Here is a 105,713-nt window from a genome sequence, read left to right on the forward strand (position 1 = left end):
GTAAAAAATACTAAAAACATAACTTAGAGTAAATGAAAACATAAGACGTAGGAGCAGAAATTAGGCCATTCAGCCCTCAAGTCTGCTCCGCCATTCAATCATGGCTAATTTAGTTTTTTCCTCTCAACCCCATTCCTCCTGCCTTCTTCTCGTACCTTGATGCCCTTACTAATCAAGAACATATCAACCTCTGCTTTAAATATACCCAATGACTCGGCCTCCACAGCTGTCTGTGGCAATGAATTCCACAGATTCACCACCCTCTGGCTAAAGAAATTCCTCATCTCTGTTCTAAAGGGACATAAAACATGTGGTGACTTTAAACTCACCGAATGTCAATTTATCATCCATAAAAGCACTAATCAAGTATACAGCTTCAAGTATATTAATCAGCTACTATTTAGTTAAAAACTATAAAATCAAATAGGGTATGTTATTTCTTATGAAATAATAATGTCAATGAGTAATATCCCATTCATATTGCCCAGTTCATGTGCATTATTTCAGAATCTCTGGATTTGAATCATAAACAAAAGTGACCTGCACATTTCATATGATCTTAGATATTCATGCATTTAGTTAAGAAAGTTCCATTTCAGCGGTACAATAAGTTAAAATACTGTTGCGAATAAAAACATAACTTTTAAAAAAACATACTAAATAAACAAAACAGATCAGAAATGTAACAGGGGAAAGTACTGTTGTACCATCCTTTTCAAGGTCACTATCCAAATCTACTGCAATCTGCAAATGTTAACATGCAGAAGAAAGGCTTTCAATCAAATATGCCAAGTATGAGTATAGCACTAAACAAGCCTCAAATATCCTTTTAAATAATGGATTCCGTTAGAACTTTAATTATGGGGTAGAAGCAGCCCAGAACAACATTTCTGATTTTATTTCTACACTCAGTTCACTATCCCTTGATATAAAAATAGGGCACAGAATAAGATAAACCTCTATTTTCTCCTAGCCCAATCGTAATTTTAGAACCTTTAATGAGATTCTGTTGTTACAGTTGATGACCACATCACAAATGTGTTGATTAAATGAAAGATTCAATGTTACTGTAAAGATTATTGCTACATAAAGATATTATTTTGCAACCTTGTGGTCAACATTGCCCTTTGCTCTCTCATAATACTAAAAAGTGGCCTTGGATGGTGTGGAGTTCTGGCCTTGTATTCAAATGGTTATGCATAGACCTCCTTGTGTTGGGCTCAAGACAACCACAGCAAGTGTAGCTGCCACTGCAACTTGGATCTGATAAATGGTCACTGCACTGTATGAATCTGGAATGCATATCTACAACCGCAGTTGCAGAAATTTGCATTATTATATGTTCAATTCATAGTCTTGCTTAATTTTCCACAATACTCTGTTATAGAAAAAATCTTTGACTTCCCTTGATATTAAATACTATCAAAAATGTGTAGGTTATATGGAATTGGCCATATGAGATATTGTGAATAGAGTTCTGCAGATCAGCTTCAAATCAAATCATTGCTTCAAAACAAACAGCGGTCTCGATTTCTGCTGGACTCAGCTGCTGTTTCAGTTCAGCATATACTCCTGGTGACATTGGAAGTAAGTCCGATGAAGAAACCGGAGCCGTGGAAGCATTTGGACTGAAAAATACAACAAATTAAATGGTTACCGCAACACATTAATTTGTTAAAAATGAATAAATCAATTGGCTGCTCGGACTTACAATTCAGAGAATGGGATAAACCTTGAGGAAATGTAGCCTTTTTTCTCTGTCTCCGTAGGTTCAGAAACTGTTTAAAAAATACACATTAGTTCCAGTATTTCATAAAGTTTAAATGTTTATTGTTTTACTAGGGCTAATTGCAAATTTTGTAGAGTGACAAAATTAATGAACTTCAATTTTTAATGCATGAATTAAAGGCATATTTATTTGAAGAGGGGTAAAGACAATGTAGTAGGATACAGGAATTTTCAACAAAGCACTAAAAATAGGGCACAGAATAAGATAAACCTCTATTTTCTCTTAGACCAATCATAACTTTAGAATCTTTAATGAGATTATATTGTTAAATTTAGATACATGGAAAATCTAGCACCTTTATTAGTGCACTATAACCAAACAGGCAAAGCTGATGTGTTGAAAGCCTTTAATCAATGATTTGTAAAAGGGAAAAGTGGCAAAGTTAAGTCAGTTATTTCCTGACTTGGTTGTTAAACTAACATAGCTAATTAAGGACACTAGCTAATTATTGCTTTCTAATATTGCCAGTAGTTGTGATACTGACCTTCTTTTGGCTTATTATTGTAATGCTTCCCAAAAGCTTTATCCTTTGGAATATCAGGATATAAGTACTGTAGTGGGTTCTCTGGAATATTCTCAGCCACCATTACTTTGTAGTCACGGATAATATCAGGCAAAGGAACTGCTAACAACTGGCTCTTGGAATAAGGTTCCACTGAGTGAAATTTCATTTCCCCTGAAATAATAATAAATAAAAATGATGCTCAGATTCCTAACATAATGCGTCATTAAAAATGAAATAAAGAATCAATCACATTCATTTTACCAACCTGATGTACATTTCTACAAAAAGTTCTAAAAGGATCATCGGGAAAGAGTAGAAATCCTTCAGGGTTTAAATCATTAAAAAAAAATAATCTAATAGTATCAAAGGAAATGGTTTAGAACCCTTTTATTGCTTATGAAATAATTTACTTGCTTTGAGAAATGGCACAATTCACTTAGTTTATTAAACAATTATACTGTACTGTGGCGATCCACCTTCGATGCAAGTGAACCGGTTCCGAAGTCGGTGCGCACGTCGGCAGACAGGCCAGCCACACAATGGCGCTGGGCCTTCGTCTTCAACAGCGAGGGGAGAAAGCCCGCGCGCGGGAAGAGGTTCAGTTGGCGCACCTCTGACGTCATCGCTGCACATCGAGCGCAGGAACTTAACTGCTTAAAAGCCAGCGCGGCAAGACTCGAATAAACCAGTCTTGAGTTCAACCCATCGACTACGTGTCGTTATTCCTAGCTCAGTGCGTAGCCCATCGCTACGTTGGTGACCCCGATGGTCCAGACGGGATTTGGACCGAAGATGATCGACTCTTCATCTGTTCATGCAGTTTCACTGAAACTGCCACCCTTCTGGACGCTGCGACCAAGCAGAGGCCCAGTTCCAGATTCGGCAGATATCTTCTGATCCCACGTGTTACATTACGTGGTGAGCTCCCTTGACCAGGAGACAGCCGCCCAGGTTGAGGATTTCATACAGTCACCCCCGGAGGAAGGCAAGTATACAGCATTCAAAGCGCTGCTCATATGGACCTTCGGCCTCTCATAACAGGAGTGCGGTGCCCGCTTGCCGCACCTGGATGGTTTGGGGGACCAGCCGCCGTCACCATTAATGAACGAGATGCTGGCCCTGGCTGACGGACACAAGCCCTGCCTCATGTTCGAGCAGGCGTTCCTAGAGCAACTGCCTGAGGACATATATCCGCTACTGGCCGATGCAGATTTCAGTGACCCCCGGAAGGTAGCGGGCCGGGCAGACATGCTGTGGAAGGCCAAGAAGGAAAGCGGGGCGTCCGTCGGCCAGATTACCAAGCCACGTGCCCAATGCCAGGACAGACCAAGCCCAGCAATGGAGCGCACTCAATTCAGAGGCAGGAGTGAGGAGGACACTGTACAGTGGTGTTTCTATCACCAGCAGTGGGGCGCAGAAGCCCGCCGGTGTCGCCCGCCCTGTGAGTTCTCGGGAAATGCCAAGGCCAGCCGCCGCTAATGGCTACGGCGGCTGGCCACCAGGACAGCCTCTTGTACGTCTGGGACAAACAGCTGGGACGCCGCTTCCTGGTCGACACCGGAGTGGAAATCAGCGTCTTATCCCCGACGGGGTACGACACCCGCAACAGGGAGCCGGGACCCACCCTGAGGGCCGCAAATGGCAGCACGATACGCACCTACGGCACCCGCACAGTGCAGCTGCAGTTCAGCGCCAACCGGTTCACGTGGGACTTCACACTGGCCGCCGTGGCCCAACCACTCCTGGGGGTGGATTTCTTGCGAGCTCACAGCCTACTGGTCGACTTGCACGGGAGAAGGCTGGTCCATGCCAAGAGTTTCCAGACGTTCTCTTTGGGCGAAGCCAAGTTGCCGGCCCCACACCTGGACTGCATCACGCCGTCGGACAACGAATTCACCAGAATCCTGGCAGACTTCCCATCAGTTCTGGCACCGCAGTTTATGGCAGCCATAGCCAGACACGGAGTGCAGCATCACATTCCAACCAAGGGACCACCCCTCCATGCCCGCGCACGACCGCTTCCCCTGGACAAGCTCCGCCTGGAGAAGGAGGAGTTCAAGAGGATGGAGGAATTGGCGATCGTATGGAGGTCAGACAGCCCATGGGCTTCCCCCCTACATATGGTGCCCAAAGCAGCCGGGGGCTGGAGACCATGCGGCGACTATCGTCGACTGAACGAGGCTACAACCCCAGACCGCTACCCCGTGCCGCACATACACGACTTTGCAGCAAACCTGCACGGGGCGAGCGTCTTTTCCAAGGTGGATCTCGTCCAGGGATACCATCAAGTCCCGTTACACCCTGAAGACATCCCCAAGACAGCACTCATTACCCCATTCGGCCTGTTCGAGTTCCTCCGAATGCCGTTCGGCCTGAAGAATGCCGCATAGACGTTCCAGTGGCTAATGGATGCGGTAGGACGCGACCTGGACTTCCTGTTCATCTATTTGGACGACATCCTCATAGCCAGCAAAAATCGTCAGGAGTATCTGTCTCACCTCCGCCAGCTCTACTCCCGCCTGGGTGATTTTGGCCTCACAATCAACCCGGCCAAATGCCAGTTTGGACTTGACACCATCGACTTCCTGGGCCACAGGATTACCAAAGATGGGGCAACGCCCCTGCCCGCCAAGGTAGACGCAATCCGCCACTTTGCCCGGGCCCAACACAGTCAAAGGCTTGCAGGAGTTCGTGGGTACGGTCAACTTCTACTGCCATTTCCTCCCCTCAGCAGCCCGTGTCATGCGCCCTTTGTTCACCCTGATGTTGGGTAAAGGCAAGGACATTACTTGGGAAAAAGAGGCCGTGGCACCTGCGGCAACCCGAACTCAAGTACAGTGTTCTCGACCGGGAGCTGTTAGCACTATATCTGGCCATCCGACATTGCAGGTATTTCTTAGAGGGCAGGCCGTTCACCACATTCACGGACCACAAACCGTTGACCTTCACGTTCACGAAGGTGTCTGATCCCTGGTCGGCCCGCCAGCAGCGACATCTGTCCTACATCTCCGAGTACACGACGGACATCCAGCATGTCTCAGGAAAGGACAATGTCGTGGTGGACGCAGTCTCCAGACCAGCTATCCAGGCCCTGTCCCAGGGGGTGGACTATGTAGTGCTAGCGGAGGCACAGCAGGCAGACGACGAGTCGCCCAGCTACAGGACCGCAGTCTTGGGTTTGCAGCTGCAGGACTTCCTAGTAGGCCCAGGTGGGAGGACCCTCCTGTGTGACGTGGCTACCGGCCAACCTTGCCCCATCATCCCAGCAGCCTGGTGGCAGCGAGTTTTCAACTCCATACATGGTTTGGCGCACCCATCCATCAGGACAACTGTCCGGATGGTCTCCAGCAGGTTCGTGTGGCACGGCCTTCACAGATAGGTCAGTGAATGGGCCAAAATGTGCATGCAGTGTCAAGCAGCCAAGGTGCAGCGGCACATCAAAGCCCCATGCAGCAGTTCGAACCCACCCACCGGAGGTTCGACCACATTCATGTGGATATCGTGGGGCCCCTGCCAGTGTCGAGAGGAGTGCGGTACCTCCTAACTATGGTAGACTGGTTCACGAGATGACCAGAGGTGGCCCCGCTCACTGACACCTCCGCTGATTCCTGCGCCCGAGCGCTGATCACAACCTGGGTAGCACGCTTCGGGGTACCGGCCCACATTACCTCTGACAGAGGCGCCCAGTTCACCTCCCGCCTGTGGTCGGCCGCGGCCAGCCTGTTGGGAGCATAGTTACACCACACTACTGCCTACCACCCACAATCGAATGGACTAGTGGAATGTTTCCACTGTCACTTGAAATCGGCTCTCATGGGCCACCTGAAAGGGCCTAACTGGGTGGACAAGCTCCCCGGGTCCTGCTTGGAATCTGCACAGCACCCAAAGAGGACCTGCACACCTCATCGGCCGAGCTGGTGTATGGTGCACCCCTGGTCGTCCCAGGAGAGGTCCTACCAGCTCCAAGGGGGCAAGAGGAAGAACCCGCGGCAGTCCTGGACAGACTACGCAAGAGGCTCGGCAACCTGGCCCCTGTACCGACTTCACGGCACGGACAGATCCCAACCTGCATACCCAAAGACCTGTAGGACTCTAAGTTTGTATTTGTATGGAGGGGCGCACACTGGACACCACTACAGCGGCTGTACAAGGGGCCGTTCAAGGTGCTCAGGAACAACGGCTCCACGTACGTTCTAGACATGGGGGGAAAGAGGAGGTTATCACGGTGGACCGGCTCAAACCAGCCCATGTGGACTTGGCGCAGCTGGTCGAGGTTCAGGCTCCGCGGCGCAGAGGCAGACCGCCCAAACAGCGACTGATCCAGGCTGTGGACTTTGGGGGTTTATCGCTTGTTCTGGGGGTGGGGGGGGTCATGTAGCGACCCACCTTCGACGCAAGCAAACCGGCTCCGAAGTCGGTGCACGTGTCGGTAGACAGGCCAGCCACAAAATGGCGCTGGGCCTTCTTCTTCAACAGCGAGGGGAGAAAGCCCGCGCGCGGGAAGAAGTTCAGTTGGCGCACCTCTGACGTCATCGCTGCGCATTGAGCGCAGGAACTTAACTGCTTAAAAGCCAGTGTGGCAAGATTCAAATAAACCAGTCTCGAGTTCAACCCACCCACTACGTGTCATTATTCCTAGCTCAGTGTGTAGCCCATCACTACAGTACTATAATACCTGTACTTAGCCACTTCTTGTGTGGTTATAGATTAGTTATCCTAATTTTAAAGTACATAAAAAACTTTTCATGCTGAGCTTAAGTTGCCTTAGTAGCTTTAAATAACTACTAATTCCTGTTCAATCTATAATAAAACAAAGGAAGCAATCCTTTTAAATCAAACTATTAGGAAACTAGCAGATTCATTTGAAAATCTTAAAAACTGTAGATGCTGGAAACCTAAAATAAAAACAGAAAATGCTGGAAATACTCATCAGGTCAGGCCACAAATGTGGGAACAGAAAAAGAGTTAACATTTCAGGTCAAAGACCCTTCGTCAGAACTGGGAAGGAAATAAAAGCCTGTTAAGCTGCAGGGACAGTGGGGGCAGTGGGTGAGGTGGGGACAGAGGGGGATGTCTCTAAGAGTAAAACCAGAGTGATCATGCAGATAAGCTGTAAGCAAGATTATCTGGTCAATGAGTGAATGGGAGCAGTTGGAAAGTGAGAATATAGACAGGAAAACATTGACAAAGGAACCAATGCAGAGCAGGATGACAGGTCAGGCGGGGCATGTCCCCCACTTTCAGTGAAAAAGAAAAAGAACAAATAGGGGAAATAAACCAAACAAGCTGAGCTAACATCACAGACGAACAAGTGATACAGACATAGAAATCAAATTACCTGAAGTTGTTGAGTTTAATATTGACTTCAGAAGGCTACAACATGCCCAGACAGAAGATAAGGTGTTGTACCTCAAGCTTGTTTAAAATTGTGTTTAATAATTATTAAACACAATTTTAAAAATAATAAATAATTCAATAATGATTAACTATGAATTTAATTCCCCAGCTCACTCCCACTCTGTCTTATCAGTCTGTGACCTGTACTAATACAATGAGGCCCAAAAGGTGTTTGATAAGATGCCACTTATTGGGTTTGTCATCAAAATTGGAAAAAAATTGGTTAAAAAAGAACAAAATCCTGATAAACATGCTGAGTGTTATAAGTAGAGGCACAAGTGCAAAAGCAAGGAAATCCTGATGAATCTTTCTGAAACACTTGCTTTGCCAATGTTGGAGTACTGTGTCGAGTTTTGTGTGCCACACTTCGGGAAAGATATATAGGCTTTCGAAAGGCTGCAGAAGTCATTCACCAATATAATCCCATGGATGAGGGGCTTTAGTTAAATGGATAGATTAGAGAAACTGACTTTGTTTTCTTTGGAATGTGGAGACTGTGAGGAGAATCTGAGAGAGATATTTATATTCGTGAAAGGGAATAGACAGAGTAGATAGAAAGAAAGTGTTTCCATTCATGGGGGGGGGGGGGTGAAGACCTCAGGCAAAGGAGATGATTAGCAAAAGAACATTAAGAATAACATTTTTACGTAATGAGTGGTCAGAGTGGTTAGGGTTTGGAATGCACCTTCAGGGGCGGTAATGGAAGCAGGTTCAATTGTCACGTTTAAAAAGGGAGATGGATAAGTATCAAAGAAAAGAATTTGTAGGGCTGTGGAGAGATGCCTGGGGAGGGGATTACTCGATCGCTTTTACATAGAGCCGGTACAGATGTGACACGTTGAGTGTTGACCATTCTCTGACTCTGCATTTGTTCCAGTAACAAAGGCTGTCAGCTCCATGTTTCAGATACATTTGAGTATGCTATCTGAATAGTAATCTTGGTCTAATTACCATTTAAAATATATATATATATGTTGGATATTTTTCAGGAAACAAATTTTTCAACACTTTTGGTGTCACAGGGATGGGCTTCAGACCACAGAACTGCTTTAGCATTATCTGTCCATTCTACCTTGATATTACCTGACATTACCTCTGCCTCATCTGTTGAAACCCTCATCAGTGCATTGGTCACCTATAGACTTGATTAATCTAATGTGTTTCTGACTGGACTCTCTTGATCCACTCTCCACATAATAATCCTGAAACACATCCAGATGCCAACTTTTGCACCAGGTCGCATTTAACTTTCACCCCGTGTTTGCTGACCTCCACTGAATTCTGTTCTCAAACAGCACCTCAGTTTTAAAGTTTGTATCCTCGTTGGCAAACCCCACCTCGCCCTCTTCCCCTCCCTTTCACCATCAAAGGTATAGTCCTGTCTAGTCTTTTAAATCTCCAAGATGTATGCATTCTTGCAATTCTGGCTTTGATCATCCCTGAATACCTGAGGTGAAGCTAAATAGTTTGTTTTGTATCCTTATTTTTATTAATATTGACATTCTTATTAATTTACATAAGTATCTTAACTAAATTTATCGCTGTTAGGTTAATGATTTGGTAACAGATCATCCATTATCTTTCATCTGAATCGTGAAACAGGCTCTGACAGCTGAATAGCATACTCCCCAATTCTTGTAAACTTCTAGAAATGTTATTATCAATACCATGTTTAACAGAAGAATTATAGCTTCTATCACCAAAAAATACAGGTAATTCAAGTGTTTTCAGCATGTATTTCCACCCAAGTTTGATCATGCTCCAGTGATCCAAAATTTATCACCATTCATGACAGTGGGACCACCTAAGTGCTTTGCAGCCAATAAATCACTTCTGAATTGCAATCATTATTATATCACATCAAACATACATCGTCGACCACTGCTGAATCCAGATACAATCTCAATTTAACATATTGGGCTAGATTGTTTTTGATCCAGCCCATGCCTCACAGTCACCCTGAACTTTAGTAGCCTCAAGGCCCTCCATGCGTCAAATGCCTCACTGCCATGGCTGTTCATTGAGTGGAAGCTAACCACTGGTAGTGAACAGGCCTCAGGCAGTGTCAACTGAGGCCCCGCCCCCAAACTGACGGCTCATGCCAAGGGCTTAAGGGCATTTTAGAAACAATTTAAGCTATTAAAAACATTAATTACTGCCATTGTTGTTGTAATGCTGAGGGGTCAGATGCAAAATGTATCTAGCCCCTCAGTTCTGAGTAAGTAAGTCCAACACTCTGGTTAGGTAACATTACAATCCAGCCCATTACTTTTCAATCATTACTTTAATATTCACTGTTTGTCATGTACAACAAAAAGAGGAATTTATTTTTATGGAAACACAATAATGATTGTAACCGCATTTTGAAATAACCTTATATGTAAAGCTCTTTCACTAAATGTCATTAATGGTTTGATGAACAATGGGGTTTACTGGAGGATATGCACACAAATTTATATTTTACTGGCTTTAGAGCAGCATGTGGACAAGTGAATGTTTGCACGTTTCCATGACTTCACATTATATATTTTTTGTATAGGCTGTTCAGGGGTAAGGAATGGGTTCCATTTTTATCGATGCCCATAAATCAATTTTGTCCATAAATCAGAAAATGCACAAAAATCACTCAATATGGTAATCATACCTCCACAGTATTGAAATTAATAGCATCAAAAGCACATAAGACCAATTTGAAAGAACAATTCAGTTAAGTGCGAGGTGTTGCATTTTGGAAAGTCAAATTCAGGTAGGACTTTCACAGTGAACAGCAGTGCCCTGGGGAGTATTGTAGAACACAGGGACCTTGGAATACAAGTACATGGTTTACTGAAGGTGGAATCACAGGTAGACAGGGTGGTGAAGAAAGCTTTTGGAGCGCTGGCCATAAGTCAGGGCATTGAGTAGAAAGGTTGGGAGGTCATGGTGCAGGACGTTGGTGAGGTCACATTTGTGAGTATTGTGTTCAGTTTTGGTCACCCTGCTATAGGAAAGATATTACTAAACTGGAAAGAGTGCAGAAGAGATTTACAAGGATGTTGCCAGGACTTGCGGGACTGAGTTATAGGGAAAGGTTGAACAGGCTAGGACTTTATTCCTTAGAGCATAGGAGGCTGAGAGATGATCTTACAGAGGTGTATAAGATCATGAAGGGGTGAATGCACTCAAATCTTTTTCCCAGGGTTGGGGAATCAAGAACTAGAGGGCATAGGTTTAAGGTCAGAGGCAAAAGATTTAATAAGAACTTGAGGGGCAACTTCTTTTTTTTACACAAAGAGCAGTATCTATGTGGAATGAACTGCCCGAGGAAGTGGTTGAGGCAGGTACAATAACAACTTTCAAAAGACAGTTGGACAGGTACATGGATTGGAAAGGTTTAGAAGGTTATGAGCCAAACACTGGCAAAATGGGACTAGCTTGGATGGGACATCTTGGTTGGCACAGACCAGTTGGGCTGTAAGGCCTGTTTCCGTGCTGTATAACTCTATGACTCTAATTATTAAAAGTGGAGAGAGAGAGGAAACTAGTTCTGCCATTTGTTGGAACGAACATATGTATGAATGTCAGACTTCTGAATTTGACAATAGTGGGGGAGCTCATTCGTATGTGCGGGTGTCTATCAATCAGGTGTTCATAGCCCAGGTACGGCCTGCAGGTGATTATTAGGGAGGTCTAAATACCTGCTTGCAATTTCCCACCTCCCACATCAATTTGCACAAGTTTACTGCTTAATTCATGTTGCTAAAAATTCCAGGATGGTGGGCAATTACCTTTGTGGAAAAGGGGAAAGCCAGGTTGACTCACAGAAAAGGAGACTATAAAAGATATTGGCTGACCAGAATGGAGAATCTATTACCACCTCACCGTTTTCAGATCGATCCACCCAGGTAAAGGTAATGGCACCATCCCTGCTGCTTTCACTGAACCGCAATAAAAATGTGCCAGATGGTTTATCTTTCAGTAAAGTACGTTCCTTCTCCTTACTCACAAATCCCACAATGTATCTGAAGAAAGAAGTTAATTTAGAAAAGGTTACATAATAATGTTATTTCACAATCTAAAGTCTAAGATTATTTCCTTTTTAAATACATTTTTTGTGCAAATTTCTTTTCCCTCACTCCTCTCCTGCACATCTATTTGGTCTGGCCCTGCAGCATTTTTATGTTCTTGTTATATTTCAGGAACAGTCAATTTAATGACATTGTGTACAGTCTGAGTGTGTCCAGTTTCGTGGGTGCTATAATAAAGGAAGTCGTTGTGTTTTCATTGTGCTTGTCAATAAATATACATAAATAATCACAAGTATAAGGGCTAAACTGTCAGTGTTTACAGGTACCTGCGCTATCAGGAGACTACTGGTAACTTACCCAGCTGACCATTCTGCAGGTATGAGCAGCATCTAAAGGTTTTCTGCAAGCGGTATCCCACTGAATCAGGAGGAGGCCAGTTAGCCCTTTGTGCCTGTGTGGAATTCTGAAAAAGCAATACAGCTCGACTACTCCCCTCCCAATCCCTGTAGTTTTGCATTGTTTATTTTGTTCTAGTCCAGATTAAATTTCCTTTTGAGAGTCCCAATGGAATCTTCTTCCACCACTCTTTGCTTAACAATTGTTACTTTAAAAACAAAATTGGTTCTTTTTCCGGTCTTGTTAAAGCTGTGTCCTCTGGTTTTCAGTCCTGCTGTGAATTGTTCCTCTCTGCCTGCACTGCACGTTAATTAAAACACGCCATTGCATCACCCTTGACTTTCGCTGCACTGAGAACAGTCTCAGCTTCTCCAGCCTTTTCTTGAATGCAAGTCTCTAATTCCAGCTGAGTCCCATGCACTTTCAGCAGGTGCTCCGAACAACTGTCAGAGGAACACAACAGTGCGAGGATTTAATGTGGAGTCAGTAGGATCACTCCTCCTTCCCCAGGCCCCAAAGTTCAAACATCTTTTCCGGCATTAGGCTTCATTGTTATCCTTTTAGAATCATTGGTTTGGTTGCTAGGCGATTGGTGATACAGCATATTGCAGCCATGTGCAATAAAGTTTTGAAACAGACGTCAGACTGCTGTTTTGCATATGAAGGCTGCCTGATATCAGCATCAGGCACCCAGCATGGACATCTGCAGAGTAGCCTGAACCAATAAGGCAAGCTATGGATTTCAACACACCCTTTCTTCCTCCAAACCACACAGAACTCTTGGGTGTATGTAAATGAGCACAACATAATTTATCTTCTAGTCCTTCATTCACCCAGTAAAAACAAATGGTTTGAAGGTCGGGAGGCATGGGATCCAGGGAAACTTGGCTGTGTGGATTCGGAATTGGCTTGCCCATAGAAGGCAGAGGGTGGTTGTAGATGGAGCATATTCTGCCTGGAGGTCGGTGACCAGTGGTATTCCACAGGGGTTTGTTCTGGGACCCCTGCTCTTTGTGATTTTTATAAATGACTTGGATGAGGAAGTGGAAGGGTGGGTTAGTAAGTTTGCAGACGACACAAAGGTTGGTGGTGTTGTGGAGAGTGTAGAAGGTTGTCGAGGGTTACAACGGAACATTGATTGGATGCAAAGCTGGGCTGAGAAGTGGCAGATGGAATTCAACCTGGAAAAGTGTGAAGTGATTCACTTTGGAAGGCCGAATTTGATGGAAGAATACAGGGTTAATGGCAGAATTCTTAGTGTGGAGGAACAGAGGGAGCTTGGGGTCCAAGTCCATGGATCCCTCAAAGTTGCCTCGCAAATTGATAGGGTTGTTAAGAAGGTGTATGGTGTGTTGGCCTTCATTATTTGGGTGATTGAGTTCAAGAGCCGTGAGGTAATGTTGCAGCTCTATAAAACCCCGGTTAGACTACACTTAGAATATTGTGTTGAGTTCTGGTCACCTCACTATAGGAAGGATGTGGAAGCTTTAGAAAGAGCACAGGATATTTACCAGGATGCTAGCTGGATTGGAGAGGATGTCTTATGAGGATAGGTTGAGCAAGCTAGGGCTTTTCCCTTTGGAGCGAAGGAGGATGAGAGGTGACCTGATAGAGGTGTACAGGATGATAAGAGGCATAGATTGAGTGGTCAGCCAGAGACTTTTTCCCAGGGTGGAAATGGCTAACACGAGGGGGCATAATTTTAAGCTGATTGGAGGAAAGTACAGAGGGGATATCAGAGGTAAGTTTTTTTTTACACAGCATGTGGTTGGTGCATGGAAGGTGCTGCCAGCTGTGCTGGTAGAGGCAGATACATTAGGGACATTTAAGAGACTCTTGGATAGGCATATGGATGATAGAAAAGTGGAGGGGTATGTGGGAGGGAATGGTTAGATTGATCTTAGAGTAGGCTAAAAGGTCAGCACAACATCGTGGGCTGAAGGGCCTGTACTGTGCTGTATTGTTCTGTGTTCTATATTCTAAATTTTCCTACGAGTAGTAATGCAGAATATTGGTGACCTGAAAGGAGGTTGTATTTTCAGAGTAAGTCAACTCATTTTAGCGTGTGTCTTAGGTTGTATGGTCTTATTCTCTAATGTTGAAATGGCCTAATATGGCTGAGCAAACGTCTCCTAATAACAAAAAACTGCTGGAGGAAGTCAGCGGGACAGGCAGCATCTGTAGAAATGGACTGTCAATGTTTCAGGTCGAGACCCTTTTTCTGGACTGAAAGAATAGAAGGGAGATATGTCAGTATAAAGAGGTGAGGGGAAGGGGTAGGGTAAGAGCTGACAAGCAATAAGTGGATCCAGGTGAGGAGGAGGGAGAGGTAGATGGAGTCAGGTGGGCGAGGAAAAGGTGAAGATAGTGACAGAGGCTGAGAGGTGATAGATGGAGGCAACAAAGGGCTGCCAATGATGGAATCTGGAAGGAAAGGAAGGTGGAGCATGGCACCAAATAAAGGAGGTGGGGTGGGCAGGTGGGAGCAGTAGGGGGAGGGGAGCCAATGGGATTGTATGCATGACGGGCAGATGGGGTAGGTGGGGACAGGGGAAAGAAACTGGGTAATAAGGGGATGGGGGACCAGGCAACCACTTTGCTGAGCACCTGCGCTTTGTCAGCCATGGCCATTTGGAGCTCACTGATGCAAACCATTTTAATTCCCCTCTCTATTCCCACATTGACATGTCTGTCCTCAGTCTCCTCCACTGCTAGGGTGAGACCAGACACAAACTAGAGGAACAGCACCTCCTATTCCATCTGGGTAGTCTACAACCTGACGGCATGAATATTGAATTCTCCAATTTCAGGTAACCTGCTCCCCCTCCCCTCCCCAACTGTCCTGTCCCTTTCTCTCTTTGAGTTTCACCTTGTAGGAGTCAGGACTTGGAGCAGCAGATTTGAGAAGAGGTGAGTCTGCGTGTTTGTGTGTTTCACCTTGCAGGAGTCTAAAAGAGGCACATTTGCACATTGTTAATAGTTGATTGGCTCATTGGCTAGTTAACAGCAGCCAATAAAAAGAAGTAAGGGTCAAGCAGAGAGGCCACTGTGTGAGTGTGCCAGTGTTTGAGTGGCGAGATGAGGCTTCGGCGAGAAGAGGCAAAGGCTAGGGAGTTGGCGACTTGGAGCAAGAGCAGGAGATTTGAAATGAAGTGAGTCTCTTTGCTTGCTTATGAGTTTCACTTGCACGAATTTAGGAGGTAAGTCAACTAATTGTTAGTTAATAGTTGATTGGCTAATTATCATCAGCTAATAAAAAGTTAGGGTCAAGTGGAGCAGCCATTTTGAGAGTGAATACCAGGCTTCAGTGAGGAAGGCAAGCAACACTAAAGTAAGGTGAGAGAAGGTTCTTATTTACTTCTTCTGTCTCTTTATTTTCCCTCAAAGTTTTTTAGTTACGGCAGGTGAGCTCAGACCTGTGTCATGCTCCTCCTGCGCAAGACTACATGTGCGGGAAGTGTGTCCAGCTGCAGCTCCTGACAGACTGCATGATGGTATTGGAGCTGTGCATGGATTCCCTTTGGAGCATCTGTGATGCTGAGAATGTTGTGGATGGCACGTTCAGTGAGTTAGTCACACCACAGTTTAAAGGCCTAGGGAAATATAGGGAATGGGTGACCAACAGGCAGAACAGTAGCAGGAAGGTAGTGCAGGAGTCCCCTGTGGTCATCTCTCTCCAAAACAGATATACTGCTTTGGATACCATTGGGAGAGATGGCTCATCAAGGGAAGGCAGCAGTAACCAGGATCATGGCACCATGATTGGCTCTGCTGCACAAGAGAGCAGGAAGAAGTGGCAGAGCTATAGTGGCAGGGGATTCCATGGTAAGGGGAATAGACGGGAGCTCCTGTGGCCACAAATGGGACTCCTGGTTGGTGCGTTGCCTCCCAGGTGCAAGGGTCAGGGATGTCTCAGAGCGGCTGCAGGGCACTCTGGAAGGGGAAGGTGAACAGCCAGTTGTCATGGTGCATGTAAGTACCAACAATATAGGAAAAATGTGGGATGAGGTCCTACAAACTGAATTTAGGGAGTTAGGAGACATATTAAAAAGTAGGACCTCAAAGGTAATAATCTCAGGATTACGACCTGTGCCACATGCTAGTCAGAGTAGGAAGAGCAGCATGGTTAGGATGAATATGTGGCTTGAGCAGTGGTGCAGGAGGGAGGGGCATTGGAACCGGTTCTGGGGGAGGTGGAACCAGTTCAAACCGGACAATCTACACCTGGGCGGGACTGGGATCAATGTCCTAGGGGGATTGCTTGCTAGTGCTGTTGGGGAGGATTTAAACTAATATGGCAGGGGGATGGGAATCCATGCAGAAAGACAGAGAAGCAAAGCAGAGACCAGAGCAAAAGTTAGAAAAGAGAAAAGTGAGAGTGGAGTACAGTAAAGTCAAATGCAAAGGACACAGATTCTAAAAAGACAATGAGTGTAAGGGCACTTTATCTGAATGCCTGTAATATTAGAAACAAGATCAGTGAACTTGTGGCACAAATCAGTACAAAGGGGTATGATTTAGTAGCCATTACAGAAATGTGGTTGCAGGGTGGAGATGAGTGGGAATTAAATATCCAAGGGCATCAGGTAATACGGAAGGAAAGGCAGGAAGGCAAGGGAGATGGGGTGGCCCTCTTAATTAAGAATGAGATCAGGGCAATAGAGACAATATAAGATCTAAGGAGCAGAATGTTGAGTCTATCTGGGTAGAGATTAGGAATAGTAAAGGGAAAAAAAAAATCACTGGTGGGAGTTGTCTATAGGCCACCGAATAATAACATTACAGTGGCACAGGCAATAAACAAAGAAATATTTGATGTATGTAAGAATGGAACGGCAGTTGTCATGGGGGACTTTAACTTCCACATAGATTGGGCAAATCAGTTTGGTTGAGGAGGACTTCACAGAATGCACTTGTGACAGCTTTCAGGAACAGCACATTAGTGAACCTACAAGGGAAAATGCTATCTTAGATCTGGTCCTGTGAGACAGGTAAAATTAATGAACTTGTAGTTAGGGATCCTCTTGGAAAGAGTGATTATAGTATGATTGAATTTCTCATACAAATGGAGGGTGCAATAGTTTGATCTAAAGCCAGTTAGATCTAAAACAAGACTGGAAACACAGGCTATATAGTGGGACAGTGGAAGACTTTCAAAGAGATTTTTCACAGTGCTCAACAAAAGTATATTCCAGTTAAAAGCAAGGACAGTAGGGTGGGGAGTGCCAGCCTTGGATAACTAAGGAAATAAAACAATGCATCAAGCTAAAAGCTCATGCATACATAGTCACCAATGGTTGTGGGAAACTGGAAGATTGGGAAAACTAAAAAGCGACAAAGGACCACTAAGCAAGCAATAAGGAAAGGTAAGGTAGATTATGAAAGTAAACTAGCACAAAATAAAAGAACAGATAGTAAAAGTTTTTATAATTTATATAAAGTGGAAAAGGGTGGCTAAAGTGAACGTAGCTCCCTTGGAAGGTGAGAAGGGGGAACTAATATTGGGTAATGTGGAAATGGCCGAGGCCTTGAACGACTATTTTGTGTCGGTCTTCACGGTGGAGGACACGTCTAACATGCCAAAGAAAGATGTTATGGATGTGATGGGGGGTGAGGACCTCAATACAATTGCTGTCACTAAAGAGGGTGTGATGAGCAAACTAGTGGGCCTCAAGGTAGACAACTCCCCTGGTCCTGATGGGATGCATTCCAGGGTACTGAGAGAAATGGCGGAAGTTATAGAGGTGTTTGTGATAAATTACCAAAATTCTCTGGACTCTGGGCAGGTCCCGGCGGATTGGAAGACAGTGAATGTCATGCTACTGTTTAAAAAATGATGTAGGCAAAAGGCAGGTAACTATAGACCAGTTAGCTTAACGTCTGTAGTCAGGAAAATGCTTGAAGCTATCATTAAGGAAGAAATAGCGATACATCTGGATAGAAATGGTTGCATCAGGCAGACACAGCATGGATTCAGGAAGGGCAGGTCGTGTTTGACAAATTTACTGGAGTTCTTTGAGGATATAATGAGCACAGTAGATAGAGGGGAACAGGTGGATGTTGTATACTTGGATTTCCAGAAGGTGTTCGATAAAGTGCTGCATAAGACTTATCCGTAAGATAAGAATGCATGGAGTTGGGGGGTAATGTATTAGCATGGATAGAGGATTGGTTAACCAACAGAAGGCAGAGAGCTGGGATAAATGGGTGTTTCTCTGGTTGGCAATCAGTAGTGAGCAGGGTGTTGCAGGGGTCGGTGCTGGGCCCGCAACTGTTCACGATATACATTAACAATTCGGAAGAGGGAACTGAGTGTAGTGTATCTGAGTTTGCTGATGACACTAAATTGAGTGGAAAAGCAAATTGTGCAGAGGATGCGGAGAGTCTGTAGAGAGATATAGATAGGTTAAGTGAGTGGGCAAGGGTCTGGCAGATGGAATACAATGTTGGTAAATGCGAGGTCATCCATTTTGGAAGGAAAAATAGAAGATCAGATTATTATTCAAATGCTGAAAGATTGCAGCATGCTGTAGTGCAGAGGGACTTGGGAGTGCTTGTGCATGAATCACAAAAGGTTGATTTTCAGGTGCAACAGGTTATCAAGAAGACAAATGGAATGTTGGCCTTCATTGCTAGAGGGATTGAATTTAAGAGCAGGGAGATTATGCTGCAACTGTACAAGGTACTGGTGAGGCTGCACCTGGAGTACTGCGTGAAGTTCTGGTCTCCTTACTTGAGGAAGGATATACTGGCTTTGGAGGTGGTGCAGAGGAGATTCACCAGGTTGATTCCGAAGATGAGGGGGTTAGCCTATGAGGAGAGGTTGAGTCACCTGGGACTCTACTCACTGGAATTCAGAAGAATGAGAGGGGATCTGATAGAAACATATAAAATTATGAAAGGGATAGATAAGATAGAGGCAGGAAGGTTGTTTCCACTGGTAGGTGAGACTAGAACTAGGGGACATAGCCTCAAGGTTTGGGGGAATAGATTTAGGATGGAGATGAGGAGAAACTGCTTTTCTCAGAGTAGTGAATCTGGAATTTTCTGCCCAGGGAAGCAGTAGAGGCTACCTCATTAAATATATTTAAGACACAGTTAGATAGATTTTTGCATAGTAGGGGAATTAAGGGTTATGGGGAAAAGGCAGGTAGGTGGATCTGAGTCCACGGCCAAATCAGCCATGATCTTATTGAATGGTGGAACAGGCTCAATGGGCCAGATGGCCTACTTCTGCTCCTTTTTCTTATGTTCTCTCTCCTTCTGATCTACCCAGGTCCCCTTACACACACCCAACACCCCACCACCACCAGCCCCCTATCACCCAGTTTCTTTCCTCTTCCCCACCTGACTCCATCTGCCCATCACCTCTCCTCACCTGGATCCACCTATTGCTTGCCAGCTCTTGCCTCATCCCTCCCCCTCACCTCTTTATACTGGCTATCTTCTCTCTACTCTTTCAGTCCTGATGAAGGGTCTCGATCCAAAACATCAGCAGTCCACTTCCCTCTATAGATGCTGCCTGACCCACAGAGTTCCTCCAGCAGTTTGATCTTTGCTCTAGATTCCAGCATCTGCAGTCCTTTGTGTCTTCTACTAATAACAACTGGGCTCACAGTATAATACTACCCATAATTTGGACACGTTGCCAGAAAATTATCAGTTTTACTTAGTCCGTAAAGAAAGTTATTCAGAGCAGGAAAATTCAGGGGTGAAGTAACGACGGTGATCCTGGTCTTGAGCAGCAGTGTGAAATGACTGACAGTGAATTAAAATAAATGGAAAGCTTGGGGAATTTCCATGTGACTGCAGAAATCCCAAAGTTACTGTCAGCAGTTCATTACATTTTATATTGTTTCTTTCTCCCCCTACCATGCAAATTAATTTCAATCCTATTTTACCTCCTTTTGTGGCTGATATTAGCATCCATTGCTATAGCAATGCAAATTAAATTTCATTCTGAGTTCTCTTTTGGCCAGAAATGACAATGAAGGTCAGTACTTCCAGTTTCATAATGTAGCTTTCACTGAGGGGGGGGGGGGAAGTTTAAAGGAGATTTATGAGGCAATTTCTTTTTTAAACATACAAAGAGTGGTAGGTGCTTGGAATGCACTGTCAAGGATGGTAGTGGAATCAGATACAATCACAATGAGTAAGAGGCAGTTAGGCAGGGACATAAACAGGCAGGGAATGGGGGGGGGGGGTATATGGATCACGTGCAGAGAGATGGAATTAGTTTAAATTGGCATCATGGTCAGCACAGACATTGTAGCTGAAGGGCCTGTTCCAGTGCTGTACTGTTCTACGAATTCTGTGGTAGGCAATTTGCAATGAGATCAATCTGAGTGCATTCAAAAGGATCTGTGAAAATATGAACAGGCTACGGAAATTATCTAGTTTGCTATAGACAAGAGGAACCAATGCTGTGGGGTACACCCAAATGTCCTTTCATGTCCTCAAAGTAGGTAGAACATTATGCAACTCATTAGTTAGGTCAGAGTTACAATATTTAGTTTTGGGATGTATTAAACAGGGCTTAATTAAAAGGGGCAGGTGAAAAGAGGATTAAGAGAGGACAAGAGCCATGCGTTCTAATATTAAAAGTTGAGTAATATAGTGCAAATCATATATTATGGCATTGAATTCAATTTATCAAAACTATATAAATGGCAAATAAAATTGATGTTTCAAATAAGTGAATTTATTTTGCTCTTGCATGTAATGTATTGGGCATGTGGTCTAAATTTTCACCACATTAATGCCAGCGTGATTAATTTATTTAGAAGTGAGCTGAATTAACATCCAGTAAAGAAAGCAGATTGTAAGCATAACTACAGGCGCGAATAATCAAGTTTCTTTGAGCTCCGCAAGATGCATGTAAAGTTCATTTGTTGAATGCAACTGTTGACAGTTGAATAATGTAAAATTGATACTAGCAGATTTGTGGCAGATTAAAACAGCACCTTCTAGCTATTAAAAGAAATATTTCTTGTGGAAGAGCAGATTGTTATAATAACTGTTCCTCTGTCAAATTGAACAACTTCATATTTCAACATTACTGCTACAGCACCTATGTGCAGAAGATATCTCTTTATAACCATCATTATTTTTTAAATTATCTGGGACTTTTGGTTACCCATCAATCCACAAAGTCAAAAGGTGCTTCTTGATGAGCTCCAGGATTCCATCTAACCACAACCAGAAACTGAATCTGTTTGGCAAATTCTCCTGCAAATTAAACCACAGAAAATTACTAAGGTGTTAGAAGTAGTAGCTTTTAGAAGTTCAAAACTGTTTGAAATTAAGGAATGAAAAGCTGTTTATTGAAAGAGGTGCAGATGTATGTGTGCCTGGTCTTGGAACCTGACATTGGACCACAGACACAAGAATAGACAAAAATGTTCATTCACTTCCTATGGATGTTGTGTTTTCCTAACAATATTTGTACCACGATAAATCATTTGTATTTTTGGAGCACCATTAACGTAGAAAAGCATTTCCAGATGCTTCATAAATATTTAGGTAAACAGGAATGCCAGTTCAGAGAAACAGAAATCAAGAGGTATTTGTCAATTGCATGGTCCATGAAGGAGGTTTTAAAGGAGACAGAAGTGGAAAGATTTATGAATTCCAAATCACAGGGCTTAGGAAACTGCAGGCACAGCAGCAATGATGGGATGAGTGAAAAGAGGAATTAGATAAAAGGCTCAAATCAAAAGAGGAGAGCTGAGGATGGGGAGTTGGTGGGGAGAGGATTTTTGAATGGAGGTTAAAGAATTAAAAGAAAGTGAAGGCCAGACATGTGAAATGGAATGTTAAACTTGTCAAGCTGAAGTACCAGCATCAAATGAAGGTCATTGTTGAGAGGGGTGATGAGTGACCAGCACTTGATCCAAGATAGAGAGTTTTAGATGAGCTAAAGTATCGGAAAGTTTGAGAATGGAAGGGCTACCAGAACAGTCGTGCCTGGATGGTGACAAATGGTGCTAGATTATTTCAGTGGCTGACGGGCAGGAACAGGTGATGTTACAGAGGTGGAAGTAAGTGGCTTTGTGTTGCTCATCCTGCAACAGTTTATACAAAGTTCCATCATAATTGTCAACAAGCAAAGCAGGCCATCCCTGAGAAGCAAACAATGGAGTTTTGTACCAGGGGGAAAACAAAGGGTCAGGATTCATGTTCTTAAACAAAACTAATTACTGTGGTTAAATAGGCCTCAAAACTGAATAACGCCTGTAAAGGCGCAATAAGCAGGTGATGTGTGCCTGGGTAGAGAATACTGTGCTTTACTGCACACCTTTAGGCTCTTTTGTACATTCATGTGTCTGATGCACAAATGACCTTGAAAGTAAATCACAGACTTTGTATAACTTGCTGTATCCACGATTTTCCTTTGTGGAGGTCATTTTTATTTAAACTGAATCACCTACAGCATAAAAATATGTTGCTACCCAACTTGATTTCTTGGCTTTTTTTAAATCTTGTACAATACTTGGGTTTTTGGTTTGTGTTGGGAAATTGTCTGACAGTTACCTCTGTCCAGGAAACTCGCCATCATTGACATGATGTCCCATCAGCCATCAAAGGTGCATGGTGCCTGCATTCACCACCCACCATCAAGAGAAAATCTACCCAGAAAGTGGTCCAACATCACTTTAAAAGCTCCCACCATGGTATGAGATCATGTTTGGACCCCTCACACAATTTTGTGCTTAATAGTTTTTTGCGTGACTATATGAAGATGATCTTGGATCTGCACTTTAGACTATCTCCCTTCTCCACTCCTAGTGAAGTGAAGAGGAATTTCCAGCATACTGAAAATGAAAAGGTTTCAAGGGAGAGTATGAATCAGGGAGCATGTTATCTGAAGTTGGAGCAGTTCTATTACTGATGCGTTAGTTATCAAACAATGAACTTACAGAATGTGCAATTTTTAACTATATCCCATTATTTAAACATGTTGGGTCAGTTTATCAATGTAAAGGCCATGAAGTCAGCTGAGTACATTTACTTAACAATAGGCTGGAGGCTGTGAAAGTGTTAACCATTAATGCAGATAATGCATTCCTGATTGAGAATTCTAGCAAAATTCTCTGGGTGCAGCATAAAAAGGAAAATATTATATGCAGAAATAGTTTAAGAATATGGCATAAGAGCATTGCAATAACACGAAAATGGGCACTGACATTTCTGTGTCTAAAGGGTTATCATGCCGCATGACACCAGTAATTCAAAGTACCAATCAGACTTTTAATAATATTATGCTAATATGTTAAAAGCTCGACTTGCCTTACAGAATTTATTCCAGGAAATGTGGCAATCATTGTAATTCAGTTGCTGTCCTAGAAATGAGTAATAAAATAGTTACTAAACATATATAAAAATAGAAATAAGTTAACATTTTCTAAAAATATTAGAAGATAATAATAATAATAAATTCTTCCTGTTGCCAATTTTAAGTTTCTACTTGATTGCTAAAAGGACATATTTAGCCATGGCACTTTGCCATTTTTATTAACTTCCTTTTGGGCACAAAAAATTCCAATTCAAGTTCTCGCAAAATGTCTGTTTTGTGCCACTGTGCTGATTGTCTTATAGTAAATCTGTAAACAGTTCAGAACCAAATTAAGTTGATGCTTTCAAACATTTGAATTTACCACATCTTTTCCAAATAAAACAATGTCATCCAGAAAATATAATTTTGTGAAAATTCTCATTGTCATATCACAAATAATTATAGGCTAATACAAAAGTAGTGTTGTTTTCAAAGACTATATTCCAAACCTTTTGCTGATGGGGCTTTACCACTATGCAAGTAGTAACTTGCTTTTGACTCGTTGCCAAAAGCCAGCAGTGTATATAGTTGTATTCATCGAGGACTATAAAAACTAGAGCATTAATTATCATGACTTCTGATGTTGTTTACAGATATGGACATTATCGTAGGGTAGAAGGGAACCATTTACAGATCATTCTAACTAAACCTTTGGTAGAGTTAAATACTTGGGTATTGTAACTTATTATTTTACAGTGAGCCAAATAAATGCAACTATTCCACATTAAGGAGGATAGGTAAAATTGAGAACAATGTAAGAATGGAAAGATAAATTACAAACTTCTTACGCATTTACAACAGAGAAGCAAGGGACACAAGTATCAGTACTGTGGATTTTAGTTGTAGCATGTCGCTTGATAGCTGCCAAAAATGTGTGGGTGTATATGTGGTGATAGGTTGTTGGGAGAAATCTTCTGTGAATAGCATTTCTCTTCGATGTATGAAATTGAAGATGAACTGGTTCTATACTGCACTTCTGAGGAACTTTTGCAAGAAAAAGCTTGGAAGCTTAAAGCAGCAAATTACCAATTCACCAACTGCCTGACCCTTACATGAAGTCGTAGTTGAAGGACTTTGCTTATTTGCTATCCATTATAGAAACTCCCTAATTTTCACTTCTATTGATTTTCTGTGAATATGAGTAGAAAGATTGTGTATTATGTAATTGTAACATTTCTGTGCTTGTGTCAGACACTTACATTTTTGCATTAGTGCATGTACTAAATGTGATCAAAATCTAAATGGATGTTTGCAAGATGACTTAACTACAAAGTTTGATAATGATTTGAAATAGCCAAAAATACATTCAAAACATGTACTTAAGACAGATAGGAGAAGAATACAGTTAATAAGTTTAATTACTTAATTTTTTTTGTTTTTTTAAGCCCCATAATTTTTCTAGAGAATAATATCTGAATGCTAGCTGAGAGTTGTCACTCAATAAGAGACTTGGGACAATCTTGAAGCTTGAACAAAGAAAGAAAATGCTGGAAATACTCAGCAGATCAGGCTGTATGTATGGGAAGAGGAACAGAGCTAACATTTTAGGTTGAAGGCCCTTTGTCAGAACTGAAAAGGAGACAAGAGAAGCTTGTAAAGTTGGGGGTGGGGAAGGAGTATGTCTCTGAGAGTGAAACCAAGGAGTGTGAGGACTCGGATGAAAGAATGTTAGAGTTGTGAAATGCTGAGCAAGGGAACAATCCCAGCAGGTCATGAAGCAAGTTGTAGAATTTAGCATCGAGTCCAGAAGGCTTCAATGTGCCCAGATTCAATGTGTGAAGTGCTGTTCCTCAAGCTTGCACTGAGCCTCACTGTGACAGTACAGGAGGCCAGAGACTGATAGGTCAGAGTGGGAGTGGGATGAGGAATTAAAGTGGCAGGCAGGCAGGGAACGGGAGGCTCAGGGATACCCCTGAGCACAGGTGTTCTGCAAAGTGATCACCCAATCTGCCTTTGGTCTCTCTACACTGGTGAATGTTGAATTCTATGATTTCAGATAACTTGATTTCACGGTTGGTATCAGTCATCCATCTGTAATCTTACCCAGATGTTTTTTTTTGCCGCCTTTTATTTCTCTCTGGGAGTGGAGGACATACCTGCTGGGCTTGTCTTCCTGCCCTGCACTTTGCAACTCCCACATTGTTTTGTCTATGTTCTTTTGTCAAGGTTCTTTTGTCTACATTCCCACTCTCGAACTGCTCCCAATCGCTCGTTGACCAGATAACCTTGTTTACAGCTTATCCTCCTGGTCACCCTGGTCAGACACATTACCTCTCCCCCACCCTCATTGCAGCTTCTCGTCTCCTTCCCATTTCTGATGAAGGGTCTTCAAATGTAAGTCATTGACCCTATTTCTCTTCTGACTGTTGTGGCTTGACCTACTGAGTAGTTCTAGCATTTTCCAGCATCTGCAGTGTTTTTGACTTTGTGTTGAAGCTTGCCTTTTTTTTTAAAAAGGCTGTTCAGTTTCAGTTAACGAGTAATCTAATGTAATTATGGCATTCTGCCGTTCATTTAGATTTTAATCACATCTTGTGCATAATGTGTGTAAATGCAAAGATTGTTTGGCAATTGAGAATTAGATTTCATATTTCCATATGAGGCCATTTGGCCCATTGATTATATGCTGGCTCACACAGCCATACAATTCCCTCACTGATTTTCTTTGTAACCTATTCTCAACAAATTCCCATCAATCCTACCACCCGTCTTCACTTGGGGCAATTTAGAATCAGAATCATACAGCAAGAACAGTCCCTTCAAGCCACCATGTCCATGTCAGAGTGTTGTATAGCTCAGAAACAGGCCGTTTAGCTCACCTCGTCTATGCCAACCATCATGCCTATCTATACTAATCCCACTTGGCTACATTAATTCCATATTCGTCTATGTCCTGCTCATTCAAGTACCTGTCCAGATGCTGCTTAAATGTTGCTATTGTTCCTTCCTCCACCTCCTCTTCTGGCAACTCATTCTAGATACCAACTACTCTGTGCAAAAATTAACCCTCAGATCCATGGCAGATGGTATTTAATCTGGACAAATGTGAGGTAATGCACTTTGGTAAGTTAATTTCTGGGAGGACATATGGCAGGGACCTTTAGAGTGTTGATGTTCAGAGGGACATCACAGCACAAGTCCATAGTCCCTGAAAGAGGTGGCATAGGTGGAAAGGGTGCTGAAAAAAGGCCAAGGCACTGAGTATAAGAGTTGGGATGTTATGTTGCAGCTGTACAAAACATTGGTCAGACCACATTTGGAGTATTATGTACAGTTCTGGTCACCATACTACAGGAAGCATGTGATAGCAATAGAGAGAGTGCAGGGAGATTCACCAGGATGTTTTCTGGAATGGAGGGCTGTAGTTATAAGGAGAGATTGGATCGGCTGGGTTTATTCTTACTGGAACATAGGAGGCTGAGGAGTGACCCTATAGAGGATTATAAAATTATGAGGGGCATAAATAGGATAGATAGTCTTTTTCCCAGGGCAGGGGAGTCTAGAACTAGGGCAAAGGTTCAAGGTGAGAGAAGAGAAATTTAAAGGAAATCTGAGGGGGTAAATTTTTCCACCGATGGTGGTGGTTATCTGGAATGAACTACCAGAGGTGGTAGAGGCAATAACAATAAAATGTTTAAAAAGCATTTGAACAGGTACTTGGATAGGAAAGCCATAGAGGAATACAGGCCTAATGCAGGCAAATGGGATTAGTGTAGAAAGGCATCACAGTCAGCATGGATGAGATGGGCCAAAAGGGCCCATTTCTGTGCTGTATGTCTGAGTCTATCCCCTTTAAACCTCCTTCCTCTCACCTTAAACCTATGCCTTCTAGCTTTAGACAACCTTACCATGGGAAACAGACTCTGACTATCTACCTTATCTATGCCTTTCAAAATTTTCTATACCTCCATCATGTCACCTCTCAACTTCCTTTTTTCTGGGGAAAACAGACCCAACTTGTATTTATAAGTCAAGCCCTCCCATCTAGGCAACATTCTTGTGAATATTTATTGCACCCTCTCCAGTTTAATCACATCTTTCCTGTAGTGTGGTGACTAGAACTGCACACAATACTCCAAGTATGGCCTAACCAACATTTTGTACAACCATAACATGATGCTCCAACTGTTGTACTCAATGCCTTGGCCAATGAAGGCAAGCATGCAATACGCCACCTTTACCATCCTGTCTACTTGTGTTGCCACTTTCAGGCAACTATGTACTTGTATTCCTAAATCTCTCTGTTCAACAACACTCCCTAGGGTCCTGCCATTCACTGTGTATGTCCTGCCCTGGTTTAACTTCCCAAGATGTATCCTTTGCACTTGTCTAAGTTAAATACCATCTGCCATTCCTTTGCCCACTTTCTCAGTTAATCAATATCCAGCTGTTACCTTAGACAACCTTATTCACCATCCACTATAACAACAATTTTGGTGTCATCTGCAAATTTATAAATTATGGCACCTACACTCTCATCCAAATCATTCATATATATGATGAACAGAAGGGGACCCAGCAACTGGTCACAGGCCTCCAATCTGGAAAAACAACCCTCCACTACCACCCTTTGACTCCCATCACCAAGCCAATTTTGTATCTAATTAGCTAGCTCACCCTGGATCCCATCCATGTGTTTTAACCTTCCAGACCAGCCTACCATGTATCAAAGGCCTTGCTAAAGTCCATGTAGACAATGTCTACCACTCTGCCCTCATCAATCCACTTGGTCACCTCTTCAAGAAAATCAAATCCATGAGACATGATTTCCCTCATGCAAAGCTATGCCAACTATCCCTAATCAGTTCTTGCCTTTCCAAATGCAAATAAATCCTGTTGATCCAAATCCTTTCCAATAACTTTCCCACCAATGATGCAAGGCTCACTAGCCTGTAGTTCCCTGGCTTATCCCTGCTGTCCTTCTTAACTAAAGGCACATCATTAGCTATCCTCTGGTCTCCCAGTACCTCACCTGCAGCAATTTAAAACAAAAACTCTGCAAGGGCTCCAGCAATCTCCATCCTTGCTTCCCATAAAATCCTAGGATACACCTGGTTAGGCCCTGTGGATTTATTCACCTTTATGTCTTAAATGTTGTCAGAATACCTGCCTCCACCAGTCACTTGGGCAGTGCATTCCAAATTCCAATCACCCACTGGGTGGAAAAGTTCTTCCTTAGATCTCCTCTGAACCTCCTACCCCTTACCCTAATCCTATGCCCTTCAGTTCGGGCTATCTCTGCTATGGGGAAACATTTCCTACTACCTGGAGGCACAAGAGACTGCACATGCTGGAATCAGCAGCAACAAACAATACGTTGTGTTTCACCTACCCCCCCCCCCCCTTTCTGATCCTCCTTATATTTTACCCTTCTCCATATCCCCCTCCAGCCCCCCATCACCCCTTTTTGTCCCCATGCCCCTCCTAGTTCAAATCACCTACTACCCACATATTTCATCCAATGGTTCCACCCCCATCTGGTTCTGGTTCCATCTGTCCTTCATTTCTCCCCTAATGGTTCCCATTATCACCTTCCTTATTCATCAGATCCCAGCAGGTGGGTGATAAGCTTGAACACAAAGGCTAACAAAGCTTATCACCCACCTAGCCATCACTGCCGTCACTCTCCCCTCCCCCTACCTGGCTCCATCTGTTTTTTTTTGTCTGTCTCCTTCTATCATCCACCTGCCTCTATCTCCCAACACCAGCCCCCCACTCCCCTCTCTATCTGCCCTTCATCCTTCACCTCTCCTCGGTCCACCAATCACCCACTTGCCCCTATCTTACCATTCACCCTCTCCTCTTTAATACTGGCCATCTCCCCTCTCCACTCAGTCCTGATGCAGAGTTTTGACCCAAAATGTCAACAATTCCTTCCCCCCTACAGATGTTGCTTGACCCGCTGAGTTCCTCCAGCAGACTGGGTAGATAGTAGGAAACAACAAACAATCTATGGCCTTCATAATTTTGTATACCTCTGTCAGGCACTTGCTACCCTGCACCCCAGCCTCCTCCACTCCAAGGAAAACAATCCCAGCCTATTCAGTCTCTCCTCATAACTGTAACAGTCCATCCCAAGCAACTCTTAGTGAATCTCCTCTGCACCCTCTCTAGTTCAATCCTATAATGCGACGGCTAGTACTGTACCCAGTTGTAGCCTAACCAACGTCTTATAAAGTTGTACCATAAACTCCCTGCTCCTCTACTTTTGGCTAATGAAGTATCTCATATGCTTTCTTTACCACCTTAACTACCTGTGCTGTCACCTTGAGGGATCCTTGGACTTGTACACTGAGTTCCCTCTGCTCCTCAAGATTCCTTAAGACCCTACCATTCATTGTGTATATCCTATCCTTATTAGTCCCCCCAAAGTGCATCAACTCACACTTAGCAGCATTAACTTCCAGCTGGCATTGCTCTGCCCACCTTACCAATGAATTAATAATATTCTGTAGCCTATGGCTATCCCCCTTATACCTCCATTCATATCCAAATTGTTAATGTATATAACAAACAATAAGAGTCCCAGTGCTGTGGTACAGCACTGGCCACAGGCTTCCAATCACAAAAACAACTTTCCACCATCAGTCTCTGCCTCCTACCATCAAGATAATTTTGGATTCAATTTGTCAACCTATCCTTGATCCCATGGACTCTAACCTTTTGGCCCATTCTCTCATGTGGGACCTTGTTAAAGGCCTTATTGAAGTCCACATAGACTGCATCTTCACTGTCTTATTTACAGTGGGCAATTAACCTATCAACCCACACACCTTTGGGATGTGGAAGGAATCTGGAGATGTGTAGGAAACCCACAGTGTCACAGGGAGAACATGTAAACTCCACATAGCCAGCACCAGAAGTCAGCACTGAACCTGGATTGCTGGTGCTGTGAGGCAGCAGCTAGACCAGCTGTGCCACTGTGCTGTTTAAGTAGTTAAAAGATATTCAAGAAGTTAAAATACATTAAATTTTAAGAGAAATCAAAGATCTGTAAATGTAGGAAATCAGAAATTAAAACAGAAAATATTGGAAACATTTTACTCGGCATCTGTGGAAAAAGAGTTAACATTTCACGTTGAAGACTCATCATCAAAACTGAGAAAATGAAACAAAATGTAAGTTTCCAATTGCAGGGAGTAGGAGAGTATTGGCTTAAACAAAGGGGATATCAATGATAGAGTGAGGGTAATGTTGCCCAGGTGACCCCAATGTTTATGGAGTTGTCTGATTAACAGATTAATGAGGCTAGTTAGAAAGAGAGAAAATAAACAAAGGGACATTTTAGAGTTACAAAAATGCAGATCATAGCTATTGCTGAAACCTGAAACCAAAAGAAGAATGCTGCAAATACCCAGCATATCAGGCACTACCTAAGGAGAGAGAAAAACTGAGTTAATATCCTGGATAGATAACCTCACAGCAGAAACAGCCTTACATTAGGCTTTGTTGGAACAATGTAGGAGGCTACAGGCAAATAAGTCAAAGTGGTAGTGGGATGGAGAATATTGGCTTAAACTGGAAGTACAGGGTCACCTGTGCAGATGGAATGGAGATGTTCTGCAAAACAATCAACCCATTTGAATTTGGTTTCTCCAATGCAGAGGACACCATGTTGTGAACACCAAATGCAATCCACTAGATTACCAGAAGAGCAAGTCTTTACCTGGAAGAATCGTTTGGGTCCAAGGATGGCAGAAAGAGACTAAGTAAAAGAGTTGGGGTTGCATCTCCTGCTGTTGGGGAAGTGTTATGAGAAGGGGAATGGCTGGTGTAGCTGGAAAAGCAGGCCAAGGAGTTGTGAATGGTCCTTCAGAATGCTGAAAGAGAGCAGGATGTTTCTGGTTGTGGAATCTCATTGAGGGTAAAATGATCTGTTGAGTGTGGAGGCGAGTGGGTAGAACCAAGGGAACCCTATCCTTCCTCTGTCTGGGAGGAGACAGGGTGAGAGCAGAGGTGCCGGAAATACATGAGGTGGAACCTGTTAATTCTGTTAGAAGACAAGCTATTGTTAAGGAAAAAGGAAGACACCTGAGGGGTCTTGGGTGGAAAGTCCCACCATTAAGGACCATTGCTTTTGCGACTCTCTGGTCTGCTCTTCCATCTCATTGAAGAAACCAAAAGCAAAGCGGGGAAATGCTGAGGAAGGGCCCTGACCCGAAACGTTGAACGCCTGCTTTTCTCCATGGGTGCTGCCTGGCCTGCTGAGTTCCTCCAGCATCATCGTGTTTTTTTTAATCTGTTCTGACGAATAGTCTTTGATCTGAAACATTAACACTGTTTCTCTATCCAGAGGCTGCCAGACCTACTAAATATTTTCAGCATTTTCTGTTTTTATTTGAAACTTTGAGGTTTTGTATGATAAGGTAATTAAAAAAAAAACTTTAAGGGGCAAACAACATAAAGCAACAGATTGGAATTACTTAAACCACTACCTCATTGAGGACTTCACGTAATATCACAAATGATAAAATCTCACATTCTCAAAATACTCGTTCTGGTTGTTTTATTGATAGCTCTGAAAGCAGGATTGGTGGATTTGGAACATCACTGATTTGCTCCACCAGTTCTCCTTTACTTTCTACCAGACCAATATAAAAGACAATTAAGGACAAAATGATGGAATTTTGTTGGACAAAATACTCTTCCAATGTTGCACTGATGTTGCCTCAGTGGAGAAACCAGGAATCTTGCTCCAAAGGTGGAGAGAATTAATGCGAAATGTTCAAAAACTTGTTACAAAGTTAACTATTTGAGAGGTAAAAAGGAATGTTACAGTCTCTTTGGAGGATATAAAGGATCACTGTTATTCCATATTTCCCATTGCCTCTAGCTAATTTACATTGATGTTTTACTTTTTTTTCCACAGGTGGATGGTTATTCCTCCATGAATACACCTTTTGGCTTCCCCCACCCCTGCACTCTCTCCATAACTTCCATGACCCCCAACTGCAATTTCCTATCTATTTCCCAGTGTTTTGTAAAAATTTCTTCTCCCAATTTTGACAGCTAATCTAATTTTATTTTAAAGTGTAGTATGCTAGTGAGTATGCTCCAGAGCACAGCATCAGCAGTCTCTTGCATCTACAATAGATGGCGCTATTTGAATGCTCGGCTTCATCCTTTCAATGAAGCTGAGCATTCAAAATTACACTTTGTAATTTGGAGAGTTAGGCTTTATTGCTTCCTGATGTGCACAGCAATTGAATATGCAGGATTAGATGCAGGACAAATACATGCTGGTTTGCTAAAAATAAAATAATATAATTTATAAATTAAAAATTTGGGATAAGAATCAGCAAAACTCTTATCAAGCAGCTGATTTATTTTTACCCACCTAGCAGCTTCTCTGCCAACATGCTGAGCTGGTCAGAATTCAGACCTCGTCCCACATAAGAGGAGAACTGCCAACTCAGCACCTCCGAGAGCTGACTCCAAGTGGCAGTGGGAGGGTTGGTGAACAAAGTCAAATTCTGCAAAATGCAAAGTGCATAACAAACTTACTGCAAATCAGACACAAACAGGCAAACAAAGCACCTCCATCAGCAAAAAGAGAAGACAGGTTAATATTTCCTGTAAAATCCTTTGTTAGAATTGAAAAATGTTTTGTGTTCACCCAAAATATTACTCAAACCACCTTCCTTTCTTTGCAGATCATGTCAGTGTTTTTCCAGCACTTGCCATTTTTGTTTGTTGTTAATACTATTCATTATCAAACCACCTGACAGAAATTAGCACAAAGTAACTTTGGAGATGTGCTGGAACGGGAGCTGAGGAAGCCACGCGTCACAGGAGTGCAAAGAACTGAATGTGGCAATGATGGAAGTATGGACCTGCCATTGGAACCTCATTGGATTGCTCCTCCTTTTTGGTAGCTCATGTCAGAAAAGGAATGGGCCACTTGGCCCCTCAAGCCTGCCCCACTGTTCAATATGATCCTGGCTGATCTATTGCTGGCCTCAACTCCTCTTCTGTAACCCTTAATTCCTCCATCTTTCAAATATTTATCTATCTCCACCTTAAACATACTTAATGATCTAGCCACCACTCTTCAGGGCAGAGGATTCACTGCCCTTCGAGAAAAGAAATTTCTATACACCTCAGTTTTAAACAACCTGCCCTTTATTTTGTTGCTATGTTGCTCATGACTCACCCACTAGTGACAACATCTGAATATCAATTGGAATTGGTTTATTATTGTCACTTGTACTGAGATACAGTGAAAAGCTTGTCTTGCATACCGTTCGTACAGATCAATTCATTACACAGTGAATTGAGGTAGTACAAGGTAAAATAATACAGAATGCAGAGTAAAGTGGCACAGCTATAGAGGAAGTGCAGTGCAGTAAGGTGCGAGGTCATAACAAGGGAGGTTGTGAGGTCAAAAGTCCATCTTATTGTACTAGGAAACAGTTCAATAGTCTTATAACAGTGGGATAGAAGCTGTCCTTGAGCCTGGTGGTAAGTCCTTTCAGGCTTTGTATCTTCTGCCCAATGGGAGAGGCGAGAAGAGACAATGACCTGGGTCGGTGGGGTTTTTGATTATGCTGGCTGCTTTACCTAGGCAGCGAGAAGTATAGACAGAGTCTATGGAGGGGAGGCTAGTTTCCGTGATGTACTGAGCTGTGTCCCCAACTCTTCTGCAGTTTCTTGCAGTCCCGGGCAGAGCAGTTGCCATACCAAGCTGCGATGCATCCAGATAGGTTGCTTTCTATGGTGCATTGATAAAAGTTGGTGAGTCTCAAAGGGGATATGCCAAATTTCTTTAGCCTCCTGAAGAAGTAGAGGGGCTGGTGAGCTTTCTTGACCATGGCATCTCCATGGTTGGACCAGGACAGGCTATTGGTGATGTTCACTCCTAGGAACTTGAAGCTCTCAACCCACTTGACCACAGCACCGTTAATGTAGACAGGTGCATGTGCACTGCCCCCTTCCTGAAGTCAATAACCAGTTCTTTTGTTTTGCTGACATTGAGGGAAAGGTTGTTGGCATGACACCATGTCACTAAGCTCTCTATCTCCTTCCCGTACTCTGACTCATCGTTATTTGAAATACTGCCTACTACAGTGGTAGCATCTGCAAACTTGTAGATGGCATTAGAGCAGAATCTGGCCATGCAGTCACAAATGTATAGGGAATAGAGTAGGGGGCTGAGGACACAGCTTTGTGGGGCACCAGTGTTGAAAATGCTGGGAGGTATTGCTGCCTATCCTTGCTGACTGCAGTCTGTTGGTCAGGAACTCTACCCTGTCAAGCCCCCTCAAGATCTTGAATAAGGTCACCCCTCGTTCTTCTAACCCCCAAGGAATACATTCAAAATCTTATGATGAAATCATCATTATCTCCAAATCATTGCCCCAAAACTTGGTAAAATTTACTCTCGCCATTTCCCAGAACGCAATCCAGCAAATCTTCCTTCTTTGTTAGACTTGAGACATACCACCATGGAAAATTATCTTTATACATTTTAGAAACTCTTCACTATCTCTGCTGATAACACTATCATCATCCTAGTTTGCATTAATTGTGTCTACCATTATAACTACACCATAGCTTTTGAACTTCTCTGTAACCTTTCTGATTATTTGGTCCTCTATATATCTCTCCCACTTATTGGTGATCTAATGTATGCAGCAGTGTAATGTTACCTCTACTTTTTCTTAGCTCTAATCAGATTCTGTCTTTGACTTCTTTGCAATATCCTCTCTCTCCAGCAATGTAATACTTTATTTAGTCAGTACTGCTACCCTCCTCCTTTCTTTATTTCCTTATCCTTCCTGAACACTTTGTAAGAAAGGTATATTTAATACACAGGGCTCCCTCTTCTTGAGCCAAGTTTCTGTTATTTCCACCATGACATGTTCCAATGTGGCTGTCTGTGCCTATTGTTCACCAACCTTATTTATCACACTTCATGCATTCACCATACCTGCATAATAAAACAAATTTAGTTACATCATTCCAATTCCTTATGCTGACCAGTTTTCTCCATTTCTTTTTGCTTGCTTGGCTGTATTTCATCTTATCATTTTTCCCTGCCTCCTTTCGATGGTGCACTCTGCTGCTTCCAATACACCCTGACTGTCATTGCCTTGCACTGTGCCTTTTCTTTCCTGAATACCCCCTTACCTGAACCTCCGCTTTCTCTTTCTGGCACTCAGCCCCCTGCTAAACAACTTAAAAGTTTGCAGTTTTCAAGATGCCTTGGTAGATATTAATTATTGTACTTCCTTTTCAATTTCAGACTTAAAGAAAACAAAAATGCTTGATTAACGTACCTTGGGATCATTCATTAACATATTGTACCATATCACGGAAGCCCAGCCACTGGGCAGCTGGCTTACATTTGAGATGACCACCACAGGCAAAGAACTTGTCTGTTAAAAAAATAAAGACAAACACCAGCATTAATTCAATTTCGGGAAATGTCGTGTATTGTATGAGAAGCACACAGCTTCTATTATGGAATGTTTCCTTTTTCAATAATATGTTTGCTCTCACAATATACTGTAGTTGTTGCATAAAACTAACTACTGTCTGTGAGGTGGAATGGCTGATGGAAAGTACAGACCTACATTTAAACATACTACCCGAAAGTTGAACAGGAAGAATAATTGTAGCTGGATATATATGATGTGGAAAGTTTAAGTATCAAATTATCTCAGCAACTTGATGAAATTGCAAGAAAACATACACCGTACAAAGAACTAATGAAATTAAGTGATATTCTGGAAATAAAGGACACAAACTTAAAAGCTGTGATATTCTGGCATTTATGCACATGATTTTCACTGATATTATTTATGAATTATGTTTAAAAATAAAGCTTAAAAAGGCTTTTTGATGATACATTGAGATACATTGCCTTTCTATTTTAAGTTAGGATTCCTAATAACTGACTTCCCAGAACAGGGAAAGAGTCTTGCCCTCTGCACCACATCAAAGTTATGAATTATTTTAGAAACTCTATTAAATTATTGACTTTTCCTGCTCCACTCAAAATTGTCCTGATTCCTGACTTTATCCTGGAGCAAGGACTGAGTAATGGATTGGTGGGGAATCACTGCAGTTTACCACTTAATCTGCAGTCTTCATTTCCATAACCATGAAATGACTGGGGTTGAATATGGAGGGAATGATGTTGAGTTCAGTGGCTGGGAGTGGGATAGTGCACACTTACAAACTGCTGCAGGAGACCCAAGAAAACAGTCTCAATCAATTGAGGTTCACGATGAAAGGAGGAGATGTCTGGATGGAGTGGGTGGTGGGAAATAAAAACAAAAGTGGGGAAAAGATTAGATTTCTCTGAATTCTTGCACCTCTTGACCCCAATGAAAATTTAAAAGAACCTACTTTAATGTCATCTCCTAGACAAATTTGCTGTGGAACTGGATTTCCTTGTTGAGGTCCAGTGGTAATATCATACATAGAGTGCACAGCTGCGCATCAAAATCTAGTTCAGCCCGACTGATAAACCAGAATTTTGTTCAAAACCAGAATTTTGAACATTCATGAAATCCTCATCTGTGTGTTGCAAGTGATTTGCACATCTCCTAAAACCTGAAAGTTCGATTTATAGCCAGTGAGAACAATGTACCATATGCGTGGTCAGATGTGCATTTTAACTACTCTTGACAGACAAGTAGTGGGTGCAAAATCTCTTCTTCCCCCCCCCCCCCCATAGGTATTGTTTCCCATTTCTACAATAATTCTAGTGAATTAACACTGAATCTTCTTCTCTATGAGTTTAATGCCAGTTCCATTATGTAGCACCTACCCTGCACACTAATACTACGTCTGTATTTTCACCAGTGTTTTGTATAAATGATATATTATTCCTTTACTTTTGCACACAATGCTGCCTAGTTATGAAATACAAACTTCTACAGGACCTTTGCTTAGCATTATAGAAGACATACTACTTGGAAAATGAGACAATGTTTGTAGAAGAATATATTGTTGTTCAGAAGTAACAGAGTTACACTTTTACAATGCAGAAAAAGATAGTCAATTACATCGAGAGAGCTAAAGAAAAAGCGAAGTACCATTCAGAATCAGTAGAGGGAGAGGATGATACAGAAACAGATTTCCAACGATACATGTTATTATGATTTTATGTTAATTAGGAATGTGATGCTCATACACAAATAGTCATGTTTATGTGAAGAAGATTTGAAGAGTTACCAGTTTATTTCATGATTAATTCTTTCTAACCAAATTCATGGATGGGCAAAACAACTTCATTAAACGGTGGGCCCTTCACATTTGGCTCTTGCTTTTAAAGCTAACATTCCACAATAGCAAATTAATGTAATGTTATTCATGAAGTCCACTGATAACAGCTTGAATCAACTTACCTCTAAATCTATGATTAGATCTTGATGACAAAACTGTGTTTCAAAATTTATTGAATGGAGCTCCTCTGTGACAATGAGGGGACCCTGTAAATTTAAGAAATGGTGATAAGATTTAGGAAAGATGACGAACAAAATGGAATCTTCAGTGGAAGCAGACAAATTCTGAAAGTAGCAGCACTTTGATTGTTGAATTTAATTTAGTAAAAGGATTAAGAATGGGAAATTGTTTATTAAGTAATGAATTGGAGATGCATTTATACCAGATAAATGGGATTGTTCAATAGAGTTTAGATTAACTCATTAGAAAGCACTACAGCCAGTTTTCACTTAGTTTTGAAATGGAATTTGCTTTAAAGCAGTATTGGAAAGTATTAGAAGTATTTGAATCAACATGAAACAATATTTATGAAGAAAGAATGAAGATTACAAAGAATTAATTTAATGCAACAACATTGCATATGAAATCTAAACAAAGAAACACAGAAGCTTGGAGCAGTGGAAGAGTAAAATATCTTTTAATGCCATAACCTTTGAAACAAGATAATAAGGACTTCCATTTGTATAGCATCTTCGATGACTTTGGGATATGTCAAAGCACTTATTTTGAAATACTTTGTTGTGAAGTTGGGAATGTGGCAAACAATTTACACACAGTAAATCCCCCAGAACAGCAAATTGATTATGACCTTATAACCTAGTTTTGGTGATGTTGATTGAGCGATAAATATTGGATACTGGAAAAAATTCCCCTGCTTTTTAAAGTTATGACATGGGAACTTTTACATCTACTTGAGAAGACAGATCCGGCCACAGTATTAATGCTTATCTGCAAATCAATTATATCTGACATTGTTGCTCACTTGGTAACTAGACAAAATGATCATTTGCTATTTACCAGAGTAAAATCACAAATTTTTTACAGAACTCCATTGAAACATTTAGCTTTCTTGGCTTTGTATTTTGTTACTGCTTCAGGAAAATGCTTTTCCGGTTATCTGACTACTTAAGTGCAATTTATCTAATCAATAGAAGTTTAAGACATTTTACCTCATTTCCTTTAGTTCCTGCCGATGACTTCTGTTCTTTAAGTTGCTGTCAAACACATAAATATTAAATTAATATTTGTTTTTCCAGTTTTCCCCTGAAGTCACCAATGCTGGACATGCATTTATATAAAACTTCATCCTAACGGCCTTTCCATGGTAAATTATTTTTGAACTTCTTTGACTATTGTGTAATTTAGCACTTTGTGTTAGCCACATCCTACTATCACAGAATAAGTAATTTGTTTCCTTCACAGAATCACAGACATTTATGTTGGAAAGCAGCATTGAGGTAAAAGATCAGCAATGATGTTATTGAATGGTAGAACAAACATGAAGGGCCAAATGGCTTACTCTTGCTACTATTTCTTATGCTCTTATGGACCAATTACTTTCAATCTATGGTCCTTTGTTTACTGAACTTTCTAATAAAGGAAATGGGTTTTCCTATCCAAACTCCTCATAATCTCAATTAAATTGGCAGCCAGCTGCCCTTGTTCCAAAGAAAATAGCACCAGCCTAAGCAATCTTTTATTACAACTAAAATTCAAGCAAGATTTTTGTAAATCTCTTCTATACCCTCTCTGGATTTGGGGACAAGCTAATTCAAACTGTTATCTGTAGAAATTATGAAGTGACCAAAATTGTATGCTGTACACTTAAGTGTAGCCTCACTAGTATTTTATACAGGTCCAGCATAGATTTCATGATTCAGTGAAGAAAGGAATTTACTTTTTGTTCTAAACCATCTTATTTACATGTCCTGCTATCTTCAGGAATCTGTGGACATACTTTCCAACACTTCTCCCTACACTTCTTAATACCTTCCATATAATGTCTTGAATCATCTTTTTTTCCCTGTCACAAATTCATTACCTTATCATTCTCTGGATTAAAATTTGTTACTTTTATCTACCTGACTGTTTTGTGATATCTTCATGCAGAGTACAGTTTTCTTTCAAGGAATTAACCACACCATTATTTTTTTTTAAATTAGCTGCAAACTTCTTTACCATGCCTCCTAAATTTAGGTTGAAGTCACTGAAATGTACCACAAAAAGCAAGGGCCCTCATATAGAGCATTGTTACACCCAACAGGAAGCAGCCTTTCCATCACTAAAGCACCTGTCAACTTTCTGCTTCTTACTGCTATGCCAACTTTGGACACAACTTGCCAAATCCATTTGGAGCCCATTGGCTTTTGATTTTCTGATCAGCCTGCCATGTATAACCTTGTCAAAATCCTTGTTCCATTTTGTGCAGTATACATCAAGGGCTAACCACATTGATTGTTCTTGTTACTTCCTCAAAAAATTCTAAGAAGTGATTGAAGTATGACTTTTCTTTCATCAATCTATTCTGGTTGGCCTTTACTTATTTCCAGCTTTCTAAACAATTTATACAGTACCTTAGAACTGTTTCCAATAATTTTCCCACAGAAATGTTAAGCTGTTTATCCTGCAGTTATTCGGACTGTCCCTTTCTACAAACAATAACACATTTCTTCTTCGGTAGTCCACAGTGTTGGGAATGACTTGCTTTCACTCCAGTTCTGATTTTGAGGGGTGGAAGCTGCCTGTTTCATTTCTTTTAACCTGGGCTGGCTGTCGGATGCCAGACTCCAGTTGGACTTGGCAACATAATGTATTTGGTGCAAGGGCAAAGACAACTGGAGACCAGACTCTGCTGCATGAACTTCTCAAATGTGGACACACACACACACACACACACACACACACACACACACACACACACACACACTGCCCAAACCCACTAAACCCTTCCCTCCATCAATCTCCCCACCACTAAACTGTTCCCTCCCTCCCCTCTCACTTCACCCAGTACTGCCAGAGTTACCTCTTTCACAAGAGATGATTAAACTGTTCTCCCATAAAAGATCCCACAGCTCCTTTGTGAAAAGGAACAGGAAAGAATTATCCATGGTATCCAAAATTTATCTTGATCTTGGTCATCAACAGACAACCCAACAGGAAGGATACCAGTAATATCCTTATCTACACATTGCACCATTTTGGATTAAATAAGTGTGCAATACAAGTACATTTGTCCTTTACCAGAAACTGTGGAAGTACTAAACAACTGGGGAGACACTATAAGAAATTCACCACAGTGTTTACCGACCACTCTCCACACACTCTCCGTCACAACATAGCAACCCAACAATTGACCATAAATGACGATAACTGGCACAATCAATGAAATCAGCCTCCCTGTCCTGAAGCTTAAACCATTTAGGACTGAACAAACTATATCAACATCCTGACCTGCAACATCAGCAGCGCAAGCAATTATACAAGTAGCCTAACTGTACCAGAACATTCGCCCATTAGCAACATATAACAATCACTTCATAAAATGTAAACATAAACATCATTCCTTATTTCAAAAGGCCCTTAAAAAGGAGAATCTAGAGCTAGGGTTACTATTTAAAAATAAGGTGCTGCCCATTTAAGACAGAGATGAAGCAAAATCTTTTCTCTCAGAGGGTCATGAATCTTTGGAGTTCTCTTCAGTTGGTGTAGGGTTTTTGAACATTTTTAATTCAAAGATTCTTAATAAGCAAGGGAGTGAAAGATTATCAAGGGTAGGTAGATGCAGATTTAAGGTTACAGTCCAATTGGCGATGATCTTATTAAATGGTGGGGCAGTCTTGAATGGCTGAGAAGCTTCCTGCTCCTAATTCAAAGGTTTGTATGAAATTTCATTGTCAATTTACTTGCAGCCTTTCCAATCCTCTCACACGATGCCAGAAACCAAAGAAGATTGGAAGATGATGCTGTAATTTACTCCATTGCTTCCTTAATAATTTGTAATATATTTCGTCTAACTTTAATGACCTATCTAGTTTGAAAGATGCTGAACTAAAATTTCCTCTATGTATATTCATTTTATTCAATATTTCTTATTTCTTCTCTTTAAATATATTATTCCTCTTTGACTGTAATGTTCTCAAGATGACAAATACGAAGTGTTCATTGAAGACCATAACCACGTCCTTTGCCTCTACAGATAAGTTTGATTGGAACCTACTCTTTCCTTTGCTATTTATTCTCTGGCTTGATATATTTATAAAACATTCTTGATTTTTTTTCTTACCTCTTATTTCTTTTTTCCCCCCATATGCTCCTTTTTAGTTTCATTCCTGGATTTGTATATTCCTCTGGGCTTCCTGTAGTACTGAGCCCCTGGTATCTGAAGCAAGCTTCCCTTTTCTGCCCAATCCTGCCATGTATGCTCCATGAAATACAGGATTACAGAGCAGATTATTCCTTGGTGATACTGGTTAAGAGAAGAATGTTGGTCAGGAGACAAACAGAACCCCGGGCTCTGTCATCTCACATCAGTGCTTCTCAGATGTCTTCTTTTTTTCTTAACTGTGGCTTCCCTTCTGCCATAGTTCAAAGGGCCCTCAATCACATCTGCTCTATTTCCTATCATCCCAGACATAAATAGAGTTCCCAGTGTCCTCACTTTTCACCCCATTCTAATAGCATTCACCTATAATGAGATGTCACCATCAGACACATCTTCTCTTTCCCTTCCAGCATTACTTCCTGCTTTGGTTTTCCAGCTCCACCAGTCAGTGCCCTTCTGAAGACACAAGAGATGCAGCAGCTGCAATTTTCTCTTTGCTTCCCTCAGTTCAGAGATCCTTCCAGATGAAGCTACAATTCATTTATACTTCTTCCAACTCAATGTATTGCATCCGGTGCTCACTATGTGGTCTCCTCTATGCTCAGAGAAACCAAGGACAGAATAGGTGATTGCTTTGCAGAACATCTTTTCTGTCTACAAAAATGACCGTGAGCTTTCAGTTTCACATCACACTAATTCTCCATCCCATTCCACTCTGACCTCTTTGCCTGTGGCCTCCCACACTGTTCCAATGAATCCCAACATTAGCTTAATGAACAGCAACTCATTTTCCATCGAGGCAAGTTGTAGCCCTTCAGATTACCAATCTTTCCTCTTTGTTTCAGAACTGGCCAGCTCTGATGTAAGGGCACCAAATGTAATGTTAATTCTTGTTCCCTTTCCACAGATGTTACCTGACTTCCTACATATTTTCTGTATTCTGTTTTATTTCAGATTTCCAATAACTATTATGTTCTGCATTTCATAGTTCCACCATTATTTACTTTTCTTTCCTTTAGTCTCATTCATCTCCCTCTCATTCAGCTCCTCTAGACAAACCAGCTGTGATTGACAAGCATTCACCAACAGCATATGTATACATGGATTCTCTCGGGTTCCACCTTATCACAGAAATACGCTTAGTTCTCTCCACCACTACCCATTGTCTGCAACATAAAATATACTTTTCCTATACAGATGAAAGATCATCAATCAGAAATGTTAATTCTGTTATGGTGCATGCCTCTGCCACCCTTTCAGTCAATGAGTTGCAAATCCCTATTGCCATCTCGGTGAAAGAAAGGTCTTTTTATCCCTCCTTTAATCCTTCTATCAATTGTTCCAATGGCCCCTGATATATGTTTGACTACTTTGTTAATCAATTTCACCATATTTTTTATCTTCCACCAGTTATTCTGGACACTTAATAATCCACTGAGCGAATCTGCCAATTATGATCTTGTATGACACTCAAGCCATGGTCTCAAAGATTTGATTGCTACCAAATAAACCACGTCAATCCAAGCACTTAATCAGATTGTCATTCATTAAAATAAGAAGTTGCGACGCAAGAATTAGTAGGCCAATTAAGACTTTGGTGAACATTATAACTTAGCCCAATGCTTTTCCAATCCTAGAACTTTCAGTGGCTTCACTGGATACTGATTGAATGGCAGAGCAGACTCAATGGGCTGAATGGCCTAATTCTGCTCCTACATCTTATGGTCTTATAGAACCCTTGTGAATTTTCCACCTCCCATACCCAACATGCTGCCATCACCCCGGTTCAGGGCAGAACAAGAATGAAGTTAGAACTTAATATTGTTTTTATTTAGTAGGCAATCAGGAAACTTCAATTAATATTTTCAATCAAATAGATTCATTCTAATGTTGGCATCAACTTCACAGTATGAAAAGGATAAACAAAGACATTTTACCAAGTGTCTGAATTCCACAGAGAGACTCCCATTGACTGATTCTTCCATATTCATTACTTTGGTATTAGTGCCTAATATATTAAATTTGCGATATCTGTAAACAGAGTGCATCATTTCAATACATTCCATTGTTTAGTTTTTTCGTAAAATAAGAGTAATTTTTCATTTTCTTTTGCATACCCTCTTGCTGTTGAACTCTCCCTAGAAAAAAAGAAAGTGAATGAGAAGAGAATGACTTAAAAGACATAATTAAAATATTATTTATTAGACTGAAAACTTGTCTTACTTGTCAATTGTAGCTTTCACTTTTAGCTGATAGTTCAATTCGGGTAATTTCACTAAAAATCTAAGAGAGAAAGGAAAACCTACATTTATCCAGTGCCCATGTCCCATGTACTTGAAGGCCAGTTCAGTAAAAATTGTACAGTAAGTTAAGTTACAGATAACAAGTTAAGTTAATATCAGTTAAGTTACAGATAACAAGTTCCCACAGACAGCAAAGTGATAATGATACCATTTTTGTTTGTATATAGAGGTTAAAGGATAAATATTAGCCAGTGCACCCAGAATACTCTTTCACACTTATTCAAAATAATGTAAATGGATATGTACTTTCACTTATGTAGGCAGACTCAACAGTTACACTCAGTTGGCAGGCCACATTGAATGCAATACTGAGCCCAGATTTCAAAAACTAACACTTTCTTCCAAGTTCTTGTCATGGAAAGAAGTGGACAGAGGAAAAGATTCAAGGATGTGCCCACAGCCTCCTTGTAAAAATGCAATATTCCTACTGAGGAATATCTGGCTCATGACAGCTCAAAGTGGAAGAGGAGCTTTCGGGATGCCTTTGAGACCCTCAAGGCCATGAATCAGGAGCTCGCAGAGCTTCTATGTAAGCTACCCACTCACCTACCCCATCAACCATATCCTGTCCCATCTGCGCTAGAGTCTGTGGTTCCTACTTTGGTCTCATTGGGCACTTCAGAACCCATAAAACTGCAGTGAAAGAAAGTCATCCTAGATTCCAAGGAACAGTTTAAGAAGCAGTTGATTTGCTTAGTGTTATACTGGAGTATCAGTCCAGGTTTCTGTATTCAAGTCTTTGGAGTGCAACTTGAACCAGAGGGCAAAGAAAACTTTTGCAAGTGTTTTAATTTTAATTTTACCTAGATATCACATCATTTCCTGTAATGTTTTTCATAAATTTGAGGTACTTTCTTCCTAAGCTGTCCAAACATGTCAATGAGGCCATCCCATTCTATGCTTTACAATTTTGTCTTTTTGATCCCTTTGTAACATAAAACAAGTATTTCAATATTACTAACACAGGTCCAATTCTTATAATGTAAAAAAAAAGGGCAACCCAATCAGTTAATTTAAGAAAATCTGTCTTTGCACATAACAAGGGACAGTTTATGTAGCCAAACTAACTCAGACATTTCCCAAACTTGCTTTGTAACACCAGCGCAAATTGATCAGAAGGGCTAGAAGATGTCACAGTATTCCAAAATGTGGAGTGATAGAGATAGGCTAGGATTTCCCCATTCTCAGTAGGACTGGCACAAGGTTATAAATCATTGTGCCCAGTGAATTGAAGAGTGCCAGATAACATAAATGCGTTGGGATGAAATGCTTCCAGCGTGGACTCCAAAGATGATGGGAATTTTAATAAATACATGCAGAACCAAGTATATACCAGGAATGGCAGCTAGACAGTTACTGGCAGTGTGTGGCTAGCAGGTCCAGGTTTTCACACAGAGTGGCATGTGGACCACTAGGGGGTACAAATGAAGTGCCCCTCCCTGCATCCCAAAACTCTGACTAGGATCACACTAGAGAGCAATAGTGGACCAAATCCTGGTATTAATGCAGAAATCATAAATTCATCTTTGGTCACTATGGTTAAACCAGTCCAATGATATCAGCCACCCATTGTGCTCGCCTCCTGTGATTGCCATTAGAAATGAATGTGAGGAGGCGACAACAAAAGGTGACCAATACTGTATTGGTTTAATACTGGCAATCAAAGACAAATGTTCATCCCATAAAGAGAAACTTCAACTCAGCATTATTTCATTTATCATAAAGAAGCTCACCTTATCTTAACAGTGAATTGCACTCCTGTTTTTAGGACCATCGCTCTCTGTGGATGGGTTGGCATGCAAGGCTGTCTCTCCACCACAAAAGAACTAAATATATTGGAAGCAAAAGAGAGCTTATCATCTTTCTCAAGAATATTAACACTTGTTAAACGCATCTTAAGACTTACTTGTGACTTGTTATCTATTAATATTAAATATTAGCTTTTGAAAAATTATTAAACAGGATGATTTACCACCTGGCAACAATCAGTTGGTTGATGCCAATGAAGATGCTAAAAGCGTTGTTGGTTTAATGACTGGAAGAATCAGCCCTGCTCTTGAACACTATCTTGGAGAGTGTATGTATTTGTATAATGGACAAAGATGGAATTGGGTGCCATTGTGGTGCTTTCCACTCCTCAATAGCTTGCCTACATTCAATTGCTTGGTTCATGGATGGAGAATTTTGTACAGATCCTTCTGGTGCTTATGAAACCTGTAGAAGTCACTACCCTCAGAGGAGATGAGGAGGAATGCAATTTAAAATAAATACATTTATACTGGCAATTTAATTAGTCATTGCACATTTGAGCACAGTAATGTAGCTGTATCCCTAACAGTTCCCATGATATTTTCAACTGCTTTTAGTTGAGTCACAGTGCATTTGTATGAAGTGATTTGTATTTGCGCAGTTTCATATTTTCTCCAGTGCCAAGCTATGAAATTTCTATTACTGACTATATGGACTGTCAATGCTGCTTTTGACTAATCTATTGAGTCACAAGTCTGTGATGTGAGAGGAGATACCAGGGAATGTATCATCTGTGTGGATTCACCGGACAAATATAAAAGGGACAGAAGCTAATTTAGTCAGTTGCTTGTCCTGCTGTGAGGAACTGGAGAAGCTTTCCTATGAAATATTACTGGGCCTGCACTTGTAATATGTATGGATACATGATTGTCATTTTAAATGAGGCAAGGGAAATAAAGGAAAAAAAAAGTCAGGTAATTATTTTCACCTTTCACATGACTTTCAGATTATTCCAAGGTGCTATGCATCAATGACATTCTTTCAATATGTAGTCACTGTCATAATGTAGAAAGCACAGAAATGCCATCCACAAATTTGCTGGTGACACCACTGTTGTTGGTGGAATCACGGATGGTAATGAGGCAGCATACAGGCTTGAGATAGGTCAGCTGGTTGAATGGTGTCATTGCAACAACCTTGCACTCAATGTCAGCAAGACCAAGGAACTGACTGTGGATTTTAGGAAGGGGAAATCAGGTGAACACACACCAGTCCTCATCGAAGAGTCTGCAGTGGAAAGGGTGAGCAGCTTCAAGTCCCTGGGTGGCAACATCTCGGAGGATCTATCCTGCACCCAGGACATAGATGCAACCACAAAGAAGGTGCGCCAGCATCTCTACTTTCTGAGAAGTTTAAGGAGATTTGGCATGTCATTGAAGACTCTGACAAACTTTTACAGATGTACAGTGGAAACCATTCTGACTGGTTGCATCATGGTTTGGTATGGAAACTCCATTGCACAGGAATGCAAGAGGCTACAGAGAGTGGTGGACTCAGCCAGTTCCATTACGGGTACAGCTCTTCCCACACTTCAGGAACATCTACAAGAGGCGATGTCTCAGGAAGGCAGCATCCGTCATCAAGGACCCCCACCACCTGGGCCATACCCTCTTCTCGATGCTGCCATCAGGCAGGAGGTACAGGAGCCTGAAGACCTACACCTTAAGATTCAACAACAGCTTCTTCCCCGCTGCCATCGGGTTCATGAACCAACCTGAAAAATGTTAATACTATCTTGGACTATTTTTTTTCTCTCTCAATCTTGTACCAGTGTCGTTATGTTGACTATTGTTTATTTTGTGTACATGTATGTATAATTGATATTAATTTAAGTTTATGTGAACTTATGTTTGTCCTTGTCATGTAATATACTGTGCTCCTGGAAAAAGCTAATTTTCATGCCATTTATACCCTGTACATGTATGCCTATGGCAACAATAAACTTGAACTTAACAAATTTGCAAATGCAAATCCCCTTAAAAGAAACATGACCATATCAACTGTTTTAGAAATGGTGATGGAGGGATATTGCTGGTCAGAATACCGTGAATCCCTCGTTCCTCTCTGAAAGAGTGTCATGGGATTATTCAAATTCATTTGAGTTGGATCTGAATGACAGCATCTCCAACAGTGCAACACTCCTTGTCAAGTCTCTGGGATCATTGAACTGAGAACCATCTGATCCAGGAGTAAGAGTACAACTGGCTGAACCACACAGGACGTAGCCTTCAATATCCACAGATTTTACTTATTTTTCCAAATCAATGTAGAAGCAACTATGGAAAACTAACAGCAGGGCTTCTTTCCTTTGTGGATGAGGTTCTGTGAAATCCAGGGGTTAGGCCAAGATCATTCAAGCATGTAATTTATTTTTATCCCTCCCCAAAGTAATAGGTCTATTGGAAGCTGTACAGAAGCTTTGATTCAGAGGCCCATCTCACCAGTTCAGGAAACTCAGATTTCCTGCCTGATTTGTAGCTGGAAAAGCTCCAGCCCAGGGATGACTCACAGCCCAGTAATTTTCTCAAAGCTCGTACCCATCAGAAAAACGTAGACAGTTGAAGCCTGAACTAAAATTTCTGAACAATACTAAAAAGTTGCTTTTTAGTTTTAATAAATTTTTGTACCTTTTGATGAAACTGTAAATCAAAATATTCACTCTTTCCTCCAAATGAGGTCTTTGCAGAGGCATTGGATCTCCTTCATAGGTCACTTTCTGCAGCAGTTCCTCTAGCTTTTTCAGCTGTCTTCTGACCTGAAATAAGCTCTCTGCGAACAATGTAAACCTAATTCAAAAGAATTTACAGTGTTCATTACAATAACCAAGCAAAGCACACAAAACTACAAATAATTCTAGTACTTGGTACTTTACCAGTTCTGCAGTTGATCAAGGCAGGTGTTGTGTGGACCTCCTATGCAGGCAATTTGCTGTCGTCGTTTCCATTCTGTTAGCTCTTCAAACAGTTGTCTGTTCATTAGAAAATCCATTTGGTTTAACAACTCTGTGATTTTATGGAGTACCTCCTGCATCACACAAAGATTTAGCCATGAGTAGGATCCTAAAATCCATCTTGGAATAACATCTTTAGATGCACAGCACTAGCCTACTTTTTGTTTTAATTAAAAACTCTCAGAAATATTTCACTTATGAAACCATAATCTGTAAACATTTCCATAAATGTGCCTAATATACGTATAAAGAAAATGTGCCCTTCATTACTGCTCTCAGTGAACTTTGCACCTATATTGTTGCTGGACTTAAGTTCATTACCCTTACAGCCCTAAACTAAAATGCACTGTTCAAGAATTCAGATGTGCAGAATTACAGGCCTTATTTTCCTGCCTACTTCAGCTACAGCACTATCAATTGCATCTTCTATAATATTCAGTAAAATGCTACAGTTCAAACATTTTCCAAACTCTTGCTTATGTTTTCATGGCTTGTTAAGCAGATAAGATCCCCTGTAATAAAATGTGTGTTCTGGGCAGCATGCCCAGGTTTAATAAGTAAGCCTCAAGGACAATTTATTGCTCATGGGGGAATATGTAGGATGCCCATCACACATACCCATCCTCTTCTGAAAGGCAGAAAATTATGCAACAACAAGCTAATGTATATAGACTAAATTCCTTGTTCATTCGTAGCTCAGCTGTTGATTTGAACTCAAAATTTACAGCCTGATACCAAGAAAAGTGGAATTATAACCAATCCAGACTGAGGTAGCAACATCTTCCTAGAATTATGTTACTTATAGTGGAACCATTTACCCTGTTGGAATAAGAACTGGAGACAGTCTCGGTGTACTGATTTTTCCAAATTGCTTAGAGTTGGCTGTCATAAATATTTTGAATATGATTTTCCTGTGTGTAAGGAGTGATGAATGGGGATTGGGGGAAGCCCCATGTGCAGCATGTCTTAAAAAGGCATGGTGCAGCTTTTAATGAACCAATGGTACTTCACCTTTCGTTTATGATCCAGCTGATTGAGCATGCCTTGCAACCGAAAAACCTCTTCCTTCATATGAACACTGTTCCTATCACTGTGTTCTGAGAAAATTAAAAAGAAACAAAGTTAACCTCCCATAAAACTAAAAGGGAGACATTGGTATCAGTTACCAATTATCATTGGTATGCATTATAGTCAGTGTGTACCATTGGGCATATTGATTGTAAATTAGCAGATACCGAAAAACAAAATTTAAGGGAATGGATGCTATTTGGAGGTGCTGTGCCCATTAGTTGATTGGTGATGATTTCAGAGAACCAGCAGGCCTCAGATAAAGAAAACCTGAGGATCTGTGCTTCAACTGGCATCCTAATGAATGCTAAGAACCTCCAGCTGAGGAGACCCTGATTATTTTGCTTTCTCCATTTGGTTCCAATGGGAAATCCCACCAAGGTGGTGATGCTCAAACAGCAGCTGCCAAAGCCACAAAGTACATGCATACAAATAATAATGCCCAGAATCTCCCACGCTGCTGCAGGAAGAGCTCCTGAGATAAACCCCTGTGCCTGGATGCACTCCCAGTTACACCAGGATGATCAAGATTACAGAGAGCTGTGTGCTCAAGCTTGTTTTTACCTTCAGCGGGCATGTTGCAATGGCTGGTGTATTGGCCAATGGCAATACACTCCCAGAAGCCACTTCATGCAGCAGCATTACCAATTTGGCCTCCATGGAAAAGAAAGCCACATGCTAGGTTGTTCTGTTATTTGCTTCTGGAATCCTGGGTACCAAAAGAGTGGCAGTAATGCTAACAATTCACTTGACAGGAATCAAAAGATACAGATTGAGTGCCAATTTCATACTCTGCCCTACTATGATTTACACTGATTTTATGGCTTCTTGGTTTTGTATAAGGCCATCAGAATCTTTGCCCACCCCACCCATCACATTTTGTTAAATTTCACATGTACACACAGTGGCTGAATGGCCTACTCTTTCCATTAATGTGTTCCTGCAACTATATGATTTTGAACTTTCAGCATAAATAATTATATATTCTTAATTGTGAAAGACCATTGTCCTGAACATTTTCATTTTCCTCTCCAGGCCAGGATGCTGCCTGACTCACTGAGCATTTTCTGTTTTAAGACCGTAAGACAATAACAAATAAGGGCAGGAGCCCCTTGAGCCTGCTCCACCATTCAATAAGATCATGGCTGATCTAACTTTCCTCTAATCTACTTCCCTACTCTATCCACACAACCTTTGATTTCTACCTCAGTTCTGAATCCATTCAATGATTTAGGCTCCATAGCTTTCTAGGGCAAGGAATTCCAAAAACTCACAACGCTTTGAGAGAAGAAATTCTTCCTCATCTCAGTCTGAAATGCACATCCCTTATTCCGAGACTCTGCTCTGGTCCTAGACTCTCCCCTAAAGGGAAACATCCTCCCAACTTTTACCCTGTCAGCCCCCGCCGCTCCACCCAAGAATTTTGTATATTTCAATTATAAAGACAAACCCTTCATATTTGGGATTATCCCAATAAACCTTCCTTAAATTAGAAATAATTATAAATTATTTAATTATAAATTAAATAGACTCTGTTTATACTTCTCACTACCTCAGTAAAGCAGCCAGCATAATCAAAGACCCCACGCACCCCGGACATTCTCTCTTCTCCCCTCTCCCATTGGGCAGAAGATACAGAAGTCTGAAAGCATGTACCACCAGGCTCAAGGACAGCTTCTATTCCGCTGTTATAAGACTATTGAATGATTCCATAGTATCATAAAATGGACTCTTGACCTCACAATCTACCTCGTTATGACATTACACCTTATTGTCTACCTGCATTGCACTTTCCCTGTAGATGTTACACTTTATTCTGCATTCTGTTATTGTTTTACCTTTTACTACCTCGATGCACTATGTAACGAATTCATCTGCAAGAACGGTATGCAAGACAAGTTTTTCACTGTACCTTGGTACATGTGACAATAATAAACCAATTCCAAATGAATCACAAACAGTGATATATCTTTCCTTAAATAAAGGGAACAAAACTGTACACTGTACTCGAAATGTGGCCTCATCAATGCCTTGTATAGTGTAGTAAGACTCCCCTAGTTTTATACTCCAAATCCCTTGAATTAAAAGCCAGCATTCCATTAGACTTCCCAATTACTTGCTGCACCTATATGTTAGCTTTCTGTATGTCATGTATGAGAACTACCTAATCCTTTGGTTCTGCAACTGCAGCAGACTTTCTCCATTTAAATAATAATCTGTTCTTTCTTCCAGAGTGAGCTACATCACATTTTCCCTCATTATACTCTATTTGCCAGTTTTTTGCCCATTCACTCAACCTACACCAATCCTTTCCGTATATTTTATGTCACAGCAAATTTGGTGACCATACACTTGCTTCGCGCCTCCAAATCACTAACATACATTGTAAACAGTGCAGGGCCAGTGCCCTTTCCTGCAGCATCCCACAGGTTACAGGTTGCCAATCTAAAACTTACCCTTTTATTCCTCCTTGCAGCTTCATGCTAGTTAGCTAATCCATGTTAACACTGAGAGTTAATCCTCTAACACCAAGAGTTCTTGTCTTGTGAAGTAACCTATCATGTGGCACTGTTAAAATCCAAATACTACTGATTCCCAACCATCTGCTATAGTTGATGCGTCCTCAAACTTGTCAGATGTGATCCTCCCCTTCATGAACTAGGTTGACTCTGCTTCATCAGATTATGACTTTCCAAATGTTCTTCTATTACCAACTTAATAACTGATTCCAATAGTAGATGTCAGGCCAACCAGCTTGAAGTTGCCTACTTTGTGCTTCATACCCTTTTTGAACAAGGGTATTACCTTGGCAGTTTTCCAATAATTTGGTACCACTCCAGAATCTAAAGATCTTTGGAACATTACAACCAATGTATTTATTATCTCTGTGGACATTTCTTTTCGGATCCTAAGATGTAAATTCTCAGGTACCTTTAGCCCCATTCATTTGCCTAATACTAAGTCTCTAGTGATGGCTAGAGAAGTATCATAATTAGTGGTACTTAATTTCAGCACTGCACTTTTTTAATATTTATAGTATATTCTACTATAAAGACTGAAGCAAAATATATGTTTTATTTCTAATTATCCGGAACCACAGTTTGGGTAAGTCCCATTTACAGTGTTGTCACTAAAACAAAAGTGGCACTCTCCTACCCCATTCCTAAATAAATATTTTAAACTTTGTCATTTGAAGTACAGCGTACAGGTCTGGTCATCCTGCTTTAGAAAGGATGTCATTAAACTGGAAAGGGTGCAAAAAAAATTTACAAGGATGTTACTGGGACTGGAAGGGTTGAATTACAAGGAGAAGCTGGATAAGCTAGAAACGTTTTCCCTGCAGTGTAGGAGGCTGAGGGGTAACCTTATAGAGGTTTATAAAATTGTGAGGGACATAGATGAGGTAAATAACCAGAGTTCTTTTTCCCAGGATAGGCGAGTCCAAAACAAGAGAGCATAGGTTTAAAGTGAGAGAGGGAAGATTTGAAAGGGACCCGAGAGGCAATATTTTCCACACTGAGGGTGGTGCATATATGGAATGAGCTGCCAGAGAAAGTGGTAGAGGCAGTTACAATTACAATATTTAAAAGACATTTGGACAGGTACGTGGAGTTACAGGCCAAATGCAGGCAAATGGAACTAGCTCTGTTAGGCAACTTGGTCAACGTGGATGAGTTGAATCAAAGGGCCTGTTTTCCATGCTACATAGCTCTACAACTATGACTAAATACCAATCAAGTCAATTACAATTATCAAAGACATTGGCATTTTGCTGCTTTGCTGTTCATTTTGAAAATTACCTTGTGTCTGTAGTGTCTTATATCTGAAATCAAACTCATCCTGCAGGTCCTCAAGATATTTTACATCTTGTTCCACAAACTGTTTATAAGGGGGAAAAAAACAAGATAAACTATGGTTATTTAGATCTGTGAGGTTATCTTGTGTTTTTTTTAGTTATTCCCATGCAATGGAACATCTTTCCATCAAGATGCTGATGCTGCTCTGTTAACAGTTAAAAAGTTCAATGGAGAGGTGATTAGCTTCCACCTGGTGCCTCTGCTTGATGGCTGGAGCAAAATGTGAAACTTAGACAAAGAATCAGAAACATGGGTAGCTATCCAGCCAGTCTATTACATGTAATCTCTGTGGCACTCCTGGACTAGATTGCTTGTTCATCTAATTGAAGTGAACATTTCATTTGTAGGCCAGATGCCTGGTAACTTTTATTGAACTACCAGGAATTAACTTAAAGAAATATGATCACTTAAAGATGCTTAGCTACATAAGCAAAAGAAATGATTACCGCGATATAATGGATAAAAATGTTTCTATACCTTCACTAGTTCGATAAAATAAACAGAAGAAAATATGGCACTAAGTAGGTCCTATGTTACTTGAATTACTTCAGAAATAATCAATATACCTGTGTATTGGTCTTTATGGCAGTCATTCGATGTTCCAAACTTCTTTGTCTTTCCGAAATCATTGAGTTCTGCAATAATTTTTCTTCATGCTCCTTAAGTACATGGAACAGATTAAAATAATGCAATGAATAAAAGCAGCATCAGCTTCTTCAGTTCACATGGATAATGCTTCAATTTTGTCTTCAGCAAAATAAAACGTGATTCTAAACATAATAAAGAGAAAAGTAACTTTATTCCTTTACATAAGTCACTCCCTTTAACTCACACATATATATGTACACAATGAGCTCTTGTTATCCTGGTCATGGGCATATAAAAACCAAGTTAACTTGTACAAAATCCCAATCCTCAAACAGAGATAGAGAAAATGCTGTTTTAAATAAGAGGCTGAAAACAATTAGTTTTGAGGAGCTCCCTGTAGCAATTTCAAATAAACAACATTTACATTCAGGGATTGGGTTTAGGGTAGTGAGTGGTTTGCTATCCTGAAGCTGATGCTGCAGCTATTAAACAGGACCTTTATACACGGTCCACCTGAAATCACTATAGAAATGTCCATCTTCTAAAACTGAAATATTCTGTGTCTGAAATGTGCAAAGTTGATCACACAGCTGATGTATGCTACAGCTCATTCTACATTTGCCAAGCACATAAATGATGCTGAAACACACTGTAGCTGATCACACAAAAGATATTCAGATGAAACGATAGCTGATATATTACAATTTATTCAGTGGCTATTGTGCAAAAAACCATTCTGATGCTTAAGTTTAGGAACACCAAAATGTGTACAGAGAACAGCAAGCAAATACGTCAATGATGGCTTAATTGCAATGACTTACAGGGGCAGATAAACTCACTAAAAATGGCTTAAACAATATTGACCATGAATTTATATTCAACTGTGTTTGACTGTATGATGAAGTAGATTTTCAGTTCTTTTCTTAAAAAGATAAAAATTATCATGTGTGATGTTATCAGATATTCAAATCCAGCAGTAAATTTGTGTTTGTAGTAAAAGATTGTCATAGATAATTATTACATGTATAATTTAGATGACTTGAATGACTCTTTTTCACAAGGCTTGAATTTCATTTGAAAAAATCCTTAATCTTATATGAAAAAAATCTGCTTTACCTCACGTGACTGATCACTGGTTAAAAAGCAAGTAAAACTGTATGTTTCTTAAGATGCACAAGGCCCAAGGAAAGAAAATGCATACCTGTTCAGGTGTGTTGACTGTTGTGAGAATCCTCCGTTCTTCCCTGAGGCAATTTGCTATAACTGATGCCATATGCAATGGATTTCCAAGATATTGCACCTATAGCATGAAAGAAATGCTGTGTAGTGTTAAACTATTCAAACCAGTCTCTAATGCATTGAGAAACAGGTTTTTATCATGGTTTTGTATATTCATATTTTTGGAGAAGGGGAGCAAGAAGGCAAGAAAATTATTCCTCAGAAGGTTAATTTCATTTTATGTTATTTACTACTATGTAATTTAGTTCAAGTTGGACTCTTGGAGCCACAGGCCTTCATAATTATGGCAGTTGAAATTACATGCAAGCTATCTAAATAAAATGACCCACTAATTCCTATTAACTGCCCATTAACCAATCCTCAATCCACTTCCCCCAATACTGTACAATACCGTACACTCTAATCATATTTCATAATCTCGTGTGACACCTGACTGAATGCCTTCTGAAATTTTAAATATTCCTCATTCGCTGATTTTCCCTTACCTACTCTGCTTGTTACATCCTCAAAAACCTATACAGATTTGTCAAAACACAATTTCTGTTCCATAAGATTGTGCCAACTCCTTCTAATCATTATAATGTGCCATATACCCCATGCCGGATCCTAAATGAGAACTGTGGGCATTTTTTCTACCACTAATGGCAAACTACTTGCCTATAATTTTCACCCTCCTTCCATGATCAATAGGGTTACATTCACTACTTTCTAATCAACAGGAAATATACTAGAATCTGGGGAATTCTGGAAGATAAAATTCAAAACACCCATCATCTCTGTAGTCATTTGGTTAGATCTCCTCAATTTCCAAATGGTTCTTTGTGAGAAAACAGGCCTAAAATTAATGTTTCTGCAATTTTCCTATTCAACGTAATGCAGATCATAGAAATTTAAGACCATTCATTGATATTATGGGATATGGAGTTTATGCAGAAAGTGGCACAGGAAAATCAGATGTAACCTTATTAAGTGGTGGAACAGCATGAGCGAACAACTGGCTTTTTCCCATTTTATTTCTTTTGCTGCCTAACACAGTCACCTTCACTTTCTCCACCAAAATTCCTCTCCAGAATCTATAACTTTTTTGTTTGGTTTCTATCCTACCTTCTGTCAAGCCTTCTTAATGCTATCTTGTCTGTGAGATTGCGATCCTGTTCCCATTAAATAGCTGTCTACTGAAGTGTCTCTCTTTCCACTTCCTCAGGTTTTATCACACGAGGAAGGTTACAGCAAACTGCTGCTTTGACATACTTCATGCAATCAGCCTTTTGTGTAACAATGATTTTGTCATTATGTATAATGCTTCCTCTTGAGATTCTGTCCTCCTTGGTACTCACTGTAATCTTGTGCTCTTTGATACTCACTCTTAACAACAGGAGAACAATTATCAATATATTAAGATCTGGTGATGAAGTACTGTCATTTAACTTCCAGATTTTTACTGGAAATGCCTCAGGTCAGATTTCCATACTGCATGTGGCAAATCAGTGGGTGGCATTTAATTGGCAACACCTACCCATAAGCAAAAAAACAGTCTCCTACACAAATGCATCGTGCTCTAAAATCATAACTGAAAACAAAAATGGTAAAATACATCAAACTACTAACAATGCAATTTATTTGATTTTGAAAAAAGTCCAGAAGCCATTACAGAAATCCTAAACTCAAATTAAATATACATTGTTAACAGTTAGCTGGATGTGTAGGTGGATGAGGCAGCACAAATTTCCCCAACTTTCAAACTGATCTTGCAAAGTATGGGGGTGAAATTGCTAACTTCAATAATTATTAAAATGCTGAACCATTTTGGAAATTTAATTTTTAGTGGATTAATACAAATAAACAGTGACATTTTTTCCTTGACTATACAGATCTGCAGCACTTCAAACTGATGACTGACTGCATAGAACAGTACAGCACAGGAACAGGCCCTTCGGCCCACTTGTTGTGCCGAACTAATTAAACTAGTAATCCTTTCTGCCTACACAATGTCCATATCCCTCCATTCTCTGCACATTCATGTGCCTATCTAAGAGCCTCTTAAATGTCTCTATCGTATTTGCCTCCACTACCACCTGTGGCAGTGCATTCCAGGCACCCACCGCTCTCTGTGTAAAAAAACTTGCCCCACACATCTCCTTTGAAATTGCCCCTTCTCACTTTAAATGCATGTCCTCTAGTGTCAGGTATTTTGACCCTAAGAATAAGATACCAGCTGTCTACTCCAGCTAAAACATGTTCCTTTTTCAGACTCTGGAACTACTCCTTGGTTTAGGACTTTTCTTGCTGAACCAGAAATAAGATGAGGAACTTTTTCCAGTTATGTAGAAGGATTTGAGAAATTCTGACTGTTGCAAAGAAGTTTAAACAGAATGGACAGATGTGAAGCAAATGGGAGATTTCACAAACTCTGGGGTGTGTTGATGGAATAAATTGGGGAAAAAAGTCAAAAAAGTGCAGATGCTGAAAATCTAAAATAAAAACAGAAAATGATGGAAATACTCAGCACGTCAGGCTGCATCTATGGAAAGAGAAACAGTTAGCGTTTCAGGTCAAAGACCCTTTGTCATAACGCAACCTGAACTAACTACATTATACTGCATCTGCCATGCTTTTGCCACTTGCTCGATTTAATTTGATTTGAAGTCTCCTCACAATTCACAATCCCACCCACTTTAGTGTTGTCAGAAAATTAAGTATCACTTTCTATTCCCATATTCAAATCATTGATATGTATCGTAAATAGCTGGTGCCCCAAGCAGTGACTCCTGCTGTACCCCATTAGTCACTGCTGCCACCTTGACTCTGTTTCTTTTCTATCAACTAATTTTCATTCGCTAGTGTATTACTCCCAATATCATGCACTTTAATCTTGCATCTAACCTTTTATATGGGACTTTAACAGAGCCTTTTGAAAATCCAAATAAATTTCCTTTGTTTCTTCTTCTAGTCACATCCTCAAAAAATGCCAGCAGGTTTGTCAAATACAGAAATCCATGTTGACTTTGTTTAATTCCAATGGCAGCAATCTGGGTTGGCTTCTGTGATTCAACAATCTTGGTCAATTCATGAAGGTTACTGGCATTATACTGGTACAGCTAAGCAAACATCCTACTTCTGAAACAAACACATTTTCAAGTAATTCTGCCTTTAGTTTTGTGGCAAGAGCCACTGAATGTTTCATCCAAACAACAGCAATGACATGTCTGGAATTCACTTCAGGAAGACTGAGATATGTCAGTCAACAAAATGCAAAAAACCTCCGAAAGTCTAAACTGTTTTTGGCATTATTTTACTCTATGTTACATTTTTGTCAGCAAACTGGGGCAGAAGCCTTTGACAACCAGTCAGTTAATTCACTAGGCCAACCGTTTTGATTGATCCCTTATGTTGCTGCTTCAGTTGAGTCAGAAATGACATTTTAAAGCTGCACTTTAAACTTTAAGCTGCAAGTTTGAAGAAACACTGGAGATTTCTTTCATTTTGCATAAAATTTCAGTCAATGTTTGCTCCATTGGAGATGTTAATGAGCCAATTAACAAAATACTGCTGCGAACAGCTTTCAGAGCCAGCCACAGCCAACTTTCCACTGGCACCAGTAGAGCCCAATACAAATTTTCAGTAAAGGCCCAGAAATCTGAGCTAGACTGACATGCATACAGGGGGAATGGTTTGTTATTTCTACACCAGGTTTTCTCCTTCAAGTGGCACGTGACACAGAAAGAAGACTCTCTTCCTGCCCCCATGTCTGACTCAACTAAAAGAGGCCAAAAACATTCCAGGCAACACATCTTGGAAAGAGCAGGTTCAGCCAGCAAATACTAAGAGATCACATCCCAGGAAATAACTAATGCCAAAGGGAGTAAAGAAAAGATTCCCTTCATTCTTCCATTGCCACTGTGCTATACTTCACAACATCCCTTACTCACACACTTTGCATCTCCTACACTTAACACAATTCCAACCCTTATTTCTCTAAAACTCATAACTGACAAACATGGCAGAAAATGACTGGCAGATTTTCCAAGGACATAAAAAAAAACACTAACAACCTTTCCCTCCTCGTGATAGCAAGTCCAACACGATTCTGTCCATTTCCACAGTGACCAACGTATTTTTCTCCGGACGTAATGAGGAACAGAACTTGTCACTCACTTGTCTTAACACAAACCAAGACAAGTGAGTGACAAGAGGATAGAGCCTGCTTCTGTTCCTCATTACGTCCGGAGAAAAATACGTTGGTCACTGTGGAAATGGACAGAATCGTACACCTCACCCTACACATTCTCCTTGTCAGAGGCATTTCTGCCACTCTTCGCCCTTCATACACAAACTAGTCCTAGTCCTTCTCTTTCATTTCAGTTCTAGAAAATATGCAAGCATCTGTACCACTTCAGGAAAAGGTATCATTCCTGAAATTGCAGCATTTGGCAGTGCCACCAATCTCCTTAGTGCAAGGCTCAAGCTGCAGCTCCAATAGGTAACATTGCTTGGTAAGACCCTCCTTTCTGAAATATTGTCCTGCTAAAAAAACATGCAGAGCAGAGCAGAGCAGAGCAGAGGAAATGCTCTCTCAGGACCCTGAATGCAAATGGTCCTCTGGATACTGTCACCCTCTGTCCAGTTTTTTCAGCTGGTCTCAACTTTTCTGTCTTTCCTGAAGCTTTTCCTTACCCTCTAACTAGGCTCAGCATGACTGCAATCAAACTACTTACAAGGCAGTCAAAAAGAGTCAGGCTTCTGCAAAATCTCCTTTCCAGCAGTCAGAATGGAGATGGTCAGAAAAAAACAAAAACAACACAAAGGCTAATTAGCAGCCTCAAATAACAAAACAGCAACTAACCTCTACCAATGGGTAAGCTCTATTACTTAATAGAACAAAAGCATTATTCCTGCCTCTTATTGTCACAGGTTAGTTGGTTAATTGATCTTGTGGTTAGGGTTAGGTGTTGTCTGGCCCAATATTACATAAAGATTCTACAACAATTGTACCAATATTTTAATTCAGAATTTAAATAGTTCTGGCCTATGTCCTGGACGTGTAACAGACACAATTGCCCTACTATTACATTGGATGCTTAAACACTACTTTATCATCTGATAAATACAGGCCAATGTGCTTACACAAGACCCAGCAGCTGCCGTAAATTGGTCCAGTAAAATTAATTGTAAAACAGTATATTAAATACTTCAATATGACAACAGAATTATTTTCTGAATCCAATTCTAAAGTAGTACACGAGGTATTACCACTTAAAAGCCGCTGTGCTTTATTTAAAAAACACATATATCACATTTAGAATACTTTGAAATAAGAGCATCTTCAGTGCTAACCAACATTTCCTGTACCTTGCCCGAGAAAACAGCAGACAACAAAGTAATTAGACCCCTTAAGAAATTTGACAAATGTCATGTGCTGAGCAATGCAATTTCCTCTGTCCCGTGGTCTTACTTCAAGAAAACTTAACAGGATGTTGTTAACCACTCAAACGTGCAAATATTTTCCATTTACAGAAAGTTTCTTTATTTTGACTTGAAAAGTAGTCACAGTGTGTGTACTGACAAGTAATAGTACTTTATTTTCAAAATAAAAATTTCACTTACTTATTTCATATTTTTGATTATAGTCACGTTGAACTCAGTAAAAACATGGGAACCTAAATTGAACATCATTGCAATTGTTCTGCAAGTGCAGAACAGGTTCTCAATGACAAATTTAGCACCTGACTTGCATGTGTGTTTGAACCATCATTATGTTTGTTTGGGCATTTTTAGAGACACCTGCTTCAAATAAGTGTGAGCTCATGTCAAAATCTAAATGGGGATCTAGCTCCTATTGTCAAATAAATTAAGACTAGTTGAAGCTTGTGCTGCGTAACTTCATGCTGGTTTTCTTCAGACTCTTATAGACGACATTAAATCAGCAGGTAATTATCTACACATTAATGGTGCTGGCCGCTGTTGACCAGTATCCTTCCAATTGTCTTGCCCTTCTCCATACACCTGCTGCCCAGATTGTTTTTCAAACTAACACAAATCTGAAGGGCTTGACTGGTGAAATGGCACTCAATATTCACCTGTAGCTCAACCACTTAATACCAGTGAGGCTTTAGGACTAATTTGGAACAGTCATCAGGCTTGTTTCTTCTGGCAAACAAGTTAATCATACCACCCATTTTGTACCAATTATCAGGTATTCAGTGTTTAGCACTGAATTCCAGTGCACAAATTGAGTCTGTTTTGTTTTTGATAATACAGCCTTAAATGACCCTTAACTTTTTTTCTTGTTTTCACTCAAAACTGCTGTTTCTACCCCTCCATTTTCTATCAGTTTTCTTCCTTCCTACTCTCCAGACGGCACTGCCTCTTTAATAAAAACATAAAATGCTGAACACACTCAAGCAGGTCAGGCAGCATCTGTGGAGAGAGAAACAAGGTCAACGTTTCAGGTTGAAGACCATTTGTTAGAACTGGGAAAGAGAGAAAACAAGTTAGTTTTAAGTTGCAAAGAATGTGGGAGAGGGATGGTTGGGACAAAGAGAATACCTCTGATATGATGTGAACAGCATTGCCATAGAGTTATACAGCATGGAAATAGACCCTTTGGCCCAACTTGTCCATGCCAACCAGGTTGCCTAACTGAGCCAGTCCCATTTGCTTGCATTTGACCCATATCCCTCTAAACCTTTCCTATCCATGTACCTGTCTAAATGTCTCTTAAATGTTGTAATTCTACCTGCCTCTACCACTTGCTTTGGCAGCTCATTTCATGTACCCACCACCTGTGTATGAAAAAGTTTCTCCTCAGATCCCCTTTAAGTCTATACCTATGCCCTCTTGTTTTAGACTCCCCTACTCTGGGAAAGAGACTGTGACCATTCACCTTATCTATGCCCCTCATGATTTTATATACCTCTGTAAGGTCACCCTCAGCCTCCTACGGTCCAGAGCAAAGAGCCCCAGCCATCCAATGGGATAAGTGGGAGAGATCATCCAGTCAAAGGGTGAATAAGTGCAGTTAGACAGTGAAAGGAACAAAAGCCATGAGATGAGAGCAGTTAGAGAGTGAGAGTACACAGAAATGGTCCTTCTGTACATCAACAGTCCTAAGGTTCCTGTCATTTACTCCATTTGACCTACCAGAATTTGACTTCCCAAATTGCATTATCTCACACTTGTGTTGACTGAATTCCATCTGCCACCATTCTGCCCAACTTTCCAGTTGATATATGCCCCGCTGTATCCTTAGACATTGTTCTTCACTACCCACATTACAAGCGGAGGTCCCAACACCAATCCCTGTGGTACACCACTTGTTACAGAAATCGAGTCAGAAAAACACCCATCCACTATAACTCTTTGCCTCCTATAGCCCAGCCAACTTTGGATTCCTTCTAGACCAGCCTATCATGTGGGACCTTATCAAGAGCCTTACTGAAGGCCAAGTAACCCACTTCTACTGTTCTGCCTTTATCACGTTTCTTTGTTATCTCCTCAAAAAATTCAGTCACATTTGTGAGACATGATCTCCCCTGCACAAAATCATGCTGACTCCTCCTAATCAGTCTCAACCCTCCCAAATGAGCCTAAATCAAGTCCCTCAGAATCCTTCCTAACAATTTCCCTACCACTGATGCTCACTAGCCTGTAGTTTCCAGGCTTATCCCTACTCCCTCTTTTGAATAAGGAGACAACATTAGCTATCCTCCAGTCTTTTGGTTTCTCACCTGTGGCTAATGAAAATGCAAATTTTTCAGTTAGATCCCCAGCAATCTCCTCCCTTGATTCCATAAGCATTCTGGGATAGATCCCATCAGGCCCTGGGGATTTATCCACTCTATCGTGTGCCAATACTTCTAACACTTCATCCTTCCTGACACAAATGTGCTCCAGAGTATCAGCAAACCCCTCCCTTAATTCTCCAGCCTCCATATCCTTCTCCCTGGTGAATACCAATGAGAAGTACAGGTCCCCAAAGGATACAACAGGGTTCAGTTCCTGAGAACTGTTTGTAACCCAAACAGTTTGCAACTTGGAAATGTGGCTGCCTGGCAATATATTTAAATAAAAACATAGGACAACCAAGGGCACATGTACTTAATCCAGGGTGTTTCAATCAACCATTCAGATATTGCTGAAAAACGAGTTCCCACACAGCAGAAGATGCCTGCAGCCCCGCAACAGCTGGCAAATCCATCCCACCAATCTCCCTAATGCTCGCTCATAAGTATGGGCTGTACCTAAGTTGGGTGATTGTAACCTCGGGAGGACCTGTATTCATTTAAGACCTCGCTCATACCCCCAGCTTCACACATTGATTACCCCTTTAGTCACTGAGGGAACCTAGTCTTTCCTTAGCCACCCTCCTGCTTCTAATATACCTATAAAAGAAAAACAAAGGAATGTTAAAAGATGCAAAAGGTAGGGCTGTAGGATATGATCAGCAGGTCAGGTTGTGTTAATGGAGAGAGAAAAACTGAGCCAATGTCACATATGGATGACCTACAGCAGAATTGGCCAGTTCAGATACAGACAGTATTAAGATGAGGTGTTTAAGTTTACATTGGGCATCATTGGGCAGGAGGCCACAGGGAGATAGGTCAGAATGGGAGTGGGAGGTACAATTAAAGTGGAAGCTTTGAGTCACTCCTGCGTAATGAATACAGGTGCTTTGCGAGATGGTTAGTCAATTTGTAATTGGTTTCCCCAATGTAGAGGAGACCACTTGGAAGAAGTATAAGTGAATGCTGAAACAATTTAAGAAAAATGATTGTCCTCTTGCACTACACAGATGGGCATTCTCAATGTATGAACCTAGATGTTGAATTTTACTAGGGCCTATGATAGCAAGGTAGAGTCTGATCCCAATCTTATTCAGGTGTGCAATCAGAAGAAAAAAACCAGGCAATTATTCCCTTCCTCATTCTGGAGGACAGAGATAAACCAATTGAGTTGAGACATGCAATTTTGTCTGATCATATTCCTGTGAAGCAACTTCGGAGGTTTAACTATGTTCAAGAGAATTTATAAATGCACATTGTTGTTCTATACAGCTCAACTAAAACTCAGCCTACTGAACCATCAGTGAAACATTCAGTATTCACCTATCTGCCAAAGTTGTCTTTGAAACGTAGTCAAAAAGTGAACATATTTCCAGAAGGAATGAAAAAAAATTCATTTTTTCCCTTTATATAATCAATATCTCCCCATGCCCCCCAGTGTAAATGGCCATGTTTTAGAAGAGCTTATTCTGCATGTTTCATATTGTTTTGGCTCCAGCCGAATGCAGACCCTTTTATCTTTTTTTTTTGGCTTCATAAATGACACCTTTTTTTCTTTATATCCTGTCACCCTGTTTATATGCAACTCTTGAAGAAAATAATGCTTTTTGACAAATGTGATATGCCCAGTCTTCAAGAAAATTTAATAGGATGTTAACTACATTTCCTCTTCCTTTGATAGGATTTTCCTTTGAACATCCATTGAGTGTAGTCCAAAACATCCCATTTATCAGTCCAATGACTACATTGAATAAACTCCCATTTATCCACCTAATGATCATTTGGATCTGCTGACCCAATATCCCAATAATTGTCCAAATTTGTGTTTTGATTCAATTGCATAAGTGTTTTACAATTATGTTAAAGAATATCAATAAAGAAGCTGTGTTAAGGTTTCTTCAGTTAAACTTTATAAGGCAAAACTCTGTTAGAATTATACTGTGACATTATTGTGATCAACTCTGTGACATTATTGACTGTTTATCTCATGTACTCACTACTTTACAACTTTTAATAAGATCCTATTTGGTCTCCAAAGTTAGAATGACAGAAGCAAAATTCTTTCCAGCACTGCAACATTCTTTTGTGCACATGAATTTTATCTGGAATCTGATGCTAAACACGAGATCCTCACATGGACTGCTGTGCCTATGATGTTCAAAAGCACCGAGCACGCACAGGGACGTTAAAGAGCATGCAGCAGTCGTTTTGACATTATGAAGAAAGTTTTTTGTGCACTTGAAGCTAGTGAATGGCATAGAACACTCACACTGAGACAGGAGAGTTGAAGGCTGTTTTGATGTTAAGAGGGATTAAAGCTTAGCAGATCTGCTGCCTTGGAGTTCACAGTCTTTCTTACAGGTAGGCCCTTTTTTTTATCTATGTCCCTTTGTATCACTCCCATTCACAATGTTACCCACTGACGTCCTGTTTATATGCAACTCTTGAAGAAAGTACTACTTTTTGACAAACGTGATATGCCCAGTCTTCAAGAAATTTTAACAGGATGTTAACTACATTTCCTCTTCCTTGTTAATGTTACCCACTGACATGTCTGGTCACATCTCCGCAGAACCCCACCTAGTTGTATGTTCAAGCCATGCCCCCAACTGCTTTAACCACCACCATTTGCATCAGCACCCCACCTCCTGATTGAATATACCATCCCTCAACCTTACCATGTTCAACCCCACCGTTCAATACCAAATCCAAAGCCCATTCACCACATCATCTAATTGTGTGTGCAACATCCCCAATGCCACCACTCGGATGTGCGGCTGACAGCTCCACCACCCATTCATATATTCAGCACAATCTCCTCCTGATACCTGGTCTACCCTCACACTCATCCCTGCCAGTGAGATCCAAAGGTTAACCTACTTTGTTAATTTCACAATGACAGTGTTAGGAGAGGAAAGATCTTTGCGTGCATTTCAATATGTAAAGCCAATTCCATCACGCATGAACATATTTTGCAGCTAGATGTCCTGAAAAATAATTGATGTGCTCTCCCTGTGCAGCAATTCAATTACATACTTACCCAGCAAGGAAAAAAATCTGGACTGCTTCATTTAGGAAACCCTTGCAATAGTACGTTTTGCTCTGATCCAACATCATTATTTAAGTGGAATGTGAACATTTGCAAAAGGTTATTAACATATCAGCTTACAACTCAGATGAAGCAAATGTTCATTGCAAATTACCCTTAGCTGCATGCATTAATTTCAACTTGGAAGCAATTTTGACCAGTCAAGAACCATTGTTAAAAATTACCTGAAGGTTTTGTTTAATTCTTTTCAGATTGTGCTGAAGAAGGAAGTTCTTCTCTAGGAAGAAACGGCTGTACTGATCATCTATTTGTTTTAATAAGTTATGGAAGAGAAGGGTGGCCAGTGAATCATTATTCGAGGCTAGATCCCTGTTGAAAACAATGACCAAAGGATTAAACTTGAATCAGTGTGTTCCATGTGTAAAAAGGTATTGAGATTGTTATGAACACTGTTAATGATAAGTACAATGGTTTTGTTCCACAATGGAAAATGATTCAGAAAACAAAGACATGAACAAACCTAATTCACTAGTCTCTCTGTAGGTGTATTTGATCTCCAAAATAAAGAGCATGGCAAGTTTTTTTTTCTCTTTGAATATGCTGGAAAATATGAGTGGGTGGAAGTTGTGTCAGAACTGGAACAAACTTGGCTTTGTTGTCACCCACTATCCAATGCCCTGCCACCAATAAAGAGAAGAAATTCATCCATGGAACGAAACATTGGGAGTGAGTACAACTTGTGGCTGAAATACTTGCATTGGCAACAACCAGACAAATTTCTTCCTCAGTGAGTCTAGGCAGGCAGCTTTGTCAAATGGGCAACTCACCACTGCTCTGCTATATGGGCCAAATATTAATACTTACTGTAATTCCTGCTAGTTTTGAATTAATCTGCATATTTAATACAGGATCCTACTATCTTCTTGCAGATATTCTGCTGGAAAGATCAATCTCAGATTGAATTGCGGCAAGAATGCAGCTGGATTTCAGAGGGTCAGACATAATTCTTATTTTAATTGCCAACATCTGAAGTTAGATCAACACCTATATTTCATGGTTCACATGTTTCATGATTCACCACCAGGCTGCCTGCTTCCACTGGAGCCCTCTCTTCTTAAGATATCCTTTTCTTTTTCCCTTTAGATGTCCAATTGCCAGAACACAGTGCATTCAGTGGATGAATTGTTGATACATCTGGCACAGAAAGAGGTTGTTCAACACATGCTTGATGAAGAAGTATCCTTGCTTTTCCTGCTTCCCAGCTCTTGGCTCAAAGCCATACGATATGGTACTGCAAACCCTCTTTCCCTTTCTTTTTAAATACGATGAGGATCTTGTCATCACCATTGTTTCAGACAGTGAATTCAAGCTCTCTAGCTTACAAATAAATTCTTCCACTTCCATGTATACTTTCTGTAAATTACCTTAAATCCTTAAACTTCAGATATTAAGCTTTGTCTCCTCCAAAGAAAACAACTCCCACTTAGCCAATCCTTCCTCCCAACAAATTCTCCATCCATGAAAATATTAAAATCAAGAGAGGCCTGGACAGGGTAAATAGAAAAGGCCACTTCCCTTTGCAGAGTGGTCAGTAACTAGGGGACATGGATATAAGCTAAGTGGTAGAAGGATTAGAGAGGAGGTACAAAAAAAATTCATTTAACGAATGATGGAATCCTGAAGCTCAATGGCTGAAAAGATTGTGGACAAATCCTCACCAATTAAAAAAACTCCCAGATGGGCACTTGAAGAGCAATAATCTCCAGTACGGGGATGTCCGAGTTACCTGAAGTCCATTTGTGGTTGACATAACCATGATGAGCTGAACAGCCTCTCTCTATGCCGTAGGGTGCTTTGATTCTATAAACATCTTTGTGAATCTCCTCTGCACTTCCTCTTGGTTATCATATCCTTCCCATTATGTTGTGACAAGGACTGTACAAGGTACTCCAGCTTTGGCTAAAATAGTATTTCATTTTCAGCGTGACCTCCCTACTTCTCAGCCAAAAAGTAAAGAACACAAAGAAAATAAGAGGAAATATAGAAGCCTTTCCGTTTTCTATCTTTCTTTTTGTAAGGTATCCTTTTATTTTTATTCTTCTTAGATGATTCTTTTCCACCTGGTTTGGCAAAGAATGTTAAGGTTCAAACAAATCTATCTCTACTGCCTCACTGCATCACAAGTTTTAATCAAATGCATGCCCTTTATTTTTCCCCAGGATCTACTGGTGGCATGCATTTTGAACAATATATTTTAAATTTAGCGTGAGGAGTTCAAGTTACTGATCTTAGTTTTGGCAATTGTTATTTTGATTCAGAAATTAGATGAAGATTTAAATCTGCTGGAATAAATATCAGATACATTTAATGGTAATACCAAATATCCTACACTCAGAGTGTACTGGATAAACTGTGAGATTGCACTCAATGACTCCTCCAACTTTGGTCCATTGGTAGGACTTTTGCATATGTTACAGGATCAAGCTTCACATAATCAAGCATAGGCTGATATTTCAGAACAGCTCTGAAGTGGTGCCGCACTGTTGGAGGTGCCATCTTTCAAATGAGATGTTAATTATTCTGATAGGAGTTTGAAATACAAAAGAATGCAGATGCAAGAAATCTGAAATTAAAAAAACAGGAAATATGGAACTATTCAGCAGGTCAGGCAGCGTCTGTGAAAAGAGAAACAGTTAACATTTCAGGTTGATGACCTTTCATTAGAACTGCGAAAATAGAAAGGTCAATAACTTGAAATGTCAAATTTATTTTATCCTTCACGGATGCTGTGTGACCTATTGTGCATTGCAAACATTTTCTTTTTTATTTCCACTTCCCCACATCTACAGTATTTTGCTCTGATATTAAATCAAGGCTCTGTCTGTCCTTTGGTGCATGTAAAAGATTCCCTAGCACAATTCAGAAAAGAAATGGATGTTCTGATATGCTGGTCAACATTTGGCCCTCAAGCTTGCTGATTAGTACAGGGCGAGAGGCCACTTAACTCATTGTAAGACCTTGTTGCACACAATTGCTCACCAAATTTCCTACCATTACAACAACGATTGTAGTTTTAACGCAGTCCCCAGGCACTGGCATGGCATTCGTTCAGCCCAGAGCCAGCATGCTACCTCATGACCCCCATTCAGAAAGTGGGACTTTGCCAACATGATTCAAGTAAGAAACTGGCCACTGGTTGGTTGCCCAGAAATTTAAAACAAAAATCCTGGACTTGGATTTTTTTTGGTGATTTAACTCATAAAAAACAAACAGCCTAAATACCTGAAGGCCAATACAGAAAATTACTATTTTAAACTAGCAAAACTCCATGCCTACAATAATGGTCAAACATGTATGATTTACATTTTTAGTAACTTTGTTTTAACAATGTTATACATGGCTTTCAAAATACTCATAGAGATGATCCGAGTTGTTCGTGGGATATACTTGTCAGTGGTGTAACTATTAAAAAAGGCTGGAAGAGCAAAGAACAGGCAGAAATGGGATGATAGCCAAAAGGTTTTCACGATCACATGAAAAAATATGAAGATTTTACCAAAAAAAATTAAGTCAAAGACTAATTTAGTCTGTGTTTGTTATGGTTACCAACTTCAGTTTAGGTGCACTTGATGGGAATGAAAGTTGATGGGCTCTTGAGTGAAGTTTATTATCAAATTTTGCCAAACACTAAAATAACCAAAAATAATCCCAAACAAACAAAAATAAAAACTGAAGAATTCAAATTCTAGATACACCTAAAGCTCTTCTGGATATTGCTTCTAGCTCAGAATCATCTGCAAAGTTCTGTGTTTTACCTACCCCTCTTTTTCAAAGAATGTTTCCATCAAAGCATATGGCTGAACTTTCACTTTTTAGTTCAGAAGCAGAGCACTGCTGAAATATCAGTATTCTGTTGTCTCTAGATTTATTATGCAAGCTTCTCTGCATCATTTTATGTTATTAAAATTTTGCTTTTTTTTAATCTTTAGCTTGAGATTTTGACTTTTTTTAAAATATAGTTGTGAAGAACAAAGCTAAATCAGGACCAGTAACAAATTTTTCCAAACAGAGTTGAATGTAACTAGCTTCTCACCAATCCTGGTTTTCCAGCCAAACGGCTAGGAATTGACGGACCTCCATGGGAAAGGTATCATCATACAACTGGTCCACTTTTTCTAGGAGCTGTGTATCTAGTTGATGGAGTTGATGCCATTGGGACATTCTGTAAAAGGTTTGAAGAGCAAAACTGATCAGCACCAGAACAAATAAAATTATCAGGAATTAAAAAGCAACTTAAGTACATTTTATAGAGCATCATAAAAAATTATTTCACATAGATTTTAATTTCCTTCCAAAGCAACTTAAAAACTCAAAATGCACCTTCCCTCGTTCCTACTGCTTCTCATGCATATACATCCGAATATTAAAAAAATACCCGCACACACATCCACACTTTGCTTAACTAGTATTTGTGGTAAAGCAGAGACACGAGAGATTCTGCAGATGCTGGAATCTGGAACAATACACACAATGCTGGAGGAACTCAGCAGGTCAGGCAGCATCTATGGAGGGAAATAAACAGTCGACGTTTCAGGTCAAGACCCTTCATCAGGACTGGAAGAGGGCAGAAGCCAGAATAAGGAGGACGGGGGAAGGGGAGGAGCACAGGGCTGGCCACTGGGAGATCCTTGCTTTTGTGGCAGATGGAACGAAGGTGCTCAACAAAGCGGTCATCCAATCTGTGCCGGGTCTCAACGATGTAGAGGAGGCCGCACCAGGAGCACCAGATGCAATAAATGGCACCCTCGGACTCACAGGTGAAGTGCTACCTCACTTGGAGGACTATCTAGGGCCCTGAATGGGGGTGAGGGAGGTGGTGTAGGGACAGGTGTAGCGCTTAGCACGGTTGCAGGGATAAGTGCCGGGAGGGTCATTGGTGGGGAGGGACAAGTGGACAGGGAGTCACAGAGAGAGTGATTCCTGCGGAAAGCGGGAATGGGGGCAGGAGGGAGATGTGCCTGGTGGTGGGATCTCAACATCAATTTCTCTAACTTCTGGTAACCCCTTCCCTCTTTCCCCCCTCCCCCTCCCTTTGTCTTCCCTCATTCCTGTGGCCCCCTCACCCTTTCTCTTTCCCCTCCCCCATCCTCATGACCTGCCCATCTATTCCTCATTCCCTTTTTTCCATTGTCTACTGTCCTCTCCTACTGGATTCCTTCTTCTTCAGCCCTTTGCCTCTCCTACCTATCACCTCTCAGCTTCTTACATCACTCCCTTTCATCCCCCCTCCCCCACCCACCTACCTTCCCCCTCTTTCCTGAAGTCACCTATCATCTGCTGGCCTGTGCTCCTCCCCCTCCCCTCTTATTCTGGCTTCCGCCCTCTTCCTTTCCAGTCCTGATGAAGGGTCTCGACCCGAAACGTCGACTTATTTCCCTCCATAGATGTTGCCTGACCAGCATTGTGTGTTTGTGGTAAAGCAGCAGTTTGGAAAATATTCTAAATTAAGGAAAACAATCAGTAACTGTTATTTTTTTTACTCATGGTGCGCTTACTGGTTCAGTAAAATTACATAGGAAAGTTGTAATTTTTTACAATGCAGCTCCAGTACTGATCACTACATGTATTAGCAGAGGAAAGGCGATGAACATACGAAGTCAGAAATCTGATCATCTTAAAATGTTTCATAAGAGAAAAATGAGAAAGTGCTACAGGTTCCATACCACAAAACAAACTGTAAAGGATATGTCACAGAAGCAATTGCTGTGACATCTCTAAATTGGGCTAATTTTACTCATTTATTTAGAGTTGGAATTAAACATTCTTAATTTACACGTGACTTACTGATAATGTTGATCAGAGATCAGCAAATAATTAATGAAAATATGTCAAGAAATAATTGAAGGAAAATAATACTATGGTGTGTACTTTCTAAATTCCTAACAAGAGAAGCCAAGGTAAAAGTTTAGCTCAATTTTGTTCAATTGAGCATGCTAATTTCTCACTATTTTTAATCTTATGCATCAATTATCATCTATTTTGTCCACTGTAAACAAGTTCTACCTTTTAATCATTATTATCACATTATTGAATGTGTGGAAGCTTTTAAGGAGAGTCTTAAAAAGATGAGAGAGCTGCAGAGGTAAAGATGTTTGGGAATTAAGTTCCGCAGCCCAGGGAGAGCCTAGGATGGTGAGGCAAGAAAGTGTTTTGTTACACAAGAGGATCGATTTGGGAATGAAGATTCTTTAGGGTTTGAGAACTAGAGAATGTTACATAGGCAAGATTGGAAAAAAAATACAGAAGTGAGTAAGGCAAGTTTGGAGATGGCATCAGAAAAAGGTAAGAGAAAAATCAAACCCTCTGAAGAACACTAACATAGCATTTCTGTCTCAGCATGAACTTCTCATCTGTATATCCACATTCCTTTCTAAAATTGAAGTCTTCCATGACAATATCTTAGTTAAGACCAATACTGGGACTAACTTTTTTCTGGAAAATGAAGCAGATTAAGGCCCCTGGAATCGTTAAATTGCTTCCAATCCCTCAGTCGAGCAAAAGGTACTTTGCCCTTTTCTTGTTTTTGCATCCAAATTACGGAAGCTTCCTTACCCTTCATTGAAAAACCATTCAGAAGTAATTCCACATAACCATACATGGGGCCATTTCTCCCAGACTTCTCAAATGTTAATTCTCTTTTTGGTTCTTGAAATCTCAGTTACCTCCCAATTAGTTCTGTGGTAGTTATTTATTGAACTGAGCAAACACCAAACAAGATTTTTTCAGTTCAAGAATTGCATCCTACTGCAGCAATGAAAATAGGAACAGAAATCTGGGAGTTCCATTCTCTGCCCTATTGGGGCCAAAATTCTGAGTGATGTGGTATTGAGGTAAAGCGTTGGTGATGTTCACACTTGCAATGTGAGATTGACACTATGCTTATCACATTGTCTAACTCACTATATCAACCTTTATTCATGTTTTGGGGCAGGAAAAGAAAAATTGCATGTAATTACCAGTGTCTTGTGTTTAAGTTGCAGCAATGTGTATTTAACTCCCTTTTTTGAGGATTTTTTTGGGCTTAAAATACATTGAGCTTTTTCCCCATAAGCCTTAGACCAATAATGGATTAAAAAAAAATGAAACCCTATTTATTCCATTAATAGTGAAGTGTGTTTTAAAGTTTCATTGCTTGAAGTTGAGTAAAATATAGATAAATACAGACAAGAACAAGTAGTGTTTTGAAAAGGAAACATTGAACTCTACTAGCCCTAATTTTATTTGATGAAAAGACTGATGTATAATTGCACCAATATAAACACTACACCCTTCCAATCCCCCTGACATCACCCCTTTTAGTCTTTTCCAAGAGTATGCAGTATCCAAGTATGGTGGTGATTCAGCAGTTAAATTATGTAACTAGTGACCCCAAGACGTGAACTAACCATCCAGAAATATGTGTTTAAATCCCATCACGGCAGCTATGTAATTCAAATACAGTTGATAATTTAGAGTTTTTTTTAAACTGTCATGTGTAGTACTGCTGTATTTTCAAGAAAACCTCTCTCATTCACTAATGTCCTTGAGTTTCTCACTCAGGGAAAGGAATCTGCCATCCTTATCCAGAATGGACTAGGTGTGACTCCAGATGTGACCCAGATCCACGAATATAGTAACTCCTAAATGGCTGAGCAAGCCACCAAGTTATACCATTACTATTAGGCTAAAAGAGAGAAAGAACAAAACTGATCACTGATATAAATACGATCACTGAATTTGGATATGACAGTCATTTCCAACCTATCTGTCCTACCGACAAGCAACAACCTGACATTATTTTTCTCACAGAATCACACCCTTCACAGAATGTGCCAGACTCTTCCATCACAGTTGCATAAACTCTTCAACATCCTGGATGGACACCATTGACTTGAAACTCAACTGGACCAGACACACAAATACTATGGCTACCACTGCAGATCCCAGGTTAAAAATCCTCTGGTGTGCAAATCACGTCCTGACACCCAAACCTTTTCCATCCCTTACAAGGCACAAACCAGAAGTGGAATAGAATACTTTTCACTTGCCAACTCCAACAACTTTCAGGAAGCTCAAAACCATCCAGGACAAAGCAGCCTACCTGACTGATACCCCATCCAGCATCTTAAACTCATTCCCTCCACCACTGGCACACAGTGGCTGCAATGCGCACCATCTACAGAATGCACTGCAGTTACTCACTTGGATTACTTTGGCAGCACCTCACAAACCCATGGCCTCCTTCACAAGAAAGGACGAGTGCTTCAGGCATATCAGACGAGTGCTTCAGGCAGCACCAGCACCAGCACCTGCAAGCTCTCCCTGCAAGTCACATACCACCCTGATTTGGAAGTATTTCACAGTTCTTTCATCATCGCTGGTCTAAATCCTGGAAGTTCCTGCCGAACATCACCATGGGAATACCTTCACTACATGGACCTCGAAGATCAAGAAAGTGGCTCACCACCCATATCTCAAGCCCTGCTGGCCTTATTTGTGACCCCCAGGTCCCAAGAAAAGAATCAATATAAATGAATTGGACTTACACTTTAGATCTATCAGCACTTTTGCTATTAATGAATTCATTCATGTACTTTTAGCAAAAAGAAAATCAGAAAGAGAGGAAATACATTAGTATTTATAAAAGTAGAAAACATCTGTGCATCAGCTATACATTGCCAAAGACTGGAAGTTGAGTTAATCCTTTAACAGTAAAAAGGATTAAGGAAAAGTGATTTCTCTTTGTAGGTTTATTTTCCTGTTATACCAAGAAGAATCCATATTTCTTTTCTGATTGTATCAGGGTTGCAAAGTACTATTTTACCTCACAGACCCTCAGCTCACACTGACTAACCTGTAAGTTTGGGACTTCTTTAGTCTGCAAAATACAAACCTACAGAATGGCTTTCAATCCCCCAATAGTTCAGTAGGTTTATCTAGTGAGCACATGAGTCATATTTAAACAGGAAGGTGGAACTTTTAATTTCAAGTCTGTGCTGACCCAGCTGAACCAAGTTCAAGCCTTCTAGTTGAAAGCTTCTTGCTGAGAAGACACTGCTCTTCCTCTGACCTCAGTTTTCACTGTGCACTGTTCAACAACAGGAACTCTTGTTCAAATTTGACTTTCTAACTCCTGGTTTTCCTCTGTTATCAGAACTTCACAAGAGTAGAGGACAAAACTGCTGGGACTCTGCTGATACTCAAAGACATTGTTTTAAATGAAGACTGGGTCTTTTCTAAAATTTGGCTTCTAACTTCCAAATTCCAGGACAAATCTGAACATTAAGACTACAGCCTAGAAATCTGGATATGTAATGCTTTAAAAATTAATGTTTTTGCTATATTAGAAACCATATCTGGTTCAAATGTGCTGCTCTGAAAATGTGTCTGAGCATTCTCAATCATGATTCATTGATGCATGCTGAATGTAAGTTTTACTTCGGGAGTGCATGGGATAATGTCATTCCCAATGCAACACTCCTTTTGTAGCAATAAAAGGAAAATTAGACCATGTTGCCCCAAGAGCAATCATAAGAACATTAGAAATAGGAGGAGGAATAGGCCACCTGACTCTGTGAGACTGCTCCGCCATTCATCAAGATAATGGCTGATCTTCTATTACCTCAGCGGCATTTTCCTGTACTATCCCCTTAAAATCCAGAAATCTATCAACTATTGTTTTGGATGAATTCAACAAATGAAGCTCCACAGCCCTCTGGGTGATGAAATTTCTCTGTCTTAAACATTCCAAGTTCTAAACTTCTCAGCCATGGGAAATATCCTCTCTGCATCCAACTTGACAAGCCATCTAAGAATGTTGTATGTTTCAATGAGATCTCCTCTCTTCTTAACTCTCGAGAACACAGGCCTAGTCTGCTCAATCTCATACGAGAAACCTGCCATCTCTAGAACCAGTCTAGTAAATTTTCTAAAAGTTGCACTCTCTATGGCAAGTACAACTTTAATTCGGGAAGGAGACCAAAACTATATACAAGTCTCCAGATGTATTCTTAGGCCCTTTTTAACTACATGAGACTGCAGTGTTCAAATTCTCTCATAATAAAGTTTATCAAACCATTTGCTTTTCCAATTGCTTGCTGCATCTGCCTGGTAGCTTTCAGTAATTTGTGTACAAGCACACCTAGGTCCCTTTCAACATCAACACTGGATAATCTCTCACCATTTAAAAAAAATCTGCTTTTCTGTTTTATGTCCCTAAGTGGGTGTCCTCACATTTTTCCACATCATATTCCATTGGCCATGTTTTCACTCACTCAGCTTGTCCATATACCCTTGAAGCCTTTTCATATCCTCCTCCAAACTCTTAGTCACACCTGTTAATTATCATCAGCAAACATTTGGTTGCCTCAGCCAAATTATGCCTATAGATTGGGAATAGCCATGCCCAACCACTGATCCCTCCGGTATTTGACTAGTCACAGGCCAGGCAGCCAACCAGAGAAGAATCCATTTATTCCTACTTTGCTTCTATTCAATAACCACTTTTCAATCCACGTAAGTAATTACCCCATTCTATTTACTCTATCTTTGCTTACCAACCTCTTGTGTGGGACCTTATCAAAAGCCTACTGACAAACCACCTGTACCACATCCACTGATTCCCCTTTATTTAACCCTAACCCCATTATTTTACTTATCACATGCTCAAAGAACTCCAGCACATAGGCAAAACATGATTTTCCTTCCATTGATCCATTCTGACTCTGCTCAGTTCTGCTATTCTTTAAGGTGTTCTGTTATTACATCTTTAATTCTAGATTTGAGCATTTTCCCTGCTAACAACTCAGTAATTCTCTGTTTACTCCTTCCCACTTTCTTTAAGTAGCTTCCAATAGCTTCCAATCCACAGGAACAATTCCAGAATCTGTCATTGGAGACATGTTGTCCTTGTAGCATAGCACTAGACTGAGACGCCATTAAAGTAATGCTCATATTTGCCTTTGTTCATTTAGGGCTCTGATCCCCGCTGGCACCAAAAGCCCCAACCCACTGATCTCCCTGCCAAATCTCTGATCTCATTACTCTCGTCATCTTAATCACTGACAATCTTTGATAACCTTCTTTCACTCTCACCCACATCTGCTTCCCCCCCCCAACTCAACTTCCTTCTATGTCTGTCACTAGAAAAACAACTCTTCCCAAATACTTACATTTCCCTAAGGCTGCATATAGTGACAATACTATAGTCAGCTGAATGGATGTGATTGATTAAATTCTTGTCAATCAAGCAATAATTTTAAATATACAAACTTCCATTCACTGAATTTTTATCTGGAGAAATCTCCCTGCTTTTGTTGGAAGAAATTGCTATACTTTCTGACCATCTGCTCTACAAATGGTCTCTGTTTCTTGAGAACATTACTGAACAGCAAACAATTTGCTGTGTGTCATATGCCCCCTTCCACCTCCAACCCATTGGCTGACATGGTGTTGCCAATAAATATTCTGTTTGCAAAATCCCAACTGCTTAGCATCTGCCCTTGCTGGAACTAATGATCCGTTCAACTCCACCAGCTCCACTATTTCTCCTTTAGTTCTGTTAAAACCATTATTCTCTTTCACTTTGGCCACTCATCTCCACTGCCTCAAGTTGAAGGAAGATTTTGCCACTGGCTCCTAGATCTGACTGTCCCAGTTAAAGCACAATTGGGTCTATGTTAGCCAATATTTTGTTATTAGTTCTCCCTCCTTGAGTGCTGTTCTACCTGTCCTTGAAATCTGCAGGCACCAGCTCTTTTCTCAACAAACCTTAAAGTCCTCCATTCTTTCAACAAATCACCAAGTTTGCAACTTCCCTTTGCTCTCCAAGGTCCTTGAAAGTGTTATTACCATCCAAATCCATACGAACCTTCCTTAGAACTCCACATCTACATTTCTCTTATCGGGTCTGCATAACAGTGAAACACCTTTTACTAAAGTCACAGATAGCCTCCTGTGAGGCTGGCAAAGATTCACCATGCATCCTCATCTGTCTTTGACATGGCTAATCACATAATTTTTCTCCAACACCTCTCCATGGTGTGATACTGTGTGGTTACATTCAAATCTATCCAGTCACAGCAGAAATTCACCTGTAATCAATTCTCTCCTGCTCTATCAGATTGGTGACCCACTTCATCTATTTTTAGCTGCTTACATTTCATTTTTACACTTCCCACATAGAATGAGCAGTGATTAAGAAATACCAAATATGGAAAGACCAAGGTCTTTTTCCCCCACCATATACTTTTCTCCTAAAGCACAATTTCATCCCTCTCCCTGGCTCCATCCTTGCCTCATCTCATTTGTTACTGAAATCCTTCGTTACTTCTACACATAACTATTTCATATCCCCGGCTGATTTTTTCCTGCTTACTTTAAGTCATCCAGAACTATTTTCCCCCATGTCCTAACTCCTCTGAAATCCTACATTGCCTCCTTGTCAATTTCAATATTCTTATCCTTGCTTTCAAAAAGGCCCTAAACACTGGAATTCCTTCCTTAAATATCCTCTATTTCTATCTCTAATCCTCTAAGATGCTTCTTAAAATCTACCTCTTTAATCAAGTATTGGACATCTGCCTTCATATCTCCTATTGCCTCGAAATGATGGATAGAGGACTTGAGGCAGGAAGCAAAGGTATATCCATCAGCAAAGACCTACTTTCATGGAGCCTTCAGAGATACCACGTCCTACCAAGATCTCTCTTTTGAACAATGCATTCACAAGCTCAGGTTGATCACTGAGATATGTGACATTCTGTAGAAAAAAACTTCCACCACACTCTCATGGATGAAATGCTCTCTCAGCTTCCTGATCACAGGAAATTTCCTCACAGTCAGAGATTACCTCTGCCCTGTCTCCCAACTTGTTTTACACTGTTATATCAGAAAGGTCATTCAGGCTCTTTATTCCTGAAGAAATTGCTCCATCTGCTTTGATTTCAATGTGGAACAGGCATCTCAGACATAGGGATTTGCCAACATTGTTGGCTTCCCAGAGATGCAGACAGTCATTGACAGTACTTATGTGTTCTTAAGGGCTCCCCTTAATGACCTGGAACTTTTTATGAATGGGAATATTTTCCACTCTCTCAACATGTGGTACATGAGAAAAAATTTCTCTTGGTCAATGCCATGCTGCCAGGAAGCATGCTTGACTCCCTCATCCTGATGGAGTCCACACAGCCAGACATTTCCAATAGCCTACACTGCCCATATGAGTGGATCCTAGGCACAAGTGGCTACCCTCTACATCCCTGATATTCAGTGTGCTGTCCAACTGTACCAGCCAAGCACAGGATACAACAACAGCAATGCATGTATTAGGATCACGGTGGAAACTGGCATTGGTCTCCTGAGATTTTGTTGTCTGCATCGGTCCAGGGATACTCTGGAATATATGCCAACAAGATAAGAGGACTTCATCTTTGTGTTTCATGCTTTATAACCTTTACAATTAAAGATGCAGCCTCTACCAGAGGAAAAAAATCTAAAAGACCCACAGGCTGAGGACCATGAGGTGGACTCTGCACAGCAGCAGGAGCAAGGGGAACAGGAGGGAGAGGAAACCTATTGAAGGATATCCTTGATCAGCATCCAGAGTCTCCTCTCCCCTCTGAGTTGGGGTACAGGTATTAGCTGCATGGGATAAAAGGGAATCCCTAAAAGGGAGCAATTTTCAATAGGAACCTGCAAAGTGAAAGTTCCCAGTGCAAACCAAGTCACCCAATACACACTATAATCCTTACCATTTGCAGAATAGACCCAACTTTCAATCAGAAGAGCCAGATGACAAGCAAAACCCCCTAAAATCTTGCTGTGCATTCCATTCCACCTGCAATGAATATAATGTTTCACCAGAAGATTTTCTGATCCTATAATACAAATTCTCTGAGTTGCACCTTGTTAAAATAACCGTGACCTCTGGACAAAATACATTTTCCTTGGATTAATTCACTCTGCACGTCTAAACATAGGTCAAGAGCTTGACTGTGGCTCTACATTAATAGTCGTTAGCAAGTTAGCCACAGTCCCCAAATGCATTATACATAATGACATTTTGATCGTAATGGCATTCAGTGGGTAGTGAGATGCATTCAGCAGTTAACATTTCAAGCCAATGAAGTCCACAATCATACATCATTGAGGGATTTCTCATGAGACTCCAACTGAGGTTCATTTTATGCTAATAAAACAATTGGCCATTTCTGGATACCCAAGGTCCACAACTGATGAGGAATCAGTGATAGAAGCATCACACATTTCACTCAGCTCACAACAACTGGATCTGATCAATGTAGTGTGATGCCTTTGTGTACAAACCATGATTCTTCACTAAAGCTCTATCATCTGATCCTGTTACTTTCAATCCCCTGTAATAAAGACAGGCTCCAAGAGAAGAGGTAATGTGGAGCATATGCTCCATCTCACTATGTGATCCCACTCACATTTTTCTGTCTCATGAAGTAACCACTCTCTCAGAGGTGGTCTGATAAGTACTGTAAGCACAGAAAATGAAGGGAATATGAATTGTGAGATATTGATCAACTCATATGTGGAGGAGGAAGGGTCCATATGCAGCCATTGCCAGAACAGCATGGGAAGCCAGCCATGAGTTTTTAAGTCTTTCACAATCATGTGATCCACCATGATTTTACATGGCGCCTTCATATTAAATGCCTTTCTACATGGTGTAGCATTAACACGTCCAAAGGGTAACCATGATACTAGCAATCTCTCGAGGAAAAGCACGGCAGATTATACAGTGATGACTGCAGCTCACACAGCAGTTACACTTATGTATAAGAATGCATTTCCACAGTGGTAGTCTTGAAAATACATTATAACAATGACAAATAAAATAATACAATAATAAATAGTAACACCTTTTAATACCTTTCCTATTTCACAACCTTGCAGTCCTGGTAAAATAATCACAAGCACTCACTGGAATGGAAAGGGCTGGGTACATGGCATAAAGACAGACCACTCTGTCCAGTGGTTGGAAAAAGATAAGAACAGCAAAACAAAATAACTAATCTTGCAGCAAGCAGCGCCTTGGACATTGATAGGGTGAATGCACACAGTCTTTTTCCCAGGGAAAGAGAACGAAAAAGTAGAGGGCACAGGTTTAAGGTGGGGCTGGAAGATTTAAAAGAGACTTGGGGGCAATTTCTTCATGCAGAAGGCAGTGCATGTATAGAATGAGCTGCCAGAGAAAGTGGTTGAGGCATACAATAGCAACATTTAGAAGACATTTGGATAAGTACACGGATAGGAAAGGTTTAGAGTGATATGGGCCAAATGTCGGCAAGTAGGACTAGCTTAGGTGAGCACTTTAGTCAGCATGGACAAGTTGGGCCAAAGGGCCTGTTTCCATGCTATATTACTCTATTTAATTTATATTTCTTTGTGTAACTGTTTCAATGTCCTCGTGCCACTTCACAGAATCCTCTATGTGGCTTCAGTGTGGTTACTGAAACAGTTTCCCCTTTCACTTTCAGCATGTACAGAAGTCTTTAATGGCCTACAAGGAGCACTTGCCTTGGACGGGCTGCCTTCAGATTGCTACCCAGGGCCAAACGAAGGATCAATCTGTTGCTGCTAGCTGCAGGGCAAGGATGAGGCATGCTGCCTGAAGAGCTGTGCCAGGGGGTGAATTGATGACTTTATGAGGGGGACACTAATGTTATGAACATGCAAGGTAGGCAACCTCTTGGGGGACTGGGTAAACAATGGTGCAACCATCTGCTGGTACTGACCACACAACTGTTGTTTGAACCTTCAGAGACTTAAATGTTGGTAGACTGCGAATCTATGTTGGTCCTTGTACAGTCATAGAGCAATATACAGGGCCTTCGGCTCAACGAGTCCATGCTGACCACGGTGCCCACCCAGCTAGTTCCTTAAAGCCCCACCCCTCCAAGTGCTTCCTAAATTATACTGTTGTACCTGCTCAACCGCTTCCTCTGGCAGCTCATTCCATATACTCACCGTCCTCTGCGTGAAAAAGTTGCCCCTCAGGTCCCTTTTAAATCTTTCCGCTCTCAATCTAAATCTAACCCCCCTCTCTTGTTTTTGACTCCCCTACCCTGGGGAAAAGACTGTTACCATCCACCTTATGTTCCTCATGATTTTAAAAACCTCTATAAGGTTACCCCTCATTCTCCTATGATTCACGGAAATAAAGACCTCGCCTGCCCAACCTTTCCCTCTAGCTCGGGCCCTCAAGTTCTGACAACATCCTCATAGATCTTTTCTGCACTCTTTGCAGTTTAATGTCTTTCCTACAACAGGGTGACCAAAACTGTACACAGTACTTCAAGTGCAGCCTCACCAACAACTTATACAACTGCAACATAATGTCCCAACTCCAATACTCAATGCCCTGACGGATGAAGGCCAACGTGCTAAATGCCTTTTTAATCACGCCGTCTACCATGTCTTCTCCTTGGAATCAGCTCTCTGTGAGATCTTAGCAAGACTCTGCTCATGACAAAGATATGAGAGTGGTAGCTGGGTAGGGATAAAGGTGGGGTTAGTGGGTGACATTGCTTATTTCTGTTTCTACTGTGGTAAGGTAATTTTCCTTTTATCATTTCTCAGTTCCAATAGGAGGATGATCTGCTTGTGCCTGACATCTCTCTGCTCTGGCAGGAGAGAAATCTGTTGATGTATGATATCTCTGCTCTTACAGAATAACGAGCTGTTGATATGAAGCACTGTTTTGCTCCTGCAGAGTTGTGATCTGCTCATGGGTAGCGTTCCTGTATTCACTGAGAACAATCTGCTCAGAAATGGCATCTTGTTACTCATTTGTTATCATCAGCTCCCTGGTGGCATGTTAATGTCCCTTAGGCCTTCAAGCTGCCTGATGTGGCAGAGAACAGACCTCTTGCTATATGAGAATGAGATTGCATGGAGGCAGAAGGATCTTGGTGGCTGCCATCTGTGCCACTACCGTAGTTGTTACCTGGACAAGTAGGAGATGTTTGATGGGATTGTCACTGAGCCATTGCAAAGAAATGCACATGACACCTAGAATGGAGGTTGTAGAGTCCTGGCTCCATATATCCTCCAGTAAGAGCACTCAGATGGTCTTCTCCATGTTCCTCATCATCTCCTAGATTTTGCTATGCAGCCTTAACAATGTGTTCACCATCTCAGTATGCATTTGCCTTGCCATGTAAACATACCAATTGTGATGCTCATCTGAATACTCTGGGCCAGTACAGATGTTTGGGCCTCCTCTCTGGCATGTCTCTGCAAAATATTCCCTCTGCATGAAAAAACAACAAGATGCTGGAGGAACTACTGAGTTCCTCCAGCATCTTGTTGATTTTTTCATCTAGATTCCAGCATCTGCAGTCCTTTGTTTCTCTGGTATTCCCTCTGCATGTTGCTAGGCGGTTGGTACTTGATGCATCTTCCATCAACAGGGGTCCCTCTAAGTTTATCTGATCACCCCTTGGGATACCAGTCTCTGAAGTAATGCTGTGGGTTACCAGGGGCAAAGGCATACTCGATGCAACACATTCAGGAAGCAAGGTTCAGTGCACATGTTTAGTGCCTCCGGCCAGACTGAATTTCAAGGAAATTGTGGCGAGGTGCCAGATATTGTCCTATGAAGTACCTTGGCTTATTGAACTATATCAAAGTTGTGTTTTGTTGATGATGATTAATAGTCAATAGCTGAATGAATGATCTCATGGTCATTTCAGGTTGGTCAACAAGATTACAGCACATGGAATTGAGAATAATAGGCATGGACTGAGAATTGGTTAGCAGTTGGAAGGCAAAGATTGGGAATAAATGGGTCTCACTCCAGATGTCAGGCTATGACTAGTGGGGTACTGCCATGATCAGTACTGGGCCCCCAGCTAGTCACAATTTACAGTAACAATTTGGCTGAGGGGACCACATGTCATATTTCCAAGTTTGCTGATGATAGAAATCTGGGTGGAATTGTGAATAGGAAGGAGAATTGTAAAGATGCTTCAAAGGAATATAGACAGGCTGAATGAATGTGAGAGAACATGGCAGATGGAATATGATGTGCAAAAATGTGAGGTCATCCATTTTGGTGCACAAAACAGAACATCTAAGTATCCTTGTACACAAATCACTGAGAGGTATCATGCAGCTGTAGCAAGCAAGTAGGAAGGCAAATTATGTCACACATTACTACATGAGGTCTGAGTACTGGAATAAAGATTCTTATTGAAATTAGACACTGATGAAAGGGCACCCGGAGTCCTACGAATAGCTTTGGTCTCTTTACCCAAGAAAAGGGATATACTTGCCATATTGCAAGGGCACTGGATTGGTTCTGAGAATGGCAGGTATATTGAATGAAGAGAGATTGGGCCTGTACTCCCCAGAATTTATAAGAATGAGATGAGATCTCATTGAACCATACATAATTCTTCTAAGATTAAAAAGGAGGATTTTCCCCCCAGGCTCTGATCAGGGATCCTGGTCTCAGATTAGAGGGTGTGCCGTTTAGGATGAGGAGAAATTTATCCACTTAGATACTGTCAATTCTTTGCAATTCTCTACCCTGGAAGGCAGTGGAGGCTCAGTCAGTGAGTTCATTCAAAACGAAGTTTGATAAGAGTTCTGAATATTAAGAGAATATGGGGACAGTGCAGAAGAATGGAGCTGAAGTAAAAGACCAGCTAAATTTTGATGAATGCCACAACAAGCCTGAAAGGCGAGATGGCATATCCCTGCTCCTCACTCTTGCGTCATTCTGTTTACTCGTTCTCAACACAACAAACACTTATGCATTGTGATTGATCTTTTTTTCGCGTTCCAACCCGTTTACACACTACATAGATAAGAAACATAAAGTTAGCCGAATTGAGTCACCGCTATCACGTTTGACGAATGTCGCTCAAGGGGTTTTCCTTTGCCAATGACCTCAGGTCTTGTAGGAACACGTCACGCAGTACACAAGACATATTCCGAGTAAATCCTGACCCGCGTGCAATCATGAATTTCGAGTGGGCCACACTGGAATTTCCGTAAGGTTGATTAAAATGTAACGGATTGGTCCAAAATAAATGTTAATTGTTAGCAAGGGCAGCACGACACCATTGAAAGGAACAAAGGGGTCTGCAGTACAATCAACTATTCCACGGTGTAAGTGGAACAGTTACACCCACACCTCTCAGGCAACACATCAAGTAAAAGTTTGCTGGTGTGAAAAATGCGCAGCTACAGAAAGGCTTATTCCATAATTTCTGTTTTATTTTCCCAGCAAATTCGCAATTTGTATCCAATCTAATTCTTAGAAGTTTTGAAAAGTTGCTAAGATTCGGGTAATCATCACACCAAAACAGCGCCTGTTTCTCTGCTTGGAACTATTTCACGATTAAAAGAGTACATGGTATTTTCAAATAAATATGTTCCTTTTGGAGCTAGGAAACGAAGCCCATTTATCCACAACAGGCTTGCGAAATTGGAATCAATGAGAGGAAAGCATCCACTTAACTGACTGAAACACTCGAGGATGATTGCGGGTTGTCCCAGTATCATCACCCGTAACATATCGAACGGAAGAAAAGGAGAATTGAATACGGATGGACATTCAAAGTATTGACGGAAAACAAAACGAATCGTATTAAATAAATAATAATGTTTCCACCTGTGTTCATCACTCACCTTACAGTTTCTTTTCAGTAAGTCGCACTGTGTGTGTGTGTTTGCTGCAGTAGTGATCAGAGAGCTCAGTCAGTATACATGTGTGCCTCAACCGGCAGACTGGGTGTTAAGTGCATCGCTGAAGTGCAACAGCGTGTGTTGCATTTACTCAGCCTGTGACGATCAGCGATTCCGTCACTGGGCAGCGCGGTGCGTTGGCAGCGCCCCCATTCCCCCGAGCGGCCGACCGATGCGCGCTGCGCTGGCCAAGAGCTTTCGATGCAAACGCACTGAGGCGTGTCGGCGAAAGGCCTGGCGGGGACCCGCGCTTGTCCTCTCGGACCCGCGCGACCTGAGAACCCCCCCCCCCCCCCACATTGCGCACGCCCCGTTTGGGAAAGGATGTTGCAGCTTCCCCCCTCCCCTCTTCCCCTCCTCCCCTCTTCCCCTCCTCCCCTCTTCCCCCGAATTCGAAGGGCCGAATTACCTCTTTTTGTGTCACCTCATTTTTATGATTTGGTATTTACATCAAGAGAGAGGTTGTGTTGGAGCTGTTAGAAAATCCCCGGGGCCTGACGGAATATTCCCCAGGCTGCTCCGCGAGGTGAGGGAGGAGATTGCTGAACCGTTAGCTAGGATCTTTGAGGCCGTGTTGTCCACGGGAATGGTACCGGAGGATTGGAGGGTGGCAAATGTTGTCTCCTTATTCAAAAAAGGTAGTAGGGATAGTCCAGGGAATTATGGACCAGTGAGCCTTACATCTGTGGTGGGCAAGCTGTTGGAAAGGATTCTTAGAGATAGGATCTATGGGCATTTAGAGAATCATGGTCTGATCAGGGACAGCCAGCATGGCTTTGTAAAGGGCAGATCATGTCTCACAAGCCTGTTAGGGTTCTTTGAGGAGGTGACCAGGCAGATTGATGAGGATAGTGCAGTAGATGTGGTCCACATGGATTTTAGTAAGGTGTTTGACAAGATTCCACATGGTAGGCTTCTTCAGAAGGTCAGAGGGCATGGGATCCAGGGAAGCTTGGCCGTGTGGATTCAAAATTGGCTTGCCTGTAGAAAGCAGAGGGTTGTGGTGGAGCGAGTCCATTCAGATTGGAAGGCTGTGACTAGCGGTGTCCCACAAAGATCGATTCTGGGACCTCTGCTTTTCGTGATTTTATTAATGATTTGGATGAGGGGGTAGAAGGGTGGGTTGGCAAGTTTGCAGATGACACAAGGTTGGTGGTTTTGTGGATAGTGTGGAGGATTGTTGAAGATTGCAGAGGGACATTGATAGGATGCAGAGCTGGGTTGAGAAGTGGCAGATGGTGTTCAATCCAGAGAAGTGTGAGGTGGTACACTTTGGAAGGACAAACTCCAAGGCAGAGTACAAAGTTAACGGCAGGATTCTGGGTAGTGTGGAGGAGCAGAGGGATCTGGGGGTTCATATCCACAGATCCCTGAAAGTTGCCTCACAGGTGGATAGGGTAGTTAAGAAAGCGTATGGGATGTTAGCATTCATAAGTCGTGGGATCGAGTTTAAGAGCCGCAAGGTAATGATGCAGCTCTACAAAACTCTGGTTAGACCACACTTAGAGTACTGTGTCCAGTTCTGGTTGCCTCATTATAAGAAGGATATGGAAGCGTTGGAAAGGGTGCAGGAGAGATTTACCAGGATCCTGCCTGGTTTGGAGAGTATGCATTATGAGGAGAGACTAAGGGAGCTAGGGCTTTACTCTTTGGAGAGAAGGAGGATGAGGGGAGACATGATAGAGGTGTACAAAATATTAAGAGGAATAGAGTAGACAGCCAGCGCCTCTTTCTCAGGGCACCAATGCTCAATACAAAAGGGCATGGCTTTAAAGTAATGGGTGGCAAAGTCAAGGGAGATATCAGAGGAAAGTTTTTTACCCAGAGAGTGGTTGGTGCATGGAATGCGCTGCCTGGGGTGGTGGTGGAGGCAGGTACATTGGTCAAATTCAAGAGATTGCTAGATAAGCATATGGAGGAATTTAAAATAGAGGGATATGGGGGAGGTAGAGGTTAGATAGTCTTAGGTGAGGTTTAAAGGTCGGCACAACATTGTGGGCCGAAGGGCCTGTATTGTGCTGTACTGTTCTATGATTCTATGATCCTATGATTTACATTTTGACTACCAATGGATTATGAACCTGAGTGCCCAGCATGCTCAATTGGTTCCATATCAGTATTCATCTAACTGGATCTAGAATGGGGATGTAAGAATTAATGAAAGTTATGCATTCTAACCTTCTTTGGATAATGTATATAGAAAACTTTTTCAGCAACTGATCAGAGCAGCAAAATTTATGTCAGGTTTAACAAGAATGAGCACTTTATCAAGTGCTTTTTCCAGAAAGTCTAAATTTCAAGGACGATTATTCCCTTTAATATGCCCTTATTTTAATATTTTCATTTTATCATACTCTTATAACCACACTAGCATCCATCTCCTTACCCTTATTAATTCCTTACAGTTTTTTCCCCTCTTCCTCCCCTTGATCCAAATAATTCCCCTACTTTTCCCCACTTAATCATCTTGACCTAATTATTCCCAGCTGCCTCATCTTGTTGATCTGAAACCTGTTTCTATCTATGTTCAAAGCCACAGCTCAAGTTGTAAGTATACAATTTTAGTAACTAACTACAAAAAAGCTATATCCTAAGGAACATTTTTGTACAATATTATACTTGTTTATTTTTTCAAGCTGTGTGAACTTTCGTTCCATCCAAAGAAATCAACTTGTTGAACAGCCTCAGCTCATGAAATACAACTGAATATAATTGTTGGGGCTTTCTTGGATTAGACAGATTTCAGCTTTATTCAAAACTGATGTAATCATTCAATATGTTTTTTTTTCTGAAAATGACTTGTCTCCTTCCAGCTCTTCAGATGGAAAGCCAGAATGGACTATCTCCAGTGTCTGTCTGTTCCATGCATGCTTCTGAAAACATGGATCTAAGTCATGTTTGGAGATCGAGGAGATGCTTCCCAAGGCTCCCCTCCAATCCCACATTGTGTTTCCTCATGGAACCACCTTTGAAAAACGGTATTCAAATTAGATTTCCACATCAGCTTGAAGTAATAATTAAGGTCCCAACTAAAATGGGAACATGGGATCCGTGGCATTGAAATTCCCTGGCCTCAGAAGTGCTCCAGAAAACCATTTGCTTTTTAAAAGGCAAGAGTAGATGCCTGAGGGAATATGGGGAAATGGGCTTAAACTATTGCTTGTATTTAATGCATCGGTAGGTTAAAAGAAGCTTCTGCCAGGCCAAAAACAGATTCAAAAAGCTTAGTTTGTGATACAAATATTTTTTACTCCATTATCACACATAGGGTATCAAGCAGTTTTGTGATTCAAGTTGAATCATTTCTTCCAAAAATAATTACCTGTTGAGCCTTTCATTGGGATTCCCGTGGATATTCCACTGAAGAAACAGTAGTTGAATGGGAGAACCCCTAATTACATGTGACAGTGTGTCAGTAAGTTCACCACCTACAGTTTTTGGGATGAGACACTAAACCAATGGCCTCATCCACTATCTGAGGTGAATGCAAAATATCCCACAGCTCTATTTTGAAGACCAGCAAGGAAGTTCTCCTTGTGTCTTGACAGTATTTATCTTTCAACCAGTACTATTAAAAACATTACCTGGACATTTTCCCATTGCAGTTTATAAGATTCTGCTATTTGTGAATTGTCAGCCATACTTGCTTCATCGCTACAGTAACTGTGGGCTATCTGGTATCATGAAAGGTACTATGCAAATTTAAGTCTATCATATTACTGGCAAAAGACAATTAATAGTAGAATCCTAGTAGCTTCAATACTCTCAATAAGTGACCATGAATAATAGCCACTGAAAATTTCCACAGAAGTTTTCATGATGTCATCCTAATGTTGGGAGAAACTCTAGAAAAACATTACTTCTGTGTTTTTTTCTTATTTTTTTACCATTGTATTAATATATTTTAGCTACAGGCTTGCATATCAGACTGCTACACCAGCTACAGGCTTGCATAGAGCACTGAGTGACCGTAAATTTTTAAGAAGTGGAATTTCCCCTTTAGCTGCAGTGCCTCACCCACAGAGGATATACCATAGTGCACAGAATTTGTGCAGCGTCCAAAGTTATCTCATGCAGATGTCATCTATATTTTCTCCTGCTTTCTTTCACATTCACTGCATCAATCTCAAAGTTGGTGCTTACTTTTTGTCTTACTCTGTTATCCTTTGACTTTCCGTGTACGCTTTGTTTCTTCTTCATTCCTCACTTTACCTATTTTGTAATTTCTCTTCCTATGTGTACCTTCTGGTTTCTTTATTTTCACTTTGCTTGACACTTCAGTTTTCTGTTCCTATTTTGCAACCTGTGGAAAAATACTGTAAAGAAAACACAAGGAATTATACATTTTTCTCCATTCCATTTTTTCATAAATGTTTGGTCCTTTCGGAGCCAAGTAGCAGCCAAGAAAATACAAGTTTTTGAAGATATTTTTCCCTTTCAGAATTGTGCCTTTCTTTCTGAAAGACACTGACTCAAGCCATGGTTTAGTTCCACTGGAGCTGGTGGGATTCTAGCACCTTGTAGAAGTGTGCACTAATCATGCGGTTAACTTAAGGTCACAAGTGACATAAATGATCCTAATCTTGTAAACACTAAATATCCAACAAATTGTACTTCACAGTAGGGGCCAGTAAAATCTTTGTTTTGCATGCTATCCATACAGATCATTCCAAAACGTCAAGGTAGTACAAAGGCAAAAGCAGTAACAGAATGCAGAATATTATATTGAAGTTACTGTTACAGAGAAAGTGCAGTGCAGGCAGACAAGGTGCCAGTGCAAGGGCCAGGACAAGGTAGATTGAGAGATCAAGAGTTCACTAATAAATCTTTTTCTTTCCTTTCTTTTATATTATATTCATTTACTAAGAGATCGTTGGATCTACAGATTTTTTTTATATTTTATTGTTCTTTATGATTATCTATGCTATGATTGTTATCCTGATCTCTTTGGATTACATGTATAAATATTGATGCTATATATCAATCTGTATTAATTTGAAAACTAATAAAAAGATTGAAAGAGTTCACCTTTATTGTTCAAGAGGTCTGTTCAGTGGTCAAGAGTTCAAACTGACCTATCAAAGAGAACTGAGAGACTGCTGTGTGGACTTCACCACACTGTGCCATACAACCCGAGGACTTTTCAATTCACCAGATGGACCATACAGTGTCTTCAGGCAAAGGAGGCAGAGGGTTCTGCTTCCTAATCAACTCCTTGTGGTGCTCAGATATGATGGCCCTGGCGAGTTCCTGACTTGGAATATCTCATGGTGAAATGTCATCCATCCTACCTGCCACAGGAGTTCACTTCAGCTATCATGACAGCAGTCTACAACCCACCCCAGGCAGATGTGAAGCTTGCACTCAATGAACTATAGTTAGTGATCAACAACCTTGAAACGGGTTACTCTGAGGCCCTCTTCATCATAGCCGGTGACTTCAACCAGGCCAACTTTGGCCCAAACACCTTTGACCATTGCTACACAACCATCAAAGATGCCTACTGAGCCAGACCCTGCCCACACTTTGGTAAAGCAGACCACCAGGCTGCACTCCTCTCTGCATACAAACAGAAGCTGAAATGTGAGGATCCAGTACAGAAAGTCATTCAACGCTGGTCTGAGGAAATAGATGAGCTTCTAACGCAACTGCTTTGAGTCGTTAGGCTGGTCCATGCTCAAAGACTCAGCAGCCAACCTGGATAAGCATGTCACCACCGTTATGGACTTTATCAGCAAATGTCTACAGGACTGTGTGCCAAAAAGGTCAATCTTGGTGTTCCCAAACTGGAAACCATGGATGAACCTGGAGCTGGAAATGAATGCAACCTTATCTTCAAAGAACAGATCATGAATAGTAATCTGGGTGGTGTGTGCTCTTGCCTGAAAACACCAAATGCAAAGCAAACTGATCCATTTTCAGTTCAATTAGTATGCCAGAATGATCATCTACAAAAACATACTTGAGAAGAATAGAAAAGTGTTCACAACTGATGGGCAACAAGACACAGCTTTCCTTCATGTCTGTACCAGTGTTGAGCTCAGTAGATGTTTCAGTCCCATACTGGATGGTTGTTTGTATTCCATTATAGAACTCATTAAATAAGTGCAGTGCTTTTATTAGTAGCCAATTTTTAACAGGTTCCTGTTGTCATCTCTGCTAACTTTTAGGACAATGGATATTATCCAGAGACAGCCCTATAGTTCAAGGCTGTTTTCTTGTAACAACCATTGCAGGCAGGCCAGAAATTGAGTGAGAAATTAAATGTTGCCTCAGTTTAATAACTCTCTTGAAAAATTACACCTCTGACAATGCAGCATGTACTTATTGCTTCATTGAAATATTAAGCTAGAGTTTTGAGCAATTAGACCCACTCCCTTCAGAATCAAAGGCTGAAGTGCTATCAACTATGCCAAGTCTGACATTTCAGGAAGATGGAGAAACAAAAAGCTCAGTTTTATGAAAGTCATGATAATTACAGATCAGGGACCAATTATGCAGATTTTTAAATTAGTAATCGAATTATACAGCACAGAAACAGGTCCTTCAGCACAATTCATCCATGCAGACCAAAGTGCCTTCCCGAGTTAGTCCCACTTGCCTGTATTTAGCCCATATCCCTCTGGACCTTTCCTATCCATGAATCTGTCCAAATGTCTTTTAAACATTGTAATTGTTACAATGTGGCAGCTCGTTCCATATACTCGCCACCCTCTGTGTGGAAAAACTTGCCCCTCAGGTCCCCTTTAAATCTTTCTCCTCTCCCCTTAAATCTATGTCCCCTAATTTTACACTCCCCTACCCTGGGCAAAAGACTGTGACCACCCACCTTCATTTATTGTGATACAGCTATCAGTGACAAGACCAGCATTTATTTCTCACCTCCATTGCCCTTGAGGAGGTGGAGGCAAGTAACGTCCCTGAACTATTCCAGTCCATCCGGTGAAGATACTCCCACAGTCCTCTTGTGTAATGAATTCCAAAATTTAGAGCCAACAATGATATAGGAAAGGTGATTTATTTCCTTGTCAGAGTTTTGGGAGACTTGGAAGGAAACATGGAGGTTCCCTTGCACCTGCTGCACGTCGTTATAGGGTATTAGAAGCTAAGTTCACTTACTACAGGATACCCAGCTTTGACCTGTTCTTGTAGAGACAGTGTTATTGTGACTGATCAATGGTAAATTCCAGGATGTTGATGGGGAGAGACTCAGTGATGGTAACACTGTTGAATGTCAAGAGTAAGTGGTCATACTCTCTCTTGTTGGAGGTGCTCATTGCCAGCCAATTCTGTGGTGTGAATGTGGCTGCCACTTATCATCCATTTCTACAGACCTAGAAGCTTAACGTGCTGATAACTTTCCCTGTTAAGTCATTTCGACTCATCCTTTCACAGACACTCACTTTGTTCGACACATTCCTCCCCCACCTTCTCCCCTATTGAAAACTAACTTGCATCTCTTTCTTTCCCAGTCTGACAAAGGGTTGTAAACCCAAAACGTTGACTGTTTCTCTTTCCACAGATGCTGCCTGACCTGCTGAGTTCTTCCAACATTTTCTGTTTTTGGTTCAGATTTCCAGCATATTGTGCAGGTCCATGCAGACCTGGACTACTTCATTTTCTTCGGAGTTGCACATAAAACTGAACATTGTGCAATCATCAGTAAACATCTCCACTTCAGACCTTCTGATGAAAGGAAGGTTGTTGATGAAGCAGTGAAGATATTAGAGCTGGGATTGTTCTAGTGAGGTGGAGGAGGAAAAAGGTCATGCGAGGACTGCAGGTATAGACAGAAATCAAAGGTTTGTACATGATAGAAATGTTCTCAGGTGCATCTATTTCAATGCAAGAAGTATTGTAGGTAAGGCAGATGAGCTTAGGGCATGGATTGGCACGTGGGATTACGACATCATTGCTATTAGTGAGACTTGGATGCAGGAGGGGCAGGACCGGCAGCTTAATGTTCTGGAGTTCTGTTGTTTCAGACGTGATAGAGGGGGAGGGATAAAAGGAGGAGGAGTGGCATTACTAGTCAGGGAAAATATCACAGCTGTGCCCAGACAGGACAGCTTGGAGGGCTCGTCTACAGAGGCCATATGGGTGGAGCTGAGGAACAGGAAAGGTGTGGCCACACTAATAGAGTTGTATTATAGACTGCCCAATAGTCAGAGAGAATTGGAGGAACAAATCTGTAGTGAGATAGCAGACTGATGTAAGAAACAGAAAGTTGTAATAGTAGGGGATTTTAACTTTCCACATATTGACTGGGACTCCCACACTGTGAAAGGGCTGGATGGCTTGGAATTTGTCAAATGTGTTCAGGAAAGTTTTCTAAATCAATATATAGAGGTACCAATGAGAGAGAATGTAATACTTGATCTCCTATTAAAGAACCAGACAGGTCAGGTCACAGAAGTATGTCTAGGTGAGCATTTTGGGTCCAGTGACCATAATGTCATTAGTTTCAAATTAATTTTGGATAAGGACAGGTCTGGTCCTCAAGTTGAGGTTCTAAATTGGAGAAAGGCCAGTTTTGTGGAAATGAGAAAGGATCTAGGAAGAGTGGATTGGGATACCTTGTTTTCTGGCAAGGATGTGTTCAGTAAGTGGAAGGCCTTAAAAGGCGAAATTTTGAGAGTGCAGAGTTTGCATGTTCCTGCCAGGATTAAAGGCAAAGTTAACAAGCATAGGGAACCTTGGTTTTCAAGGGATATTGGTGATCTGGTTAAGAAAAAGAGAGAGGTATATAGCAGGTATAGGCAACTAGGAACAAATGAGGTACTTGAAGAGTATAGAAAAAGTAAGAAAATACTAAAAAAGGAAATCAGGAAGGCAAAAAGAAGACATGAGGTGTCTTTGGCAGATAATGTGAAGGTAAACCCAAAGGGTTTCTACAAGTATATTAAGAGTAAAAGGATAGTAAGGGACAAAATTGGTCCCCTAGAAGATCAGAGTGGTCGTCTATGTGTGGAGCCTCAGGAGATGGGGGAGATCTTAAATAGTTTTTTTGCATCAGTATTTACTCAGGAGACTGGCATAGTGTATATGGAAGGAAGGGAAACAAGCAGTAGTGTCATGGAACATATGGAGATTAAAGGGGAGCAGTTGCTTGCTGCCTTACAGCGAATAAAGGTAAATAAATCCCCCGGGCCTGATATTTCCTCGGATATTGAGAGAGACTAGTGTAGAAATTGCAGGGGCCCTGGCAGATATATTGAAAATGTCCTTAGCCACAGGTGCAGTGCACGAGGACTGGAGGGTAGCTCATGTTGTTCTGTTGTTTAAAAAAGGATCTAAAAGTAAACCAGGTAATTACAGGCCAGTGAGCCTGACATCAGTAGTAGGTAAATTATTGGAAGGTGTTCTGAGAGATCAGATATACAAGTATTTGGACAACCAAGGGCTGATAAAGGATAGTCAGCATGGCTTTGTGCATGGTAGGTCGTGTTTAACAAATCTTGTAGAGTTTTTCGAGGAGGTTACCAAGAAAGTAGATGAAGGAAAGGCTGTGGATGTTGTATACATGGACTTTAGTAAGGCCTTTGACAAGGTCCCACATGGGAGGTTTGTTCAGAAGGTTCAGACACTAGGTATCCATGGAAAGGTTGTAAACTGGATTCGAAATTGGCTGTGTGGGAGAAGACAGAGAGTGGTAGTGGATGATTGTTTCTCAGACTGGAGGCCTGTGACTAGTGGTGTGCCTCAGGGATCTGTGCTGGGGCCATTGTTCTTTGTTATCTATATCAATGATCTAGATGATAATGTGGTAAATTGAATCAGCAAGTTTGCTGATGACACTAAGATTGGAGGCATAGTGGACAGCGAGGAAGGCTTTCAAAGCTTGCAGAGGGATCTGAACCAAATGGAAAAATGGGCCAGAAAATGGCAGATGGAATTTAATGCAGACAAGTGTGAGGTGTTGCATTTTGGAAGGACAAATCAAGGTAGGACATACACAGTAAATGGTAGGGCACTGAGGAGTGTGGTGGAACAAAGGGATCTGGGACTTCAGATACATAATTCCCTGAAAGTGGCGTCATAGGTAGATAGGGTTGTAAAGAAGGCTTTTGGCATCCTGGCATTCATAAATCAAAGCATTGAGTATAGGAGTTGGGATGTTATGGTGAGGTTGTATAGACATTGGTGAGGCCAAATTTGGAGTATTGTGTGCGGTTCTGGTCACCTAACTATAGGAAGGATATCAGTAAGATTGAAAGAGTGCAGAGGAGGTTTATTAGAATGTTGCCGGGTCTTCAGGAGTTGAGTTACAGGGAAAGATTGAACAGGTTAGGACTTTATTCCTTGGAGCGCAGAAGAATGAGGGGAGATTTGATAGAGGTTTACAAAATTATGAGGGGTATAAACAAAGTTAATGCAAGTACGCTCTTTCCACCTAGACTAGGAGAGATAAGTACGAGAGGACATGGCTTTCGGGTGAAAGGGGAAAGGTTTAGGGGGAACATTAGGGGGAACTTCTTCACTCAAAGAGTGGTGGGAGTGTGGAACGGGCTGCCATCTGATGCGGGCTCACTCTTAAGTTTTAAGAATAAATTGGATAGATACATGGACGGGAGAGGTCTGGAGAGTTAGGGACTGGGCGCAGGTAAATGGGACTAGCGGAATAAAGTTTCAGCACAGACTAGAAGGGCCAAATGGCCTGTTTTCTGTGCTGCAGTGTTCTATGGTTCTACGGTTCTATAAAGGGACAGATTAATTGTGAAGGCTTTTTGCTGAATTAAAAGAGAAGAAACTGTGTCTACTGTTAGGAGTTACATAAGAAATAGGAGCAGGAGGAGGCCATCTGGCCCGTCAAGACTGCTCTGCTATTCAATAAGGTCATGGCTGATCTGGCTGTGGACTCAACTCCATCTACGTGCCTTTTCCCCATAACCCTTAATTCCCCTACTATGCAAAAAAATCCCCTACTATGCAAAAAGTACCTAACAATAGAACATAGAGTCCTATAGACACATGAGTTGGTAGATTAACTGGCTACTCTAACTTGTCCCTAGTGTTTAGTAAGTGATAAGGTCTGTGTGGAGTTAATGAGAATAGCTTACCGGAAAAATTGTTGGGGAGTGTAATTGCTCTGTGAGCTGACATGGACTTAATGGGTTGAGTTGCCGCCTTCTTTGTGATAAGGAAGTATAAAGATATGGAAATTTAGATTGTTCTTTCCAAGAAAAGTGAAAGGCATGAAGACAAATAGTTCTCTTCTGTGCAGTATAAATCTACAGAGATCCATTTGTTTTAATACTGGTAATTGGTCTACAGAAGAATCTAATCTGGGGAACAGTGAAGAATAACATGACATGGGAGAGCTGGGTTCAAAGATTTTGAATGATGCACTTGAAGTCTAGGTGAAAGAGAAGCAACGTAGAGGATATCCACAGGGAAAACAGGTAATACCGTCACATGTTTAGAAGGCATTGGGAACATATATCTCTGGATATATGGTCAGGAGTGAACCCCTAGGACCTGGCTGCAATGTTGAAAGAATGGTCAAAATCAGTGAAAATTTCAAATTTTATCAACTGCACAAGCAGCCTCAACATCTGTTTGATGCATCGCATCCTCATCACTCATCTACTAATGATTTCTATCAATCAGGGTTCAAAGCTGCCAATCACGTACTTGTCATAGATACAGCACTGGTGCAGGCTTCATACCCACATCTCACAGCTTGCCAACACTGCCAGGTATACAACCATCACCGACGTCATCCGAACAGATCATATGATACACTTTTTCCTCTGCAGAATAAAGTGGTGCACAATTGAAGAGAGCAGGAGCAGACCAGGAGGGAGCAAGCTCTCCTGCATTTCTAAACCTCTGCAGAGGAGATGGGATTGGCTTTTATTGTGACAAACAATGCTGAGGATATGGCTAAATGGCAGTGTCTTCCAACTCCCACCTCCCCCCTAACCCAGATTTCAAAGAGATTTTAAAAGCAAAATACTGTTGATGCTAGAAATCTAAAATAAAACAGGAAATACTGTTTAGGCAGAAATTGTTTCCCTCTCCACTGTTACCTGAAATATTGATATTTGTAGAATTTTCTATTTCCATTAAGATTTATAAACTGCAGAAGGTGTGGATATCCATCACTTATTTTTTTCTCCTCCCTGAATCACAACCATAATCTTGTGACTTTTTTTTATTTCTAATATCCAGGAATTGCAATTCACTGGGCAGTAGAAGAATAACAAAAAGATAGTGATGATGAAGTCACGCCGTCACTTGAATTCACCCTTGTACAGCCACTGGCTTGGATACTGACATTGTACAATGCAGATGATGTCATGTGATGTGAGCAAGTGACATGAAAGGCATGGGGAAAGAATAGAATGGGTGTTGGCCTGCTGGAGGGCAGGGTAACATTCCAGTGCTTTTGCAGAGGTCTTAAATAATGGATTTTATGGGCCAGGTTACAGAGAGATTGGAGCAAGGACACCAGAAATAATTTGGCACTCAACTTTATGCAGAGCTTGAAGCCCGGAGTGAATGTGATGGCTAACTCTGTTCCCATATTTGTGGGCCCAACCACAATGTGGTATCTGAAGACTAATATTGCTACTTCCGTTGCAGCACAAGAGCAATCACCCAAAGTCGAACTACTGCAATGAAAGCTCAAACTTGCCAAGTGAATTAAGACGGCAGTCATCATCGCTCTGGGTGTAATTGTCCAAAGAATTGTAGGCTATCACAGCAATCCAGCAATCTGCTGTCTAAAGGATTATTAAGATTGCTGAGACTGTGCCCTGGGGGAGGTCTAATAAACTCTATTGAACAATAATCTGCTGTCCTCTCCCAGGAAGCCAACATTCATTGCACCACCCCTGCTATTCCAACAGTGCTCTCCTGTTTCCTGTCAGTCAGAGCTGAATGAGTCTTTCTTATTCGGTCCTGCTGGCATAAACTATTGTTGTAAGTTAATCACGGGATGTGGGCAACCCAAGTATCCTTTGAGAAGGTGGTAGTCAGCTTCCTTTTTGAACCACTGTGGTTTGTGGGGTGAAGGACTTGCAGAATGTTGTTAGATGACGAGTTCCAGGAATTTGACTAAAGGATAATAAGTTAACAGTAATATATTTCCCACTCAAGATTGCATGTGAATTGGTGGAAAATTTATAGGCGGTGGTATTCCCATGCAACTGCTGTCCTATGTAAGAGACGCCATAATTTTGAAAGGTGCTTTTATACAACTGTAGTAAGTTGCTACCATGCATCTTGTAAATGGACCTAGAGCAGCCTGTGTAAAGACAGTGATCATTTAAATTGATGCATGACACACCAATCAGGAGGGCAGCATTGTCCAGGATGGTGTCAAGCTTCTTGAGAGTTAGTAAATCAGGGAAGGTTGAAAGGAGTTTATCATAATCTTGTGTCTTTGTGGTGGAATGTCTTTGGCATTCAGCAGGTGAGTTACTACTGGCAGTATCAGACCTGCTTTCTGATAGCTACAGTGCTTGTGTAACTGGTTAATTTAACTTTGTGGACCTGCAAGATGCTGTTGTTGGGGGCTTCACCAACAGCAATGCTATTGAACTTGGACACAGTTATATTCTCTCTTATTGAACATGGTCATTGCCCGACACTTGTGTAGTACAAATGTCTCCTGCACTTATTAGCCTAATTTGGAACCTTGTCCAGTTTTAGCCTATGCAGGGAGTTTCTAAATCTACCCTAATGCACAAATTCCACTGAACAGCCAATGTAGCATTTTATTTCCAAGAAGGGAGAGAACAATAAACAGGCAACCATAGGTAAGTTAATCCAATGCCAAGAAATGAGAGCGGTCAATTGCATTGTGGAATGAAAGATTGACAATTCTTGCAAAATTGACTAAATATTAGAAATGAAACTGTTCCTTCAACTGCACTAGGCAAGATTGCTGATAATCTCATCAACACATTACTGACATCCACTGGCAGTATAATGAAGTTTTGTTTTGCAATGGTAAAAACATTCTTGAATCTCTCAAATTGACAGTAGTGGTCTTTGCACATTCTCAATGCACCTGAGAACGTATACACAGCTTGCCATTTGCCTGAAATATTCTTTTTGATTAGTTTATGGATTTGAAAGGAGAGTGGATATTACAACATCTTTGTGCTGCATAACTGGGTTTTGTAAATTTAAACAGTAAGAAAAGTGCTCAGAAACTGGCCAACTCATCCTAAGGATTGGTATCTTGCAAAGGGCTGATTTTCTGTTAGAGTACAAAAGTAGTGTACCCAGAAATGTGTATGTCTATGCAATCATACTACATTGAAGCAGGAGTTGGTCCTGTCACCCCACAAGGCTATTCTACCATTCAATTAGATCATAACTGATCTAATTTCCCATCCCATGCTCATATCTCTTGATTCCTTTAGTATTCAAAAATCTGTCTCAAAAGTACTTGATTGAGCATCCACAGCCCATATTGTATCTCATTGCCTGCATCAAATGAGTAAACCCATAAGATTTTGTGAAGTCAGTATAACAGTGGAACAGGTCAGGTACTATTTCTTTATTCCTTTATTAACAGGATGTGGATAGCACTGGCAATGTCAGAATTTGTTGTTGATGGGCAGATAAGTGGCAAAAATGACAGTCAATGAAAAGGCAGCACAGTAACTTAGCTGGTGGAGCTGTTGCCTCACAGCTCCAGTGACTGGTGTTCAATCCTGCCCTCCGGTACCATCTGTGTGGAGTTTGCATGTTCTCCCTGTGACCATATGGGTTTTCTCTGCATGGTCTGGCTTCCTCCCATATCCCAAAGACATGTGGTCTGGTAGGGTAATTGACCACTGTAAATTGCTCTTAGTGAGAAGGTGAGTGGTAGAATCTGGATGGAGCTGATGGGAATGTGGGAAGAATGAAATAGGGTTACCATAGAACCATAGAAAACTACAGCACAGAAAACAGGCCATTCGGCCCTCCTAGTCTGTGCTGAAACATTATTCTGCTAGTTCCATTTACCTGCACCCAGCCCATACCCCTCCAGACCTCTCTCGTCCATGTATCTATCCAATTTACTCTTAAAAGTTAAGAGCGAGCCCACATTTACCACATCAGATGGCAGCCCATTCCACACTCCCACCACTCTTTGAGTGAAGAAGCTCCCTCTAATGTTCCCCCTAAACCTTTCCCCTTTCACCCTAAAGCCATGTCCTCTCATACTTCTCTCTCCCAATCTAGGTGGAAAGAGCCTACTTGCATTAACTCTGTCTATGCCCCTCATCATTTTGTAAACTTCTATCATATCTCCCCTCATTCTTCTCCGCTCCAAGGAATAAAGTCCTAACATGATCAGTCTTTCCCTGTAACTCAACTCCTGAAGACCCGGCAACATTCTTGTAAATCTCCTCTGCACTCTTTCAATCTTACTGACATCCTTCCTGTAATTCGGCGACCAGAACTGCACACAATATTCTAAATTTGGTCTCACCAATGACTTATACAACCTCACCAAAACATTCCAACTCCTATACTCAATACTTTGATTTATAAATGCCAGGATGCCAAAAGCCTTTTCTACAACCCTGTCTACCTGTGACTCTACTTTCAGGGAATTATGTATCTGAACTCCCAGATCCCTTTGTTCCTCCGCACTCCTCAGTGCCCTACCATTTACTGTGTATGTCCTCCCTTGATTTGTCCTTCCAAAATGCAACACCTCACACTTGTCTGCATTAAATTCCATCTGCCATTTTCTGGACCATTTTTCCATTTGGTCCAGATCCCTCTGCAAGCTTTGAAAGCCTTCCTCGCTGTCCACTACACCTCCAATCTTAGTGTCATCCGCAAACTTACTAATCCAATTTACCACATTATCTTCTAGGTCATTGATATATACAAAAAACAACAATGGCCCCAACACAGATCCCTGAGGCACACCACCAGTCACAGGCCTCCAATCTGAGAAACAACCATCCACAACCACTCTCTGTCTTCTCCCACTCAGCCAATTTCGAATCCAGTTTACAACCTTTCCATGGATACCCATTGATTGAACCTTCTGAACTAATCTCCCATGTGGGACCTTGCCCATGTAGACAACATCCACAGCCTTACCTTCATCTACTTTCTTAGTGACCTCCTCAAAAAACTCCACAAGATTCGTTAAACACGACCTCCCACGCACAAAGCCATGCTGACTATCCTTAATCAACCCTTGACTGTCCAAATACTTATATGTCCTATCTCTCAGAACACCTTCGAATAATTTACCCACAATTGATGTCAGGCTCACTGGCCTGTAATTACCTGGTTTACTCTTCGAGCCTTTCTTAAACAATGGAACAATATGAGCTACCCTCCAGTCCTCTGGCACCGCACCCGTGGCTAAGGACATTTTCAATATATCTGCCAGGGCCCCTGCAATTTCTATACTAGTCTCTCTCAAGGTCCGAGGAAATATCTTGTCAGGCCCTGGGGATTTATCTACCTTTATTATAGGATTAGTGTAAATAGGTGCTTGATGGTTTCAGGGACTTGGTGGGCTGAAGGGCTTGTCTCCATGCTGAATGATTCTAATAGAGTCTACTGGAATTGGAATTCGTTTATTATTGTCACTCTTACTGAGGTACAGTAAAAAACTTGTCTTGCATACTGTTCATACAGATCAATTCATTACACGGTACATTGAGGTAGTACAAGGTAAAATACAGAATGCAGAGTAAAGTGTCACAGCTGCAGAGAAAGTGCCGTGCAGGTAGACAACGTGCAAGGTCGTAATGAGGTAGATTTTGAGGTCATTGTTATGTACTAGGGAACCATTCAATAGTCTTATAACCGCAGGATAGAAGCTGTCCTAGAGCTTGCTGGTACATGCTTTCAGGCTTTTGTATCTTCTGCCTGATGGGAGAGGGGAGAAGAGAGAATGACCCAGGTGGGTGGGGTCTTTGATTATGTTGGCTGCTTTACCAAGGCAGCAAGAAGTATAGACAGAGTCCATGGAGGGGAGGCTGGTTTCTGTGATGTGCTGAGCTGTGTCCACAACTCTCTGCAGTTTCTTGCGGTCCTGGGCAGAACAGTTGCCATACCAAGCCGTGATGCATCCAGATAGGATGCTCTCTATGGTGCATCAATAAAAGTTGGTGAGTGTCAAGGGGGACATGCCAAATTTCTTTAGCCTCCTGAGGAAGTAGAGGGGCTGGTGAGCTTTCTTGGCCGTGGCATCTACGTGGTTGGACCAGGACAGGCTATTGGTGATGTTCACTCCTGGGAACTTGAAGCTGTCAACCCTGTTGACCATCAACACCTCCTTTCCTGAAGTCAATGACCAGCTCTTTTGTTTTGCTGACATTGAGGGAAACGTTGTTTTCATGTCACCTTGTCACTAAGCTAACCATCAATCCATGGCATTCAATGATATACAATCACCAAGTCCGCCACCTTGGTATCCCTGGGGTTACCATTGACCAGAAAGTCAACTACATCAGCTACATAAATACCAGGTGTTAGAGGTGGGTTCAAGGAATGCAGTTGGAAGTCAGAGGCTGGGTATCCTGCGGTGAGTGACAAAACGATTGACACTCCAAGGTTTCCCCACCATCTATCCAAATGGAACATGATTCAATACTTTCTGCTTGCCTGGATGAGTGCAGCTCCACAACTCTCAAGAAGCTTAACCATTCAGGATAAAGCAGCCTCATCTGACTGGCGGCCCATCAACCATCCTAAATATTCATTCCCTCCGCTACAGGTGCACAATGGTTGCTCCATCTACAAAGTGCAGAGCATTTACTTGTCCAGGTATTCTGACAGCAATTCTTGAACCCACCTCTATCTCTAGAAAGAAAAGGGAAGCAGGAGCATGGGAATACCACCACCTGCAGGTTGCCTCCAAGCCACACTCCAACCTAATTTGCCACTGCTTCTTCGTCACTGGTTCTAAACTGTGGAATGACCCTCCAATTGAGAGGGAGCACCTGAAGCCCTGCAGTAGTTCAAGCAGTTAGCTAAATGCCACCTTCTGCGGAGCATTTAAGATTGGGCTATAAATACTGGCATTGTGAGCAATGCCTAGATTCTGAACAATAAATAATGCCTCTGAAATAAGGTGGCAGTTCTGAGTCAATTACATTAGAAGATCTGGGGTCACATGTCAGTGCTGTAAAAGGATGGCAGATTTCACAAAGAACATTAATGAACTGAAGGATTTTTAACAACAATCTGGTAATTATTTTTAACTCCAAATTTATGTAATCACTTGAATTAATTTTGCTAGCTACCATAGTGGGATGCAAACTCATGCTTCTGGATCAATGGCCCAGAACTCTGGCTACTGTACCTGCCGGAAACATGCAGGCTGGAGACACGGAGCACTGGGAAGATGCAGGTTGGAGACATGGAGCACTGGGAGCATGTCGGCTATGACAGAGAGCTACCAGTGCTATAACAGACTTAAGGAACTGTTTTTCTTTTGTGTCTTAAAGAGGTACTTACACATATTTACATTGGAAGCTTGCTACAGAAGTTCCATTCACTGTATTATAAGATATGGTGGAGGGGCTAAGGTGAGAAAGAACTATGGCTTTTCCACAAAGAACTAACATTTAGAAGAAGCACTTGCTTATGTTGCATGATACACCTACTGTACACACTTACAAATGCAAACACTGGTGAAAGCAGATGAATAGATGGGATAAATGCCCCTTAGTAGCTTGCATGGGGTTAGGGGCTCTCTGACAAAAAGTCTTCATAAAAAAGTAAAGAATCCTGTATATAATCAGTAAGTTAGTCAGCATCTGTGGAGAGGGAAAAAGAGTCTTCAGTCGGTAATCTTTTGTTATTAGGCAGAAATGCTGGAATAACTTTGATTTGTAATTAAACCCCTTACATTTGCCATTTTGTTTTGTGAGAAAGATTTTCGGCATCTGCTTCAGACCTTATCTGTCTTTTTGGTGTTTACACTTCAGCATCAAGAATTGTGTACACTTGTACACATTTTCAGGGCAAGACCACAGCAAGTGACCAGACCCACTGAAGCAACAGAATCTTTGCTTTCAACACGCTCAGTGAGTATCTCAAGTTTTTCTTTAGTTGGGGTTTATGACTTACGGATGGGTATCATGTGACATGCTAAAGAAGTGAGCTCAAGATTCTAATTAAGATAACCTGCTGAATATTTACAACCTCATCCTATCACTGCAATTTTTGGTTTACCAAGGATAGAATCTGGCCATCTGTCTGCCTCCGCTAACTGTATGATTGCCTTTGTTACATTAAAGGCCAAACGATCCATTTTGCTTAAATGGAAGGATCGAATACCCCCTACTACTTTTCAATGGTTGTCTCAAACTATATCATTAGTTTGAGACAACCATT

General features: G+C 41.1%; 1 protein-coding gene across 1 annotated transcript; it reads right to left on the reverse strand.

The window, feature by feature from the left end:
• Window positions 1-510: 510 nt before the first annotated feature.
• On the reverse strand, window positions 511-86,427 carry stat4 (signal transducer and activator of transcription 4). The gene is made up of 23 exons (XM_052027795.1): window positions 86,337-86,427; window positions 70,723-70,851; window positions 66,854-66,998; window positions 55,762-55,860; window positions 54,539-54,631; window positions 53,916-53,994; window positions 50,059-50,144; window positions 48,970-49,121; window positions 48,725-48,883; window positions 46,022-46,114; window positions 44,209-44,268; window positions 44,103-44,123; window positions 43,923-44,016; window positions 38,834-38,878; window positions 37,787-37,870; window positions 35,708-35,806; window positions 32,767-32,902; window positions 23,384-23,436; window positions 21,231-21,322; window positions 11,553-11,692; window positions 2,274-2,465; window positions 1,712-1,778; window positions 511-1,628 (listed from the first exon to the last, which is right to left on the reverse strand). The coding sequence occupies exons 2-23, from the start codon at window positions 70,848-70,850 to the stop codon at window positions 1,496-1,498; spliced, it is 2,250 nt and encodes a 749-aa protein (XP_051883755.1). The 5' UTR covers window position 70,851; window positions 86,337-86,427; the 3' UTR covers window positions 511-1,495.
• Window positions 86,428-105,713: the final 19,286 nt, after the last annotated feature.

Source organism: Pristis pectinata, chromosome 1 (assembly GCF_009764475.1).
Source record: "Pristis pectinata isolate sPriPec2 chromosome 1, sPriPec2.1.pri, whole genome shotgun sequence".
Classification (NCBI taxonomy): Eukaryota; Metazoa; Chordata; class Chondrichthyes; order Rhinopristiformes; family Pristidae; genus Pristis; species Pristis pectinata.

Coding starts and splice junctions, on each gene's coding strand:
- stat4 (XM_052027795.1), bottom strand. CDS start 70,850: ATGTCCCAATGGCATCAACTCCATCAACTAGATACACAGCTCCTAGAA. Junction 38,879..43,922: donor CTGTGGAATTCAGACACTTG/GTAAAATGTCTT, acceptor TGTGTTTGACAG/CAACTTAAAGAACAGAAGTC. Junction 35,807..37,786: donor ATCTAATCATAGATTTAGAG/GTAAGTTGATTC, acceptor TTTTTTTAACAG/ACAAGTTCTTTGCCTGTGGT.